At 34.6% G+C, this 130,682-nt stretch overlaps 8 protein-coding genes and 5 long non-coding RNA genes across 62 annotated transcripts; 9 read left to right on the forward strand and 4 right to left on the reverse strand.

The window, feature by feature from the left end:
* Nucleotides 1–2,682: 2,682 nt before the first annotated feature.
* Nucleotides 2,683–3,372, reverse strand: LOC126721349 (uncharacterized). Its single transcript, XM_050424392.1, has one exon. It carries the CDS (start codon nucleotides 3,370–3,372, stop codon nucleotides 2,683–2,685), a length of 690 nt encoding a protein of 229 aa, XP_050280349.1.
* A 1,390-nt stretch (nucleotides 3,373–4,762) lies between these two features.
* Nucleotides 4,763–7,577, reverse strand: LOC126720554 (uncharacterized). The gene has a single exon (XM_050423082.1). It carries the CDS (start codon nucleotides 5,646–5,648, stop codon nucleotides 4,770–4,772), a length of 879 nt encoding a protein of 292 aa, XP_050279039.1. The 5' UTR covers nucleotides 5,649–7,577; the 3' UTR covers nucleotides 4,763–4,769.
* Nucleotides 7,578–26,042: 18,465 nt separating this feature from the next.
* LOC126720556 (putative disease resistance RPP13-like protein 1) lies at nucleotides 26,043–35,954 on the forward strand. 34 transcript variants are annotated; one of them, XM_050423121.1, is made up of 14 exons: nucleotides 26,043–30,413; nucleotides 30,513–30,575; nucleotides 31,123–31,294; nucleotides 31,569–32,076; nucleotides 32,287–32,395; nucleotides 32,534–32,640; nucleotides 32,785–32,850; nucleotides 32,970–33,022; nucleotides 33,147–33,303; nucleotides 33,396–33,828; nucleotides 34,307–34,413; nucleotides 34,540–34,592; nucleotides 35,294–35,405; nucleotides 35,543–35,954. In XM_050423121.1, exon 1 carries the CDS (start codon nucleotides 26,164–26,166, stop codon nucleotides 30,355–30,357), a length of 4,194 nt encoding a protein of 1,397 aa, XP_050279078.1. In that variant the 5' UTR covers nucleotides 26,043–26,163; the 3' UTR covers nucleotides 30,358–30,413; nucleotides 30,513–30,575; nucleotides 31,123–31,294; nucleotides 31,569–32,076; nucleotides 32,287–32,395; nucleotides 32,534–32,640; nucleotides 32,785–32,850; nucleotides 32,970–33,022; nucleotides 33,147–33,303; nucleotides 33,396–33,828; nucleotides 34,307–34,413; nucleotides 34,540–34,592; nucleotides 35,294–35,405; nucleotides 35,543–35,954. The 34 variants fall into 34 exon arrangements, with proteins under 34 accessions (XP_050279078.1, XP_050279086.1, XP_050279095.1 ...); XM_050423148.1 differs by lacking the exon at nucleotides 32,287–32,395 and having other exon boundaries at nucleotides 26,310–26,472; nucleotides 26,558–30,413; XM_050423129.1 differs by lacking the exon at nucleotides 32,287–32,395 and having other exon boundaries at nucleotides 31,569–32,092.
* Nucleotides 35,955–43,660: 7,706 nt separating this feature from the next.
* Nucleotides 43,661–56,673, reverse strand: LOC126720557 (uncharacterized). 9 transcript variants are annotated; one of them, XR_007653493.1, is made up of 7 exons: nucleotides 56,115–56,673; nucleotides 55,884–56,042; nucleotides 55,224–55,329; nucleotides 55,033–55,116; nucleotides 54,447–54,941; nucleotides 49,546–53,343; nucleotides 43,661–44,191 (listed from the first exon to the last, which is right to left on the reverse strand). XR_007653493.1 is itself a non-coding variant. In XM_050423154.1 (7 exons), exons 1-5 carry the CDS (start codon nucleotides 56,193–56,195, stop codon nucleotides 54,488–54,490), a joined length of 909 nt encoding a protein of 302 aa, XP_050279111.1. In that variant the 5' UTR covers nucleotides 56,196–56,673; the 3' UTR covers nucleotides 43,661–44,191; nucleotides 49,546–53,343; nucleotides 54,447–54,487. The 9 variants fall into 9 exon arrangements, 6 of the variants coding, with proteins under 6 accessions (XP_050279111.1, XP_050279108.1, XP_050279110.1 ...); XR_007653495.1 differs by having other exon boundaries at nucleotides 54,447–54,959; XR_007653494.1 differs by having other exon boundaries at nucleotides 54,447–54,597; nucleotides 54,865–54,941; nucleotides 55,033–55,329.
* Nucleotides 56,674–64,959: 8,286 nt separating this feature from the next.
* LOC126720562 (uncharacterized) lies at nucleotides 64,960–65,824 on the reverse strand. The gene is made up of 3 exons (XR_007653508.1): nucleotides 65,749–65,824; nucleotides 65,553–65,621; nucleotides 64,960–65,446 (listed from the first exon to the last, which is right to left on the reverse strand). It is a non-coding gene; the product is annotated as an uncharacterized LOC126720562 (long non-coding RNA).
* Nucleotides 65,825–76,443: 10,619 nt separating this feature from the next.
* On the forward strand, nucleotides 76,444–76,922 carry LOC126720561 (uncharacterized). The gene is made up of 3 exons (XR_007653507.1): nucleotides 76,444–76,593; nucleotides 76,706–76,786; nucleotides 76,872–76,922. It is a non-coding gene; the product is annotated as an uncharacterized LOC126720561 (long non-coding RNA).
* A 1,455-nt stretch (nucleotides 76,923–78,377) lies between these two features.
* LOC126720559 (uncharacterized) lies at nucleotides 78,378–79,631 on the forward strand. Its single transcript, XR_007653505.1, has 2 exons — nucleotides 78,378–78,677; nucleotides 79,458–79,631. It is a non-coding gene; the product is annotated as an uncharacterized LOC126720559 (long non-coding RNA).
* Nucleotides 79,632–83,011: 3,380 nt separating this feature from the next.
* Nucleotides 83,012–83,963, forward strand: LOC126721350 (magnesium-chelatase subunit ChlH, chloroplastic-like). Its single transcript, XM_050424393.1, has 2 exons — nucleotides 83,012–83,516; nucleotides 83,860–83,963. Exons 1-2 carry the CDS (start codon nucleotides 83,027–83,029, stop codon nucleotides 83,961–83,963), a joined length of 594 nt encoding a protein of 197 aa, XP_050280350.1. The 5' UTR covers nucleotides 83,012–83,026.
* A 299-nt stretch (nucleotides 83,964–84,262) lies between these two features.
* On the forward strand, nucleotides 84,263–85,547 carry LOC126720560 (uncharacterized). Its single transcript, XR_007653506.1, has 5 exons — nucleotides 84,263–84,371; nucleotides 84,460–84,821; nucleotides 84,942–85,017; nucleotides 85,102–85,245; nucleotides 85,337–85,547. It is a non-coding gene; the product is annotated as an uncharacterized LOC126720560 (long non-coding RNA).
* Nucleotides 85,548–85,600: 53 nt separating this feature from the next.
* On the forward strand, nucleotides 85,601–90,283 carry LOC126721351 (calreticulin-3-like). Its single transcript, XM_050424394.1, has 13 exons — nucleotides 85,601–85,723; nucleotides 85,822–85,869; nucleotides 86,155–86,241; nucleotides 86,334–86,391; nucleotides 86,510–86,577; nucleotides 86,676–86,768; nucleotides 86,852–86,908; nucleotides 86,999–87,094; nucleotides 87,701–87,730; nucleotides 88,423–88,854; nucleotides 88,946–89,134; nucleotides 89,220–89,276; nucleotides 89,772–90,283. The coding sequence occupies exons 1-11, from the start codon at nucleotides 85,601–85,603 to the stop codon at nucleotides 88,979–88,981; spliced, it is 1,128 nt and encodes a 375-aa protein (XP_050280351.1). The 3' UTR covers nucleotides 88,982–89,134; nucleotides 89,220–89,276; nucleotides 89,772–90,283.
* Nucleotides 88,990–89,899, forward strand: LOC126721352 (histone H1-like). The gene is made up of 3 exons (XM_050424395.1): nucleotides 88,990–89,134; nucleotides 89,220–89,276; nucleotides 89,772–89,899. The coding sequence occupies exons 1-3, from the start codon at nucleotides 88,990–88,992 to the stop codon at nucleotides 89,897–89,899; spliced, it is 330 nt and encodes a 109-aa protein (XP_050280352.1).
* Nucleotides 90,284–99,128: 8,845 nt separating the features above from the next.
* Nucleotides 99,129–119,600, forward strand: LOC126720558 (uncharacterized). 9 transcript variants are annotated; one of them, XR_007653504.1, is made up of 10 exons: nucleotides 99,129–99,324; nucleotides 99,785–99,820; nucleotides 100,146–100,614; nucleotides 100,714–100,775; nucleotides 102,022–102,096; nucleotides 102,353–102,883; nucleotides 103,000–103,108; nucleotides 103,258–103,364; nucleotides 104,221–104,333; nucleotides 119,107–119,600. It is a non-coding gene; the product is annotated as an uncharacterized LOC126720558 (long non-coding RNA). The 9 variants fall into 9 exon arrangements; XR_007653501.1 differs by lacking the exon at nucleotides 119,107–119,600 and adding an exon at nucleotides 104,494–104,875 and having other exon boundaries at nucleotides 103,258–103,515; XR_007653503.1 differs by lacking the exon at nucleotides 119,107–119,600 and adding an exon at nucleotides 104,497–104,875 and having other exon boundaries at nucleotides 103,258–103,515.
* Nucleotides 119,601–125,552: 5,952 nt separating this feature from the next.
* LOC126721353 (uncharacterized) lies at nucleotides 125,553–126,167 on the forward strand. The gene has a single exon (XM_050424396.1). The coding sequence runs from the start codon at nucleotides 125,553–125,555 to the stop codon at nucleotides 126,165–126,167; it is 615 nt and encodes a 204-aa protein (XP_050280353.1).
* Nucleotides 126,168–130,682: the final 4,515 nt, after the last annotated feature.

Raw genomic sequence — 130,682 nt, forward strand, 5'->3', positions numbered from 1 at the left:
AATTGGGCATCACTATTGATTAGAATTTTATTTTATGCCGGAAAAAATTCTCAATTATAAGAAATCAATTATTGGATTAGTTAACACATAGTAGACTTGTTGATCTTAGCTCAACTCCAGGTTTTCAAAAGACAAGTGAATATTGTTTCTAAAAATTTAAAAAAAAAAAAAAAAAAAAAAGACAAGTGAATATTTTTTAAACTGATGAGTTTTTTTTTATTAGTAAACAAATTTTATTTTCAAGAATTTACAAACTTGAAAAAATACTATTGAACATGGAATTTCACTATTATGAGCATCATGTGATTCAACATCTCAACTTCAAAAAATTATTGAATATTTTTAACTGTGCCAATGGTTAGTAAGGACTAGAAAATTTATAACCTACCAATTTTTTTATTAGTGCTTAATTGTACTTATACGTTACTTTTCTAATTTTTATTCCAATTATGAAACAAATATTGTCAATCATGAATTTTATCAAAAAATGAATTTACAACAAAATAGAATATGATATTTTAACAGATTATTTGATTTTGCGCATTAAAATGAAAATTTTCTCAAAATTTAGTATAAAATTAATCATAGATGATGTTTAGAATTTAAAATAAAAGCATTGAGTTCCATTTTTATGTATATATCTTATAAATATTGAGTTGAAATGTATTTAGAAATAGTTATTTATGCATTTTATTTTATTTATATGTTGTTAAAATTGAATAGATGCTAGTTTTATTTTTTCATGTACTAATTTAGTTTTCAATTTTAGTATATTTCTTATTCTAAAAATGATATTTTTAATAAAAAATTTCATGTTTTTGCCCCCACAAAAAACAAATTCCTCCCTCTGTCTCTATCAACATAGAAATCAACACTTATTAGGTCTGCTCAAGTACCAAGCAAACTAAAGCCTCTATGAGTCAGAAATTAGGGTTGATTGGAGTTTGCACTATAACGTTGAGATATTCTAAATAAAGTTTTATTTATCAAAATAATCCCCCTCAATTGGAGTACAATACTTTGCTGATATAGACTACTAAACCCTATTTCTAACTAACTTAAAGATCCTAATTTTAATTGACTTCAAAAATCCTAATTATCAAATTATTAAAATTACCTTTGTAGGGTCTTTGTTTGTGGCCCAAACCCGAAAATATGGGGTATGCTGACCCAATGAGCCCAAAACAATAAATTTGTAGAGAGTAGAGTGAAGAACTGGGCCTTTATGAATTGGACAATGGATAGTATGATTCTAAAAGGTAAGTTTAATATAACAATAGACACAAATATGTATAGGTTCCCAGTCCAAGGAGGTTCTCCTTATACAAAAATCAATCGGAATTGAGTATCATTACAGATTGTAGTGCTACAGTGTCTTTTTTAGAGTTTTTCTCATGCCCTCTTCGTGGTAAGTCTCTCACATTATATAGCTCTTCCTGGACCATCTTGATCCTACATTTGTTGATCATCTGAGCTATTACTTGAGTACTTGTCCCATCAGATACCTTCTTTAGTTTTCTGTGAGTTGCGATAGCCAATATAGCATTATTCAGAAGTCTTCTTCACATAAATGCGGCCAGAAAAGCAGTTGTAATGCATTTAATGCAATAGTAGCAGTCTTTTCTTAAATATTTTGGGTTTCCTTTCCTCTGGAGTGCTTGTGCGGCACGTTCCCATCAATGAAGCTTCCTGGAGGGCTGTTTTAGTGGCTAGAATAGACACTTGAACTGCGTTGATTAGGTTTGAGGAGGGATTCACCCTCGTACCGCCCTCCATTTGTCCCTTTCTTGTGAGACTTCAAATTGGAATTTCTTATAACTATTCGTCTCTCCTTGGATCACCCAAACGTCTTCGGACAGGGCCCAAGGCCCAATGCATGATTCTGGGCCCTTATCCCTACAACCTTGATTCTAATAAAATAAAATTCTAATAACTTAATTAATTATCCTAATTTTAATTGACTGAATTAATTAATTATCCTAATTTTAATTGACTTCAAAAATCCTAATTATCAAATTATTAAAATTACCTTGATTCTAATAAAATAAAATTCTAATAACTTAATTAATTAACTACTAGGACCTAAAATAAAATACAATGACTCCATAATCATATAAGTTTAAAATAAAATAAATCTTTCTTCGTGCTTCCAGCATCAATTAATCAACTTCCCTATGACAGTAGGAAACATTGCAGCTTTTGAAAATAATTTTAAATGCGTATTGCTATCTTTTGGTCCAAGACTTTGGGTTGATATGGCAAAATTGACCATATTGAATTATTAATTTCTTTTTTTCATACATTCTAGTCTCAAAAGGGATAAATGCTCTAGGAAGAGAGTTAAGTAACAAGACACTAGTGATAAGTTGTGTAAGACAATGAGTTGATTTAGAATAAGAAGAGAAAATATATATTTGTCATTCATGTACATGTATAGAAGTATGATTTTCTAATAGTTTACAGACAAAAATGGCTTCCCATAACTATTATTGGGCTAGTGGTTGAGGATGTTGAGAAGGGAAACTCTGGTTTTGACTAGATGCCTAGACAGGCATTCAAGCTCTTCTTCAAATTCTTGAATGTTTGATTCCAACTTTCCAAGCCAGGTCTGCACATTTTCTATATGCACAAAATAATCAGATTTGCTTTTCTTGTGGCTGATGAGAGATTATAATGCTGCATCTACCATCTCAAACTCATTTGCATCTGATTCTGCACTCTCACATACCACTCTTTTGTGGTGCGCCAACTTGGAAACCAAAGACCAGCTGCTTGACTTTGATTGCAAGTTTGGTTTAGCAACAAAGTTAACAGGGATTCAAATCCAGTGAGAGTTACAGCTTCTAGCTCTTTTAACACGCTAATAATGAGAAAATCTTCAGTATTCTTATAATTAATCTTAACTTGCATGCCCTTTAAGGCCTTTTGCAACGCCTTGTTTTGGATCTTCCTTGAGGCCAAGTATTTCTCAACCTCCCTTGCGATCTCCATGTTACTATCTTTTCTTCTGCGCAGAGTCGATTGAAGTTCACGTGTGCATTCCTTTGTTTTCAACAAGGCATCTATTGCAGTACCACACACATCCAAGAGCATAAGAGATCCATCCAACATCTCATTAAACCATTTCTTGTGCTGTTCTTGTGCCAAGGCTTGTGTGAAAGGCAATAGGAGCAACTTATCAACACAATCATGCAAATCTTGAAGGCCATTTAGTTTCTGGCATATTGATGTTGATGATGGAGAGGTTTCTTCCAAATCTCTCAATTTGCTCAATTGATCATTGAATTCTGAAATGAGTGGGTGTGTTCTAGTAGGCAAACTGTTAGAGCGAGTGTGTTGATGGGATTTGGGGTTGACAGGAGAGGCTGCCATTGTTTTCCTTAAACAAGAGGTTTTGCAGTTGTATGTACAATTTGGTTTAGTAATTTGCCTTGGCATCTCTTCCATATATATTTTGAGGTGAGGGAGACATGAGGAATCTCATCCTCTTGAAAAATTAATAGTCATAACATGATTGAGATTGGAATCTGGATCTAAACAATTCAGCAATGTTTTTGCAATGTCTCCCTCTCAACAGCTCTCCAACTCATTATCCTTTAATTTAAAATTTTAAAATCACAGGACTGTTCTCACATAAGATAATCATATATGAAATGTGTTGAAAATAATCTATAAAAATGGCAAGACATGAGTGATGATAGCACCTTTTCTGACACATGAAAAATTAATAAAAATTTTCTTTCTTCCGGAGAGACAAGAAGCCTGCACCACTCTTGCACAAGTATATATAATTAATTATGAAATTTAAAATAATTCAAATTACAGTGATTAAAATTAGTTGGTCATGCTCAACATACGGTTGAATTTCCTGAGTATCAGAATTGCTTATCTTTTTTTTTTTGGCCTGACTTCTGATCCTGTCTTAAATCACACAAACGTGTATTCCTGTAAATGGTAGTGTGTTTCTTAATGATTTAATCAATGTGGTTGATACATGATTGTTGTGACATAGGCAGGCAAGATCTGCACATTTGACATCTCCATTTCTGTTCTTAATGTAGAAAACGTTATTAGGCTGATTCTTCAAAAACATGGGCTGTCCCTTGAAGAGAGACGGTTAGGATTTTTAATATCTTAAGTATTCATCATTCAAGTTAACCATGTGAGTGTCAAATATTTTAGATGTGTATTAATCAGTTCTTTGAGACAATCGGAATATTGACTGCTCTGGTGTCTGCTTTTTCTTTTCTGTTTCTACGTTCAACTCTGTAAGTGCAGGAGCTTGGTCTTTAACCAGATTCAAGCTTGCATCCCCTCAATTCTCAGATTTATGTGTCAACTGTCAAGTAGAATTTGGAACCCATAGGCTAATTTGCTAGCAAAGTCAAAGTTGCCAAATTTAAATTCAAATGGCCCAACCCATCTCCATCTATTTATTCATTTCACAAGGTCTAATGGATTGAAATGGTGAAATGATTAATTACTTTAACTTTTTACAAAATTTTGTACAGTGGACTTGAGCTTTTAAATATTACGTGATATTTTGTGAGGTCCAGTATTTTAGAATTAATTTTAAATGAACATTCTTGCACTAGGAGTGAATACACTTAGAATTCAATTGTAATACTAGGAAATATATGTTAGTGAATTGACTTGGAATTAGAAGACAAAATATATTTGTATTTCTTTCATGTACATGCACAAAAAGAGAAGCTCTATTATGTTGTACTACTTTACAAAAAAAATGGATGCCCATGATGATTTCTGGGTTAGTGGTTGAGGATGTTGAGAAAGGAAACTCTGGTCTTGACTAGACGCCTAGACAGACTTTCAAGCACCTCTTCAAAATCTTGAATGCTTGATTCCAACCGCTCCATCCAATTCTGCACATTCTGAACATGGATGGAGTAATCAGATTTGCTTGTCTTGCGACTAATGAGAGATTGTAACACCACATCTACCTTCTCAAATTCATTCACTTCTGTTTCTTCACCTTCACATGCTATTCTTTTGGGGTGCACCAGCTTGGAAACTACAAACCAGCTGCTTGATTTTGATTGCAACTTTGGTCCATATATAAATGTCAAGAGTAATTCAAAGACCATGAGAGTTACAGCTTCTAGCTCTTTTAACATGCTAATCATGGCTAGACCTTCATTTTTCTTAGAGTTCAAGTTAGTCTGCATACCCTTTAAGGCCTTCTGCATTGCCTTCTTCACCACCTTCCTGGAGGCCAAGTATTTTTCAACCTCCCTTGCTAGGTTCATTTTACTGCCATGTCTTCTGCACAGGGTTGATTGAAATTCACGTGTGCATTCCTTTGATTGCGACAATGCATCCCTTGCAATACTGCACACATCCAAGAGCCTGAGAGATCCATCTAACAGTTCATTATACCATTTCTCACGCTGCTCTTGGGCTAAAGCTTGTGTGCAAGGCAACAGGAGCAAGTTATCAACACAGTCATGCAAATCTTGAATGCCAATTAGTTTCTGGCTTAATGATGTAGACGATGAAGATGTTGCTTCAGAACATCTCAATCTGCTCAAGTGGTCACTGAATTCTGAAATGAGCGGGTGTGCTCTAGTGGGCAAGTTGTTAGAGCGAAAATGGTGAAGGGAGTTTTGGTTCACAGGAGAGGCGGCCATGTTTAAACAGGAAAGATGTCTTGCAGTTGAATGTACAATTTTGTGTAGCAATTTGCTTTGCTTTAGTTAGTAACTGCTCAATATATATGATGGGGTGTGATGGACGTAAAGAATCTCAATATTTTTAAATATCAATGAGTTGTGACACGATTTTGATTTGGATCTGGACATCCTCTCAACATTATTTTAGCAGTGTCTCCCTCTTGCCAGCTTCCCAACTCATTATCCAATTAATTTAAGCTTTCAGACTTGCAGGACATTTTTGCAGAAGATAGCACTACATATTGAATTGGACAATAATGTATATGATATGCAATGCATGAGCAGTGTTGACACCATACCTACCGGTACAGCAAAGGGAAAAGTTCCTCTACCAGAAGGCTACAGCACTACAGTTAATATATTACTTGTGATGGTCATGCTTATATATTGTAGAACTTCCTCATATGCTATAAATTCACTTTACAAAATCATGATAAAAAATAAAGAAGTTGCATATGCAGATCTTGCCTGCCACCAATTGTATCATTAATAGTCATCATCCTGTTTGCATGATTACACGTAAATAACAGCGTGGTTACTTGAAAGATACATGGCAGTATATAGAAAAGGAAGTCAGCATAAGAATTTTTATATTAAGAACCTGCTGGAAGCAAAGAGTACATTATCACCTATTGTATTTTCATTGAATGAAACTGGTAAATCAAGATGCTCTTGTGATTCTAAAATTTATAAGTAATTAATCATGAAATGGAGAGCTGGAGAGGGGTAGACATTGCAAAAACATTGCTGACATCACTTAGTATTTAGATCCATATTGTTGTTATGTTATTTCTAATTTATTTATGAGATTCCTTTTGTTTCCCATACTTCAATATATATATATATATATATATATCAAATGGATAGCAATGGATGGAAGGCTGATTGCTTGACTGAATTGTACATTCAACAGGAACAGGTAAGACCTCTCTTCCAAGGTAAAATGGCTTCCTCACTTCTAAATGCAAAATCCCAATACCATACTTGTCAAACATCTTGCCTTCCAGAACACACCCTCTCATTTCAGAGTTCAATGACCACTTGTGCAGATCAAGGGCTTCTGAATCATCTTACGACTTCATCAATAAGCAATGGACTGAATGGCCTTCCAGATTTACGTGAATATGTCAATAAGTTGCTTCAGCTGCTGTTTACTCAACAAGCCTTAGCCCAAGAGCATGCAGCACAAGACGTGGGATTGAAGAGCTGTTGGATGGATCTCTTAGGCTTTTGATGTGTTTGGAATCACAAAGGATGCCTTATTGCAAACAAAGGAATGCGCACTTGAACTCCAATCAATTATGAAAAGAAGAAGAGGAGGTGAAATGGAGCTTACAGGGGAGGTAGGGAAATACTTGATTTCCAGGGAGGTGATCAAAAAGGCCATCCACAAGGCTTGGAAATCAAGTGGACCACCAAAAGCCATAAGACTTTGACCATAATTAGCATATTGAGGAAGTAGAAGTGACCATAATTAGACAAAGTTGAGATCAAAGTTCAGCAGCTGGCCATTTGTTTCCAAGCTGATGCACCCCAAAAGAGTGGCATGTGAGGATTCAGAAACAAAAACAAATGAACTTGAGGTGGATGCAGCATTACAATCTCTCATGAGTCACAAGATAAGCAAAACTGATTACATCACACATGTTGAAAATGTGAAAAACTGGCTGGAAAAATCAGAGTCTAGCATTCATGATCTCGATGAAATGCTTGAATGCTTGTTAAGGTGTCTAATCAAACCAGAGTTAGCCTTCTTAACATCTTCAACTACTAGCCCAAATTTCATATTTGTTCAAACTCGTATAAGTGCAAGTGTAATTTCTTTTCTCAGCTTTTGACGTAAATTAATATCCTACACAGTCATTACAATTGTTTTTGCACTGAACTGTCTTCTAGAGGACTAATTTTTACCACTGGGATTAGGATTGTAAATGAACTAAGCTGTTTATAAACAGCTCAAGCTCGGCTCAAGAATGAACTTGTTTATGTTCGTTTGTTTAGAAAATAAGCCAAAAAGCTCAAGCAAAATAACGTGCTTGTGAACAAGCTCGTAAACATGAAGACTCGATTTAACTATATATAATATTATATTTTTACATGTATAATTGTCTAAAAATATATTTATATAGACTTCAAATTGTATTATATAAATTTTTCAATAGGTTCATATGATATTAAATTATTATTTGTAGCTTATTAATGATATAAATAGTCTATTCATAATCAAAATTCATAAAATTATGAAAATGTAAAATATTTTAGTTATGGTTTCACACTTTGTAGGAAAAGAATAAGTTATTCAAGTAACTCGTAAACAAGCTTGAACTTTGCTTGACAAGAAAATAAGTCAAGCTTGAACATAAAATCTTGTTAGATAATAAACTTGAGCTTAGCTCGTGTTTGAAAAAAAATTAAATGAACAAGCTTGAACATTTAATACTCAACTCAGCTCGGCTCGTTTAGAGCCCTAACTGGGATGGTTTAAAAGTGCTATATACCTTTTGGTCTTTTTAGTTCTTCAAATATCTTTCCAATGCAAATAAACGATTAAAACAAGTAGATCTAAACGATTCTCATTAAAAAAAAAAAAAATCAAAATCAAAATACATAATATGATATAATTATCTCTGACATGAAACGATTAAGAACCACCGACAATGGCCTTGTTGGAACCGGACTAACTGAAGGCTGAAGCTTCTTATAGGAAGGGAAAAATAGACATTAAACATTTATAACACCTCCAAAATTTATAATAAAAAAATTAAAAAATAAAAGAACCCCAAAAGTTAAATTGGACCCAAAAAAATTAAACATTACCCATCTAGCTAATGCCTCAGTTTTGTGACCCTCCAAAGACGAACAAAACCTCTCCTTTGACCAATTCCAAAGCACCAATATTTAAATTACATATCAATAACTAGAAAATTAAGCCGGTCTCTGTATGCTTGCACTAAAATGTCTATTATTATTATTATTATTATTATTATTGGAGAAAGAAAACCTATTAACTTAAATGACAATATCTCATAAAATAAAAACTTTAATGACAATAAAACTAAAATTTTAAAAAATAGCAAAAAAAAAAAAATTAAGATGAGGAATATTGGAGAGGAAACTAGATTTGGTAAGATGAAGCTGTCTTTATTGGTATGCTTCAATTGTTTTGAAGCTTTATAGCTTCTTTCTCATATATAATAAGGTAAGAGATTTTCCATCATATCAATTTGGAGAATTTTTTTTTTTTTTTTTTTTGAAATAGTTTAAACTTATGACGTTTACTCCAGATCTCTTACTCAACCATCAGAGACTTTACCAGTTAAGCTAATTGGAGCCCACGAGATAAATTTTTTTCAATTCACTATGTAAACTTTATGAGTGTACTATAATATACTTTTAATAACATGTTTATAAAAAATTATAATCAATACTTTATTTAATAATTAATTGAATTTTTTAGATAACGTAATAATTATGTGACTGTTTTAGATGACTACTATAATATACTTTTAATAACATACTTTAAAAAAAATTATAATCAATAATTTATTTAATAATTATTTGAAATTTTAACATAACATAATAATTGTGTGACTGTTTTAGATGACTAAGAATTAATAAGTCTTATGATTAAAATATAGGTAGATGATTATCCAAACAGTTTGAGGAGATCGCTTCTACTTAGTTACAAGATTGTCTTTAAGGAGTAGGTTGTTATTGGTTATTATGCATGGAGTAAAAAAGTAATTTAAGTTATAAGATTCAAATTAGAATCAATAACAACTTACGAATTACCTATGATTTGTTGGGAAAGATGTTGTGGACGTAGCATCTTTCTATATAATATGTCCTCTCTAAATATGTAGGGAGAGTACTATTTTCACTTCTTAGTTTGTTGCTTTAATACTCCTATATCACTTAGGTGGATCAATTTTAAATCTTTTAGGTGCTATGTTGAAATGACACCCCTAATTTTGAGTACTAAAAATGTGGAAGAGTTTGTTTTTAAAATGTTTTTTTTTAAAAAAAAAAATTAACTAATTAAAAAACCAAAAAAAAAAGAAATTTTTTTATCTATAGGTTATTGTATTAGTGAAATAAATATAAAATTAATTTTGAATTCAAATTGTAGCATTCCCAAATTCTGTAATTTGTGGTAAGTGGTAACATAAGCTGTTACTATCGACATTTTATTAATAGAACAAAGGATTAAGGGGGAAAAACCTTAAAATATAATTCGAAAATATTTTAAGTTTTATTTAAAAAAGGAAAAAAAAAACCTTTATCACGTAATTGTGTAGAGCATGAAGTACTATTTCTATACTTTTTATTTTCGTCTATCCTTTTTATTTTGGTTTGTTCATTTGGTGAGCCAGTGAGTAGAAACTTTTGATCAAGATCAATTCCTGATGATGCCAAAAAAATCGTTAGTGAGTTGCGCAGCCCTCACGTACTTTAGACAGAATCTACGAGACAAAAACAAAGAAAAACTCTACAAAGAGCATCGATGTGGTACCAGCCAAATACCCTTCGAAGGTTAAGTTAGAGAGAATTTCTATAACTCTAGATTGCTAGAGCTAGAAAAATTATCCGTACCTTGGTTTGTTAGGGATTTGAGATTTTTATAATGGTATAAGGCTAACTTCCATTTCTTGATGGAGAAGATATTTCCCTACAGAAAAGATCCACTTCAGTGCTCATATATCGTAGGATTTTTTCCTTGTAGGGATTCCTTTGATGGCGGTGGAGCGTGAGATGCAAGACATTTCCATATTAGGTTTCTTGGAGACTACTTAGGCCACGTAGGTGCCACATGGCTTTACTACCATCCCTTGTGTCTATCCATCTCATTGGAATCCATCCCCTATGAAGAATCCATCCATCTATCTGCCCTTCCGTCCGAGATCACGAGATGCACTCCCCTTCACCAGTACTTTGATTGTTAGGCCATCTATTCCGTCTCTTTTGGTAACACTGTCGCTTATGACTAACCATGTTGATTGGATCCGTCTGCCTTGGGTTTTATCCTTATCAGTTCCAGTCGTTAGGATACTTAGAGCTTGGTTAGTTGGTTTGTAATTTAATAATTAGAAAGATGAGAAACCTACACCATAAAGAATACACGCTTCTTAGGTCTTGATTTGAAAATGTGTGTTTTAGTTTAAGTTCATGATGGTTCTACAGTTCATGTGAGAAGGTGTCACTCTACTATATAAGTAACTAATAATATTCAATTAAAAAAAAAAGCTTCTAACTAGTTTGAGGTTGTCTTCTTCCAACCCACTATATAACAATTGAAAAGATCATTCATATGTAATTTTAGTCACATAAGTTTTTAGATAAATTTTATGGTTTGTTTAAATATATAATAAAAATTTAAATAGATCAAAACCAATTTTGAGCTAAACTTTGTCAATTTTCAGTTTTATAAATAGAGGATTGTTACGTCCATAACATTTTCATGACACTCAAAGTAAATCTTAATTGACAAATTGTTACTAGTTCTAATTTGGATACAGCATTAAAATTATTATTATTTTTTATCCATTAATAATGTCCAATAACAATCTAACATCTAGTATTTATTGTGAAAATGCTGTAGACATAATATTTCTCATATAGATATAGATATATATATATATATATTTTTATATATAGATACAAGAAAAATGCTGAAAATACTACAAAAATTTTATTAAAAAAATAATAAAATAAGGTGGCAAGAATGTGTTTAAAACTTCCTACCGACATTTTATTAAAGCATCCATAGCAGCTGGTACAAAAATTATGCCATTTTGCCACACCAAATGCCTACTTTATTATTTTACCACATCATTTTACAACATCTCATTTATCAGATGTTTTATAATTCAATTCTATACATTAAAATAATATTTACTATACATTAAAATAATATATTATCCTCTCCCCCATTATCAGCAACAACAGCAATAGCAACAACAACCCACACCACAGATCAACCGCCACAGCCCACAACCACCGACCACCACCACAGATCGACCATCGACCACCAATATCAGCCACTGCTACCAAAAAAAAAAACTCAAACAAACACTACAACCAAAATCAGCCCCTACACCAAAAAAAAAAAAAAAACAGCATCAACCAAAATCTCATACTCATCCTAAATCTCACACCTACAACCTAATCAACCTACCACCATCAACCAAAATCAGCCAACCACCAACAATCAAAACAACCAACCACCAAATAAGAGAGAGAGAGATCGACAAGATTGGAGCGACGATGACGATCGGCAATGATGATGGCGATGATGATGGCGGTGATGATGACAATGACGATGGCGATGATCAGAGTGGCCTGGCCCATACCGCTTACGCCTCCAACAATGATGACGATGGCGATGATCTGATCGGAGTGGCGATGATCGAAATGGCCTCACCTATGCCGCTTGCGCCTCCGACGGCGATGACGATGGCGATGATCCGATCGAAGTGGCCTCGCCCATGAAGATGTGGAGTGTGTCATTTTGTTCTTTCTCTATCAAGGGAAGAGTTGGGTCTGATGTGAGAAGAGAGAGAAAAAATCAAGACCAGAAGTGAGAGGAGAGTGAAAGCCAAATTAAAAACACTATTTTGGTTTACGACATCTATCCGTACCGTTACAAATTTGCAACGGTATGGACACAAATGGTATAATTTTAGCACATATGCAACATCTGATGGGAGCTATTTTTTGTGTTTGGTATGTGATATGTGCCAAATATTTAGCATTTGGCACATATCCCACATCTACTGTGGGTGCTCTTAGGTAACTTATTCATTTAAGTTGATTCCCAAAGGTGCTCTTAAAGTTTCTCTGTCGCTAAGAAAGGTGCTCTCCCACCTTCTCTTAGGCTGTAGAACTGCCGTCCCTTCTTAGTAAGGCTTTTTCCCCTCTGGTAACAAGATTACCGATAGGGCTAGTGGTTTTGTTTTCTTTCTGGGGGTGGGGAAACAGTTTTTCCTTTCTCTCTTCTCTTTTTTCTTTCTCTTTTCTTATCAGGTATTTTTAGTGTGCTTTGGGTTCATTCGTGATTGCAGACCATGGATGATCTTACAAGGCATTGGAATTGTCTGTCCCTCTCGGAGAGGGAAGGTGACGATATCTGTTTCAAAAAAGACCGGTGCAAGCAAGAATTTTTTGTAGCAGCTTTATTCTTAACACGACGCGCGTTAAACATGGACGCGGTGGCTAGGACTCTCAAACCTTTGTGGCGAGCGCCAAAAGGGTTCAAAATCAGCAATGAGGGCGGGCATAAAGTTATTTTCACTTTCGACGAAAAGGAGGACGTGGACAGAGTACTGGCATCTGAGCCATGGAGTTTTGATAAGTCTTTAGTTGTCTTACAGAGATATGATAAGCAGATACCTTTGGAAGATCTAAGTCTCGATAAAACAACTTTTTGGGTGCAGGTTCACAATATCCCAATCAGTTACAGAAACAGGACGGTAGCAGAGGACATTTGCGAAGCCATTGGATTGGTTGACCGTTCAACTACAGATTCTGAATGTGAAGGAGGAAGTTTTATCCGTGTTAGGGTAACTTTGGATGTTTTTCAACCCCTTTGTCGTGGGAGAATCATCAGGGTGGATGAAGGTGAAAAAACCTGGGTTAACTTCAGGTATGAACGCCTGCCAAACCTCTGTTATTGGTGTGGCTGTCTTGATCATGGAGATAAGGAGTGCGACATATGGATCCAGAGCAAAGGTACTATTCTGGTAACCTCCCAACAATATGGTTCATGGATCAGGGCAAGTTCGACTGGTTCTACAAAGAAGAATGTTGTTCATGTATCTGGGTATTATGAAGATCGGAAAGAGAACCTTTCTACCCAACGGCGACGGGCAACAAAGGCGGGTTCTTTCCCGGTACCACCACCCGATAAGGAAAATAGAGCAGATAAGGAAGCTTCTGATATGGAGGCAGATTTTGTGGTTATACAGAAGTCAAATTCCCAAGAGTCCACGGTTTCAAAAAATGTCCCTATTCCTAGCCACGAGGATCACGGAAATAAAGGAGAAACTTTCTCCCAAAAATTAAGGGACATTGATGAAGAGCTGGATTTTCACGAGGATCCCTTAAAATCAGCCCACACTGAAGTCAGCAACATGCACAAGGAAAATTCCCCACTTTACAATATTGGCTCATTAAGGGATGACCTGGACTCAAATCATGTGATATCACGTGCCCCCTCCTTAGTTCCCCCCCTTAGCAAAACCCAAGTACCACCTCTCCACGACATTACAAATGTCCAACAGGTTCCCGAGCACAGTGATGGTGTGGCCCAAGCCAAATGGAAACGACTCCCTCGCACAGTGGTGGGCTCTCCCTCTATTAGTACTGACATTGTTGGCTCAAAACGTCCCATGGATATGGCCTCTGATCTTAGTGCGTTACCAAGCAAAAAAATTCTGGTTTCTCACTTGGATAAGGAAAATCAATTTGTATTGGCGGCGGCTGGTTCCCAGCCCCGCCAAGAACAATGAGTTGCATTGTTTGGAACTGCAGGGGGCTTGGGAACCAACTTGCAGTTCAAGAGCTTGTGGAATTAGTGCAGGCAAAAGCTCCCTCTGTCGTGTTCTTAGCCGAAACACTGGCAGACGAAGCAAGGCTAGATTACGTAAAGGATCGGATTCGCTTTGATAAAAAAATTTTTGTTCAGAGAATAAATAAAGGAGGAGGTTTGGTTTTGTTTTGGAAGTCTGGAGTTGAAGTTGATGTAGTGTCATCATCACTGAACCATATTGATGCTACAATTAATAAAAACTCCGAAGGGGCATGGAGATTCACCGGGTTTTATGGTGAACCAGAAACAAACAGGAGACACGAGTCATGGGATCTTCTTAGACATCTACGTAGGCAAAGCTCCTTACCATGGCTTTGCGCCGGAGATTTTAATGAGTTGACAAAACAGTCGAAAAAGTCAGGAGGAAGACTGAGACCTTACACCCAAATGCAGCCTTTTAGGGAAGCATTGGATGAATGTGAACTGTTGGACTTGGGATACAGAGGCTCCCCTTTCACGTGGAGTAAACACTACCGAAGCGGGGTATCAATTTGGGAGCGACTGGACAGAGCAGTAGCCTCGCAAGACTGGTTTATCAAATTCCCTGGTTCTCGGGTTCACCATGTGGACAGCTCGACATCCGATCACAAATTCTTATGGATAGAGTTTTTGAACCTGGACTTTCAACAAAAGAAAAAGGTCTTCAGGTTTGAAGAAATGTGGCTAGCAGAAAGTGGTTGTGGCGAAACAGTTGAAGGGGTGTGGCGAGCTAGTTATGATGAGGCTGAGAATATGAGGGTCATCAGGAAAATTGAGAAGTGCGGAAAGGAGTTAACTAGCTGGAGCCGAGACAACTTTGGCAATGTTCGAAGAGAACTCGAGAAAAAAAGAAAAGAGCTAACTCGGGCTGAACGGCAAGCTGTGAGAACAGGGGACTCTTCTTTGATTTTACAATTAAAAAAGGAGATCAATGTGCTGATGGGCAGAGAAGAAAGAATGTGGAGGCAGAGAGCTAGAATCACCTACATTAAAGAGGGTGATCGTAATACCCGTTTCTTCCATTGTCGTGCCACTCAAAGGAAGCGGAGAAACAGTATCACAAGTATACGGAATCAAGCAGATGAGGTGTGCACTGATAAGGATCAGATTGCAGCAATTTTTGTGGAATACTACCAACATTTATTCACTTCTTCCAATCCAGAAATGACTCAGGCAGATTTGGACTCTATACCCAAGGTTGTGACGGAGGAGATGAATGAAATATTGACTGGTGAGTATCAAGAATGGGAGGTTGAGGTGGCTTTAAAACAAATGGCTCCTCTCAAAGCACCGGGACCCGATGGAATGCCACCGTTATTCTACCAAAACTTCTGGCATCTTGTTAGAGGTGATGTTATCCATACTGTACTGCATTTCCTGAATTCAGGTTCTTTGCCTAACCCATTAAATCATACTTTCATTACCTTGATTCCAAAAACAAAAAATCTTGAGTCGGTTTCTGAGTTCAGACCAATTAGCTTGTGTAATGTGTTGTACAAAATTTTCTCAAAAGTGGTAGCTAACAGATTGAAGAGAGTGTTACCCCATATCATTTCTGAACACCAAAGTGCCTTCATTAAAGGCCGTTTGATCACGGATAACATTTTAGTGGCTTATGAGACTTTACATTACATGAAGAATCATAATTCAGGGAGGTCGGGTTACATGGCTATCAAACTTGATTTGAGTAAAGCCTATGACAGGGTGGAATGGTCTTTTTTGAGAAAGGTTATGGTGCAAATGGGTTTTGACGAGAAATGGGTGGCCCTTATTATGGAGTGTATCACTACGGTGACTTACTCCATCCTTATCAATGGAGAACCCATGGGACAAATCAAACCTAGCAGAGGTATTCGCCAAGGTGATCCACTCTCACCTTACCTCTTTTTAGTGTGTTCCGAGGGTCTCCATAGAATGCTTCAAAAAGCAGCATACAGGGGTGATATTCATGGTGTATCTATTTGTCGAAATGGCCCAAAGTTGACACACTTGTTCTTTGCAGACGATAGCCTTTTGTTTTGCAGGGCGACCCTACAGGAGTGTCAAAAGATTCTGGAGATTCTTGCTACTTTTGAGAGGGTCTCGGGGCAAAGATTAAATAGAAACAAGACAGCTCTCTTCTTTAGTAAGTCTACGCCACAAGATCAACAATTACAGATTATGTCTGCACTTGGGGTGTCGGAGTTGAAGCAATGGTGGGAAGAAATAAACAGGCTAGCTTTGGGAAAATAAAACAAAGGGTTTGGAAAAGACTACAGGGTTGGGAAGGCAAACTCTTGTCTCAGGCGGGAAGGGAAGTTTTTATCAAATCAGTAATCCAAGCCATCCCCACATTCACGATGAGTTGCTTCAAGCTCCCGGTTACTCTATGTCATGAAATTGAGATAATGGTTAGAAAGTTTTGGTGGGGTCAAAGGGGTGAGAGGAGGAAAGTTCATTGGGTAAGATGGGATGATTTGTGTAGTCATAAAACTCAAGGGGGGATGGGGTTTAAGGATCTCACTCTCTTTAATGAGGCTATGCTCGCCAAATTAGCTTGGAGACTTCTTCATGATGATAACTCCCTATTTTATAGGGTATTCAAGGCTCGCTTTTTCCCCACAGGAACCATTCTTGAAGCAAAGGAGCCTGCCTCAGCCTCATATGCATGGAAGAGTATCCTTAAGGGCCGTGAAGTCATCCTGAAGGGGGCATTATGGAGGGTGGGTGATGGGCAGCACATACGGATATGGGGTGATAATTGGCTTCCTTTGAAGAATAAAGCCAAAGTTACATCTCCTCAGATTTTGGGGCAGGTAAATACATCGGTGGCAGTCCTGATAAATGAGTCCACTCGGAGTTGGCGAAGTGATGTTATTGACCATGTCTTTGAACCAGCAGAAGCAGCTATCATTAAGGGCATCCCGCTAAGTTCCTTTAGTCAAGAGGAAAGCTTATTTGGCCTTTCACTCCCTCGGGCCAGTACACTGTGAAGTCCGGATACCGTTTCTTGTATGAGAGCAGTTCACCGGAGCAAACCACAGAAGAAGATTCAGTTTTCTGGAAAAAGATTTGGGGTTTACAAGTCCCAAATAAAGTGAAGAACTTCATTTGGCGAGCGTGCAAGGAAGCTCTCCCAACAAAAGCTAACCTGTATCGCAGAAAGATTGCCCAAGGCGCTCTCTGTGAGAGCTGCAAGGTGCGGTCTGAGGATGGCTCACATTCTATTTTTTTCTGTTCTGGTGTGCAGGTAGTCTGGAGGTCTGATCCACAATGGAGTTGGCTCTCGGCTTTGGAAGGTCAGCCCATGAAGGACATTTTCAAGTATGCTTTATCGGAAGACAAGGACACAGAGTTGCTAGCATTCATGGGGTGGGCAATCTGGAATCGTAGAAACCAGATCCGTTTCAAAGAAGCAACGTGTCCCTTGAACCACATTTCCACTTTGTCTAAGGAGAGGAAAGCTGAATTTCAAGGTACCAGACCCTCTATCCCAAAGCTGATACACAGAAACCATGTCCGTTGGAGACCACCGAATACAGACGAGATGAAGATAAATTACGATGGTGCAATATTCTTAGAAGAGGGTAGAGCTGGACTGGGAGTGGTGATTCGCAATTCGGAAGGTGCAGTAATCGCCTCACTGTCTCAGCAAATTCCCCTGCCCGCAACGGTTACTCAAGTTGAAGCACTAGCAGCGAGGAGAGCAACTGAATTTGCAATAGAACTCGGCATCACTTCCGCGGTGTTAGAAGGAGATTCAGAGATCGTTCACAGGGAACTGATAAGCACAGACCCGTCCTTAGCTTTACATGGCCATATAATTCATGATGTAAAACAGTTGGCTTCTTATTTTACTTGTATACGTTTTGTTCATGTACGTAGACAGGGAAATAATGTTGCCCACGCTTTGGCAAGAAGGGCAATTACGGCGTCCAATTTAAATATCTGGATGGATAATGTACCACCAGATATCCTCCATGTAGTTCAGGCTGATCTAGCCTCCTTTGATTAATTGAAGAAAGTATTTCATTCTCAAAAAAAAAAAAAAAAGTTGATTCCCAAAGGTGGAATTAATAATGGTTGCCTTCCAAAAGTCACAAGCACTAATAAAGTTACCAATAAAGCAATCAAAAGTTTTTGTATTATTCTTACTTTAAGTATACAGTGAGCACCAATAATGCTGTCGAGGTTGGTGTGCTTCATTTTTTGTATCTTTATATGCAACTTTATGTGACTGTTTGGTATCAAGTAGGGTACACCAATCATGTACAGTCAAATCACCAACTGAGAAAAAGAAAAAGAAGGAATTTAAAAAAAAAAAAAAAAAAAAAAAAAAAAAAAACAGAAACAATAAAGAACCAGAGACAATGGCCTTGTTGGAACCGGACTAACTGAAGGCTGAAGCTCCTTATAGGAAGGGAAAAATAGACATTAAACATTTATAACACCTCCAAAATCCAAAAAAATAATTTTAATTTGGTATTAAATTTTTTTTTTTTTAAAAACCCAATAAGTTAAATTGGTACCCAAAAAAATTAAACATTACCCATCTAGCCAATGCCTCAGTTTTGTGACCCTCCAAATATGAACAAAACCTCTACTTTGACCAATTCCAAAACACCAATATTTAAATTACATATCAATAACTAGAAAATTAAGCAGGTGTCTGTATGCTCGCATTAAAATGCCTATTATTATTATTATTTTTTAGAGAGAAAGAAAACCTATTGTAGAGACCTAGTTTGGATCCTTAGCCCAAAGGTTGGTGGACTCAGGCCCAAAAAGGCCTAAAACAATAAACTTTGTAGAGAATGGCTTGGAAAAACTAGGTTTTGATGAATCAAACGAATACCAAAGTAGATTCAGATGACAATAGAGTTAAAATAAACAAGTCTATATTAGAGAAAATCATCCTCAGAAAAGTCAGAGGACACCAGTTCTTATATATCTCTCTCATGTTGGATTACAAGATCAATTCTTGGTGATACCCTTTTTTTCCCTTTTTGTTTCTTCAATCCCCCTTTCCTCTGGGGTGCCTTATGTTATATATCTCCCCTTGATTGATCTTGGCCCTCCATTTGTTAATTATCCAAGCTATTACTTAAGTGCTTGTCCCATCAGACACCATCCATGGCCTTCTGTGAGTTGGGTTAGCCTAGACAGCACTGTTCAGGAGTCTTCTCCATATAAATGCGGCTAAAAAGTTAGCTGCAGGGCATTCAATGCGATGACAACAGCTTTTCCTTAGATACCCCTGAGCCTCCATCCCTCTTGCGCGTTTGTAATACACATCCCTATCAGCGGGACCTCCTGGAAGGCCACTCTGATCGATAAAGTATACCTTTGATCTGTACTATGTTCATCCGAGAAGATACTCCTCTTCGGACCACCTTCCCAGTCTTTCTGCTTGCATCTTACTCGTGGGATTTTGAGCTTGACGCCCTCATTATTGTTTATCCATCCTCGGACCAACCAACGCCCTCGGCCAAGGCCCAAGGCCCAAGGCCCAATGCCCAATATATAAACTTGGGCCCTTATCCCCACACATATTAACTTAAATGACAATAAAACTAAAATTTAAAAAAATAGTAAAAAATAAAAAAAATAAAAATGAAGAATATTGGAGAGAAAACTAGATTTGGTAAGATGAAGCTGTCTTTATTGGTATGCTTCAATTGTTTTGGAGCTTTATATCTTCTTTCTCATATATAATAAGGTAAGAGATTTTCCATCATATCAATTTGGAGAAATTTTTTTCAATCTACTATGTAAACTTTATGAGCGTACTATAATATACTTTTAATAATATATTTTAAAAAAATTATAACCAATACTTTATTTAATAATTATTTGAATGGAGCAAAAAAGTAATTTAAGTTATGAAATTCAAATTAGAACCAATAACAACTTACCATTTATAATTTGTTGTGAAGTGTTGTAGAGAATGTTGTGAACTTAGTACCTTTCTATACAATATGTCAGCTTTAAACATGTAAGGAGAGTACTATTTTCACTTCTTAGTATGTTGCTTTAATACCCCTATCTCACTTAGATGGATCAATTTTAAATCTTTTAGGTGCTATGTTGTTGAAATGACAACCCTAATTTTGAATACTAAAAATGTGGAAGAGTTTGTTTTTAAAATGTTTTTAAAAAAATTAACTAATTAAGAAACCAAAAAAAAAAAAAAATAGAAGAAATTTTTACCTATAGGTTAGTGTATTAGTGAAATAAATATAAAATTTTGAATTCAAATTGTAGCATTCACAAATTTTGTATATTGTGGTAACGTAACCTGTTACTATCGACATTTTATTAATAGAACAAAGGATTAAGGGGGGAATAACCTTAAAATATAATTAAAATTTTTTTGAAGTTTTATTTAAAAAAGAAAAAAGAAAAAAGAAAAAAACCTTTATCACGTAATTGTGTAGTGCATGAAGTACAATTTCTATCCATTTTATTTTGGTTTGGTCATTTGGTGAACTAGTAGAAACTTTTGATCAAGATCAGTTCCAGTAATTAGGATACTTAGAGCTTGGTTTGTAATTTAATAATTAGATAGATGAGAAACCTATTCCATAAAGAATATAGGCTTCTTTTAGGTCTTGATTTGAAAATGTGTGTTTTAGATTAAGATTGACTTAGCTTGACTACTTACCCCAAAACCTGAATATTTTTAAGTTTGTGATGGATCTACCTTTCATGCGAGAGGGTGTCACTCTACTGTAGAAGTAACTATTAATTTTCAATAAAAAAAATTTAGCTTCTAACAAGTTTGAGATTGTCTTCTTCCAACTCACTATGTAACAATTAAAGAGATCATTCATATGTAATTTTAGTGACGTGACTTTTAAATGAGTCATATGATTTGTTTAAATATATAGTACAAATTTTAAATAGGTTCAAACCAGTTTTGAGCTAAACTTTGTCAATTTTCAATTATATAAATAGAGGATTGTTATGTCTATAATATTTTTTATTACACTTTCATAATAAATCTTAAGCGACAAATTATTACTCGTTCTAATTTGAATACAACATTAAAATTACATTTTTGCTAATCAATAATGTCTAGTAACAACCTTACATTTAGTATTTATTATAAAAATATTGTAGACATAACATTTATCATATAGTTATAAATACAAGAAAAATGTTGAAAATACTACAAACATTTTAGGCGAAAACACCATTTTAGCCCCTACATTTTGGGAGCGATCAATTTGGTCCCTGCTATTTTCAGGTCACAGTCAATTTCGTCCCTACCATTAGATCATTAATAGAATCTGCTAAGGTAGTAGACGGAATGCACGCATGGCATAAATTAAATTAATATAAATAGCCTTCCATGTCAGCACATCCACATCAACTTCCATGTGACTCTCACATGACTCACTTATCATCAACACTCTCACTCACTGTTAAACACAATTGAATTCAAAATACCTAAATTAAAATTCCAAATCCCTAACCCACGATGAACATGAACTCCTCCTTCACTCACTGTTATTTTTTTTTTTATTCTCCAAAAAAAAAAAAAAAAAAAAAAAAAAAACTAAACTGATTACCATGACCAAATACTTTTTTTTTTTTTTTGAAAAGAGTAACTTCATTCATGAATATAAAAGAGCCCAAAAAGGCATTACAACAGAGGAGACCAGCAAAGACAAAGAAACTAATAGTCTAAGTGGGATCTGGAAAAAGAATAGAATGAGACAATGGAGGTAAAGTTCCTTTCCAGACTTGAGCAAAGCCAGTCGATTTGGCTAATTTGGCGAGCTCGTGCGCTGCTCTGTTGTGATCCCGTTTCAGGTGGTGAAGATGCCAGCTGCAAAAATGGAGCAGAGAGCTACGGATTCCACTGATGATATGGCCAAGCGAACCTCCAGATTCCATAGAAACCACAGATTGCACCGTTGCAAGGGAGTCCGATTCAAAAATTACCCGGGTAGTATTCATTTCATGCGCCAAGGCAACACCATTTTCCAAAGCAAGAATTTCGGCAATTTCAGGGGAGTAAGGGGCTGATAGAGGTTTGCTCAAAGCTGCAATGACTTGCCCAGATGAGTCGCGAATGATGACTCCAATACATGAATTTGAGCCATTTGGACAGGTAGCACCATCTACACTTACTTTATGAAAACCCGGCGGAGGAAGAGACCAATAGGAGGCACGGTCACCTTGCTGGTAGTTATGAGGAGTTAATGCACCCTTAAAATCCTTAGCAAGTCTCAAAGCTGAGTTCCATATCTGACCAGGAGGAGTGGAGAGGGATTCGTGCACAACCTGATTTCTGTTGAACCAAATGTACCAGGCAGTGACGAAAAGGGTCTCTAAATCCTTTTGACTGCCAATTTGAATTACATGGAGAGCCATATCAATAACATCCAAAGGCCCACCATCCAAGGCAACAGGTCTTTCAACCCAAAAATTCCAAACTAGCTTTGAGCTATCACAATTAAAAAGGGCATGCATAGTATTTTCAGGGCCTTGACCACACAAAGGACAGTAACCATCTGTATTGACCCCCCTTACCTTTAGGTTCTGCATTGTAGGAAGGGCGTTCATACAAGCCCGCCAAGCGAAAATTCTAATCTTCTCAGGAAGGTTGAGATGCCACACCCTCTTCCATAGTAAAGACCGGGAGTCACCAACTGAAGATTCACCCTCATTGCATGTCTCAAACAACGAGAGGGCCACATAATAAGCGCTCCTAACCGTGAAAACTCCCCTCGTGTTTCCCAACCAAATGAGCTTGTCATCCGGGAGGGAGTAGCTAAGGGGAATGCTGAGAATGGTGTCCGCTTCAAAAGGGAGGAAAATTTTCTTAACAAGATCAGCTTTCCAACGCTTTGTATCCTGATCAATGAGGGCAGATACCATGGCGAAGTCGTCAAAGTAGCATGGTGGGCTGATTGTCTTATAGGTGGTGGGTGTAGGGAGCCATTTGTCCTCCCAAATGTGAATCGTTTTGCCATTTCCAACACGCCATGACCAAATACTTTGCTGACATGTATATTCCCTTTGCACATACGGAACAAAAAGACCAATAAAAACGTTTGTTTTCCACTTAGCTTAAATCGCGTTCGATTATGGCTTCCCTATCTTGTTTCCCACTTCACAAAATAAGGGGGCAAGGCCAAGTTTAATAACAAATGGTTCTTCCAATGCACCTGCCCCTTCGAACAATGAAAGAGGCTTCTTTGCACCGTCATATGAAAAAATATAGTGCATCTAAGCAACAAAAATCATAGCATCGTCATATAAAAATATCTTGACGTAAGCAACTTGACAATTTTGCTAACATGGTCAGAGTTTAACACGGGCAAGCAACTTCGACAGTCTAACTAAACAAGACATGGGATGACGTAAATGAGGTCGGTCGGCAATATGTGCCCCTGTGAAACCAAAGGGACCAGGAGTAATCCCACTTCAAAAATACCTAAATTAAATTTCAGAAAAGATTTTGGCGGTGAAGAATAAGGAGTTCATGTTCATCATGGGTTATAGATTTGGGATTTTAATTTGGGTATTTTGAATTCAATCGTGTTTAATAGTGAGTGAGAGTGTTGATGTAAGTGAGTTTACGTGAGAGTCACATGGAAGTTAACGTAGACGTGCTGACGTGGAAGGATTATTTATATCTTAATTTAATTTATGGCATGTGTGCATTTTATTTGCCATCTTAGCAAATTCTGTTAACCATCTAATGGTATGGACTAAATTGATTGTGACTTAAAAATAGTAGGAACCAAATTAACCACTCTCAAAACGTAGAAATCAAATTAATTGTGACACCAAAATTTAGAAACCAAAATGATGTTTCTGTAAAAAATTTATTTAAAAAAAACTAATAAAATAAGATGGCAAGAACGTGTTTGAAACTTGCTACTGACATATTATGTAACTTATTCATTTAAGTTGATTCCCAAAGGATTTTCCAAAAAAAAAAAAAAAAAAAATGATTCCCAAAGTAGAATTAATAATGGTTGCCTTCCCAAAGTCTTGAGCACTAGATAAAGTTACCAATAAAGCAGTCAATCATGGTGTGCTGATTTTGTATCTTTCTCGTTTTATATGGTACTAGTTTGGGTGGCACCTTCAAGGCACATGTTATTCTTTTGAGTGAGTAAATTAAGATAGAATTTATGTTTGAAGAAGAATGAAACTATGTATTTAAACTTATAATAACTATTTTAATATATGAGTATTTATTTGCCATGATAGTTTAGAAGAAATTTTTATCTAAAGGTTAGTGAAATAAATATAAAATTCTGAATTCAAATTGTAGCATTCACAAATTCTATACATTTTGATTTTGTGGTAATGTAACCTATTTCAAAGAATCATATATTTGTATAAAACCAATGGGGAGTATGGAAGTTGGAAAAAAAAATTCTATTAAGTTGCAGGTGCTTAAGTTTAAAAACTTTTTATTAAATTAAAAAAAAATATGTCCATGATATTTTTACAATAATTTTACAATAAATATTAAATGACAAGTTCTTAAAAAAAAAAAAAAAAAACAAAACTTTATCACGTAACTGTGTAGCAAATGAAGCACTGTTTCTGTCCTTATCTTGGTTTGGTTAGGCAATAGTGAGTTGAAACTTTTGAGCAAGATCAGTTCCGATCATTACAAGAATTAGAGCTTGGCTTGTAATAATTTAATAATTAGAATACAGGCCACTTGGATCTTGAAGAGAAAAAGTGTGTTTTAGGGTCTGTTTGGATTGAACTTATTGTTGCTGAAACTGAAAACACTGTAGCAAAATAATTTTTAAATGTGTGAAAAGTACCATGTGACCCATTTTTAATATTTTTAAGTGCGTGAACAGTGCTGCTACAGTACATAAACCGTGACGAAACAGTACATGAACAGTGAAAATTGCCTCTAAACAGTAAAATCTGTCTCCCCTTAAACGCGTGAAAGTAAAAAAAAAAAAAAAAAAAAAAGGGAGAAACGTGGACGCAGGATTTAGTAAATGCTGAATCCAAACCCACCCTTAGTTTAAGATTGCCTTAGGCTTTACTTTAATTATCTCAAAATCCGAATATTTTTAAACTCTTGATGGACCCAGACACAGCATACATATGAGAGGATGTAGATATACCGTTGAAGTAACTAATAATTTTTCATTAGGACAATTATTGATTTGTATATTAATATTACAAAGTAAATTTATTGTAAAATATTAAATGAATGTAAATATTTATCAAAAATGTATATTGGTGTACACATTTGTTTAGTTAACAATGTAAATCCTTTTCCCTAAATAAAAAAAATGTAAATCCTACATTAATATATAATGTAAAACGATATAAATACAATAATTTACAAAGATATTAAATACAGAGAAAATGTAAAAGTAGTACAAACATGACAAAATGAGTTTGAAACTTCCTACCGACAGTTACTATTATTTGAGTTGATTCCTGATGGTGGTAGTAAAAATGGTTGCCTTCCAAAAGCCACGAGCACCAATAAAGTTGCCAAAAAAGCAGTCAAAATTTTTTGTTTTTTTCTCACTTTATACAGTGAGCACTAATAATGCTGTCCAGGTTGGCGTGCTTCATTTTGTAACTTTATATGACTGTTTGGAATCAAGTAGGTAGACGAATCATGTACAGTAGGTAGACGAATCATGTACAGTCAAATCATCAACTGAGAAAAAGCAAAAGAAGAAATAGGCTGATCTAACCTTGGGTTAAGTTCATGTGGTTTGGGTTAAGTTTATGACGTGTCCAGTTTTTGAGCGTGGATCATTTTCAGAAAAATCCTGACCGTGTACTGGAGGATCCGGATCCAACAAGGAAAACCCTATTCAGTCTTCATTCCCAACTCACATCTCAGAAGTGTGTCTCTTTGGTTACTTCTTCATTTCCCATATTTGATATTTCCTTCTTTTCCACGAGCGAATCATGTCAGTTATCGCAGAGGTTGCTTTATCCGCTTTGTTTGAGGCGCTGGTTAACAAGTTAACCTCCTCTGATTTGTTGAAGATCTTTCAGCAAGAACAAGTTCATGTTGACCTCAACAAGTGGAAGAAAACGTTATCAAAAATCCATGCAGTTTTGGATGACGCAGAAGAGAAGCGGGAGACAAGCAGGTTGGGGAAGATCTTGCTGGACGAGCTGGAAGAGTTGGCATATGATGCGGATGATATCTTGGATGAGTTTGCTACCGAAGTTTTGCGACGTAAGTTAAATGCAGAACCCAGCACAAGTAAGGTAAGAAAGTTCATCCCTGCTTGTTGTGTGGGTTTGAGTCCAAGTTCTTTTATGTTCGATGCCAATATGCGGTCCAAGATTGCAGCTATTGACTCGAGACTACAAAGAATTGTGACAGAAAATAATGGTTTGGATTTGAGAGGAAGCACTGGGGGAAGGATTGGAACAAAAAGATCAAGGGTGCCCCCTACTTCTGTGGTGAACGAAGACCGTACTTATGGCAGGGATGAGGACAAAAAGGCTATCATAAAGTTGTTGCTGAGTATTGAATGTAGTCGTGCTAAACTCTCTGTGATTCCCATAGTTGGTATGGGAGGTCTGGGTAAGACAACTCTTGCCCAACTAGTGTACAATGATGATGATGTGAGCAGTTATTTTGATTTGAAAGCATGGGTTTGTGTTTCTGAAGACTTTGACATTTTAAGGGTGTCAAAAGAAATTCTAAAATCTATCACTCCTGAGCCCTGCAATGATGGTGATGGTTTAAACTCAATACAAGTCAAATTGAAGGAGAAATTAAATGGCAAGAAATTTCTGATCATTTTGGATGACGTTTGGAATGAAGACTACAATAGTTGGACTCAACTATGTTGTCCTTTTGAATTTGGAGCTCTAGGAAGTAAGATTATTGTCACCACTCGGAGTCATGAGGTTTCAAAAATAATGGAAACTACTTCACCTTACAAGCTGAGAGAGTTGTCAAATGATGCTTGCAGGCGTCTATTTCTCCAACATGCACTAGGGTCAACAGATTTTGTTGCGCATCCAGAACTTGAGGAAATTGGTAGAGAAATATTGGATCTATGCAAGGGATCACCTTTGGCAGCAAAAGTACTTGGAGGTGCTTTACGCACTGAACGCAATCCTAATGAATGGAAAAAGGTGCTAAATAGCAAGATTTGGGAAAAAAACGATATTATTTCTGTTCTTGAATTGAGCTACCAATACCTCCCTTCACATCTAAAGAGGTGCTTTGCATATTGTTCACTATTCCCAAAAGATTATGAATTTGAGGAGAATGAGCTTGTCTTGTTATGGATGGCAGAAGGTTTGGTTCAAGAAACAGAAAGAAACAAGTCGATGGAAGTTCTTGGTGTTGAGTGTTTTCATGATCTACTCATGAGATCATTCTTTCAACAATCAAGCAATAATGGATCACTCTTTGTCATGCATGATCTTATCAATGATCTAGCTCGATGGGCAGCAAGTGGCTTATTCTATAGAATGGAAGATGCATTGGAAAGTAATAAGCAATCCGAGATTTCTACAAAGGTACGACATTTCTCTTACATTCGACATAATCTTGATGGCGTCAAAAAGTTTGAAAATTTCCCCAAAAATATGTATTTACGAACATTCTTACCCGTACCAATCAAGCCGTCAGGCTACTTTACAAACTACTTAACAAACTATGTTCCTAATTGTTTGTTGCCACAACTAAGATGCTTAAGAGTATTATCTTTGCGTGGATATAAAATCATTGAGCTACCAAGCTCAATCGGTGATCTGAAACATTTAAGATACCTCAACCTTTCTGATACTCTAATTAGAAGTTTACCAGAATCAACAAGTTCTCTACACAATTTGCAGACATTGATGTTGAAAGATTGTCACAAACTTACAAAGTTACCGGAGAAAATTAGGGATCTAATTAATCTTCGTTATCTTGACATTACAAATGCCAATTTAATTAGAGAAATGCCGGTGGGAATTGAAAAACTAAAGAACCTACAAACATTATCTAATTTTGTTGTGGGAAAAGATAATGGATCCAAGATAGGAGACTTGATGAACTTGGAGTTTCTTCGGGGAAGATTATGCATTTCAAGTTTGGAGAATGTGCTCGATGTTGAGGATGCAAGAAGGGCAAATTTAAATGGCAAGAAGAATTTAGATGCACTAGAGATCAAATGGGGGTTTGCACTTAATGATATACAATATGCAAGCATTGCAAAAGATATTCTTGACATGCTACGACCTTCAACAACGGTGAAAGAACTTTCAATTGATGGCTATATTGGTGTGAAATTCCCAACATGGTTAGGAGACCACTCATTTTCTCATATTGAGGACCTAAGGATTGTCGGATGTAAACAATGCATGTCCTTACCTGCTATTGGACATCTATCCTCCCTCAAATTCCTTGTCATTAAGAGTATGCCTATGGTGCAGACCATTGGTCCTGAGTTTTATGGGGAAGGTCGGTTGAAATCTTTTCAATTATTAGAAAAACTTCACTTTGAAGATATGCAAGAATGGCAAGATTGGATTCCTTATGGAGTTGAGTACGGAGATTTCCCTTGCTTGCGTGAGCTTTTTATCTCTCAATGCCCCAAATTGCAAGGGGAATTGCCAGGCCATCTCCCATCATTGGAAATATTTTCTATTAGTAATTGTGAGCAATTGGTTGTTTCAATTCCAAGCCTTCCAATGCTCTGTGAATTACAAATTGTGGGGTGCAAGGAGGTGGTGAGCAAAAATATAGAAGAGTTATGCTTGCTGGAGTCGATTACTTTTTCTATTCCAGGTCTTAAAAGCTTATCAAAGGACTTCATGGAAGGATTAGCAAAGGTAGAAGATCTAAAGATATATAATTGTAATGAGCTAACATCTTTGTGGCAAGATAGTCTCATTTCCCTTGTTAGGCTGGAAATCAAGTCGTGCCCAAGTCTCATCAACATCAGCTTGACGTCAACATTAAAGACATTGAATATTAATGGTTGTGGTGCTTTAAAATCCCTACTAATGTCCAATTGTACATGCCTGGAATATGCAACTATTAAGAAATGTAGTTCTTTGATGTTCATTTCAAAACGCCAGCTACCTCCAACTTTGAAAAGTCTAGAGATATATAATTGCAAGAATTTGCAATTTTTGATAGACGAGGGAGAGGCTTCTTCTTTATTATTGAAAGAGGAGAGTATTAGCAGTAATGCATCTCTTCTTGAGCACTTGGTTATTAAACGTTGTCGATCTCTAAAATGTGTACTATTAAGAGGTGACCTATTTGTGAAGCTTAAAGTCCTTGAGATTTGGAATTGCTCAGAGCTGACATCATTATCATCAAGTAACCAGTTACCTATTGCCCTTAAAAAACTTCGAGTACTTGATTGCCCAAAGTTAGAGTCAGTGGCGGACAACTTACACAATAACGCGTCTCTTGAACGTCTTGAAATCAGTAATTGTAAAGAGATTAAATTCTTACCGGAGGGCCTACACATACTCTGCCACTTGAATGACATAAGCATAGGAGACTGTTGTAGTCTTGTTTCATTTCCGGATGGAGGGTTTCTCCCCACTCACCTGACAGAACTTAGGATCTGTCGCTGTGAGAAACTAGAGGCCTTGCCCCGCATGCATATGGTCACTACTCTTGTTATAAAAAAATGTCCAAGCATAGTATCCTTACCAGAAGAGGGCTTGCCGACAAACCTAAAGGTACTTTCGTTGGGAGGGATGAATAACTGTAAGCAAGTATTTGAATGGGGATTACACAGACTCTCGTCTCTTACACATCTCTCCATTGATGGATTTGAGGATTGGCAATCATTTCCTGAGGAGGAAGATGGGAAGATGTTGCTACTGCTACCTACCTCTCTAACCTACCTGTGGATTGAAGATTTTCCAGATATAGTGTTCCTATCCTCCAAGGTATTTCAAAACCTCTCTTCACTTGAACAACTGGGGATCGTGAGGTGCCCTAAACTCGCATCCCTCCCAGAGAACGGCCTGCCTCCCTCTCTTCTGCGACTACAAATTATTGTATGTCCAGTGCTGAAACAACACTGCAAGAAAGGAAAAGGGCTGAAGAATATCATCAACATCCCTTGCGTTGAGATTGATTTCCGGTCCATCTACGAGCTGCAGGAGGAGGAGCAGCAATAATTGTGTAAAACAGAGAGAGCAAAACGTACAGAAATATACATATTTACTCCCTCAAGGTACAACATTTAGAAATTGGTACCTCTCTTCTCTCTGTGTGTATATTTATGCAATATGAATTTTAAAAATCCAACCCTAATTTAAGCTAATTCTTCTAGTGTTGCAGCAGAGGCTATCTTCTCAACTCCAATAAATTCTTCTCAAATTCCTAAAATTTGGAGGTACGTTGAACTTTTGGGTTATACATTTTAATTTATTTATTTTTTTTTTTTTACTTCTTTTGAATGTGTGGAGTCATAGTTTTTTGTGAGTGCGCTTCAGATTTTGCATTTATATTGTTCAGTGAGGTGGGTATTGTAGGACATGTATATGGTGTGGAATTCATATACATGGTAATGGGTCTCAGAAATTTGGTCTAAGTTTAAGAGGAATTGCTTTTATTATTTTCATTGCGGACTATTTAGAATTTACCTTAGTGGTATAAATTTTGGTCTTTTGTGTGGTTTCACATCTGTGGTGAGGAATTTCATTTGTATTATTCCTTGGGAAAGTTTTTTTTCAGGGAAAATAGTTGTAAAGAGGTGCTCAGATGTCTGTGTTTAATTTTTTTTTTTTTTTTTCCCTTCTAAAGAATGTACTTCTAGCACTTTGAAGGTTTAGCTCATCAATATCTCTTACAGTTTTAAATGAATCTTTATGCCTAAGGCACATAACTGTTCGATTAAATTCCTGAAAGAGAAATAGTAACATGGAATTTGATGATTGCAGGTTGTATATCGTGTTGTGGAACATGTTTATCTGTGGGCATGTACGGAATGGAGGGATGGCTTTTTAATACTATGCCTGAGTGGCTGAGTCAAATGTTATTTTAACTAGAGATCATGCCTTGGCCTTGAATAGATGATAGAAGCATTGTCACCTATGTTCTACAGATGGGCAGGTATTTTACTTGTTCCAATGCAGTTATGGTATGAAATGAATTATAATGATTTCATTAAATTGTGTACCTTACTTATTAATGACCGTGAACATTCCATAACTTGTGATTATCTGTACCATTTCATTAGAATGCAAAAGAACCCTGTAGTTTGGACAGGACCTTACTGTTAGATCTGAATTTATTGGATCAAATTCCATTATTAATTGGCTCTCTGTTTGGGTGGAGAGATGTCTACAGATGATGATTTGTTTCTTTTATCATTGTTGTTTTGCAGCCACTCTCAGGTTTTTTTTTTTTTTGGTTAATTAACTCTTTGGGCTATTTGGAAATGCAAGAGTGAGGGCATGCTTGAAGGGAAGGCTGTCAATGCTTTTCAAGCTCTTAACTACTGCAAGCACATGGTCATGATCTGTCAAGAAGAAGCAGTGCCAGTGAATCATTTTTTTAAGAAGTTTTATACCTCCTGTTTGCAATTGGACACAATTTGTTGATTGTTGAGAACGGCAAGAGCTGATTTCAGTGGAAGTTTTCTGGTGAGGTGCAAGCTTTCTGTGCAAAGATTGAATGGGGAACCAAATTGCAAGAGGCTGTTTTTGTTGGATGACTAGTCCTTAGTCAATTTGTGAGGCTTTATCCTTTGTACTTATGAAAGGTGTGGTGGCTGCACTTTTACTCACTAGAAGGTCTGAGGTTTGTAGCCTTTGTTATGGAAAGCAAATGCCAAGCTGGGAGATATAAGCTGTTAAGAAAGACATTGCTTGATCTGCTGCGTTCGCGATTTTGTAAGCTCCCAGTTTGGTAATTCTAGTCAGTGTCCTATTTAAAGCATATAGCCCAGTCCTGTTTTTATGCAACTTTTATGTTAAACATAGTATGTACTGTTTACAAGTTTCAGGCTTACCAGTTAAAAAAAAAAAATCTTTACAGATCCACTAACTAACCACCACTTTGACAAATGAGTTGAAAATTGTTGCTTGAAACTTTACTTTCAGCCATCAACTAATCGTGGCTTAAAGAATATCCTGGACAGCATTGCACATTGTACTAGAAATCATAGTTTTAAGATATACCTCTATGGTGAATACTAAATTATATTAGCTGGTAAGGCCATCATTTTTTTTTTCTTCTTTCGGAATTTTTCTTGATAGAGAAGCACAAAAATTTTAGCTTTAATTTGAAGTTTATTTTTCATATATATATTTGTATTTTATCTAACTCAATTTCATTTCAAATTTTCAGCGGCTTTATTATTGATGGTTGGATGCAAAGTGGGCCAGTCATCCAGCATTAGATTGTCTTATTGGATTCTTGCAAAGATGGTCACATTAGATAAATTCTGTCATCAGGTAGTAAAAAGTTGTTTGTGCTGGTTTCTTATCATTTTTAACTGTGAAGGGCAACTGAATAAAAAGTTGATCAGTAAGGAAGATACATTGACTGAATTACTCTATTTGGGATCGAGGTTAATTGACTGTGTTTTTTCTCCCAAGGCTCATATCCACTTTCAAGGATTTCACAATGGACCAATAAAATAAGGGTCAATACTTCTTTGTTTGGTGAGTATTTGGGTGCAGATTACACCTCTCACTATACCACCTGACCTGAGCTGTCTATTTTAACTTATTTAATAGTTCCATTCAGTAAACGTATAATAATTGGAGGAACTTTGATGCAGCTATTGAATGAAATGAAACAGCCTATATATAAGAATACATCCCCCAACACAAGGTATAATATTGAAAACAACACTCAAGAACCTGAAATGAGAAACTATGGCTTCATATTTTTATTTGTTTGAACTGGAATCAAGTTTTTTGATTTTAGTAAGACAAGATGATTCACCTGATTGCAGGTTCTATATCGTGCTGTGGAACATGTTTATCAGTGGGTATGCATAGAATGGAGGGATGGCTTTTCAATAGTACGCCTGACTGGAATGTTCTTACCGTTAGATCTGAATTTTTTGAATCAAATTCCATTAATAATTGGCTCTCTATTTGTATGGGATGGTGACTATTTTCTTCCATTTTAGTTGTTATTGAAGAAACTCTTAGTGCTTGTTTTTTTGGCTAATAACTCTTTGGGCAATTTGAAAATGCAGGAGTGAGAGCATGCTTGAAGGGAAGGGCTGTTAATGCTTCTCAAGCTTTTAACTACTGCAAGCACTTGGTCACTTGGTCAGGATCTGTACTTGCAATCTGTTGTAAACCTCCTGTTTGCAATTGGAAACGGTCTGTTGATTGTTGAGAATGACAAGTGCTGATTTCAATGGATGTAAATACCAAAAGAGAATGTTGTTGTTATGGTTCAAGCTTTCTATGCAATGATTGAATGGGGAACCAAATTGCAATAGGCTGTTATGGTTGGATGGCTTAGTTGAAGTCCATAATCCTTTATCAGACAATTTGTGAAGCCTTGTCCTTTGTATTTTGAAAGGTGAGGTGACTGCACATGTACTTAACGGTGGCTTTTTGGTTATGTAAAGCAAATTCCAAGCTGGGAGATACAAGCTGTTGAGAAAGACATTGCTTAATGTACTGCGTCCATGATTTTCTAAGCTCTCAGTTTGCTAATTGTTCAGTTTTCAGTTTGGTACACATAGCCTGGTCCTCTTCTTATGCAACTTTTATGTTAAATATCGTATGTACTGATGACAAGTTCAAGCTTAACAGTTTTAAAAATGTAGTCAAGGATGCTGTTGACTTACCACCATTTTGACTAACAGGTTGAAAATTGTTTTTGAAATTTTATTTTCAACCATCAAATTATCCTGGCTTAAAAAATAATCTGGATAGTATTGCACATTGTGCTCGAAATCATAGCTTTAAGATATACACTATGGTGAATACTAAAGTATACTAGCTAGTAAGACCATCATTTTCTGTCTCTTTCGGAATTTTCTTGATAGTGAAAGCACGGAAATTTTTAGCTATTGTTTGTAGTTTTATCTTTTCATTAAAAAAGAAGAAAGATTTGTAGTTTATCTAACTCAATTTCATTTCAAATTTGCAGCTGCTTTATGATTGATGGTAGGATGCAAAGTGGGCCAGTAATCCCGCGTTGGATTGATTTATTGAATTCTTGCAAAGATTGTCACATTAGCTAAATTCTGGTATCAGGTAGTTAAGACTTTTGTCTTGGTTTGTTATCTTTGTTATGTGTGAAGGTCAACTGAAATACAAAAGCTAATCAGTAAGGAAGACACATTGACTGACTTATGCTATTTGGGAGGGTCTTTTTTGCAGATATTGAATGAAACAAAGCAGCCTTTTTGTAAGAATACATCTTCTAACAGAAGGTATAATATTGAAAACAACACTCAAGAACCTGAATTTTTATGTTGCTGACATTCAATGTTTTCAAAACAAACTCTAATTATAGGATAGACATGAAATTTATATAGAAATGGAAAACTATAAATTCATATTTCAGTTTTATTGATTTGGATTTTAAGTTAATTTTAGTATGACAAGATGGTTCACCTGATTGTATTTTAGTGGGAACAACCTTTCCTTTTTTTATATGATCTGTAAGAAGTAAAAAATCATTGCTGATGATATATCTGGTATATTGCTTTGAAGTATACCTTATTCACTGATTGTTCAATCTTTCTTTTTCCTTTTCTTCTACATTTTATTTTTCTATGTTTCTCTGTACTGTCTGTTTTATGGTTTGCCCAATTTGAATCTCTAGTGAGCTTAAAGATTGAGGAAAGAAATTATTCAGGTCTGAGAGGGCAAACACCTAATCGACTTTTCTTTTGTGTATGTGTAAACAAAAATATAAGTTCCCCTTTCTTTTATCTCTTTTATCTTTTGAAACAGCAGCAAGCTTGAAATTTGTGATGAATTCTAATATATATATATATATATATATATTTCTTTTCAAAGTTGTCTTTAGAGTATGCTATAGTACCTTCATTTCCATAAATGTCACAGCAGTATAGAACAAAAAACCGTGGTCTTAGTTTTCACTGAATTTTTATTTGCAAATTTTCAGGGAAGTTTTACATTGGTTATGTGATCTAAGGAGACTAACCAGCTATTGTAGATATTCTAAACCATTGAAAACATGGAAATGGCGTGGCATTTCCACTCGTTTTGCAAGTCTGGTAATTAAAAATATTCTTATCTTCATTTCATGATGTGCCACTGCTTTATTTGTTCTGTATATTCTACTTTGGCCTTGGTAAATAGTATAGTGCCTCTACTCCCTTGATAACTGATTGGATCTTGAATTTTTCAACAGGCATCTGCAATTCCTATGAGAAGCTCTCGGTAGCAAACACGATGAAGCCAAAATCCTTTCTGTCTTCTATGAATTTTCTGTGCTTCAGTTCTGAGGATCATAAACTACCTATCCAGCTTGACCTGCTTGTAAATTGTAATATCTATCCCTTTAAGCATGTATATTAATGATAAGGCATATTAGTTTTACTATACAGCTTCAGACTCTGGTAATGATGGAGCTTATAGTCTTTGAAATCCTGACTCAAACTATTCAGTGGTGAAAACTCTTACTACTTGAGAGATGTATTATTTTCAATACAAATGACCTTGGTCTGTTAAAGGTCATTTGTTGATCATCAAAGAATGCAACCACTACTAATCGTGCAATAAATTAATTTCGACCCTACTGAGGTCTGGATCCAAGTCCATAATTATAGATTGTACCAATTGGCTTATAAAATATTAATTGTCTTTTGAAAGTTCTAAAATTCTCTGGACATAATTATAAAGCTGATTTGGCTGGTTGCAAATGTTTCGCTAATTCCAAGGGCACATGTTGTGCATTGTCACAGAGTAGAGCAGGTGCCCATGACTATAGTTCAGCAAAATCATTTGGGTTTTTAAAATGGACTCATGAGCATTGTGCAATGTTTCCCTTGATTTTCGTACTGGAGTATATTTAGCCCTCATATGATCTCTGACAGGTAAAATAAGAGAACCTGAAACCTTAGCATCCTTCTCTCTACCTCTGTATTTTCTCGGCAACCAAATATGACTAATGCTAATTTTGTGTGCAGGGCATAACATGGGCTGGATTTTTTTTTTTTTTTTCCCTTCCTTTAAGATCCAAATCTTGGTCCATCTCCAAATATTGGAAATTGGGCTTTTTCTTGATTGGCAAAAGGGTTTGGGTCATGTCCATCATATTTTGTCTTTCAATCAGTCATGCCAGCATCCTTAATGACAATAAAACTCATACCTCAACAAACCCATCAACCCATCTGGTGGACTGGACCGGAATGAGAACCCAAATGATGTTCCAAATATCTGACGGAGAGAGGGTATATCTTGAAGATTTCGCAAGGTTCTACAAGAACAAAAGCGTAATGAAAAAGAAGAAGAGCCATTTTAGACTTGGCAAATTCCTTTATATTCGCTCGAGCGAGTTTAGATTAGATAGACTACATTCTATTATTGGAAAGCCTTGATAAACTACTTTTAACGCCTTGCATGTTTTGTAGATTATTTTTGCACCATATTGTATAAGTCTATAAAATATATGATTAATATTACATGGAAATCATGCAATGACTTATAATTTAAAATCAAAGTAAGATGTGATCTTGGAAAACCACTTTATCATGGACATCAATATGCCAAAAAACTAAGTATTTTTGTTTGTGAGTTTGTTTCTTTTAAAATAAATTATATACTTGAGATTATAAAGAATATTGGACATATTAGCTAAGATGGAGGTTTTTTTAAAAATTAAAAAATAATATTGGACATATATTATGAGATAATAAATATGATATTTATGTGATTTATAGATTATGGGGAAAGCTAATATTTGACTTTTCAATTATGAATATTGTCAAAAGTAAATTTTAAAGGCCAAAAAAAAAAAAAAAAAATTCTAAGGGACTTTTTAATTTTGTAGATTGAAAGGAAATTGTTGTGAAATTTAACGCAAAATAATTTTTAAGATTTAAAAAAAAAAAAATTGAATTCCATTTTGATAAATGATTGAGTGAAAATGTATTAAAAAACAGTTATTTTTTGTATTCATATTGATATTGAGATAAACAACTGTTCATTGGTTCATTTATATGCTATAGCCCTCGCTACTATTTGGAATCACACATGTAAACTGAATTTTTTTTTTTTTTTTTTTTTGAGGAAAAGGTAAGTGAGTTTTATTGGATAAAATCAGAATGGAATACATCTTCCAAATCACTGGGTAGCTCTTCTATCATAAATCAAAGTTAAATATGTAGTACTCTAAAAACCCGGTAAGTACGTGCATGTCAACACTTCCATAGCAAGAAAAAGTGAAAAGGCACTATAATAAGAGGGTTTGTCAAAAGATAAATCCCAAAATTAAAGTGGCCACTTAGCTCTATATGTAACCAAGGCCGGCTCAAGGAATTTGAGGCCTTAGGCAAAAATTTTAAATGGAGCTTTTTTTACTGTTTAAATATCTACTTTATATTATTAACTTTATATATAATCAGGGACAGGCACAGTATTTTAAGCTAATGGGACAGGAGTATAAAGAAAAAAAAATCCAAATAGTCATCCATATAGCATTAAAAAATTATAAATAGACAAAATCGTTGTTTCTAAATACATTAAGATACAATAATATATTAACAAAGACAAAAAAAAAAACAAAAACAAAAACAAAATTATGTTTTTTTTTTTTTTTTTTTAATACTAAGATCGGAATTCCAATAAAGTCAGGAGTTGCAAGGAGGTTTAAGGAATCGTTCAATCTGATGGACTTCAACTTGTCACAACGCTATTAAAAGCCACACACGCACAAAATTAAATAAGCAATTATTAGGTTCCACAAACCATAGAATTTATTGCTTTTTATTTAATGAATTGGATTACTTGAAAAACAATCTTACCTTTATTCCTTTCCAAAGTTTTTCAATTTTGCTGTGGCACATGCAAAGTTCAATAAGCTCATATGATTGGAAACTTGATGGCAAAGATTTAGAAGGATTTCCACTCCAATAAATAAATTTTAAACCATTAGGAAGATGTTCAAGGCCATGTAGAATGCGAACACCATGTATTATAAGCAATTTAAGGTTAGACATCTTTGAAAAAGTTTCAAGATTCCAATGTGTTTTTTTGAATTGGTTTTTTTGAATTAACAAGAAGAATCCTTTTATGACATAACCTTCTCTTGATCATGTGAACTCCATCATCAACATCCTGTATATTCATACTTCTCTCCTCCAAAATTCCACGCAAATAAGTTTTTGTTGTGATGGAAGTAAACCATGTTTTTCAGATTCTTCTCTAATATTAGTGATAAAACAACTACCTTCAACATTATTAAACATCTTCCAATAGACTACTCTTGCAAGAGTTGTCTTACCAATTTCCCCCATCCCCCAAATCCCTATGATGTGAACATCCTTCGATACTATTGCTAAAAGTGACATTAATTCTCCCACTCGAGAATCTATTCCTACTAAACCTTTGGTATTTTTTGGGAATGCATAACTTAATTTATGTGATATCACTTCCACAACATATTGGATAAATTTTGACTCATGCCTATAAAGAAGAGAGACAAACAAGCAAAGCAATTGAATCACCCATAATTCCTTCCACCTCCCAAAAGAAAGCAGATATTAAATGTTAAGTTTCATTGTAAATTACAGTCAAATTCAAGCAAGTCCCACGTTGAGAAGTAGGGAACTAAGTAAAGGCAAAAGCTTATAGACTAGGGTCGTAATCCCATATCACCAAAAACATAGTAATGTGTTCCCTCAAATAGATAAATAAATAACACTACAATAAAATGTATTTTTAGCGACGAAAATTAGTGAGGAAATATTTTTCGTCGCTAAAAATACAGCTTTAGTGACGAAATATGCATTTCATCACTAATAATGAAAAAAATTTATAACATTTAGTAACGAAAAATAAATTTCATCGCTATTGTAATCTGAAAAATGGGCGCTAGCGGGGGAAATTAGTATTGAGTTACTGTTAGAACCATATAGATATAAACAATGCTATTTTTAGTAGGGGTAGAACCAGAATTTAAGTTCGGGGGCAAGAATAAAAGACATAGTTTGACATAATATTGATTCAAAAAATGTTAATTAATATAAGTATAAATATTAGAGCATATAAAAATATTACTATCTTGATTCCCCAAAAAATAAAAATATAAAATTTTTCACATAAAATAAACTATGTATAAATTGTAATTTATTTTTAATGGCATAGTATTACTTAAAAGGTGTAAACAAAAATAATCAGTAAATATTGATAAAAATAATAACTTAAAAGAGAAATCCACATATATGAAATGCAAATAAATAATTTAAGTACTTAAGAGTACCTAAACATTTTCAAGATATTCGATACATGCATTGATTTATTTGAAGAATTTGAACAATACTTAATTCATTTCCAATTATTACAGGTACATGTGTATGAAACTCTTGAATAAGGTGTTGTGGTATAATAATAATAATAAGAAGAAGAAGAAGAAGAAGAAGAAGATACGATATTATTTTTTATTTATTTTTTATTTTATAATCGATTGTTTTCATCCATGTCCTGTAAAGAATGAAAATTTGGTTACTGAAATTTGAGTCAATGTGAAAATACGTTGTAAATCTTTTTAAATTTGAATGAATTCCAAGTTGAAAAGTAGAAAAGTAAAGAGATGCAATTTCTTGTGTAAAAATGGTAATCCCACACCAAAAATAAGATAGTAATGAGCTAATTAAATGTGGTATGTTAATGAAGATGGCTAGTTAATACATATAATAGAAATTATTCTTCTAAAAAACAAACAAACAAACAAAAAACAAAAAAAACAAAAAAAAAAAAAGGAAAAAAACGAAAAGAAATTATTTCATCAACATAAATAACCCATCATGTAAAGACCATCCTAAGAGATTGGCAACTTTTGTCAAAGCAGCTCTCCATGTCTGAACTTTCTCTATATTATCCTTCAAATGTTCTTCATGTTCAACAAATGCCTGTGCATAAGTTTCTATTTGTTTTCGAACATCACATGGATACACTTCATAAAAAATGGGTAGAATTATTAGCCCTATCTTTTTTCTGCATTTCATGATCTTTACAAGTTCATCTAAACACCATGTTGATGATGCATATTTTTTTGAAAGAATGACAACAACAAATAATGATTCTTCTATGGCTTTCAAAAGATCAAGAGATATAGTTTTTCCTCTCTCGAGATTTTCATCATCCCTGAAATTGAAGATTCTATTTTGCTTCAAAGCAATGTAGAGATATCTATAAAACTCTTACGAGTATCATCACCTCTAAAACTGAGAAAGACATCGTACTTTCACTTAAGGTTGGCAAAAGCGGAAGAAGATGGGTTTTTTGTATCCATGAAGGGAAATCTAGGTTCAGTAGTAAATCTTGAATCACAATACAACAAAATTTCATTCAATTAGATTTCAAGAAGAATAAAGAAATAAGAGAGAAAAAGAAAACAATTTAGAAATTAATAAAATAGTGAAAGGAGAGGAAATAAAAGAGAAAATGTGCGTGGCAAGAGAGAACTTACAGATTATGCAGTAGAGTCCGTGAGGCATATGTGAAACTCCCATTGTGCAATTTCTATTTAAACTAAACTAAGTCAAGTCTAATAACTCCTTTTATTTTTTATTTTTTTAGGAGTGGTATTTATTACAGCTGTTTCAAGTTGCGATTTCAATTGCTTTTTCGCATGTGTGTAAAGGTGTGTGCATTATATTGTTTACAACAAGTTTTTGCCATTTTTTTAAAGATTAGGTGTGCAAGTGGCAATGGACCTTTTTTTATTTTATTTTATTTTCTTAGAGTTGAGAGTTGAACTTGAGAGTTAAGAGTTAGACTTGTGTGTGTGTGTATATATATACACCTCATCATCCTATTATGCAATTCCTACCTCACAAATACAATCTAAAGTCATTTTTCTATACATATAAATTTAGGTCTAAGTTTCTATTATGTGACACATTCCTCAACTTTTCACCTTAGCAAAATTTTAAATGTATGTCCAAGTATTAATTCATTGTCATGTTTTAAATGGATAAGTGCATTTATTTTGATATATTACTTAATCATAGGTGATGCAATAATTATTGATTTATGTAAAAGGAGTTTATATGATTATTTTTATAAAATTTATATCAAATACAATTGATTTGGAATATATGTAAATATATGAGTCTTAATGCTAAGAGAATAGAAAAGTAAAATGATAAAAAAAAAAAAAAATGTTTTGGTATTCCTTGGATGCTTGATGGAAAGGATGGAAAAATGAAAGAATAGGAAATGTGATTTTAGAGAATTTTCTTATTAAACCCACTGCCACCACCGACCAGGAAAAGCCATGTTCATCTCTAATTGGAGCCAAATTAGTGTCTATTCAATCCTATCATAAGGTTTGGGTTGATTTTAGTTTTCTTTTTTAACCCAAAATTTAAAAGTTGAAGAGAGCTTGCTGTAAAGATATCAATTTCTAAGCTATTGCAAATTAAGTGTCTATTATATTCGGACCTTTTATTTATTCATTTATTTATTTATTTTATTTCGATAGTTACATTGGAGGCTGGGAGGATTTAAAACTAGGAGATGCTAGATGAGCTATAAAATCCTTGGTTAAACTCTAAACATTAATAATTTAGAACGATGTAATATTGTTGTGTAGTTTTTTTTTTATCGAGGTTTTTTTTTTTTTTTTTGAAAAAAAATCAAGAGTTGTGAATTGTGTTATAATAGTATAATTTATAATATATATAAAATCAAAGAAGTTTAACATTTTGTTGCTTCATAATATGAGGCCTCACCATTTTAAACATCATTCTTCTAATATATGTTTTCTAATTGAATTTAGATTCTATTATATATTTCTTCTAAAAAAAAGAATTCTAATATATATTTAAACCCTCCATTAGAATACTCCCACATCATATTTTATTTAAATTGTACAATAAATAGTTCCATATATGAATACAAACATAATAAATGCCTATTAATAACTACTATAATTATCAATTTATATTTAAGACAAAGATTAAAAAAAAGTTATATTTTGTTTAAATTTCTTGTGTGATGCACAAGTTGTTCACTAGTTATTTTAGTATTTAAAGAAATTAAATTTATATCCCATTCATTTAAAGGCACCGCATGGCAGCAAAATCCTGACATTTAAAAAAAAAAATTCTTTTTTTGCAAATTAAAAAATATAATATAAAAAAATGCCATGAGACTGCACCACTATTTGTTGGCTAGTGGTTGAAAATGTTGAGAAAGGACGCTCTTTTTCGGGGATTATGTATATGCAACCTGAGTAAAAAAAGAGAAAAAGGCAAAGAACAAATAACACTGAGATTTATGTGATTTAGTAACGTGCCTACATTCATAGGAGAAGTCATAAGTGATTGCACTATTAAAATTAGAGCTGCAACAAATTTATATTATTTGAATTTAAGTATCCTAACCAACTGATTTCACTAGGAAAATTAGTGCTGCAACAAATTTATATTATTCGAATTTAAGTATCCTAGCCTACTTGTTGACGCTCCTTTCACTTTGCTACCTCGCACCCCACGAGGCCCCTAAACTAGAGACCATTATTACTGTCTTATTCAAAATATGAGCCACCGTCTCTAGGCATTCTTGTCCTCCTTCAAGATCTTGAATGCATGAATCCAATTTCTCATACTGGTTTTGTACAGTCTTGAGGATTCCATCATAATTGCTTATCTTGTGACCAAGATTGCAATGCAACATTTATCTTTGAAATTGCAAGGTAACAGATAGAGCAGGATCTTTTTCTAGGTAACAGATAGGTAACAGATAGTGCAGGATCTTTGAAATTGACCAAGATTGCAATACAGCAGGATCCTTTTCTAGGCAATACAACAATTATTTTTGCATTTATCTAACCCCATTAGTCAAAGATTCCAAATTAACCAAAGTACTAAAACAATTAGACAATATAATTGAAATGCAACAAAGTCAGAAGAGAACTCTGAAGAACATACCATTTCATAAGAAGAAGAAGAAAGTGAACTCTGACAAAGAAAGCTAAAGTAAATAAGCCAAAATTAGTTAAAAAAGTTACAGTCAAACATCTTCATGAGCAACTTTTAGGCAATGTCGAGAACATAATTGTATGATTTAAGCCTGTCAATTCCAACTACCATTTACATATATTGGTAGAATATGTCCATAAAGAAGTTTTTGGAATAGAAAGAGAGTGGAAGTATTAAGGATTTTCATGGTTCTGATGGCCTATGCTTATGATGGAAATCCCTTAACGAGCTACATCTTTTTTGTTCTAAATTGTATGATATAAAAAATCCAATGAAGGTTATAAATAGGTTTACATTAGATCCATTTGACAACCTTAACATCATGGTAGCTAATGGTATTACAAAACAACAATATTCTTTAAAACCATGGTGTAGTCTATTTTTGATATAGGTCTTCATCGTATTACATCAAACACAGAAGTATCATTCAATCAAAATAAATCCAAAGAAAAACAAAACGACAGATGCATTAGGAATGAGACCACAAAAAAAAAGCATGCTCATCTTTCAGAGACACTGCTCGCAGTTGCTTGAGTCACAACTCACAAACAGAGAGAGAGCAAAGAGTGTCAAACCACTGGAGTGTGCAGATGTTGAGTGACTGAGGCCAACATACTCAACAAAGAAAAGATTAGTTCATAATAGACAAAGAAAATTGAACATAAGAGAACAGAAAGGGAGGGAGAGAGAGAGGTTTGCTTTGTTATCGTTGATGGAGCAAGTTGAAATGTGTAGAGAATGACAAGATAAGGATGCTTTGCTTTGTGAGTTTTCTGCAAGGGGCAAACATTTTGCCAAAATGTATTCTGTTGACCAATAAGTTTGTTTCTGGATCATCTGTGTCTTCTATCCTACCAAACACAAGAAAATGTGAAAAAAAAAAAAATTTCCATCAAAACAAACAGAACATAAATAAGAATTCGGCACTAAATAACCCAAAAAATAAAGAAGGTTCAATCAAACAACCAAATCATGTTTATATGGTTGATTTGCATTAACTTTCCTTATACTTTTTTCCTGATACAAGTTTATCAAAACTGGTAATAAAAGAGGGTTGTTCATAACTAGAAAAATAAATAAATAAATAAAGCAAAAAAAAAAAAAAACAGGATAGCTATAATTTATTCCTAAAACAATATTAGAGACAACAAATTTCACAACTTTTTTCATAAAGGTAAAACTTAAGTGCATCACATTATGTTTCCTAGTTAAATTCAAGCACTTGGTTGCGTTGAGAAATAAAATACAAACAGTGCAATTTTTTCCAAGGACAATTGATTCAATGCATGAATCATTGAAAAAAACTAAAGTTATATATTATGGTGACCCCAAGTATAATGTGGAAACTTAATTTACGGAATGTTGTAAAATTGTTGTGAATTTTTGTTGTATCCCAAGCTTTATAGTTGCACATACCAAACGGTTGGTATTTCAATCAGATAAGAGCACTAAAAGTTGAACTTAAAATTATAGCATCTTAATTTACTATAATGTCTAACTTGCATGTGTTTGCATGTCTCTATGCAAATATAATTTTCACTAGGTTTTTGTGCCAATTTAGATTGAAGGCTTCATGTCATAAATTTATTAAGCTAGAGATCTGTGTTCGCTTACAAGAGGTGTGAAGCAGCCGACAGAGTTCTATGCTGCTTTTGAATCTGCCAATAGTTCATTGGCAGTTTTAATATAAGATGTCAATCCCCCAAGATAGCTTGAATAAAGCCAAACAACTTGGAGCATAATTGCAGTTAGAAGGAATGAAAAGACAAGTAGCTAATTTAAAATTAATCAAGCACATGAAGAACCATGGTTAAGATCCTCTTCAAAAACCCAAAAACAGAACAAACTAAAAAAAACAGATGAAAAGACAAAACTCTTTTTAAGGAGGAAAAAGAAGATTCTCAATTAAGTCATGCATGAGGCATTGGACCATTGGTGTTACACGCAGGAAACAAAATAAATAAAATTTTGCCATTTCCAGTTTGCCCCTTTTAACTAAAAGGATTTGTTTTTTTTTTTGAATATTCTGTGGGACCTTCTTATTAGCAATAAAAACCTGTTGGCATGTTTAATCTCAATCTGTAAATCAATATCAAAAACTTCTTTATCCTTAATATTTGCTAGTTCTATGAATTACCTTACACCCCAAATCCCAAACAATTTCTTACAAAACCAAACAGTCCCAAAAATTTCTCTCCAACGAAATGAGCCAACTAAACTCCAAAACCCAAATCCAGCCACAACACAATAATCAACTTAAGCTGATATACTCTGAAGAATTAGAGTTCCCTTAAGAAATTAAAATAGGAAAATATGAACTGTTACACCCCGAATACTTATCATACTTCACCTATATACAAAAAATGAAAACAAAGTCATCTCAAATTGCAAGAGTAACCCTCAGATTGCATATCAGCAGTTCCTTGCAAAGTACTTATCATACATAAGTCCACAAGTACTACTAAGAGAACAAAATTTCTATTGTTAATCCACTGTCACTCAAGAAGGCTTAATGCATACATAATGAAGCCCTTTAATTTCTCGGAGAACATATCACAACTATATATGATTCCTGTAGTCAATGATAGAATTTGGATCATCTGTGTTGATATATTAAATATGTTGTATGTCATGTTTATAAAAATCAACTCTAATGTTTATTTGCACAAATAAGTTATTAGATTTTCTTTCATACATTTTATCAAACACAAATGCACAGTTCTTATAAGTCCATAAGAGAGGTTAATAATTAACAGTTCAACTATGGAAAATTTTATTAATTTGTTATCAACACATGGAAAGTGACACCAAATTAATTGAAATAGGAACACATATATAGTCAAGTTCAAATGATTAGAACATAAATATATATACAGGAGGCCCTTTTTCAATTTGGCTCAGGCATTTTGTCAAACACTTTTGAGGGTGATGGGATTGCCTCTCTTAACATGCAATGAGGAAGTATCAAAAGGTACTAATTTTTGTAGGTAAGATTCCGGGGGTTATTTGTAAGCTAGACATTGAGAAAGCCTATGATCATGTGAATTGGAAGGCTCTTCTAGATTTGTTGAAGAGAATGGGATTTGGGGTGAGATGGTGTAGGTGGATCCGTGCATGTATATCTACAGTAATTCTCTGTCTTGTTTAATGGGTCTCCAACTGACTTTTTTGGGAGTTCGAGGGGGTTGAGACAAGGGGACCCGCTATCTCCTATGTTGTTCCTAGTTATGATGGAGATCTTCAGTAAGATGATGAAAAGAGTTGATCTACAGTAATTCTCTATCTTGTTTAATGGGTCTCCAACTAACTTTTTTAGGAGTTCGAGGGGTTGAGACAAGGGGACGTGCTATCTCCTATGTTGTTCCTGGTTATGATGGAGGTCTTTAGTAAGATGATGAAAACAGTTGAAGGGGCTGGTTTACTTCGAGGTTTTAAGGCTGATGGTAGACGGGGTGAAGGGGTATGTGTCTTACATCTTTTGCTTGCGGATGATACGATTCTATTTTGCAATGCAAATGAGGAGCAGATTCTACATGTTTGGAGGGTTCTTCTTTGTTTCCAGTTCGTGACAAGTTTAAAGGTTAATGCTTTGAAGAGCGAGATGGTTCCCATTTGGGAGGTTCCAAATGTCCATATCTTGGCAGAGATTTTGGGTTGCTGGATTGGATCTTTGCCTATGACTTATCTTGGTATGCCATTGAGGGCGTCCCACAAGTCCCCTACTATTAGGAATCCTATTTTGGAGAAAATTGAGCGTAAGTTGGCTGGGTGGAAGAAGATGTATTTGTCAAAAGGTGGAAGACTGGCGTTGCTGAAGAGTACATTATTTATTCTTCCTACTTACTTTTTATCTCTTTTTACTATCCTATGCGTGTGACCAATAAAATTGAGAGGTTGCAACGGGATTTCTTGTAGGGGGATTCCAAGACACATTTGGTGGGATGGGACAAGGTGTGTGCACCTCTGGAAAATGGTGGGTTAGGAGTAAGGAAATTAACTACTCTTAATAAAACCCTACTAGAGAAATGGTTACGGCGGTTTGGGGTTGAGGAGACAAGGCTTTGGAGAAGGGTTGTAGCTCTAAAATTTGGGGAAGAATGGGAGAGGGGAGAGGGGAGAGGGGAGGGGGGGGGGGGGGAGAGGATGCACCTCCAGGCTAGATAGAGGGGTACATGGGTGTGGTTTGTGGAGAAGTATCCGAATGGGTTGGGAGGTTTTCAGCAAAAATATTCGGTTTGAGGTAGGGGTGGGGGATAAAGTGAAGCTTTGGACAGATCAATGGTGTGGGGAGTCTCCACTTCAATTGACCTTTTTGGGTGTGTATGGGATTGCTTTCAATAAAGAGGCATCAATGGCTTCTTCTCTTGAATGGTTGGGGACAGAGGAACAAAAAAGCTGGGATGTTCATTTCATTCGGAGACCAAATGATTGGGAAATGGGTGGTGTGGATGAATTTCTCCGTACTTTGGGTTCTAATTTACCTCATACTGAGAATGGAGATCGTATGCGATGGAACTTGATGAAGAATGGGGGATTTTGACATCTGATCGTTTTACAATAAGTTAAGAAGTCCCTTGCCTATATCTTTCCTTGGAAAGGTGTTTGGAAGGTTAAGGCTCCTCGGCGAGTTTCTTTCTTTGTATAGACTGCTGTATGGGATAAGATCTTTACAGGTGACAATTTGAGGGGTAGAGGGATGGATTTTGTTGATTGGTGCATTATGTGTTGTTGTAATGGGGAGACGGTGGATCATTTGTTACTTCATTGTGATAAGACTTACCGGTTGTGGAGTTTGGTTTTTAGATCTTTTGGGATTTCATGGATCTTGCCAAGATCGGTTGTGGATACTCTCTTTGGTTGGTGGAATTGGCCTGGAAAGCATTCGTCTAGCATTTGGAATTTAGCTCCATTGTGCTTAATGTGGCGTCTTTGGAGGGAACGAAATTGGAGGACGTTTGAGGACATGGAAAGTTCTGACAATCAGCATAGGCTTCTTTCAGTGGCTCACTTTTTGACTGGTCTAGGGATTGGGGACTCACCACTAGTGATTCCTCCCTATGTTCCTTAGTTCTCTCCTTTGTAATTAGTATCTTTTCTTTCTTTCTTTATTTCTTTTTTATCTTCTATCTCTGTAATTTTTTCTTTGCTTATGTTTTTCTGCATAAGGTAGTGTTCTTGAATATTCATCTTTATTACTTATAAAAAAAAAAAAAAAAGGTTTTCCCACTAATCATGCTGAGTTCTCACCCAACAACAAACGGGTGCTTTTGTCTTAGCCTTCTATTAAACTTTGCTGTAAGCTCTCTATTTACTTTTTGAAAAGAGTAGATGAAAGGAATGGGCATAGATTTGAGAAAAAATGTCCACATTTGCAGGCAGAAGAATAAAATCAAAGTCAAAACTCAAATGATATGATTTATATACATGGACAGATTTAAATCTCAAAAATAGCATGCTAAGAATTAGAATCCTTCCAAAAGCAACCCAAAGTTTTTGAACTTCGAAGTTCAAAATTGAGTTTTACATTGATAAGTTGAATTGTGTAGTAATATTTTATTTTTCATTTTTTAAGGGACAAATCATAGTGATCGTCATTAGAAGAAGGGAAGAATAGAAAGAGTGAGAGGAGGAGGGTGTCAACCATAGGGAGTTTGAAGAAGAAGAAAGAACAGAGAGAGTATCATTAATCGAGTATGGACTACTGAAATATATTACAGCTTGGATAAGTCCAGGACACCATTTTTGTCACAACTTGATGAAATGGTCTGCAATTTTTAGAAAGCGTTCTTTTTATTTTTTCTCAATGAACTTGAAGGGCTTTTAGTAAACCCAAAGATTCAAAGTTCCATCCACAACACATGGGATTTTAGGACCATCTTGTAGCCAGGGAGTGGATTAATCTAGGATACTACTTTAATAAATAATAAATAAGTTGTGAAAAAAAAATCATCAACAATAATAAAAGAAGGGAACCGATAATGAACTATGCAAGATCAATTTTGAAGTTGAGCTACAGCCTATTTAAAGTTTAGAAGGGTCTATGTAGCAAGGGCTGCACTAAAAAGGTAATTTTTAAAGTTTAAATAAAAAAATAAAGTACAAGTATTTGCCAAAGAAATGGGGGAAAAAACACACACACAAACAAAGCAAAACAAACATATAGCAACCAGTAAGACCTGTAATAGAAAGAAAGATGATGACTTACCAATCCTGGACCACCTTCAATGGAATCAACCATGCAATCAGAGTTACGATGACCAATTCATCCTTTATATATGTTTGATTCCTCTTCAAATGTGGTATGTCATTAGAGCTACTTTCACCACTAGGTCCAGCCTCATCGCATTCGTCATGGCTTCGCATAATTTTAGTACCTTCTGTTACCAACATTGAATTGTCCAAATCATGTTGAGCATCTGCGACCTCATAAGAAGTGATGCAACTGCTGTTGCTGGAATGAGCCAGTCCTCTGATATCTTCCATGTCTTGCTTGTATACCATTTGAAACCCACATTTCTCAAACTCCAAGTTTTGAGTCCCAAGAAAATTCAAATCTAACTTCCAACTGAATGGATTCATTCAATTTGACTCAATACTGCTCTCACATTCTCATCAAAAAATTCAGGACGAAAATAAAGTAGCCAAAGGTGATGTGATGAAATCTAAACACAATTAATGCTAAATTTTGCCAGCTCTCCTACACCATCTTCAATGTAACAAATAATATGAGAGTTTTCAAAGAAACTGTAATTTTTTGGATAAAGATCGAGGGGTGAAAAAATAGCAAAAGCAACCATTCCTATCCACTTATTACATGAATGATTAGGCATTTGTATAATCACATTTTGTTTCCAAGGAGTAACTTGTGCTTTTACTATATTCCCCATACTTTAATGGCTAAACCATTCCATAATTTCACTTCCAGGAATAAAAGTACTAATGGTTGCCTTTTTAGGTTCCTTGTAGATTCCTTGCAACATACAAACCATGACATTTAGAATTTAATTATACATACATACATAATAAATACCTACACACACACACACACACACACACACACACACATATATATATAGAGAGAGAGAGAGAGAGACCTAAGAAGCTTTATATAGCATTCGAAAGAACATCCTTCCTTGATTGTCAGCCAATTCAAAACAATCGAAGAGATAAAGAAATAATGAGTTTGATTCGTCTAGTATTAATGTTTTTGGTAATATTTCCAATAAGGTACAACCTTCTGCAAAAACACTCCTGGTGCTCGATGGAAGCTGTGGCAATGAATATAGTCTTGTGTAATTCTTCAAAAGAATAATCCTCAATTTAGATAGTTGAATGATGCTTTTAGAAAGGCAATCAAAACTATTTTCACTTAGATTTAAATCTTCTAAAGAGGATAAGCAACCAATATCATTAGGGATTGTCTGAAGATCACAATTACTTAGATTCCATCTCATTAAAGAGCACAAATTTGGCAGGTAAGGCAAAACAAGCTCACAGGATTTGGGTTTCTTCTAGGCAGTGGCAATTTACAACCCATAAGAGACAGTACTTTGAGATTTCTTAAACGAAAAATCGAGATAGGTGGCTTTCTTAAAGCAATCCCACTCAAATCAAGCTCTTCTAGACTTACAACATTCCACAAGTTCTCCGGCAAATTGTCAAGTTTTGAGCATCCAGCCACATTGAGTTCTTTATTTAAGCAACTTGAAGTTACAAATGTTGCTAGGAAGACACACAAGATATTTGCAATCCCTTAAATGCAATGCAGCAAGGTTAGTCAAATGCTCGACTAAAGAGGGAAGTTTTGTAATAGCGGTGCCATCTAAGTGAAGTTTTAACAAGCATTCCATGTTTCCCATAAATTTTGGAGTTCTCTTAATTTTGGAACAATTGGAAAGATTAAGAATCTCTAGAGATTCCATTTCAAACTTTCTTGGAAGACTTCTAAGGTTTTTGCAACCTTCTAGATCAAGAAGAGTAAGCCTTTTATGAACCACAACAAATGGGTGAACCTCAATTAATCTTATACAACCTTTAACAACTAATTTCTCAAGATTGGGAACTCCGGTCAAGTCAGGGGTTGTAATGAGGCTTATTAAGGAATTGTTCAACTCGATGAACTTTAATTTGTCCAAGTACAGTTAAAATCCCAAAAACAAAAGGTAGAATAATTAGGCTCCACAAACCTTACAATTTATTAAAAGTAAAAAACAAAGTACACGGGTATTAAATAACAATCTTAACTTTTTTCCTTTCCAAAGTCGTTCAACTTTGCTATGACACATGTGAAGTTCAACAAGCTTATCCAGTTGAAAACTTAATGGCAAAGATTTTGAAGGATACTCAATCCAATCAAGAAATCTTAAGCCATTAGGAAGTTCATTAGGGCCATGCAGAAGGTGAACACCATAAATTATAAGCAATTCAAGGTTGGGCATCTTTGAAAAGGCATCAGGGTTCCAATATGCTTTTTAAGATTTACGCAGTTCACCCAATTCAGTCACCATACGAAGATCTAGGACTAGGCCTTTAATAGATTTTTCTCCCTAATAATCAAGGAAAAAGGATGGGTGAGTGCTAGATATATGAATACTAGAGTTATTCAAATTTTAACTTTGTTGAATAACAAGATAAGGTGTATGCTCGAGTTCTATAAATGATCTCTTACCATATTTTTCATGAAAACATTGTGAACGTCTTCATATAACCACAATTTGCTCCACTATCTAGGTTCTTGAGGAAAATCTCGACGAACTATGGCTTGACCCATTATTTGTAGTAATTCATGCATCCAAAGTTTATTTTCATATTCTTTTAGGAGAGACTTTTCAATGAGAATCCTTAATCCAATGTCAGGGTGAAGGCCAAGACACTCAAGTATTTTCACTACATAGTCTTTATTCTTCATGTTAAAGAAACATGCAATATGTATAAATACTTCCTTCTCCGTATCCTCAAGTCCATCAAAACCAATTTGAAGTGTTTTGTTAATTTCTTTTTCAGGAAATTGCTTGAGCATAACTAATGCACTAACCAATTCCTTTGTACTTCTATTAATCAAAAAAGAGCCCAAAACCTCAATAGCTAGAGGAAGGCCTTTAGCATAATTTACAAATTGTATAGACAACTCTAGATAATCTTTGGCCGGATGATTATTGTTAAAAGCATTCAAACTAAAAAGCTGAAGAGCATCATCGTTACTCAATCCTTTAGCCCCATATATTCCATATACCTTTAGCCTTGTCAACAAATGCTTATCTCTCGTTGTGATGATAACTCTACTACCTGGACCAAACCAATTAGGCTCCCTAGCCAACTTTTCTAATTGATCGAATTGATGTACATCATCAAGAACAAGAAGAATCCTTTTGTTATATAACCTATTCTTGATCCTAAGAACTTTATCATTAACATCTTGTGGGTGAGGTATACTAGATTTTTTAGATTCTTCACTAATGTTAATGTTAGTGATAAAACTACAATCTTCAAATTCCTTAGCAAACATTTGATAATCAACTCTAGCAAGAGTTGTCTTTCCAATTTCCCCATCCCCCAAACCCCGATAATGCAAACATCATTTGATCCTCTAGCTAAAAGAGGCAATAGGTCCTCCACTCGAGAATATATTCCTACTAAATCTTTGGTACCTTTCAGGAATGCGTAACTTAATTTGTTTAATATCATTTTCACAATATCTTGGATAAATTCTAACTCATGCCTGCAAAGAAGAGAAATCAAGTAATATGAGTGAACCACCCATAAGACACTCTTATGAATAACCCTCAAATCCTAGAAAATTCTTACTGAGAAGTAGAGAACTAAGTAAAATAATTCCTACATGAGTAGTTATCCCATATCACAACAAATAGAGTAATGAGTTACAGTTAGAGCCATACATACAAACAATAATATTAAGGTTTGATAGCTAATACCTTTGGTTCAACAGGAACCTAAGATGGAGGTGGTCTGCCCATATGGAGGAATAACAAGGTTGAAAGACATTCTATTTGAAATATACAAACATGTATAGTGTGAGTTTCTTTGAACGCTGAAATATTCATGATATATTTGGGATTAAAAAAAAAATCATTGTGTGAATTGGAAATTTGTTTCTTGTTTAAGTATATGTGATTGTGGTCTGTATTTGATAGATTTTAGTCAGTGTTATACAAAGGTGTAGACATGGAGTTTTCTAAGTTACATGAAGTATCATTGCCTTGTGTGGATATTCTAGTCTATTTTTTGTATGAATGCACATTTGCTATTCTAGAATTACAACAAACTAGCATCAAAGCTTTAGTTTTTAACCTAATCCAATGCAAGAGAAGATATCATTTAGTAAGTAAACAGATTGTTTAACGCAAGTCCACACTAGCTTACTTTATAAAAGTTAGTTATCTTATTTGTATCAAGCTTCATTAAGGTGGTGCTGTTGTTGTTGTAGAGAATGAAAATTTGTTTGATGGAATTTGAGTCAATGTGAAAATTTGTTGTAAACTATTTTATTTTATTTTTTATTTTTTATTTTTTATTTTATACAAGATAAAATTTTTACTCTAACCTAATCTAAGTGTATATGTGTGTGAAGTTCCCTCCTGGAGACTTGAACCCTAACCCTTGCCCCCCCACACTCCACAAACATTTATACTTGTAGAGTGACCACCGCACTAAGGGTGCACGGTGGTGTAAACTATTTTAAATTTGAATGAATCTCACATTGAAAACTTAAGGAGATACAATAACTCCTATGTAAAAATGGTAATCCCACAAATAAAAGAAGATAGTAATGAGCTACAATCAAAGACTTACGGTTGTATTATTATAGTTTTAATAAAAATACATGTCAAGGTAATCCCACATCTGAAACAGCTGCCCCTCTTTACCCAAAAAGAAAAAAGAAAAAAAGAAGAGGAAGAAACAGCTGCCCCTTTGTGTTGCATTATTATATCCAATATTCATGTCAAAGAAATCATCACACAACCAGAAATGGATGTTGTTGCTATCATGTCAAATGCATTAGAATCACATCCTAACTACAAGTTACAAAACAAATCCGGTATATGTCAATTAAACCATACTTTAATATATTTAGTGGAAATAATTTACCTATCCTGTAAAGAAAATCAAGCGAGATTGGCCACTTCTGTCTAAGTAGCTTTCCAGGTGTGAACTTTATCTATATTCTTTTTGAAATTTTTTTCATGTTCAATGAAGGCTTCTGCATAACTTCCCATCAGTTTGCGTACCTCAGATGGATCTACATCATAAAAAATGGGCAAAACTATTAGCCCTATCTTTTTTCTGCATTCCATGATCTTTACAAGTTCATCAAAAGACCATGTTGAGGATGCATAGTTTCTTGAGAGAATGACAATAGCAAACAATGATTCTTCTATTGCTTTTAAAAGCTCAAGTGAAATAGGTTTTCCTCTCTTAACATTTTCCTTATCCCTAAAGGTGATGACGCCCTCCTGTTTCAAAGCAGTGTGTAGATGGTCTGTAAAACTCTTGCGAGTGTCCTCACCTCTGAAACTTAGAAAGACGTGGTATTTCCATTGATGGCTTGAAGAAGATGGGTTACTTGTATCCATGGAAGTCAATCTAAGTATACAAGTAAATCTTGAATCAAAAAATAAATAAGCATCAATGAGAAAAAAAAAAAAAAATGATTTAGAAGTAAGTGAGAACTTACAGATTTTGGAAAATTGCAGTCCTTGAAGCTCTTATCATGCAATTGCTACTTAAAATAAATGAGCACCGTTCTATGTCTCGGACTCTGTCAACTTCCATTTTCAGTCGAAGTCAATAACTTTTTTTAAAAAGTAGGTACGCAAGTGGGCCTTTTTTTAAAAAAAAAAATACGTAGGTTGATATAGACTTAACTTCCAAAATATATGAAACCCTCCCCTGGAATGCAACGGCGTCTAATGTTTTTTTTTATTCCGAGTTCTCTACTCCCATGGACCAAAGGTGAGACCCACTTTGCTTCCTACAAAGTTGAATTACATGCAAATGTGATCAAAATGAAGGTGAAATGAGAGGTACTATTAGCATTAAAAAAAAAATTAGTAAAATTTTAAGCCTCACTATCACTAAGCTATTAGCAGCACTTTCCTAACTCTCATTCTCTCTCTCTCTCTCTCTCTCTCTCTCTCTCTCAACCAAAACCTTCACAATCAAAAGTAATGCCCTAACTTTCTCCCACAGCAAATTCGGATCAAACTCGTAACAATATCAAGACAACCAAACAGAACCTTAGAATAAAAATTAGCATTATAAAAAAAAATTAAAAAATTTTTTTTAAAAAAATTAAAAAAAAAAAATTAAAAAGAAGCAAAATTTTAAGCCTCACTATCACTAACTATTAGCAGCACTTTCACACAACTTTCCTAACTCTCATTCTCTCTCTCAAGAAACCAAACCTTCACAATCAAAAGCAATGCCCCAACTTTCTCCCACAGCAAATTCGGATCAAACTCTTAACAATTTAAAACAACCAAACAGCATCTAAGAATCAAAATTAGCTGGCCCACACTTCCGTACCTGATTTCGATCGAAGACGAAAAGCTGCCTGAATCGCCGATCGAGATCTTCGAACAAAAATGTTTGAGAGAGTCCGTACACGGCTTCGAAATCGGAACGGTGAAGTCGTGCGTTTAGGGACGAGTTGAAGAAGAGAAAATAGATCGATTTGGTGAAATCCTTAAAATAATTTAGAAATGTGAGAAACGATGTTGAAGAAATGATCTGAAAAAGACTGTGTTTAAATTTTACCTGTGGGGAATGGATTGAGGAGAATAGGGTTTCGAAGGAGTGTGGATTTGGAGGAAGGGTTTTGATTTTTTGAGCTCCCATTGCTTGTGTGCTGGAAAAAGGAAGAAGCTTGGTAGTGGAAATGGAAAATGGAATTACCGGGAAATGTTGCTAGGAAGACACGCAAGATTTTTGCAATCTCTCAAATGCAATGAAGCAAGGTTAGATAAATGTTCAACTGAAGATGGAAGTTTTGTAATAGCAATTCCATCTAAGTGAAGTTTTGATAAGCGTTTCATATTTCCAATAAACTCTGGAATTCTCTTAATTTTTGAACAGCCAAAAAGAATAAGAATCTCAAGAGACTCCATTTCAAACTTACTTGGAAGACTATTAAGATTTCTGCAACCTTTTAGATTAAGATGAGTAAGCTTTTTATGAACTACAATAGATGGGTGAACTTCACTTAAATTTTTACAACCTTTAACATCTAATTTCTCAAGATTTAGGACTCCATTGAAGTTAGGGGTTGCAATGAGGTCGAAGGAGTCTTCCAATTTGATGGACTTCAAATTGCCAAAATGCTGTTAAAAGTCAAAAATAGTAAATAAAAACAAATAGATTAGGTTCCAAAAAGATTAGAATTTATAACCTTTTATTAAACGAATAAGAGTACTTAAATAAAAATGTTACCTTTATTCCTTTCCAAAGTAGAACAATTTTGCTATGGCACATGCAAAGTTCAACATGTGTCATCTGATTGGTAACTTGATGGCAAAGATTTTGAAGAATATCCACTCCAATCAAGATATCTTAAGCCATTAGAAAGATGTTTTGGACCATATGGAAGGTGAACACCATGAATTATAAGTAACTTAAGGTTAGGAAACTTTGAAAAGGCATCAAGGTTCCAATGTGCCTTTATAGATTTGTGTAGTTCACCCAATTCAAGCAATGGAGGAAGCTTAAGGACTATGCCTTGAATTATTTATGTTCCTTAAAAGTCAAGAAAAATATATGGGTGAATAACAAGATATATGGTTTTTTTATAGGTGAATTGCAAGATATTTGGTTACTAGAATGGTTCAAACTTTAATTTTGTTAAGTTATGTTATAAGGTATATGCTAAGTTCTCTAAATGATCTCTTACCGTGATTTTCATCAAGCCATTCAGTGGGTAAATTGCAAGATATATGATTACTAGAATGGTTCAAATTTTAAATTTGTTAAATAATGTGATAAGGTATATGCTCAAGTTCTCTAAATGACCACTTACCGCATTTTTTGTCAACACATTGTGAATGTCCTTATATAGCCACAATCTGCTCCACTTCCCAGGTTCTTGAGGATCATCTTGGCAAACTATGTCTTGTCCCATTTTTTGTAGTAATTCATATATCCAAAATTTATTTTCAAAATCTTTCAAGAGAGACTTTTCAATAAGAACACTTAATCCAATTTTAGGGTGAAGACCAAGACAATCTAGTATTTCTACTACATAATTTGTCTTTCATATTGAAGAAACATGCTATATGTAGAAATATTTCTTTTTCCACTCTTTGTAGTCCATCAAAACTTATTTCAAGTATTTTGTTTATTTCTTCTGCAGGAAAATCTTTGAGCCTATCTAACACACTTTGCCATTCCTCATTACTTTTATTGAACAAAAAAGAACCCAAAACCTTAATAGCTAGAGGAAGGCCTTAGGCATAATTTACAAACTGTTTAGACAAATTTAAATAATCTTTGGTTGGATGATCTTTGTTAAAAGAATTCAAACTAAAAAGATGAAGAGCATCATCATCATTCAATCCTTTAACTTCATATATTTCAAATACTTTATTTCTTATCAGCAAATGCATATCTCTTTTTGTGACAATAACTCTACTACCTAGACCAAACCAATTAAGCTCCCAAGCTAAGTTTTCTAACTGGTTGAATTGATTTACACCATCAAGAACAAGAAAAATCCTTTTATGACATAACCTATTCTTGATCGTGAGAACTCTGTCATCGACATCTTGTATATTCACACTTCTTTCACTCAAAATTTCACAAATAAGTTTTTGTTGTGATGAAAGTAAACCGTTTTTTCGAGATTCTTCTTCAATATTAGTAATAAAACCACCACCTTCAAAATTATTAAAAATCATCCTATAGACAACTCTAGTAAGAGTTGTCTTACCGATTCCCCCCACCCCCCAAACCCTTATGATGCGAATATCATTCAATCCTATAGCCAAAAGCGACATCAGTTCATCCACTCGAGAATCTATTCCTACTAAACCTCTGGTATCTCTTGGGATTGCATAACTTAATTTGTGCAATATCACTTCTACAACATCTTGGATAAATTCTGACTCATGCCTGTAAAGAAGAGAGACAATCAAACAATGCAACTAAATCACCCATATTACCCTCCGCCTCCCAAAAGAAATATGATATTTAGTGCTAAGTTTCAATGTAAATTATCCTCAAATTCTAGCAAATCTCACACTGAGAAGTAGAGAATTAAGTAAATGAAATAACTCATACACAGGGGTATACTAATCCCATATCACTAAGAATAGAGTAATGAGTTATAGGTGAAGTCATATAAACAATGCTATTAAGTTTGACAAAATATTGATTCAAAAAATGTTAATTAATATAATTATTAAAATAAATTAACATATTCCTATTTTGATTCTCAAAATTAAATTAAAAAATATATAAACAGAAGTTTAATTTTCACATAAATATAACTTAAGTATAAATTTTAATTAATTTTCAAAGCATAGTATTAATTGCAAGATATTATCAAAAATCAATATATATATATATATATATATTTTTTTTTTATTTATTCATCAACAGAATAGTTTAAGAAGAGAAATCCAAATATAAGGAAAGTAAACAAAAAATTAAACTACTTAAGAGCATTAGTATTGGAAAATTGCAATGCTATTCTATTTTACAATTCTAAAAACCACTTTATCATTTATACCATCTTATTTTACAATACCTCCACATCCCAAACTTCTATTTTTATCAAAATATTATTTTTTTTTCTAACTGAAACTTTTGCTTTCGTAGGCTTTCCAACAGTCTTTTTTTTTCCTCTCTTTCTCCCTCAACACCGGTTCAACACACAAAGCCACACACACAGACCCATCGGAACAAAAACCCAGAAAAACCCAAGCCATCACTGCCCACTGCTCACCAAAATCCCACCGAAACAAAAACCCATATTATTAAAAAAAAAAAAAAAACCCATCGGAAACCCAGAATAACCAGCCACTTCAGCCACAACCCAACCACAACAAAGCTACACACACACAAACACAAACCATCAACAGAGCCACACACACACAAACCATCAAACCAGTTGGAGCCAACAACGGCCACCACACCCACCACCCAAGCCACCGATCAACAAATCCACGCCGCCGATTTGAAACCCAGGCCATCAAAAATACCCAAAAATCATCACCGGAGCCACCATCGGAGCTACCGATGATCAACCTAAACGATCCACCCACCGATCAACGGATCCACCATTTCAAACCCACCGATCAACCGATCCAAACCCACCATCAACCGATCCCAGCCCAACGATCCAAACCCAGCTCGCCAATCCACGCTGATCCAACCTCCAACCTCAAAAATCCAAAACCCAGAACCGGTGCAATGAGAGAGAAGCCGTGCGATGAGAGATGAGAGAGAGGCCGTGCGATGAGAGATGAGAGAGAGGCCATGTGAGATGGGTGAGAAATTTTGGCGATGAAGCTTCAGAGAGGAGAGAGCAGATGAAGAAAGAGAAGGAAGAGTGAGAAGGGAACAAAAAAAATGAGAGGGATGAGAGAGAAATTTCGGGGGAAATAGAAGAGTAAAATATATATATATATATATATTTTTTTTGCAATTCTGTGAATAGTACAATTCTATGTTTAGAATTGTACTGTAGCAGTATTACAAAAAAATTTGCAATAATGTTGTTTACCATTCTCTGATGCAGGAGGTTTTTAGGTTTAAAATGTCAAATTTCTCTTAGATATGGCATTAACATTCCCCAATGCTAATGCTCTAAGAGTACCTAACTAATATAAGTGCTAAAACGTTTTTTTTGGAGGAGCCTCTTATATGGATATGGGGAATATAGGGTTGAAAGATGTTTTCGTTGAAACACACACACACACACACACACACACATATATATAGTGTGATTGTGTTTGGAAGCTGAAAGATGCATGGTAGCTTGCGGTACTTAAAAAAAACACCATTGTGTGAGAATTGAAAATTTGTTTCTTGTTCAATTATAGTGAATTTTAGTTAGTGTTACTCAAGAAGGTATATATGGAGTTTCCAAGTTATGTTAAATATTATTGTCTTGTGTGAATTTTCTAATATATTATTTGTATGAATGCACATTTGCTATTTTCAAATGACAACAAACTAGTATTGAATTTGTTTAAGACAAGCGTATACAAGCTTGGCCTTGGTCGTATAAAAGTTAGTTGTCTTATTCATATGAATCATATTGAACTTCATTAATGTCAAGTTATTGTAGTAAAGAATGAAAATTAATTTTATTTTAAAGTTAGTGTGGAAATCTATTGTAAATCATTTTAAATCCGATGAAAATAGCCAAATACCACGTTTTGGCAAAGTTTGTGGCAATCTAGCACTATTTGGAAAATATTTAAGAATCTACCACTTTTTTAGTACTCAAGTGTGATAAAATTGAGTTCTATAGGAAACTCATGTTTAGTGAACTCGAGTTCCTAGTGTGTCTGCCACCATGGCACTAGCTGAGCTAGATTTTGGGCATTAAACAATTCCACTGGCACTCGATGATCTCAAGCTTGAGTACTGTATATCCTGAACTCGAGTACTGTGTTAATGTAAATTTATAGTACTCAAGCTCCCTAAACACAAGTATGGCTCGAGTTTCGTAGCTCTTGGATGCCCATTGTACTCAAGTTCATGGAACTCGGGTTTGGCAATCCCCACCTTCGTCTAGATATGCTTAGAGTAATATGGACCACTAGAGCAATTATGATCTCCACCACCATGTCACCAACCCCATCCAATACCACAACGAGAAAGACATATCACACAATTGCACATTCATAGTTGGGGCAACTTATTGAAAGAAGACAAATATATGGATAAAAATGGAACATAGATACTTTGAGAATTTTATGGAATGAGACATGGAATTTACATATATACCATGAATATATATTTCACACTAATGAAAAAAGAAAGTTCAAGTTTATGTTAGTCATAGATAGATAGTGAAATTAAATTCTTTGAGATCTAAGTTTATCTTGTGAAAGCACATGCCTAGGTGCACTACAAATAATTCAAAAAAAGCAAACTCTATTTTGATTAAGTTCTAGGGGCTGTTTGGTACACCCACTCAAACACACATTTTCAGTTTTTAAATAACATTACATGTATTTTCATATACTTTTTCATCCAAACGTATTTTCACATATGTTTTCAAACAACAAAATACATATTTTCAAACACATGTACCAAACACTCTAGTAGCACAACTTTTTTTTTTTTTAATTGTTAATGAACGATCTATAAAATGATTTTTTTGGGAATAATAAGTGTGGTACATACTAACTTTTGATGGGACATGGTACACCAATAACCAAGCATGTAAACCCCGCAACACATGTTCCATGTCTCCAAGCTAATCAATATACACAAAATCCATTGGCAATTAGTGAATCCAATAATTAATTACTCTCTCTCTCTCTCTCTCTCTCTCTCTCATATCGTGGGCACATTCTGTCCCATACAACAAAACAAGCCCCCAATACCAATAGTCCATTCATAAAAGTGAACCCAACCGTTTATAATTGATTCAAACTTAATTTATAAATATTTTTGTTTATGTTTGTTTATTTAACAAATGAGTTCACAATTATATATTCACGAAAAAACTCGTAAGTATGAAACTTAATTTAATTGTATATATAACATTTTTGGTCCATTTTAATTGTAATAATTATATAGAAAATTTTTAATTATAAAAAGGTTAATATAAAAGTAATTTTTATGAGTTCCTTATTGAAGATTATTCTATATATCTAATTAACTCAAATAATTTGATATTTATTGGTAAACCAAATAATTTGATTTCAACTATAATTTAGTCAGTAATTATTAGCACAGATTTCTAAAAGGCTAAATAAATAAATAAATAATTATTAAAAGGAAACGATTTAGAAAGATAAGAGTGAAACTAAAAGGTGAGAAGAAATAACTTGGCAGCGGCATGAATTACAACTCCTATCGATCCAACTAAAAGAGCAAGCAGCAAACGAACGAAATTGGAAAATAGGCCTAATTTCCCAACTATGTAGTTAATAGGTCCGGTTTTGAAAGAAATTGGGTTAGTAACATCTCGACTGTCAGACAGTCGATTTTAGGCCTTGTAAATCGACTCTCACAGAGTCGGTTTTGGTTGTCCGTGACATCTGATGTGGCAAAATTGCCAGGTGGCAGCCATCTAAAAATCGACCATCAGAGAGTCGATTTCCATGTTGGTGTCACGTGCCATTGACGTGGACTGACGTGGAGCACGACCTGGAAACCGAGTGTGTGAAGGTCGATTTCTAATAGGATATTTTTGAATTTAAGGCTCTCTTTCAGTCGCCCAGCCACTCACTCTCCCTCATCAGTCAAACGCCTCTACAGACTCTCGCTCACCCTCACTCACCCTCTCCTTCTCTCACTCTCTCAGCGTCACCGTCACCGTCGCCGACGCCGGCCCCAACCCACTCACCCACCCACCACTCATTCTCCCTCATCAGTCAAACGCCTCACTCACCCTCTCAGCAAACCGACACTGTCAGTCACCCTCTCCTCCTCTCACTCTCTCAGCGTCACCGTCGCCGACGCCGGCCCCAACCCACTCACCCTCTCAGCCTCACCGACCCAGCCTCAGTCACTCTCTCGCTCACCTACGCGGTATCTGAAAGAAATAGAAGAAAAAAAGGTGAGTCAGTTCGTTTTGTTTGTTTGTTTGTATTTTTTTTTTTTTTTTTTTTTGTATAAGAAGCATTCTTCTTCATTCCCAGATTGTTGCTTCAATTCGTTCCCATTTTTCAAGTATGCCATTTCTCACTTAGTTTTTTAGATTCGAATTTTATGTTCTTAAGACAAATTTCGAAGACCCATTTAGATAACATCAGTATTTTTTTATTTCTTTTTGTTTGAGTATATTATTGTGATGAAGGAGGACAAAAAAATGGCATGACATGTGGTGTAGCTTTGAAGGGGATGAATTTGGGTATTTGATTGCAGATAACACACATGCATCAGATTCATCTGAGATATGTGTTAAATCTTGTCTCCTGTAAAATGTATCCAATGGTTATGTATATTTAGTAGATTTTCTGCAATGTCTTATGATAAGTTCACGGATACATTATATGCTGGTTTATATTTTGTATTTTGTGGTTTCATTATGTATTATTATTGACAATATGTTTTATGTTGTTTTTGTTTTTGTTTTCAATAATGTCTAGTACTAATTGCTTATCATTTTTGTGCAGTATGGCTGCTGCAAATGCTGGAGAGATTAACCATGCGCAGCCTGGCCCCATTGACACGTCAGTGTTGACGTTGCAGCCCAACCATCGATCAGAAGCCATTTGGAATGGGCAGGTAAAACACACCACTAAAGATTTCACTTTTTTTTGTGTGTGGTGAATTTTGTTTTTTGAACCTGGACTTTAGTTTGTTTCTAAGTCTTTTCTTTCTATGAATATTACATGTTTATTTAGAAAAAACGAATCATAGGCTGTTGCTCTTGTTATATTGTTTTATTGATGGCTAGTGAATTGTAAGTAATAGTTTCTCAGTTTATAAATTTCTAGAAGGGAGTTACTACATGTAAGACCCGACGCTCTAGACCAATCAAACATGAGTTCAAATTAGCAATGATTCCAACTAGACCTTTAATTATTATGAATCTTAAAAAATACGACTATCTTAGTCCTTCCACCATAGCCACATCAAACATAACGGGAAAAGTTACAAATATTTGATAAGTGCTCCCTGAACTAATTCCTCCAAGTGAACAAGAGATCAACTACCCTTCTTGGTAACACCCATTAAATCCCAAATGCTCTAAATACTAGATCCATAAAGCATATGCAATATCACTAGGGATCAACAAATGATCTACCGTCTCCCCACTACACTGGCACATGTAACACCAACCAGCTAAGTAGAAACCTCGCTCGATGAGATTATCACAAGTAAAAAATCTTCCCCCAAAGAGATTAATTAAATTCAGCATTTCTTATTTGTTCAAGCTTTTGGTGCTAGTGATAGTTTATCATGATATAGATACTCTACCAGGCACTTCTTGCCTAGGTTTATATAGCATCAAACCATACAGAGTCTAGCAACAAAATTTTGGGTATTCTACTCTTCTTTGCAATGAGTTTTGAATATTTAGACAAAAAATGCGGCATGTAATAGATACATAAGTTGAGCTTTTTCTGATGAGGTGACTAGTAGCTAGGACTGATATTGGGTCGGTTCGGGTCGGGTTTACTATGACCCGAAACCCGACCCGACAGAAATCGGGGTTGTCTGGCTGAAACCCGATCCGACCCGGAAAATCGGGTCTGAAATCGGGTCAGGTTTTCCGGGTCACGGGTTGGTTTTTTTTTTTTTTTTGCTGCTGCTGCTTGTTGTTTTCCATGAGCATTTAGTTACTATATTCTTTTTTGTAATAATAATCTCATTTAAAAAAAAAAATCCAATATCAAATCATTTTTAAAAAAAAATTATACTATTTAAAAAATATCCAATATCAAGCCACAATTATGAAAATAAAAGCTAAAATCTCCTTAGCAAGCCACATTTATGACTATTAAATGGATACACACAATAAAAACACAAAACCAACAATATCTTCACTGAACCATCTGAGGTGCAAGTATGATATCTCTTCTTTCCATTCCTTCTCTTATGCAACTCCAAAACACACCAAACAAAAGAAAATAATATAGTCCTCCACATTCCATTCATTTATAACCTATCCACTCTAATTCATTTCATTCTGTTGTGAACTCTCCAAACAGTGTCAGAGCTTTGAGAAAGCAAAACAAATGCATAAAAACCAACACAAGCACTAAAACCAAAAAATGAAAAACTATGGCAAGATATCTAAAGCTTTACATTACAACAAAATGCTTAGTCGTGAAACAGATTACAGCAATCCATTGCTGGGCATAATGCTTAGTTGTCAAAAAAAAGGTTTCTTTTCAGTAATCCTGCATGTAAGCACTTCTTCAAGCTCCAACATTAAACTTGGCTTCATACACATGGGGTTGCTGCAAAAAAGAAATATTCTTTTAAATTCTGAATGGATGCTATAATTGGTACTAACACCTTTAATCAAAGAAACGACAAAGAAATTGATTAGAGAGGCAAACTAACCTTAATTCTCTTCAAACTGTCATTTGTAGCTCTCTGTTTCTCAAGAGTGAGACACAAAGCTGGCAGTTCCTGCTCAATGAATTAGTAAATTATTAATATTTCAGTATTTAGGTATCTCCAATAAGACATTTAGATTAAGGAAAGAACATAGGAGAAACAAGAAGATATCCCAGGAAAAGAAGTCAAAGAAACATACATTTTTCAAATTTATCCTTTCCGTCAATAGCAAACTTTCCTCCTCTCTAAGTTCAGCTAGCGACTGCCCAAAAAGAAGAAAAAAACAAGGGATACGAATACAACTTTTTATTTTAATCATCACCAAAAGCTAGATAAACAAAGGACCAATGCAAAGTTAAGGCAATTTGTTCAAATAGAATCAACAACATTGGATGATGAATGAGAGAGCTCCTTTAAGTTTGGACAGAGCTTAAAAATAACTTCCACCTGATATTCCAAAAACATATTGCACAAAAAAATGTACAACTAAACAATTAAAAAGACATTTGCACTTGCACTTGCACTTGCACTTCTACTATATTGCCTGTGTATATTTGTACTATAATTAGCATATCAGAAAGATGCGGACCTATTAGCTTAAAGCTTTACCCAATAAACCAAGTGGTACATGAGAGCATATGGAAATCAACTATTTCTATTTATAACACAGTTGTGTACACGTTAGAGCATTATATAGCTGGGTCAACCTATTTACTCCAACTACTTGTCAAGTCGATATTTCTGATACATAAGCATTTAAGGATGCAAAATGGGTAGTTTAATGTGTATATATGCCCATGACGGATATTTGCTAGCAGTCATTAACATGTGCTAGTTTTACTGCTCAATGCAGACATTTTCACACATGGATTAGAAATAATCGAAATGGGTGGAACAAGAGCATCAAAAGTTGCATCAACATAGCAAACTAACAACACCAAACATCGAAATACAACATGCAACAAACTTGGTAACAACTCTGCCAACACAGAAAACTACACAAAACAGTGACTGCACCACAGCAGATACAACGTCTTAATCTTTAAAAACAGTTGAAATAACTCCTCAATTAGCTCAAAGAACCCTGTTCTGACAGTTTCCAAGTTTGTTTATACTTTGGATGAATAAATAAAAGGTATACATATAGTTTCCCCTTTCATAATTTATATGCAAATGTCAATAAATAGAATTTTTAGCTAAAATCAAAACCATTACATGTGAATCTATCAGCAAAAAACATGACATACTTAAAGGACATGGACACGGGTGCAGAAGTGTCCCAAACGTACACGGCATCCCAAATGAAGTGTCCCTAATCCTTAGAAGACAACAACACTTTCATAATTTGAAACTGGAACCATAGTCATAGTTGCACCTTTTGTTTTGCCTTTACTTAAGATAAAGCTATTGGTCTCAACATGCGTTTACAAATAACTGAAATTCTAGAGGGTCTTCAACTAATGACTTCACCAATCACCATATCCCTTCAGTTTTCCTTTTTTCCCTTTTTTCTTTCCATCCTTTTTATTATCTATGTACCTGTTTTTATACAGTCACATACTTCAATAGTTCTTGACATATGTATTGAATACGACATGGTCAATTATAAGCCAAGTTTGATAACCCAAAAGACAAAATAGAGAACAAGTGCAGAAAAATATTATTGTTTCACAACAATAGTACATAAAGGCTATTCAATCACGAAAAAAACACATGTACACGATAGAAGAACCAAAAGCTGAAGCTAGAGAGATAGATAAACATCAAATGCAGCAAAAAATGGGGGTTTAAGAGTGATGGGGTTGGTGGGTTAGGAGTTAAGGCTTACCTTAGTGCACTTGCCTTGCGTGTAGTACAAACACATGGGCTTCCAACGATTCTTACTTAGAAACATGTATATATATTAAAACTGTGCAGAAGTACAAGTGCAGCACTTCAAATCCTTTCTTTACTCTCTAAGGTACTTCTGCATGCATCTATAATATGGTCAATTTCCAAAATTGCACATACATAATCGGGTTTGTGTCTACATTTTAACACTATCTCTTCCTCACTAAATTTTCGTTTTAAATCACAAGATAGAGAAGGGATTAATTCCCTCCCCCTGTGATTTGTTTCTAAGTCTTTTCTTTCTATGAATATTACATGTTTATTTAGAAAAAACGAATGTTTAACATTGATGCCAATAAGAGATTTTATGACCTAAATATTTTTAAAGTGTAATTTTTCTTAGTTAGCATCAAGTCATTAACTAGCTTTTACAAATTAATAATAAGTTGTATGTTTATAAGTTGTATGTTATTCCATGGTTATGTTAATCCATGGTGGGTGTTATAAATTAATTGGGTGTTATTAAATTTCCTCAAAACCAGAAACCGACATGTCATCATCAGTCATAGAAGGATAAGGCCAGCGAACTAATTCCAAACAATCTCTATATAGACTTCAAACTTAAAATACATATATTTAACCATTGATCACAACAAAAACAATATAAGTACCGTCAACATTCATTTCAACCACATATGTTCATCAAACTCAAAACCCACAACCCGTTAAACAAGGCAAAATACCACTTATAACCTTTATAACCAAAAACAAAAACCAGAATCTTCCAAACCTCAATATGCATTGTACCATGGATCAAACTTCATCAAAACAACAACCCCCCCCACTTAATACAAAACACAACCATCTCAAACTTAAAACCATAAATACAAAAAAGAAAAGTTGACAATAGTTACAACAAAACCACCATGATCAAAACCAAACACCAAAAACCATAAAACATATTCCTTAAAACAAAACTATAATCAGATCTCCGTACACCTCAAAGGGTGCACGAAAACTCAGTCCTACCTTCAATGTTGTTTGCGGATTGATTAGGCATAGCATTCTTCTGAACCTGCCGCTTATCTGGCATCGGTAGCTCAGAAGTTGTATGAACCCCACTTTCCAGACTTCTTTTCCAATCAAACCCAGAAAAAATCTTCAATCTTTCACATAAATCAGACCCTGAAATCACTCAGATAAAAGAAAACCCAAAAAACAAACATACCCAATTCAGGTATAAGTAGTTGAAAATTATATGAGTAGTGTAAAATATAAAAAACAAGAAAAACCAGCACAGAGAATCACAGTGAAGAATCAATGTGAGAAATGTGAGAACTATATTCCAATTCTCTTGTATTTTCTATTTTTCCTTTTCCTTTTACAGTTTGGAAATTTCTTGGATCTTTGAATGTGAAACCCGTAAAACCAAAATTGAAAACTATAAATATTTTTTTTTAATATATTAAAGTAAGTTTGCGCTCGTGTACGAATAATAAATTTCATTTGTGTTATCAAAAAATACATAAATAAATTTCATTTGTCGTGGCGAAATTACTATTTTGCCCACATCATAGTCGTGCTGGTTTGTAAACGTGGTCATTATGTCTTTAATCGACCTCTTAATTTATTGTAGTAATTTTTCATTTTGTCCATTAAGGTATTAAACTTATCATAAACTGTCCTTTCCACTATTCATTTTCATAATTACATTCTTTTGGCCAATAATGACACAGGAAAAAAAAATTTTTAAACTGTTAATAAATTATATATTTTACCATCTCTTCTAATTTCAATTTTTAAAATTTTTTTGTTTTTCAATTTTCTAATACTCACTCTCTTAATCTAAGTGAAACTTTCTTTATTTTGAGTTTTCTCTCTATATTATTTCTATTTAGTTGCTGCCAAATAAATTTATAAACAAATCATAAGAGAAATGCAGCTTTAATTAATAAACTTTTGCCTTTTCTTGCTCTATTATTATCCAGATTATAAATTTCATAATGGAGATAGACATATACTTCAAATTGAAATGATTTTATATTTTTGAAACTTTAATTGATAAAATAAAATTATGGGACTTAATATAACATATTGTATTAATTTTAGACCTTTTTATGTAATTCTATTTTGCTTTTCTTTTCTTTTTTTTTTGTTCGTAGAATATCAATTAAAAGCAAAAAAGAATATGGTGAAAATTCTTTAACTTTATCTTTGTTTTGAGGTTGGGTGGAATGTTTCATGCTTGGATGATTGCTTTTATTGGGTTACTTTATTTTTGTTACATAATTCAAACCAATATGCATAAGTTTAGAGTTGTAACTCAACTAGTTGGTATTTTTTGGTCTTTTAATTCTAGATATCCAGAATTCAAATCCCTCATCTCAACTATTAAATTCTAAAATAAAATAAAATTTCAGGTATAAAAATGGTAGTTTATAAATATGATAAAATGAATATATATATATATATATATATTAATTTATTGACCATACTTGGGAGATAACTTCTTTCAATCTCTACTACCAATAAAATAAAAACTTTTTTCACTCTTTAAATTATTCTCTCCTAATGTAAGTGATCTTAAAGTTTTTAATTTTTGGTAGTAATAAGTTGGGACCAAACAAACACTTAGAGTTTGTTTGAGAACAACTTATTTAACTAAAACTGAAATTTTTTTTACTGAAAGTACTATAGATAAAACTAACAATTAGCTGAAATAATACAATGAGACCCATAAATAATACCAAAATATGCAATGGGACTCCGAAATAGTAGTAAAAAATAAGTTGAATAGAATAAAAAAATTGCTTTTTTCAATCAATGTCAAACACAACCTTAATATTAAAATCCATGATAATTGATAAAAGATTAAACCTATTAAATCAACTAATAAAATATTTTTCATTAGAAACAGTAATCAAATATTTTAAAATGAAGAGCATGCACACAAAGTCTGGTTTCTTTTTTTTTTTTTGGACAAAAAGTTTTCATGTGTTGACTTTAATGAATTGCAAAAAAGCACGTCAATATTTGGCCGTTGATTTTGTTTTAATATATAGTTGGATGCTTCTACCGTTCATTTTGTTTTAATATATATTTGGATGCTTCTACAGTTACTTTTGTTGGCTTGGATATATTTGTAAGTCACTTCATAGCAATATTATTATAAAATTATTTAAATAGCAAATTAGCAATCATTAGACACAAAAATAAATAAATAAAAATTATATAGTTTTATATATTCGGATTTTTTTTTTTTTAGGTTTGAGGTATGATTCTTTATTTTTTATATATATATAGAAAAAAGGTATTACTGTAAAGGTCACCCTTTTCTTTTGTATTGGTCTTGGAAAAGGTCACGCCATAGAAGTAATTATAGTATTTTTATGCATATTGGATTCTTTGACAAACGTTAAGTCTCTTTGGATACTAGGACAATTTTTGGGTATCTCTTTAATTTCTTCAAAAAGAGATTTATAGAGACAAAGGGAATAAAACCCCCCCACGAAACCTCATTTCCTTTTAAGTATCCAATGTCTCCTTTATACCTCACCTTAGTCACCTTTCATCCCTTTTGAGGTGACCCCCTTTTGTAAATGAATCATGGTGGAATATAATCCAGTTTTGATTAGTGTTTTTTTACTCATTATTATTATTTAATAGTCTGCTTTGAATTGGATATATTATGATTTAATAGGTGGATTCCCTAATTAAAACAAATTAATCATGTTCATCTTTATATATTTGTACTAGATACATATATTTGTCATCATACCAAATTTCTATTGAATCAAAAGTTGATAAAGTAATGATTCTCATAAACATTGACGTTATTAGTTTAAACGGCCATTAAGCTTTATTAGCAAGAAAAGAAATATATTGGATGTGTGATAATATACATTGGTCAAAAAGTGTCTTGAGTTGGATTAGGCATTTGTGAGACAGCTAATACTATATGAAACTTTTGCAACATGGTTTTTATCACTGCCAATAACTACTAGTGACGCAAATTTCAAGTAAGGTCCATATATTGATTGAAGGAAAAATGGGGTGGTAAAGATTGATCCTGGTAATTCTCAAAAAAAAAAAAAAAAAAAAAGCTAAAGATCCTGGTAAAGGTTGGAAATATTAGGTCTAGCAGCTGAAAATTTTGAATTGGGCAAGTTATCAAAATTCTGCCATTTTGTGAATTATAGTGTCTTTTATGAACAAGGAGACGTGTTTGTTTGATTGATTTATTTATTTTCAACTTATTTGGTTTATATATATAACTTTTTAAAACCTTACATCAAATCTTTTTTTTTAATAAAATAATCTAAATAAAAAAATCATATCAAACAAATAAATAAGTGATTAAATTGCATTGTCTATTATGTTAGTTGTGATTCTTTATAGTCACAAGGATATAAGTATATTGTCAAGAGTCTTGTAATTAAAAAATTAATTGACATCTCCTAGCGTTTTCAATAGAAACATTTAAGGTTTAAACGAAGATACAAGTACTTTGAATGCCCTTAAGGAAGAAAAAAACCATAATATTTTTATTGTATAAACAAAAGGACAATTGTTTAAATATATAGTTGTATTGATCAATAAACTACACAATTGAATTTAATTCTTATTGATACTAGATTTTTTTTTTTTTTTTTTTTTTGTAATTCATTGATACATGATTGAATTTAATTAAAAATCCGAAATTACAACCTCTAACACCCAAGTTTTGCAATTGTGCTTAAAGTACTTCAAGGCCTCAATCAGTTCTTCATCGAATGCCATACTATTTATGTGTAGAAAAGTGGGTATGTTCGGGAAACTAGACCCTATACTTTGTGCTTGAAGTACTTCAAGCAGTTCTACATCAAATGCAGTCCTATATTATGTGTAGTATAGGGGTATGTTGTGGGAATTAGACCCTATAGTATACTATGTATGGCAGTATGGGACAAAGGTGGCCGGGCGGTCACCTACTCCTACTTGCTTCCCAACAAGATTAGAGAATGTTGAGACTGGGTTGTTGTTATATTATGTTTACTATCTATAAATATAAATATATATTTTCACTCCAACAGTTAACACCCATGAATCCCCTTCCTACCATTTGTCTACTTTATGCCTTTGGTTGAGTGAAAATGAACGAAATTGGAAAATAGGCCTAATTTCCCAACTATCTACTTCATAGGTCCGGTTTTGAAAGAAATTGGGTTAGTAACATCTCGAGTTTCTGACAGTCGATTTTGGGTTACTCTAAAGTATCATTTCAATTTTCAAAGTTAAAAATAATAAACAACTTCTATTGCACTCAACTTGCTGTCATATGTTAATCCATGGTTTTCTTATGTGCAGGATCCAGGGTCCCTTAAATGTCGTGCCCGTACTGAAGAGTTCTCGAATCGAGAGCCAATGGTGGACGATCGAGTGATTGACATCATTAAGGCACTTGGTTTGGAGGGACTTCTCAGGACTCCGGGTAGAGAGATTGATCATGGCCTGATAACGGCCTTAGTGGAGCGATGGCGGCCCGAGACTCACACATTCCACATGCCGCATGGTGAGGTCACCATCACATTGCAGGATGTGGAGGTTCTTCTTGGACTTCCTGTTGATGGTGACGCTATAACAGGGAGCACACAACAAATATGGGAGACTGTGTGCGATGAGTACCTTGGCTTTCGACCTGCCAATGAAGACCATCTGGAATGTACTGGCCAGAGGATTCTCATCAAACGGATTTTGGAGCAAGTTGCCCATCCACTGCCGCCTAATGCTGAAGACGATGAAGTGCATAGGTACGCACGATGCTACATCCTAGCACTATTGGGGGACACAATCTTCATGGACAAATCCGGTGATAGGGTGCATCTAATGTGGGTGCAGCAGTTGGAAGACCTTCGCAACCCACGAAAGTATAGTTGGGGAAGTGCTTGCCTTGCATGGCTGTACCGACAGTTATGCAGGGCAAGTGATAAGAAAGCCAGTCAGATTGGTGGGTGTTTATTGTTGGTCCAGTATTGGGCGTGGGCCAGATTCCCCTTTTTGTGCCCGGCAGTTGAGCGTGGCCCACCAGTGGGTGCTTATGGTCCTCCAGTGCGTGGTCCACTGTCCCTTAAGTAAGTCTGTACCTTAGTAACTTCATTTACAATATGTGATCATTACCTAAGCTTACAATCATGTAACTTAAAATAAAAATTTTTATTTTTATTTAAAAGGGTTGTACGAATCATTTATGTCAACATTTAAAAATGTTAAACAGAGTTTCAATATATATGATTACGTTAATATACTCTAATGCTAAGGCGTTGTCATGTGGCTTGTATGTGCTTTGTTTGGCTTAAGGACTTTTTTTATTCTAGTGATATTATGAATTGAGTAAATTTCTATAAGATTCTATTAGTAGTTATATCTGATTACATTATAGTTTTAATCATAATATTATCTTACTTGGGAAGTTGTACATATTGATCCCTTGTTCTTTACTTTTGTAGGTGGGTGTGGGTCCCAAACAAGAAAAATAGGCCCGCCCAGGTCTTTAGGGACAGGTATCGGGAGCAAATAGCTTTAATGTTGCCAAACCAGGTATGAAAATGCTTTGTTCAACATGTTCACATTTGAAGATATATATTTGCTGAACTTTGAACTAAAAAGATAGTTGCCTAATGTATTGCATATTTCTTTTTGGGCTGCTGTAGGTGGTGTGGCAGCCGTATGAAGATGAATACGAGAACCTTCCGCCGTCGTGCGTTGCAGGGAGGGCAGTGTGGACGGCAATGGTGCCGCTTGTATGTTTCCATTTAGTAGAGAAACATACACCGGATCGTGTCGTTCGGCAATTTGGGATGATCCAAGAAATTCCCCGCCATGTTAACACGGACCCGGTGCTTCATGCCATTGATTTGAGGGGGAAAATGGGTGTTGATTGGATGCGGAGACATGCTATGCATCTCACGGAGTGGGGTCATCGCCTTCAACATCGTTGTGAAGCAGTGCTTGGTGATATGCCTCTACAGCACGAGTACTTCGATTGGTTCACAAGGATAACTCGAAGGTTTATCGATATCCCCGGTGCTAGATTCATTCTACTGGTAACTTCTCCACGTGTTCTACATTTTACCGTACTTGTTACTTAGTTTACCACTTGCATGTAGAACTATTCTTATGTGGTCCAATGTTTGCTTAGCTCCCAATATACTTAGTTTACAAGGTTTAAAGCTTAGATTAATCTTAGATTAGATTACAAGGTTTAAAGCTCCCAACATACTCAACATAACTTCTGTACTAAATCATTGAACTATTAGTTTACTTGAACCTATCTTTTCCTATATTTTTAGAAGAATTTCGAAATTCTCAAAAAAATTCTGTTTAGATGAGGAATTTTGAGGTGAAATTTTACTCAAAGTTGTAACTTGATAGTTCCCAATATTGGTTTCCTTTGCTTGTGTTAACAAGAAAGGTAATCCCGAAATCCTGCAGAATTTTGAACTTGGAATCAAGTATCCAAATCCCAAGTTCAAATTCCGTAGGGAATGTGTCCTTTGATGATCATATGGTAACATAATGTTAGCAGTGGTGATGATTGTGGTGGTCGTAGTGGTAATGCCGATGAGTGCTAGTTGTGGCAGTGGTGATGGCTGTGACACTGCCAAGTGATGGTAGTGGTACTAGCAACGGCAGTGGCAACAACTGTTAGGGACTGTATTGCTATTGTATTATAATGAGAAGAAGGGAAATCAGTTAGTGACAGTTAGTGGCAGTTATTGGTATATTATATGTGCTATTATTGATGATTGCAGGTCTTTGTCATATATTTCACTGAGTGACACAGGTTCATGTTGTTCAAGAGACGAGAAAGAATTGTTGGCAAAGTTAGTGTAGTACATCTTGTTTTCTGGTTTTATCATGAATGTACATTGAATAAAATGTTATGGATTATGAATCCTGCCTATGATGTGTTAGAACTATTTATCTACATACTGTTAGTCATTTAAAGAAGACCATGAAATAATATTTCATCTCTTTACATAACTTTGATATGATCAAGCAAGGATAAAATGCATTGATATTCTTTGAACTTTATTGTAGTTGCACAAACACCCCTAAACTAACTTTTTGAATCCCTTTTTTCTGTATAAGAAATATCATAATTTATTCATAGAAACTATTCTTATTACATCCGTATCCACCACCTGCCACACAAAGGCAGGGGTCTCATCCAACTACACCCTCACTCTTTCATTTTAGTAGAAAATGTAACTAACCTTAAAGCAACTACATTACAACCTTTCTGTATATAGCTCAATCTCCATGTCCTAAAGAAATGAAGAAGTTAACTAACCTTCACCTTGCGGCCTATATTAATCTATTGATTGGCTTTCTTCATTTTGATATTGCATTATTAATATACTTGGTTTTTCTATGTGCAGATTGAAGGATATGTCCGTATGATGCGTCGTCACCCAGTGGGCACGGAGGCCCACAATGACATTATTAATGTGCTGGAGGCAGTGCATGAGATTGGCCGTGTACAACCTCGGGAACCTGAGGCCCCGAACGAACCGGCAGCTACTCCTACGGCAGCGCCTACTCAGAGGCCAAGCACTACTGAGAGCCCAAGCACGAGCACAGCTCCTGCCGGACGTTGCTCTCATCCGCCTGTTGCTACCCCTCAGGTTGTCCCTACCCTCGATCCCTCTCCATCCACCGCACATCCATCCCTTAGCCCCACCATCCCTTCACCCACCCCACATCCATCCGTTAGCCCCACCATCCCTTCACCCACCTCACATCCATCCCCTACCCCCACCATCCCTTTAGGCACTCCACATGAGTCCCCTAGTCCCACCATCCCTCCACCCACCCCACATGAGTCCCCTAGTCCCACCATCCCTCCACCCACCCCACGGTCATTTCCTGAGCTATCACCTATTTCATCATTTGACCTGGGTCTTGATCAAACCCCTCCTGACTTGCAACCCCTCCCACCTTCCCACAGTACGTCCACTGGCCCTTCTTCAGCCGTTGACCCACCCCATGTTCAGCCTGAGTAGCCTGTTGGGTTAGCTGCAGCGGCAGAAGGTCGGCCAAAACGCATATCTAAGGCACCTCTATGTGGGACAGGGGGGCACAAACATGGACACAATGCTGGGCCGGAGGCATCTGACGAAGGACATGCAAGACCTCCTCCTTATTATACGAGAAAGCGTAAGGTTCAAAAAAGGTAACTGAAATCATACCTTATTCCTTTAACTGGACATTTCAAGCTGGTGTTGAAAAGTTCATGAAATTATTTTTGTGGCCGAAATGGTTTTAATGTACATTATTTGAACTAGGTGAAAGGTACAGCTGGGACATTAGCTGGAGGTAGATATTCATGTACAGTGCTACACTGCTGCTTCCTTCTGCTGTAGTTGGTACTTAAAAGCACCTTATTGTTCACAGTTCGTGTATTCTCTATTCTCTTTCATGCTCTAACTTTATGCTTTTTTTAATTGGCAGGTTACCAACAATTCAACAGTGTTGTAGTGCAGCAGCGAAAGTGAGTTGTAGTTTCTCAATCAAGTGAGTTGTAGTTTCTCAATCACAGATTACACTTCTAAGATTCCAAAATTACAAAAGTAAAAGGAAAAGGGAGGATTTTAAGCATCATAAAGCAGCAACTTGAAGGAAATTTGATTATGATTTGGGTGTAGCCTTTTAAAATATGTTGCATCATAATTGATTTGCCTTTCAGGGAGTGTTCTAGAGAACTTACAATACTAAGGTTTTAGCCCTTTAGATTCACTAAAGTATTACATTTGTTCAACCAATGAAAATGACTTTGGTTTTATGTGGATAATGTTTTTAGAAAGCATGCCTTCACAAAAATGCTGTCATCATCTCTTTTAATACTTATGGAGTAATAATAAGATACCATATATATGACAATGATAAGTCATATATGTGAAACAGCATTTATGCATTCAATTTTTTACATTAGTTTTCTTTGTTAAATGCAGCCAAGAATCATGTTATATAAAATCGTGTTTTTAGTTTATAATACTTACTAATTAGCAAGTGAAAGGCTACTGAATAACAAAGGAGTAAGACCAAGTCATCAACCCTATTATTAAAACAAAAAATTGATTATTACTCTTTTATTTTTAAAAACTCATCTATAGTAAGATCCGAATTCTTTTCCATTGTGTGCCTCCTCAGAAGTGAGGTCCTTTGGGGCTGTGACAAGGGCTCAAAACCTCTGTTTATTTTAGCTAAAGAAGCAGCCTCAGGAATGATATCATTGAAAATGTATAATAATAATGGTATTCAAATTTGATTCTCAAAAAAAGAAATACTAATGATATTAAAATTTTAAAATAGTATGGGGAAAGACAACATTTCATCTCCTCTCTTATTCTCTCTATAAAGAAAGCCTTAATAGCTGTCCACTTAAAAAAAAAAGAGGGAATGCATCTCAATCTTTTTTATTTGACATTTTGTATTATTTCTGTACAGACAAGTTAGCTACTTTCTCTAATTTTCTGCTTTCTCTTTGTTTGTCACTCCAATCTAATTTGAAAGCTTGCAAAAGGAATTCTTTTTAACCTATTCTAGAAAATAAATCTAGAGCTCCTTTATATGTGATGTTCAAACATGCCTTTCCTTTTTTATATTTGTTGTATCCTCAATTTTTAAATCCTTTTTTCCGTGGATATATAAGAGTACATGTGAAAAAAATCTCAAGAATACATGCACCAAATTAAGATGATAGCTCAATCTTTCAGGTTCCTTAATGTTTTTTTTATTTAAAATTTTGACAATTTTTTTTTTAATGTTTTTCATCATCAGACATCCTTTAATTGCTTTCTCTTAAATGAAATCTGATTTTCAGTGGCTTTTTTCTTGGTTGTCTTTGCCATTCTTTTCTTTGCAATGAGAATTATTTCAGGTTGAATTACTTCTTGGTAAAGCATATTCAGATTTGTGTCACTACTGTTTGAATAATGCATGATATGTGAGAATAGAATCTTTCAAGAATATGGAGGAAATTGCCAATGGAAAAATAAGAACTGGTTACTGATTGAATGGAGTGCACAGTCCAAAAAATGCATGCAAAATGGTTACTGACATTGTTCTTCACAATCCGTCATTGTTCTTTATTGGTTTTGATTCCCTCTTTCCCGCTGGTTGATGGTTATGCTTCTAGTTTAGATATTTTGAGATGAACTGAACTTGCATATAAATTTTGTCGGTATTATTCTTCTGCAGGGAATCATTTTGAAAGAAAACGGTAAAGTTGGAGATGCAGAGAGGATGTTTATTCAGGTGAGTATGTGAATATTTATTGGCATATGCATGTATATGGAAATTCATGTACACATGTATGTATGCATCGATAATAGTGTCTTTTGAAATGCATATATGTATATTTATGTGTCAATATACATGTAATCATGTATGTGTCTATGTTCATATGCGCATTCTTCTACCTCAATCGCACAAGTAATACCAGCAAGCTACAATAGGCACTACAGCTTTCTATGTTTTGTGGATGCATTATTTTCTTTTCTTTTCTTTATTATTGTTATGGTTGTTTTGTTGTGTAATTGTGGATCCATGCTGACTATTTTCCAAGTATATAATGGTAAAAGAGTTGGGGAGATTACAGCTTATGTTGACAGGTAATGAGCATGCCTGTGCATATATTTTCTATTCTACTCAAAATTATTTATTTATTTATTTTTGAACTCTCCTCTTTTGAACTAACATGGGAGGGCTTGAAGTTTAGAGCAACTGTTGAAGTGTTGAATTTTCCTAATTTGCAACTAAAATATTTTAAGGGACTTTGATGGAATAATTGTATCTCAAATGCAAAGCCTCACGACTTTTGACTCCTCTTTGTATAAGCTTCGTTGATTGGGTACAAGTTGAAGTTTAAAACCATGGATCTCTTTGGGAAGGGGTCACCTCGTTTTGTATCTTTTTATGTAATTGCAATGATTATCATGCTTTTGTGGAACCTTGGCACTTATATTATGTTTATATAGAACGTACACACATTGCACACATCAAGGATGTAAGCTAGTATCTATGGCCTATGTGCAGGCACGGTTCTTTGCACCAGAGAAAGCTAAGGCACTTGTAGATCGTTACTCAAGACGGTAACTGCTGTTGTTACTGCCTGTTTTTGTGCATGGTTCGTTTATAACTTAGTCTTGATGTAGTTCCATTTTGACTATTGGACTATTTATATCGGTCTCCAAAATTTTCATAAGTTCATTTACTGTGTCTCTACATTGTATGTACATGTATAAGGATTGGCTGATAAGGATAAAACTGTTACCCTGATTTTCCATATGTAATTTAAAAAATTAAATAAATCAATAGAATACGAAGAAGCATTTGTTATTATGATGAGGATCGAACTATTTATATCTGTTTCTGTCTTTTCTTGTTTTTGTTTTCATTTAAGGTTTGAGTGATAACTTTCTTCAGAATTTTCTTGCTCTTCTTGTCTTTGGCGGATTGATCATCAGCCTCCCTCCCTTGATTCCTATCTATTATTTGCATTTTTAGATTTTCCTTCATTTATATTCTCGTCAAGGTCTTCCACTCTTCTATTTTTCAGGTAAAAATGATATTGTTGTTTAGGTTCGTTGAGCAAAGTAATCATTGATAGTAAAGTATCTTTCCAGCCTGTTGATGAAAGAAGCCATTCATATAGTATAGTAACTCGGTTATCAAGGAATACATCAAGAAGGTCATGACGATCACCAATCTTCATCCGCCTATGGTGGTGACGATGAGTCTTTTCTAAAGAAGGTGGTAACTCCCATACCTTTCTTGACGATAGCAAAGGTGTTGCTTCTGCACATTCTTTTGGGTATATAAAAATGCATGTTATTATATTGATATATGACTGCTTTGTCTTACCATTTGTTTTGTGATTTACAGGAAGCTAAAAGAAGCAAAGAAGGAAAAGCAAAGCATTCTCAGTGGAGAAATTATGATGATTTAAATGAATATTTCTGGTACTATGTGTTTCTTTGTTTATATGAGTTTCGTATGTACAGAATGTAGTATATTAAAAGTTATGTTGGCGTGAATTGTAGGTCAGTTGATTGTTTCCGGCTGGGTTGGCCTATGCGTGCTGATGCTGATTTCTTTTGCCAACCTCCGGAACAGCATTGAGTTGACAAAAAGGATGTACGTTGTAATTTTGGGTTATATGTTGCTTGTTTGTTAGTTTTCTGGACGTATTAATCTTTCTTTGCAACATATGAATCTAAATTATTTCTTTTATTAATGATTTTTTTTATTTTTTTGAATCTTGACTTATTCCATTGTACATTAATGAAATATTGTCCCTTGATGATACAAAGAATTTTCTTGCTCTATTTTCAGCTATATTTATACAAGAAATGTAAAAGTTGTGTCTTGAGGAGTCCAAGAAAAAGCTTCGAGGGTCACCCTTTGGGTTTATAGTTTCTCCATTTCGTAAGGCAAGTGACTATGTTGTCAGGTTTTTTGGTTATTGGCAGTGTATAGAGATTTTCAACTTCTGATGCTAATGGTTAGTGAACTTTGTGCAGGTATTGAAGAAGTTGCTCAAGGATGATGCCATATCCAAAGCAAGGATTAATACTGAGGTTGGTTACTTCATACAATTAAATTTGTAAATGGTTCGTGGGTGTGTTGTTTTCCATGGCATGACTTATTTCTAATAGGTTTCTAATCTTTTTTTACTGAAAAGTATTTTCGTCAAAATGGGCTTCAAGCTTCAGGTCGTGGGTTCACGTCATAACCCACGACCTGAGGCATAAATCAATAATTGGGTTCTCAAAGTTACTCACAAGTTCATCTTTTGGAGGTTCATATGGAGGCATGTTTTCAAGTCCTGCTTCAGCAGCAGCAAGATAAAGTTAGTTTTAATGATTCTATGTTTCCGATATTCTTCTTGCTTCCTCAGGTCTTCCATTTCTTTATATTTTTTCCTAAGGGGTATTAGAAAGAAATATAAAGAAGTGGAACACGTGAGGTTGCAAGAAGAATCTCGGTAACAAAGAATCATTACAGCTAACTTTTTCTTGCTGCTTGTAAAGCAGAACTTGAAAACGTGCCTCCATATGAACCTCCGAAAGATGAACTGGTGAGTAACTTTGAGAATCCAATTATTGCACCTGATCGGAGTAAGCTGTCAAAACGGCATGGTGCAACTTCTGCGGCTCAGGTAATTAATCTTTATTGCTTGAATTTGTACTTCATGCAGAAGTTGGGCTTATGCTCTGCTTTTTGGTCATTAGCCTTTTCTTGTTAGCCTATCATTAAATTGTAGAAATTCTGGAAGTATGCATAGGATTGCATGATTTATTTATGATTGACAAAGAATATTTAAACTATATCATTCCACCTTTTTGTTATCTTTCCTTGTATGCTTCATGATTAAATATTCTTTGTCAAGCAAAAGAAATCATCAAATTTGCAGTTAGGGTGTATAGTTGTCTATTCAACCCATTTTCTTGCTAATCATCTTTTTTGGAGTGTTAGGTCATACCATGGTAAAATAATTGTTGCAGATAATTTTATAATCTATATCATTCACCTGCAGACTTAATTTACTATAGTGGGCTTGTTATGATTGGTTATTTAATTGTCATATCCTTGCACATCATTATCATTATTTATTCTTCAGTCCAATTTTAATTCTGTATCCCTATATATGCATTCTGATATCTTTGTATGCTTCTGGACAGAAAAACCATTTCTCTGGCTTGCACAAACCTTATTTGAAGCTATCTTTTGACACGGTTCAACAATTAATGAATGTGAAGAGTGACCTATTGCATGTCGTTCAAAGAAACCAGGCAAAATTTGATGCTGCAGAAGCATATGAGTCCATTATAGCAGGGAAAAGGTAAGGCTGTATTCTTCATTCAGGTTCCATTTGCGTTGAACCAGCCATTATTGCCCTTTCAGTGAAAAGGTTATTGTTTTCTTTCTGCAGTTCTACTCCCTAGCACAATACCAATCATCACTCACAGCCGCAGTTCAGGCTCTCAACCAAAACCAGAGGAACGCTTCCTTTCAAGTTGTTGATTACTTGGTTGAAGAGCTTCGTGATGAATCAACATATAAAGCCTTCTGTAAAGACCTTGAGGATGCCAATATCTTTATTGGGTCTTTCATTTTTGTAGAGGAGCTTGCTTTGAAGGTTAAGGATGCTGTGGAGAAAGAAAGGGAAAGACTTGATGCAGTGTTGGTGTTTCGTTCAATGCCTGAGGTAATGAGACTCAACAAGCTGGGGTCTTTCAGTATGTCACAGCTGGGACAGTCAAAGAGCCCCTTTTTCCAGCTCTTTAAGAGAAAGAAGCAGTCTGCTGGGTTTGCAGAGAGTATGTTAACTTAGTTTGAAAGGACTTTGCCTAAGGTTTTGAAATATTTGCCTACTGATAAGGCGCAGGATGCTAGGGTTTATATACTTACTTTGCAGTTTTGGCTAGGAGCCTCACCTGATAACCTGCAAACTTTCTTGAAAATGATTTCTGGGTCTTATGTGCCTGCCCTGAAGGGGATCAAGATTGAGTATTCGGACCCGGTTTTATATTTGGATAGTGGGGTTTGTCATCCTTTGGCTCCTTGTATGTATGAGGATGTGAAGGAGTATTTGAATTGGTATGATACTAGAAAAGGATGCTAATGAGAAGCTTAAGGGTCCAAATGCACCAATTGTTGGTCTGATTTTGCAGAGGAGTCACATTGTTACTGGGGATGAGAGTCAGTATGTGGCTGTGATTATGGAATTGGAGGCAAAAGGGGCTAAAGTGATTCCAATTTTCGCCGGTGGGCTTGACTTTTCAGGGCCTGTGGAGAGGTATTTGATTGATCCAATCACGAAGAAGCCGTTTGTGCATTCAGTGATATCACTTACTGGTTTTGCACTTGTCGGGGGGCCAGCCAGGCAGGATCATCCCAGGGCTGTTGAGGCACTGAGGAAGCTTGATGTGCCTTATATTGTTGCATTGCCTCTGGTATTTCAGACAACTGAGGAATGGTTGAATAGTACCTTGGGGCTTCACCCAATTCAGGTAGCTTTGCAAGTTGCTCTGCCAGAGCTAGATGGAGGCATGGAGCCCATTGTTTTTGCCGGTCGGGATCCTAGAACAGGCAAGTATATCTTCCTTATCAATTATTTCTATTGTTGTTGGAATTTCATTTTATTGTTATTGCTTATATAGTCTGATTATAGTTAAGTCATCACCTTGGAAATGCTCTCAGGAAAAAACCAAAAGCTTCCTCAGCTTTTTAAATCAAGTGCAGTATTTACTTCTGAAAACAAGTACAGATTCACATATACTTAACCATAAATTACATTTTATTTTAAATGGTTTTATTACACGAGCTGAAGTAGTTTTATTGTTGCCTTGTCTTGTTTCCCATCAAATTCAGTACACTCTATCTCAGATGCCCTCTTTCTTAAGGGTTAATTAACGATGTAATGTGATTGCAGGAAAATCACATGCTCTGCACAAGAGGGTGGAGCAACTTTGTACTAGAGCAATCAGATGGGGTGAATTGAAGAGAAAATCAAACGTATATTTGCATTTGTGCTAAATACTTTTGGCCAATAAATAGTGTTTTCCTAGATGGATTATGGTAACTTTATTATTATTTTCCCTTTTACAATATGATTTGCAAATAATATAAAACCTAAGTCAGCTTGAAAGAGTTCCAGCCCAGAAAAGCTTCTATGTGTAGTAGTGACTACCAAAGAATCGTTTGGGTTTCAAAATTTTGGTATGCTATAAATTATGAATTTGTAATATTGAAAAGGAAAGTCCTTTTGTGTGCGTCTGTGTATTCCTGAATTACATTTTCTTTTCACTAAGTCGCATTTCTTTTGATCTTGTTCAAGCTTTCGGGACAGAAGGTATGAATACAAAGGACTTCACAAGGTTTGGAAAGGGAAGTTGTCAGAAGCCAAGGCTAGTGGAAATTCTATAAAAATCCAGGAAGCACAAGGTGGTTGTTGTATTCATCAGCTTTTGGAACAATTGGAATATAGTCAATTTGTGATGATGAGTTACATAGTCTCGTATTGTTTTTGCAGGATATGGTAGTGCTTTATGATTCATTACAACTTGCCCATAAGTGTATACTGAATTCCTTCTATGGTTACGTCATGCGCAACTGAGTTTGGTGATTTCCATTTGGTTTAATGTATTAATTGCATGGAGCCTGTTGTTACAGTGGCTTCTGTGTTTGTGTTATCTCTCAAACATTTATTTCTTCCAGGGGTGCAAGATGGTACTCAATGGAAATGGCTGGAGTAGTTACGTATAGAGGAGCAAAAATAATTCAGAATGCTCGCGTATTGGTTGAAAAAATTGGAAAACCACTTGAATTAGATAGAGATGGTATCTGGTGTGTGCTCCCTGGATCTTTTCCGGGGAACTTTACTTTCAAAACCAAGTACGATTCTGCTCTTCATGCTTTATAAAGTGACATATTGGTGTTTGTTTTTTTTATGTCAACTGTCAAAATCCTCATCAATTATCTGACATTTATTTTAATTATACCACTTGCATGTAGCCAAATTTAAATGCATCATCCAAGGTTTTCTTAAGTGAGCGTGCTGTTCCTGTTGCAATATTTGAAACTGATGCTGGTAAAGTTCTGCCATGGTTTTCTTAAATTTCATTTGCTTCTTGTTTATGTACTAAAGAAAGCATGTACACATTTGAATTCACAGAAATAATGGTTTCTTTTTGTGCGGAGATGGTGCAAGTAATACTCAGATGTGGGCATTCGATCCATTATTGACTGGTCTTATTACAAGCAAAGGCTTAGTTCAGCAATTCAGAAAGTTATTACCATTCCTGCAGCAATGCTTCAGGTTTTGTTGCTTGTTCATTGTTATTTTTTTCCTTTGTATATCTCCCTTTTTCTTTTGTGTGATCTGAAGTAAGATGAGTTGATTATAACAGGTTGCGAATCCCGTCCCTAGAGGGTAGTACATCCTGATTGGCTGCATAAGAAGGTTCGTGAGAAGGAGGACAAGTTTCGAGAACGCAAATTACTTGATATCTTCAGCTCGTTGAACAGGGATGAATTTTTGAAAAAGAATAGTGATGCTGCTGGCGCCAATGGTGTGATGAATGAAGAAATTGTTAAAGACTTGGAGGACTTTGGAAACAACAGCAGAGAATCTGTAAGTGGACCTACGATAGTTTGTGATTCACCTTGTTCTTATGACAACTATTCAAGTTCTAGAAATTGTCATTAGAAATTTGACTGTCATTTGTCATATCTCACAGCCTGCAGACTGGGAGGATAGGGAATATATTGATGATCCTAGTGAGGTTAAACCTGAGGTATTAAAACGAAAAATATTTCTTTCTAACTACTGAAGCCAGGCATTAGTATCTGTATAAATTATGTGCTTCCATTAATGTTTATCTTGGTATTGCAGGGATATGATTCAATTCCAAAAGAAATTCCAGACCCAAAAGCTAAAGAGGTTAGTTGATTGCTTAAGAAGCCATGCATACGCAAAGCCATGTATAATCATTAATGCCTGGCTTTAATGATGTTGGACCCAACACTACTACTAATTGTCATTATTTTTCAGTACACTCTATATTTCAAAAGGCTGCTTTACGTTCCACTTCTCTCCTCATTTCCCATTTTCCAGTTTGCTGTTTAATGCTGCTATTTTGTGATATGGTGCCTATAGAAAAGATAAAAGAAAACGAAAAATATGATAGAAGATGAAAAAATCTCATAATTTAGTTTCCCTGATCAGCCTCATAACTGGGATGATGAAGAGAATGGTGCGTGGAAACCCCCAAAGGTACCTAATCCAGCGTATAAAGGACCATGGAAGCCCAAGGTATGCCAATTGAGCTCAAGAGATACACAAAAATGCTTGAAGCTTGATTCTCCTTTGCAGTTTCTCATGAGCTTGCTTTTTTGAGTTGACAGAAAATTAAGAACCCCAATTATAAAGGAAAATGGAAGACTCCTTGGATTGATAATCCAGGTATTGTGAAGCATACCTATATAATTTTTTTCATTGATTATAAAATATAAAATAATTTGGACCGCAGGTACAAAAATTTGAAGTTGACATTAAGTGGTTTCCTTTTTCCTATGTCCAGAGTTTGAAGATGACCCTGATGTTTATGGGCTTAAGCCAATTAAGTATGTAGGAATTGAGGTTTGGCAGGTAGGACATAAGTCTCAATCTACTATGCTAGATAGACTGATTATTATGTTGCTCTTGTTATGAATAAACTATATGATTAATGGGGTCAAATAATGCAGGTAAAGGGTGGGTCAGTTTACGACAATGTTTTGATCTGTGATGACCCAGATTATGCAACACAAGTTGTGGAAGAAGTATTTGCAAACAGGGAGGTGTGGCCCTTCTCCTTAAACTTTATTCTTAGATTCTAGATCAATAGCAGTTCCTTATTTGCATATCTTTTCTGTAACTTCAGATTGAAAAAGAGGCCTTTGAGGAAGCAGAGAAAGTGAGAAAAGCACGAGAGGAAGAGGTTCTTAACGATACTTACTGCTGATTGCAATTTCTTTAGTCTTACTTGAATTTCATTCCAAGTGATTGTAAATCTTCAAACATCATGCAGGAAGCTCAAAGAGCAAGACAAGAAGGTGAAAGGAGGAGAAGAGAGCGGGGTTATGATCGACGGTACAGGGATAGATATAAGGACAGATACAGAAGGGTTTGTACAATTGGCATCACAATTGTTTAAAATTTTCATGATTTCATCTGGTTATGATTGGTTGTTTGATGATCACCCTTATGATAAAAGTGATAAAGCCTATCATAGGCTTGGGCCAGCCAATCCTTTAATTTTTTAGGAAAGTTTTGGTCTTCTGTGATTAATTAATTGATTGTGTTGCATTTTCTGTGTATTTAATGGCTGTTCCCCATCAAAGGCTTCTTTACAGACGTGACAAAACACATTTTTCATATCAAGATTTTGTTTTTGTGAAGATGTCATAATAATACAATGAATTTCCTCTGTGGTTGTGTCCAACGAAGATTTTCATTGGAAGCTTTTGGCCTTTTTTCTAAATACTGTTGAATGTACTGCCAATCAGTTGATGGAAACAGTTCTTTATTTTAATGGAATTTTATAATAGGAAACTGATGCAGATTGATGATTGTTTTATTTACAAGTTGACCACATTCCATATAGGGAGAGTTTTAGACAGCTTCCCCCCCCTACCTGGCTCTCTAAAACTCTCCCTATTTTTTGGACTCAAAAGACTTGTATGATTGTTTCAAAGTTTGTCCTAAGTTCAAGGTTTAATTTGTTATGCAGGACCGTCGTGATTACATGGATGATTACCATGTCAGCTTCATTCTTTTCTCTACTTATTTTTATTTCCAAATAGAGGTGGTATTCGTCATGACAAGCATATGTTTTTCTTCTACCGCTGACAGTTCCCAGTAATTTGTTCAACATCCCCAAGTATTCTGAATTATTTTTATTTACAAGTTGACCACATTCCACATAGGTCTATTTTTATTTATTTTTTTCCTCCATGAATATTAATCTCTAGGAAATCCTGAATGTAGTAAGTAAATTCTCTTTTTGGAAGCATCTTATAGCAGACTTACAGTCAAACATATTGGAATCTATTTTGTTTATTATTATTATTTTTGGTTTTTTTTTTCCAGAAGAATCTAATTGCTGAAAAACTTTGTTGCTTTAAGAAATTGCAAGCTTGTTAAGCTGCTTCATAGAATTTATATCTTGAGAGGAAATTTGAAAGAATGTTGGTGTGGAGCAGTTGGCATTGGCAATGTATTAGTGATGAGTGATTTGGAACACACCTTTCTTGTTAAAAAAAAAAAAAAAAAATGTTTTGTGTATAGTTGGGATGAAGAATGAGTATGTGAAAACAAATTTATTACAATGGGTCTATTTTGCCTTTGATGTCATGGCCTGTTGTGTGAACACAAATAGAACACTGATACTCAATAATTTCAGCCATAAATTAGGGAAACAATTATTAATTGCAGTTTTTGTATTTTGTGCAGAAATTTCTACTGAACAAACGTGAAATGGAGTTGTTGAAGTTAGAAAACAAGGTTAGGTTTATCCTTGCAGTTGTGAAGGGAGAGATCATTGTAAGTAATAGGAAGAGAGCTGCTCTGTTTGTTGAGCTGCAAACAAAAGGTTTCACTCCTTTTCCAAAGAAAACTAAAGTTGTCGAGGCAGAAGTTGCTGGTGCAACTGATGATACAGAAGAAACAGAAGTGAAATCTCCTGCTGACAGCAGTAGTAATGGGGTACAGATAAGTGATTATGAGTATCTACTGGCCATGGCAATTGGAAGCTTGACCATTGAGAAGGTTCAGGAGTTATGCGCTGAAAGGGATAAGGTCAATAAGGAGGTTGATGATTTGAGAAAGGAAACTCCAAAGTCCTTTTGGAGGACAGATCTTGATGCTTTGGAGGGGCAACTCGATGTATGACTGAAAAATTAACAATTCCTTGTGATGATTTGTTTATTTTTCTGTCTTTCTATTTGTTGACTGTTTTTAGTTTTATGTCATTTAGGAGCTAGAGAGAAGTGATGTGAGTCAGAGGAGTTAAGAAAGAAAATGAGAGGCAAAGCAAGGGGTGAAGCTGCTATGAAGTCTGCTAGACAAGCACCCAAGAACCCACGGAAGAACAATAATAAGAAGGCAAATAATGCAGAATCTGTTGCAGAAGCTGTCTCGTCATCTGTGGCTGCAAGGGAAATTGGTAAGTGTAAAAAAATATTATGTTTATTATATGGGAATATGATTCTTTTGTTTGATTTTTGGTTTACTTCTGCTTCATTTACCAGAGAAAGCTCCTGAGGCAGCAAAACCCAAAGACAGAGCAGGCTCTAGGAAAGCTCCTGGTAAGGTCTGTTTCTGTTCCTATGTTCTATTTTTCCTTGGAAAGGATGAGCTTAAAGAACGACTTGCTGCCTATAACCTCGATGCATCTCCTGATCAATCAGCCGTTAAATATATATTATTATATTTCATTAGGTTGTGTTATTATGATCTTTACACAACTCAGCTGTAATGTAAGAAAAATTACAGTGGATGATATGGGGATATTGTTTGCAAACCAGTTAATATATGATCTTCTGTGAGAAATTGTGTTTCTGACAATATTCTTCATAAAATCAATTATAAGAGAAGAAAATACTGTAATGTACATAGATAAAAATTTTCCATGTTACAAGCACCAACTAAAATTTCCACTTGAGATTCAGCATCACTAAAAATAATGGGTTACTCTTGTGAATTTTTCCATGATCTTTTACCGTGATCATTGGGAATGTGTTGGACTGTTTTTTCTGTAAGTATTCCCACAGTAAATTTCTCTTTGTTTTTATGCCTGACAGCCATGGAGACTGAAGTGCCCAAAGTACCAGCCAAGAAGAAAGAACCTAGCAAAAGGGCTGCTGCTGCACAGAAGAAGAAGCCCTTGGCAACTGTTTCGGAGATATCTGATGATGATGATGATGATTAAACTGGCTTTAATGACATTGATGATGATGATGATGATGAAGATAGTGAGATAGAAGTTGTAGCTACTCCAGAAGCGAGGAAAAAGGGCGGGGAAAACTGGCTGTAAATGCTAAGGCAGTTAAGGCCCCTGCAGCGGCAAAGAAGAGAGGTGCAGCGAATAAGCAGCAGCCTCAGACATTGGCCCAGAAGCTTTTAACTGACATGTTAAAGCCTGCTGAAAATTCCAGGATTTCACTGGAGAAGAAAGTGAGAAACATGAGGGCATCTCCATTCAACAAGAAAAGTGGTTCTGTGTTGGGAAGGGTTGGTAAGGTAAATGAAGTGACTGAAAATGAAGAAAATTCGGGTTCTGCTTCTACTTCTGCCAGTACTGAAGAAACTATTGAAGTTGCACCAGCAAGAGCAAGACCTCAAAGGGTGAACCAAGTTAGAAAACAAGGTATGTGTTGAGTGACTCTGAAAGTGAACATGCCACTGAGGATTCTGAATTTGATGAAGTGAGTGATGAAAGTGAAAACAAGAAAACAAAAACAAAAAACAAAAATAGCATCACCTCTTTTGCTTGCTAAGCTTAACTTCTTTTTGTGCTTTCAGAAAGAGTATGACAGAATATGATCCGCGTCTTGTGGCTCCAACCTGGTTGTACCTGGCATCAAAAGCAGCAGAAAGCACAGTGCAGGTTGGGCTTCTTGTATTTTACCTTAAAAAATTATGTAATTACTTGATACTAGATTGATTGTATGAATTTCCGCTAAATTCAATTGTTGTCATTCTACATTAGTGTGTGAAGTGCTTACAACATACCTTTCTTGTTTTACAGATGCTGATGAAAAGTATGACTCAATTAACTTGGTAAGCGTCCAATCCCAGCATAGTCAATTTGGTGTGGCTGCTGCCAGCACACATCACCATGCTTCTCAAATTATTAGCTTGCTAATTCCTGTGCTTAATGACCATAAGCCTTTATTATGAACATCGCATTTTTTACCATATAATTAATAAATTGCAATAAAATTTTCGGCAATTTTACCATTATGATTTGGTAGCTTGTAACAAGTGCAGATGCTTATTGATAACCTTTTTTTGATGCTGAGTAGAGATGAAAATGAAAATGAATTGATAACATGTTGGATTACTGTTTTGGTGGAGTTGGTTGTACTTTCTTTTCTTTGACTTTTCTTCTGAAATGGATGCTGCTGTCTTTATGAAAGTTTATTCTTAATAGCACACTAAATAAGTATGGAATGCTTCAATTAAAAATGCAGGTGCTATGGGCCAGGTAGTTGCCCATCAAAGAGGGTCGCATGGGCTAGAGAATTGATAGATGAAGAAGCAGAACAGTTCCTCATGCCTCGTTTCATTGACCCAGATTCAGAAAGACCTTGGCTTGCCCAAAGAATGGCCTTGAGGATACCATATTCTGCGTAAACTTAATGGAAGGAGACCTGCTTATGCTTCCCAGCAACTAATATAAGAGCTGCATAATACGTTTTATTTTTAAGTCTTTGATTGGTCAAGTTATGAGAGAATGGCATGGTGCCTTTTGATGTATGAACTTCCTCTATACATTGTTTGGCTTATATTTTGTGAACTTGTCCGATCAACTTGTGTTAAGATTCTTTCAAATAGTGTTTGAAAATTTCCAGACTTCATTTTCAGCAATTCGTGACTGATGGTTTTGTACAAGCAAGATGGTTTATCTAAGTGTTTGAAAAACCAGTTTTAATTTTTAGTCACAAGCAGTGAGCATTTTATAGTTGGGCAATAATAGGTCTCATGTTGACCGCCATGAAGATGAAAACTATAAACACATGGGTAATGACTTTATTTACAAGTGCCAACTTTGGCATCAACTTTAGCGCTCGTTTGATCTGGCATATGTATTTCATGCAAGACCTACAAGGGTTATGACTTTATGTTAAGTCCCATTTGGTCCATTTCGGTCTAATTTGGTTCACTTATGTCCACTTTGGTTAATTCAGTCCAATTCAGTCTATTTGGTCCTTTTGGTCAATTTCGGTCCAATTCGGTCCACTTACGTCCATTCCGTCCATTTAGGTTCATTCGGTTCACTGCAGTCCAATTCGGTCTATTAGGTTCATTCAGTCTATTTTAGTCCACTTCAATCCTATTCACTTGCCTGTTGATTGTGTATGCTTGGGATTTAAAAAAAAAAAAATCCCCCAGTGGAAGTCGACCATCTTATAGTCGATTTCAACTTGGGTCCATTTCGGTCTAATTTGGTTCACTTAGGTCCACTTTGGTTAATTCGGTCCAATTCAGTCTATTTGGTCCTTTTGGTCTATTTTGGTCCAATTCGGTCCACCTAGGTCCATTCCGTCCATTTAGGTTCATTCGGTTCACTGCAGTCCAATTCGGTCTATTAGGTTCATTCAGTCTATTTTAGTCCACTTCAATCCTATTCACTTGCCTGTTGAAATTAGTTCCGAACTGGATTAAAAAAAAAAAAAAAAAAAATCCCCCAGTGGAAGTCGACTATCTTATAGTCGATTTCCATAGGAAATCGACTCTCAGAGAGTCGATTTTCATGGGAAATCGACTATCACAGAGTTGATTTCTACTGGGGTTTTTTTTTGTTTTTTTTGTTTTTGGCACCCACTCGTGCAGCAGTAAACCATAATTGGTTTCCCTTCCCCTGCAGCAGTAAACTAGATCTAGAACACATAACATGAGCAGCGATAAACAAGTAGATACAAAGCATATGATACTGGTAAATGGCTCGTACATCATATGCAAACAACTGGATTCAAACAGTTACTATTCATACCCATTATAGGTTCCCTATTAACGGACAAAATACATTCAATACTAGCAACAAAATGCTTCAAAGGAGGGCCCTGTGGTTGAATGTGCTTTAAAGTAGTAGCTACTAATGCCAGCCGTAATATAATTGCTGGCATTAGAGGCAAAAGCTGCACAACGCAACTATAGTAACAAGTACAATAGACAGCAAATAGTTCAATTACAACAACATTCAACAATTACCAAAATAACAACTAATAAATACAACATAGTCCCCATATTTGCCTACCACTTGTCCATACTAAACCATACTGATACAACATACTTTACATAGTCACCAAGCACTTCTTCATACTGATACAACAGACTCTACATAGTCACCTAGCACTTGTCCATACAGAAGATAACCACAAGTCCCACGTACAATGTCACTTAGCAAAATCGAGTTTCCGCTTGCCTGCCAAAAATTAAAATACGGTCATTAGTTTCCAAATGCAAAGAACTATAACAAAATGAAATTCTGAATATATTATATAAAAACAGTGAGGGCACTTGCCTAGTTTATAGCAGTACCACTTGTCGATGCCCCACGGGAATTGGGACAACTTCTACGGTTATGCCCCTCTTGATGACACACTCCGCATCGTTGCCTCGGTTGAGTCTCCCTCAAGTCCGGATCTTCCCTCCGGCTTCCCTGTTCTCGCCGTACCCCATCCATTTCATTCCTTATTCTTGACTTCACAGGACGACCTGTGCCCCGCAACAGCAGTGGGTCAGGCACCCATCGTGGTCCGGAAACGTCCCTCCACTCAGACTCTGACTTTGGTACCACAAAATTATGTGAATATGTGAGAATGGCGTTGTTCAAACTGTAACATGGGTCAATATAGTTGGTCGCATTGAGATGCAGATCTTGAAGAACTTTAATTGCATGTGAACAAGGGATCTTCAAGTTTTGCCACTTTCTGCAACCACATGTTCTAGCAAATATGCGCACTTCATGACTGTGGTTTCCCCCTCCACCTCTATGGTCATTGTATGGGGTAACCACCTGATATACACCCTCTGCATGATTAAAATTCCTCACAGTGTGTCCTGCAATTTTCTACTCATTTCTGCTATAGATCTCCATTGCATAATCACTCCACAGCTTACCTCGAGAGAGATCAGAAGTAATTTGTTTATGTCGATCGTGGAAATATGCAACAAGTTTGCACCAAGTGAAATGAACCATTGCAGCAATGGGCAAACCGCGGGCACCTTTAAGTACCCCATTAAAGCACTCGGAGATATTGGTTGTCATTGCCCCGTAACGTCTTCCACCATCATGTGACTGGGTCCATTTCTCCACATCCTCACTCACTAGATATGTGTACGGCATATAACGTTCAATCCGCGTATCAGTAGGGTCTACACCCCTCAGTAAATTAATCTCAGCCTCCTTAATGGTTTCCATTATGGACTTAAATTTAGCTTCATTACTCGCATATCCAGCTTTCAAGGCCAATGCCTTTAGAATCGGGTTATCAAAGTGTCTGTTGAAGTTGCTAGCAACATGTCGAAGGCAATATCGATGATATACCTGTTCTCTTCCGTCCTCACGTCTAGGCCACTCTCGAATGGCACATTTAATACCTTTATGTCGGTCAGAAATAATACAAATGCCATCGTTAGGTATGACATGCTCTATGGAAATCCTGAGACACTCTAAAAACCACCCCCAACTAGCCCCTGACTCCTTGTCCACAACAGCGAAGGCGAGAGGCAAAACCTTTTGGTTAGCATCGGTTGCCATTGCAATCATCAATACCCCTTTGTATTTACCATACAGATGAGTCCCGTCAATACTAATCACTGGCCTGCAATATTGGAATGCAGCAATGCATGGAGCGAATGCCCAATATACATAGCGTAGTAACGCAGTACCTTCCTGTGGCCTAGGTATGGTGTGATAGCTGTACTGGGTACCTGAGTCCTCATCCAAGTATGCCAACAACAACTTTCGCAACTTTTGGTAAGACTCCTCCCAATCCCCAAATATCTTAGCAATTGCCTTTTGTTTTGCGTCCCATACTTTATAGTAAGAAAGCTCATGATTATACTTAGTACGTATGATCTCCCATAGGTCATCAATACGTGTAGTGTGATTTTTTTGCAATTTTCCCACAATTTCTGATGCAACAAAATGCGAATCCATCATTCTACCATCTCTTTTTAGGCCAAAGGGTATACAAGTGTGTGGACCCACATAAGACGTAACCATCCACATACCATTGAATTTAGTCTTCATGTATGCCCCAACATACCACATGCAGTTGTCATCAACACATGCGGCGCACAATTTCGATTTGGTCGACCTCCGGATTATAAAATTTCTATTATCCTTTGCTGCGTATATTATCAATGCATGCTTCACCGCATCTTTATTTGCAAAAGTCAACCCTTTAGAAAAATGCATCCCATCTTCCCAAGTAGAGACAAATGGTATCTGAAGACGTGAAGGATCAACCATATCTTCCCAAGTATTTGAGTAGAATGACTCAGCAGGAGGTCTGTAGCCAGTGGTCGTATTTCTATTATACTGGACACCAATATCATCATTTGCATCACCTTCATCATGGTCCTCCATATTTTCCTCTTCAAAATTGGGAACGACTTCATGTTCATCCACATCGTTCTCAAAGTCGCCTTGCTCAATCCTCTCTTCGTACTCATCCACAACCTCAACATTTTCACCATCATTCGCAACATGATCTTCGTCTTCGTCTTCCTCCTCTAAATGTGTCTCTTCACGATAGAGGGTTTCACTAGTATTAGCAACATGATCTTGAGATGGGAGCGTATAACCTCCCATCGTTGTTTCTTATGTAGTATACCCTCCCATCGTATACCCTCCCATTGTAGTGCATCCATCATCTAGGGCTGTAAATTGTAAAGCCGTAGTTGTTTCTTGCACCACCTCAGTAGTGTTATCTGCAGGCGCCTCCAAACTTACATACAACTCAGCAGCATTTACTTGGGGCATTTTCTGGATCCTATTAAACATCATCTTTACATGTTTATCTTCTTTGATCGCCATATACCCATAATTTATCCGTTCATGAAGGACTTCTTGTGGGCAACGATAAATAATCTTGATGTCATACCAAGCAGGATTCAATTTCAATTCGTCCATTATTTTCCTCTTCAAATCATTCAACGTCTTCAACTTACGACGTAACATCATGTAGTAGCATTCGATACCCTCCCCTCTAAATGGGAATCCGTCAATCCCTTCAGGATTGTGAAGGGGTCCACCGAAGTATACATTTATATCAATATTCTTCAAAGATTGTGAACCTATTAGAGAGCCAAGCCAAGGAAATTTATGTTAGTGACATATTTTATCTCTTTCATTTATGTTCGAATTACAAAACCTTTTCTATCTACTCAAAGTACAAAAATTACAAGGGATCTAAAAGTGTAACAATTGCATATACTCACCCCACATCACATACAAACACACTCAATCATTATAATTTCGTACTCAAACAAATAAAAAAACTAAAAACAAAACTCACCCCCATTACAAATTTTAAACTCAGCTCTAACAAAAATATAAATAAAAATATCATCATTCCAGTGCTACGGAAATTAATGGCATACCCTATTACACTACTATTAATGAAATAACATAGAGCAGGGTTCATCAGACAAAAGAAAAAAAAAAAAAAACACTAATGTGAATATGATCATGATCAATCAAATTAGACATTTCATCTAATTTGAAAATCAAGGCATTAATATACAGTGAAATATACTAGATGTGATATACAAACTCAAATTTTGACTCTGAATCATAAAAATCATACAATAAAAAATCCGTCATGACAGTAAATTTGTTTCGAATCTGCTAATATGTCATCAGCTTTATGTCATCCAGAAAATGGAAAAATGCTAGCTGCTTAATTAGGTGCAACTGGATCGGTGATCCAATTATTTTCATAGCTTTTACTGTATTCAATAATGTCTTTCTCATGGTTGGAATTTCATAAAAGTTGGAGGTTGCACAATTCTTTGAACCTGTTTCTTTTTTCTTTCCTTATGTGTCTATTATTTATATATTTATATAAATATATAAATATATAGTTGTATAAATATATAAATATAAATATATAGTTGTATAGATATATAAATATTAATATAAATATATAGTTGTATAAATATATACATTTATTTATATTTATATAAATATGTACATATATTTATATTTATATAAATATAAATATATAAATATATAAATATATAAATATATAAATATATAAATATATAAATATAAATCTATATATTTATATAACTATATTTATATATTTATATAAATATTTATATTTGCATTTAGTTGTATAAATATATAAATATATAGTTGTATAAATATAAAAATATATTTCTATAAATATATAAATATATAGTTGTATAAATATAAAAATATATTTCTATAAATATATAAATATATAAATATATAAATATATAAATATAAATCTATATATTTATATAAATATATATATATATATATATTTATATTTGCATTTAGTTGTATAAATATATAAATATATAGTTGTATAAATATATAAATATATTTCTATAAATATATAAATATATAGTTGTATAAATATAAAAATATATTTCTATAAATATATAAATATATAAATATATAAATATATAAAGATAAATCTATATATTTATATAAATATATATATATATATTTATATTTATATAAATATATATATTTATATTTATATTTGCATTTAGTTGTATAAATATATAAATATATTTCTATAAATATATAAATATATAAATATATTTCTATAAATATATAAATATAAATATAAATAAATATGAAATATATATATATATATATATATAAATATTTAAACATATAGTTGTATAAATATAAATATATATACATATTTAAACAACCAACTAATATACATAAGGAGCCCTGCTTGGGCTTCCAGGCCGGTTACTCAAAAAAAAAAAACTAATATTATGAAACAAATATACATATTTAATACAAACAAATATCTTATCAGGAAACAAATATAAATATTTAATACAAACAAATATCTTCTTACGAAACAAATATAAATATTTAATACAAACAAATATTTTATCAAGAAATGGCATGACAAATTCAATGCAAGCAACACTTTTTAAAGCAGCTATATACACTAAACAACCAACTAGATAGTGAGGAGGAGACCCTTACTTGACATGAGGATGAGCAAATATACTGCTGATATTGTATGAGAGTGAGAGGAGCAATGTTTTGCTGCTGATGTATGAGAGTTTATGAGAGTTTATGAGAGTTGTATGATGTTTTGTGAGAGTTGTTGAGAGAGGTTTTGTGAGAAGTTGCTGAAGGTGTGAGTTGTGTGAGGCAGTGAAATTATTTTCTGAGAGTTGTGTGAGAGGTTGTGTGCTTTGCACATTCAAAATGACATGACCCACTCAAAAACAAAGACTTGATGGCACGCCCAAAGGAGACCAAAAATACAACACAGTAGCTGGTCAGCTTTGCACAAAAACACAGACTTGATGGACTTGATGGCACACCCAAAAGAGACCAAAAATACAACACAGTAGCTGGTCAGCGTAAGGTTCAAAAACAGACTTCATGTCAGATATTCTCATGGAATTGATGGCACGCAAGAGACCAAAAATACAACACACTAGCTGACTTGATGGCACGCAAGAGACCAAAAATAATACAACACAGTAGCTGGTCAGTTCAAAAATAGACTCCATGTCAGATATTCTCTGCATGGAATTGATGGCACGCAAGAGACCAAAAATACAACACACTAGCTGACTTGATGGCACGCAAGAGACCAAAAATCAACACAGTAGCTGGTCAGTTCAAAAACAGAAATACAACACACTAGCTGACTTGATGGCACGCAAGAGACCAAAAATCAACACAGTAGCTGGTCAGTTTTTCAAAAACAGAAATACAACACACTAGCTGACTTGATGGCACGCAAGAGACCAAAAATCAACACAGTAGCTGGTCAGTTCAAAAACAGACTCCATGTCAGGTATTCTTTGCACGCCTGCACGCCCAAGACAAAACATAGACACGACCAAGACGCGGTCTGACTGAGTGAAAATCGAGTCTCTGAGACTCGATTTCACTTTAAGTAAATCGAGTCTCAGAGACTCGATTTCTACGTGTTCTCCACGTAGAAATCGAGTGTCTGACAATCGATTTCTACGTGGAGTACACGTGGAAATCGATTGTCAGACACTCGATTTCTGCGTGGAGTACACGTGGGCTTTTTCGCATAGAAACCCAGGTAAACCGAGCCTTAGAGGCTCGATTTAGAGGCCCTAAATCGACCCTCTAAGACTCGAGTTGTTACAATTACAAATTGTTTGCAAACGGGGCCAACTAACTGAATAGTTAGTTTTTAAATGCTAGTTTCCTACAATCTCCAGCAGCAAACAATGCGACTAAGCTATGAATATTGTCAATAATAGCTGAGATAGACCAATCTACGGACTGGTATTTGCCAGCAATTGAGTCGAAGCAAATTTTAGAGTCACCTTCTAAAATCACGTCTCCAGTTTTCAGAAATAGCTATAATATACATATTTACTCCTTGAAGGCGCATCATTTAGATATTGGTACCTCACTTCTCTGTGTGTATAATTTTTCATATTCTTGGTAATGGGTGTCTGAAATTTGGTCTAGATTTAAGAAGCAATCAAAATTTGACGCAATTTGTTTTTCCATTCATTTTTTTGGTATCAAGATTCTTTAACCTTAAAGAGGAATTGCTTTTGTAATTTTCATTGGGGACCATTTAGAATGTACCTTAGTGATATCAATTTTGGTCCTTTTGTGTGGTTTCACATCTGTGGTGAGGAATTTCATTGTATTATTCATTGGGAAAAATTATTTCAGGGAAAATAGTTGTAAAGACGTGCTTATGTGTGTGTATTCTAAAAAATGTACTTTTGCAGTTAGAAGTTTTAGCTCATCAGTATCTCTTACAGTTTTATATGAATTTTTATGCCTAAGGCACGTAACTGTCCGATGAAATTCCTGAAAGAGAAATAGTAACATGGAATTTGATGATTGCAGGTTATATATTGTGCTGTGGAACATGTTTATCTGTGGGTATGTATGGAATGGAGGGATGGCTTTTTAATACTATGCCTGATTGGAATGTTATTTCAACTAGACATCATTCCTTGCACCGATGATCAAAGCATTATCACCTATGCGCTGCAGAGAAAGATATTGACCATTCCATAACTTTGCATATCTTTACCCTTTTATTAGAATGCAAGAACCTTTTATTTTGGATAAGTTCACACAATTAGATCTTAATTTATTTAATCAAATTCCATTATTAATCCCTTTCTCAAAAAAATAATACCATTATTAATCCACTCTTAGGATTTTTTTTTTTTCTTTTTTGGGTTAATTACACTTTGAGCAGTTTAAAAATGCAGAAGTGAGGCCATGCTTGAAGGGAAGGCTGTCAATGCTTCTCAAGTTCTTAACTACTACAAGCACATGGTCATGATTTGTCAATAAGCATTCTTTAAAAAGTTGTAAACCCCCTGCTTGCAAGTGGACATGATTTCTTGATGGTTGAGAATGTCAAGTGCTGATTTCAGTGGAAGTTAGTACCAGAAGAGAGAGTTGCTGGTGAGGTGCAAGCTTTCTATGTAAAGATTGAATGGGGAACCGATCGAATTGCAATTGGATTTTATGGTTTGATGGCTTAGGAGAAATCCATAGTCCCTCTACAATTCGGGAAGACTTATCCTTCGTACTTATGAAAGGCAAGGTGGCTGCACCTGTACTCACCAGTAGCTCTGAGGATTGCAGCTTTTGTTGTGGAAAGCAAACACTAAGCTGGGAGATATAAGCTATTAAGAAATAAACATATTTACTCCTTCCAGGTACAACATTTAGAAATTGGTACCTCTCATCCTCTGTGTGTGTATTTATTCAATATGACTTTTAAATATCTGAACCCTAACCCTAGCTAATGCTTGTAGTGTTGCAGCAGAAGCAATCTTCTCAACTCCTAAAAATTCTTCTCAAATTACAAAATTTGGAGGTATGTTATACTTTTAGGTTGTACGTGTTCAATTTTTATTTTTATCTTTTTTTCTCCTTTTTATTATTCTAATTCTGCCACTTTGGTTTTTCATCTCAACAATTATACATATTGATTTACTTTAGCTTCCTACGAATGTGTGGAGTCATAAAGAAATTTGAGTTGTGATTTTTGGTGAGTGCTGCTTCAGATTTTGTATTTATATTGTTCATTAAAGTGGGTTTTGTGGGGGCATATATATGGTGTGGGATTTATATTCATGACAGTAGGTTTCAGAAATTAGGTCTAAGTTTGAAGAGGCAATCAAACATTCAAGCAATTTCCTTTTCTCTCTCTCTCTCTCTCTCTCTCTATATATATATATATATATATGAATATATACATAGACACACACACACACACATATATATATATATATTTATTTTTTTTTCTTTTTTTGGTTTAATTTTCTTTAACCATAAGAGGAATTGCTTTTGTATTTTTCTTTGTGAACTATTTTGAATGTGCTTTAGTAAGATAAATTTTGGTCTCACCACCAGATTATAATGATCTCATACATAATACTTTATACTATATAACCCCACCTCGTGTTGTTAGTCTTGCTTGTTTTTTGGTTATTTATGCTTCCATTTCATTTTTCTTTTTCTTTCATCCTTAGTTTGTTCATTGAAATCATAGTAACTAGTTATTAAGAAGATGGAGTTATTGTAAAACTGGTAATAGAGATCATATTTTCTTTACATGTTCCTTTGGTAATAGAAGAAATGAAAAGTTGGAATGATGATATCAATTAGACCGTAAACTCTTTGAAGGGTAAGAGTTTCAAGTAAATTGGCTTGGACTGCAACTATGTGCTTCATCTGGTTAGTCAGGAATGCAAAAAGTAGAGGCATTAGTCCATTCATTCATGGCAACTTGGCCAGCGTTAGATTCATATTAGCCTAATAGTTAAACTGATCCCAAATCTATTAAGAATCTTAGTCTATATTTTAGTGCTGGTGTATTTATACTGCTAAGTTGGTTGTAATTTCTCTCTATTGAATGAAAATTTTCTTCTGTCTCTTCACTTTTGTGGCTCCTTACTCCTTAGCAACGGTTATGTGGTTAGGAATTTCTTTTGTATTATTCCTTGTGAAAAATAGTTGTAAAGAAGTGCTTATATTTGTACATGTTCACCTATTGAATATATATATATATATATATTTATTTATTTATTTACGTGTTCAATTTTTTTGTGCCCAAGTAGAATGTCATTTCAACCAGAGATCTGGCCTTGTAGAGATGATCAAAGCATTGTCACCAATACACTGCAGATTAACAGGTATTTTATTAAGCAGTTATGGTATAAAATGTGATATAGTAGTTTTAGTAAAATCTGTACAACCAACCTTATTAATAATCTTGACCATTCCATCAAATTTGCATATTTTTACTCTTTCATTAGAATCCAAGAACCATTTAGTTTGGATAAGATCTCACAGTTAGATCTGAATTTATTGAACCAAATTCCATTATTAATTGGCTCTCTATTTGTGTGGGATGCTGATTTTTTTCTTCTATTATTGTTGTTATTGAAGCCACTCTTAGGGCTTTTTTTTTGCTAGTAACTCTATGGGAAATTCGGAAATGCAGCAGTGAGGGCGTGGTTGAAGGGAAGGCTGTCAATCGAGTTTGCAATAGGACACAATTTGTTGATTGTCAAGAATGGCAAGTGCTGATTTCAATGTAAGTAAATACTAAAAGAGAATGTTGCTGGTGAGGTTCAAGCTTTCTATGCAATGATTGAATGAGGAACCAAATTGCAATAGGCTGTTATGATTGGATGGCTTAGTTGAAATCCATAGTCCATTATCAGACAATTTGTGAAGCCTTGTCCTTTGTATTATGAAAGGTAAAGTAGCTGCACTTGTACTTAACAGTAGCTCTTAGGTTTGCAGCCTTTGTTATGGAAAGCAAATACCAAGCTGGGAGATACAAGCTATTAAGAAAGACATTGCTTAATGTACTGTGTTCGCAATTTTCTAAGCTCTCAGCTTGCTAATTCTTCAGTTTCCTGTTTGATGCACAGAGCCTGGTCTTCTTCTTAGGCAGCTTTTATGTTAAACATTGTATGTACTGAGGACAAGTTTCAAGCTCAACTGTTTTAAAAATATAGTTTAGGATGCTGTTGACTTACCACCATTTTGACTAACGGTGAAAATTTTTGTTGGAACTATACTTTCAGCCACCAAATAATCCTGGATTAAAGAATAATCTGGACAACATTGCACATTGTACTCAAAATCATAGCTTTAAGATATACCACTACGGCGAATGCTAAAGTATACTAGCTAGTAAGACCATCATTTTCTCTCTGTTTTGGAATTTTTCTTGATAGTGAGAGCACGGAAAATTTAGCTTTGATTTGTAGTTTATGTTCTCATTAAAAAACAAGAAGAAAGATTTTTAGTTCATCTAACTCAATTTCATTTCAAATTTTCAGCTGCTTTATGATTTATGGTTGGATGCAAAGTGGGCCAGTAATCCAGCATTAGATTGATTTATTGGATTCTTGCAAAGATGGCCACATTAGCCAAATTCTAGCATCAGGTAGTAAAACCTTGTCTTCATTTCTTATCGTTGTTAACTGTGAAGGTCAACAGAAATACAAAATTTAATCAGCAAGGAAGACACATTGACTAAATTACGCTATTTGGGAGGGACTTTGTTGCAGATATTGAATGAAATGAGGCAACCTTTTGTAAGAATACATCTTCCAACAGAAGTTATAATATTGAAAACAACACTAAAGAACCTGAATTTATATCTTACTGACATTCAATGTTTTTCTAAATAAACTCTAATTATAGGATAGACATGAAATTTAGATAGAAATGGGAAAGTATAAATTCATATTTCTGTTTGTTTGATTTGGATTTTAAGTTAATTTTAGTATGACAAGATGGTTCACCTGATTGTGTTTTTGTGGGAACAACCTTTCCTCTTATTATATGATCTTTAAGAAGTAAAAAATCATTGGCAATGATATATCTGGTATATTGCTTTGATGTATACCTTATTTGCTGATTGTTCAATCTTTCTTTTTCCTTTTCTTCTACATTTTATTTTTCTTTGTTTCTCTCTAATGTTCATTTTATGGTTTGCCCAATTTGAATCTCTAGTGAGCTTAAAGATTGAGGAAAGAAATTATTTAGGTCTGAGAGGGCAAACACCTAATCTTTCTTTTTCCTTTCTTTTCTCTTTTATCTTTCGAAACAGCAGCAAGTTAGAGATAAGTACTAGAAATTTGTGATAATTCTAATTTTTTTTTTTTTTTTTCATTTTCAAAGTTGTCTTTGGATTAGTGTATGCTATGGTACTTTCATTTCCATAAATGTCGCATAGCAGTATGGAACAAAAAACCGAGGTCTTAGTTGTCACTGAATTTTTATTTGCAAATTTTCAGGCAAGTTTTACATTGGATATGCGATCTAAAGGAGGCTAACCAGTTATTGTAGATATTCTAAACCATTGAAAACATGGAAATGGCGAAGCACTCCCACTCATTTTGCAAGTCTGGTAATTAAAAATATTTTTCTTATCGTCATTTCATAATGTGCCACTGCGTTATTTGTTCTGTATATTCTACTTTGGTCTTTGTAAATAGTATAGTGCCTCTACTCCCTTGATAACTGATTGGATCTTGAATTTTTCAACTGTCATCCGCAATTCCTATTAGAAGATTTCGGTAGCAAACACCATGATGCCAAAATCCTTTTGTGTCTTCTATGAATTTCCTGCCCGTCAGTTCTGAGGATCATAAACTACCTATCAAGCTTGACCTGGTTGCAAATTGTAATATCTATCCCTTTAAGCATGTATTAATGAGAAGGCGTATTAGGCTTACTATACAGCTTTGGATCGTGGTAATGATGGAACTTGCAGTTTTTGAAATCCTGACTCAGACTGTTCAATGGTGAAAATTCTTACTACTTGAGAGATGTATTATAATGTTGCTGCTTGAGAGATGTATTATGACTTTGATATTACAGTAGTGGATTTCAATGAATTTGTTCTCTCTTTTCAATACGAAGTAGATAAAATGAAGGTTTTTGAGGCTAGGCCTTGGTCTGTTAGAGTTGAAATTGAGGTATTCTTACTACTTTTAATGCTAATTTTTGTGTGCAGGGCATAACATGGGCTAGAAGTCAATCTTTTTATTTGTTTTAATTTTTTGCTTCCTCTAGGATCAAAATCATGGTCCAACTCCAAATATTGGCTCTTTCAATCAGTCATGCCAGCACCCCTAACCACAATAAAACTCATACCTCAACAAACCCACCAACAAAAAGAACACCGGGTGAACCTTTAATTCCAACCAAGTGTAAACAGTGTTTTTTTCCACCAACACGGGTCTGAAGAGCTGCACAAGCTTTGTAGAAGTAAACCCATCTGGTGAACCGGGCCAGAGGGAGTTGGGCCCAAATGGTGTTCGAAATATCTGGCTAACATAATATTAAGCTTGCCTCCTCTTGTTTCTCCTTTTTTTTTTTTTTTTTTTTTTTTTTTTGGGTGAGAATTGACATAGTATTAAGCTGATTCCATAAGGTGGAATTAATAATGGTTTGCCTTCCAAAATGTGTTGAGCAATAATAATAAAGCATTTATTCGGATTCTTGGCGTGGTGGTCTGTTTTGCATATTTTTCTTATAAATAATTTCTTTCCAATCAATAAAGCAGTAGAATTTTAACATGATACATCTCATATAAGTACAATTTGATCTATTAGACGGCTAATATTGTTCCCCTGTTTTAACCTGGCAACATCAAACTTTTCAATGCTGCGCTTGATACAAAGATGTTAAAATTATAGTTAAATGATTAATTTAATTATTTTTTAACAACTTAAACTCTTAGAAAAATCAGAAGAAAATTATTTTAAAACTAAATTGGACAAAAAATAAAAAATAGCTCTATAATTTAAAAATGTCACACATAAAATTTATAAATTAACTTTTAGGAAGACAATGGATTAATGAAAATACTACAAAATTGCAATAACAGTAAATGATTAGCACTTAAATTTATAAATTAAAGAATAATAATAATACTTTTTTTTTTTGAGAAGTAGAATAATAATAATACTTAGTACAATTTTTTATGCTAAATAGTTTTAAAAGACAAATTATTGTTATTATGCCATCTTTTGTTATTCCTAACATCTAAAAACTATATATCAATTTAGTTACTAAACAAGTTACAAGTGTAAGTGTGTAACAACATTCAAACACTTTATAACTGCGATTTGCAATATGTTTCGAAAAGTCTAAAAGTTTTTCAATGAGAACTCTTTATCACGGTAATTCAACAGCCAAAAACTCTAATTAGAACTCTGCTATGAATAATTTTTACTGCTGTGCTTGGACTAGGAAGCAACACAAATCTATCTATTTGGAATACCATATTAATTTCCGAAGTCCTTAACCCGTACGTAGCCCAAAAACTGAAGAGAAGCTCTCTTCTTCATGTCAATTTTTTTTTTCTTTTTTCTAATTTCCAAAACTTCTAATCTACCATTTCAACAGCTAAACGCCTAAACCAACATATTCACCCTATTTTGGGGAATAGTAAGTTGCCACTTTATATTTTGTAATAAAGGGTAATGTCTCCCTAATATTTTGTCTTCATATAAATTTTTTTGTTTGTTACTATTTTGAGACACAAATTTAGATATTTTATTTGTTAATATTTATAATTTTTTCTGAAACGCTAAAAGGCTATATGTATTGTTTGTTTTTTTCTAGACTAGTTTTAATAGACTAAAACAAAATATTTTTCTAAGTATTTCTCAAATCCAGGTATACTTTTCCTTGATAAGGCTTCACTATGCTACAACAATATATAGCTTATTGTTTTGCGTTAGGTGGTATTAGAGTAGTACAATTCATCCTCAAACTGATGGATAGACAGAGGTTATGAACAAAAATCTGAGGAATTTAATTCGTAATATTTGCTAGGATAAGCCAAAGCAATGGGAAAAAGCACTTGCACATGCTGAATTTGCCTACAACAATGTTGCCAACAGTTCTACTAGACGATGACCATTTTCAATTGTCTACTGAAAGGTTCCAAAGCATGCATTGGACTTGGTCAAATTGCCTAAAGTTCCAAGTTTGAGCACTTAACAAGCAATATGGCAGAACATGGTCTGTCAAAATATTGTCGAAAAACACAGTTGATATTGTGTTTATAAATCTTAGAAGGATATTTTTGAAAGAATAAGAAAATTCACATAAAATTCATAGGAATAAACTAAATATAAGAATCTCATATTTGTGGGCACCAAGATTCCTAAGAACCTGGATGCCAAAGGGTAATATGGATTCCCTATATGAAATGCTACCATATTTATTTTGATTACAATAAATAAAATTTTCATTTCTATATATAAAAAGTATCAATGCACGAATAGTGATTCTTTGGTTTGTTCAATTAGAACAGTAGCTATAGTAGCTATGGTGCTCTTTTTTTTCTTTTTTCTTTTTCGGTCATTGGTTTGTGTTTTTTTCTTCATTTAAATATTTATATGAGCTGTTATATATATTTTTATACTGACATAATAAATTTTACAATATTTTCACAATTATTGAGATGTCAATTTCTTATAAGTCGAAATAAAATAATAAAATATTAGATTGAGACCCACCACAACTGAAAATAAATGTTGTGTGAAAATGTTGTAACACTTGTTAGGTGAATGTGTAAAAATTATGGTACTTTTTTGTTCAATATGTATTGTTCATCACTTTTTTTTTTTTTTTTTTTCCAGTCATCAATTTGTGCTCTTTTTGTAAAAAAATAATTTTATGAGCTTACATATATATTGTTATACTAACACAACAAATTTCACAATATTTTTACAATTATTGAAGTGTTAATTTCTTATAAGTTAAAATAAAATAATAAAATCTGAGACTATGACCAATCACAATTGAAAATAAATGTTGTAAGGACACGATTATTTAACGGCCCAAGAATGACGTTGGGCTCGTACATAAAAGATCCCTCACAATATGATTTGTAGAGAGTGGGCTTAAAAAGCTTGCCTTTGGTCACGGAGCGATGGTCCGGGCCTGATTTTAGAGGGGCTCATGTAGAAAAAGGGTTCGGTTTGAACACCTAGGCCCTACAGCGTCGTAACCTGAAAGGGTGGACTCCTCGGACTTGGTCCGAGGAGCATCAGGTTCTTCCCCCTCTTCTCTCTTGGCTTTCGTTTCCTTTTATACTCGTATTTCTTCATCTCCTTTGGGTCCACGTGTAAGCTTTACCTTCGGGGAAGAGGACTTGTCCTATCCGCCCATACCTCAAGTGGTTGGGAGTAGACGTAAAGGTTGAATAGCATAGTCAAGAATAGGGGCCTGTCAGGCACAGAGCTCTCTACTACAGTATTGGCAGTCTTTTCACTTATCTTATCCGCGCATTAAATTCATCCTTGACAATAGGTCTCCTCAGATCAGGCCTTGGGCCTTGTTATAGAGTGGGCCTGGGCCATGAATTTTCTGGCCCATAATAGCCCCTCAAAATCCTGCTGCCCGACTTTTAGTTGGGGAAGAGGGTTTTGGTGACTTTGGGCCCACATCACGGCTCGTTCAAGTTCTGCACTCCACTCATACTTGTGTTTTTACATTCACATGGGAGACGTGCCAAGTCAAGAGTCATCCCTTCGTTCGCGAGTACTCTGAAGTTTCAACAATCGAAGCGCGCCTTCCCGAGGATCTTGAGATCCTACGGTTGTGGATGATGTGGGAAATTGAGCCAGAGCTGCCTTGTCTACAGCGCGTCTTGGGAATCTGCTCAAATTAAATTAAATGACACCCCTTTACACTTTATATAAGTAAGACAAGTGGTTGCTCTCCTGGCATATAAACCCTTCTGCTCTCTTCAGAATTATAACCCTTTGTCCATACCCAGTACCCTCCTCCGGTGTCATCCTCCCTTTGCGCCATATGTTTGAGGCTTGGGTGGAGATGGAGGAACTTCACCCGCCACAGAGGCACCGGACCCTTCCAAGACGTAAAGTGATGTGGTCTGGGCAGGGGAGGCACAGATTTAAGGTGTCCTCCCGCTTAGACATGGGGGGGACGGTACCCTCCCCTCTTTTAGTCAAAATCCGAAGCAGGTTCTGGTCACGCTAGATTTTTGGTGTGTTAGAAGAAAGATTTTCCGCCATCAGCGCTGTCTGCCTTGTCGCAGGCAAATTTTGGTGTAGGCTCCTCAACTTCCGGTTCCCGGCACCTTCTCTTCAACGGTGTGGGCCTCAAGTTGGGTTCCCTGCACCTTTTTTTCAGCTGCGCTAGCCTGAAGCTGGGCGCTCTCTGCACCTTTTCTTCAATGGTGCAGGCCCCGCGTTGGGTTCTTTTGCTGCCTGAGTTATGGGCATGTAAAAGTGTTAAGGAAGAACAAAGTCTTGAAGCACAAAGTCTTGAAGCAGCAGCCAACCTCTCCTCGGCTTTATCTTATTCTCTTGTATCTTTCTTTTCGATTATGTAGTTAGCTTTAGTATAAGCTGATTCCAGCTTTTCATTGTACACTGTACTATTTCTTTGTTTTAATAAAAGGGAAATTTATTTACTTGCTTGGAATATTTTTCTTTTTTGCAACACTACTTTGTGAATGGGTGTGCTCCATGTGTGTTTTTCTTCAATGATACTTAGAGCAGGAGACCTTGAAACATAATCCAACTAATTTGAATTTACCGACATTACCAGGCATAATAACGACAATTAACAATAAATTAAACTTAGGAAACTAACCGAGATAACAGCCGAATATTCTGTAATAAGTGCGAGGAGACCATCCGAGAACGATAAACTCTAAGTAATTCATCCGAGGGGGTGACCAAGCAGTAAGGGACTCCGATTGTGTTTTTGGTAACATATTGCTCTATATTACACCAATCGCTTTGGTACTGAGGATCCGAGAGCAGACTTGAGAGTCCATGCAGTTTAGGAATTAACCCAATTGTTAATGGAGAGTTCTTCTCGGATAGATTCTAAGGTCCATGTAATGTAGTTTTTCTTTTAAGTAGTTGGTTTCCCCATAGGCTTGAGTCCGAGGACCATGCAAGGCCTTGATTCTGTCTAAAACTTGTGTTTTTTCTTTTGAGTACTTGGTTTTCCCGTAGGCTTGAGTCCGAGGACCATGCAAGGCCTTGGTTCTGTCCAAAACTTGTGGTTTTTCTTTTGAGTTCTTGGTTTCCCCATAGGCTTGAGTCCGAGGACCATGCAAGGCCTTGGTTCTGTCCAAAACTTGTGCTTTTTCTTTTGAGTTCTTGGTTTCCCCATAGGCTTGAATCCGAGGACCATGCAAGGCCTTGGTTCTGTCCAAAACTTGTGCTTTTTCTTTTGAGTTCTTGGTTTCCCCATAGGCTTGAGTCCGAGGACCATGCAAGGCCTTGGTTCTGTCCAAAACTTGTGCTTTTTCTTTTGAGTTCTTGGTTTTCCCATAGGCTTGAGTCCGAGGACGATGCAAGGCCTTGGTTCTGTCCAAAACTTGTGCTTTTTCTTTTGAGTACTTGGTTTCCCCGTAGGCTTGAGTCCGAGGACCATGCAAGGCCTTGGTTCTGTCCAAAACTTGTGCTTTTTCTTTTGAGTTCTTGGTTTCCCCATAGGCTTGAGTTCGAGGACCATGCAAGGCCTTGGTTCTGTCCAAAACTTGTGGTTTTTCTTTTGAGTTCTTGGTTTCCCCATAGGCTTGAGTCCGAGGACCATGCAAGGCCTTGGTTCTCTCCAAAACTTGTGGTTTTTCTTTTGAGTTCTTGGTTTCCCCATAGGCTTGAGTCCGAGGACCATGCAATGCCTTGGTTCTGTCTAAAACTTGTGCTTTTTCTTTTGAGTTCTTGGTTTCCCCATAGGCTTAAGTCCGAGGACCATGCAAGGCCTTGGTTCTGTCTAAAACTTGTGCTTTTTCTTTTGAGTTCTTGGTTTCCCCATAGGCTTGAGTCCGAGGACGATGCAAGGCCTTGGTTCTGTCCAAAACTTGTGCTTTTTCTTTTGAGTACTTTTTTGTACTTATTTGCTTTTTCGAAGGTCAGCCCCTTGACCATGGCGGGGAGAGTTGGCTTGAGGCCGGAAGCCCCTAGAGCTGCCCGCAGCGTTGGCACTGCAGGACGTAGCCCCTGGCAGAAGTTTATGTCGGAGCAACAACTGCATGTCGCCGGAGATGGAGGAAAATCCGCGAATCTCTGCTTGCTAGAAAGTTGACTCAAACGCCACCTGCGTCAACGCGCAAGCCTTTTCCCACAGACGGCGCCAATTGTAAGGACACGATTATTTAACGGCCCAAGAATGACGTTGGGCTCGTACATAAAAGATCCTTCACAATATGATTTGTAGAGAGTGGGCTTAAAAAGCTTGCCTTTGGTCACGGAGCGATGGTCCGGGCCTGATTTTAGGGGGGCTTATGTAGAAAAAGGGTTCAGTTTGAACACCTAGGCCCTACAGCGTCATAACCTGAGGGGGTGAACTCCTCGGACTTGGTCCGAGGAGCATCAGGTTCTTCCCCCTCTTCTCTCTTGGCTTTCGTTTCCTTTTATACTCGTATTTCTTCCTCTCCTTTGGGTCCACGTGTAAGCTTTACCTTCGGGGAAAAGGACTTGTCCTATCCACCCATACCTCAAGTGGTTAGGAGTAGACGTAAATGTTGAATAGCATGGTCAAGAATAGGGGCCTGTCAGGCACAGAGCTCTCTACTACAGTATTGGCAGTCTTTTCACTTATCTTATCCGCGCATTAAATTCATCCTTGACAATAGGTCTCCTCAGATCAGGCCCTGGGCCTTGTTATAGAGCGGGCCTGGGCCATGAATTTTCTGGCCCACAAATGTTTTTCGAAAATGTTGTAACACTTGTTGTTATCACAACATTTTCATAATTTTTGAAATCTCGGTTTCATATAGATCAAATAAAAAAAATACTAAGTCCACAACATTTTTACATTAATTTCACAACAAATCATAAGTAAGTTACTATTAATGGATAAAAAAGTGATATTAGTTGTGGGTACATTTTAAAATCAATAACTATTTGCCAATTAGAATTTGTTATGAAAATATTATGGAGATAGGATATCTATAAAATAAATAATAATATATCAGATCGAAACTTACCACGACTGAAAATAAAGGTATTGTGAAAATATTGTAACATTTTATTGTGTTCTTAAACTTATTTATTGGTTTAGTCAAATTTGGTAAGCAAAAATTCACTGTTTCATGTGAATTTTTTTTTTTTTTTTTTTGGTTTTTTGTTTGTTGTTTTTTATTTAATGCATAGTTTAAAGTGGTTGTTCCAATTAAAAATCAATAACAATTTACCGCTTAGGATTTATTATGAAAATGTTGTAGATGTAGCATTATTCTAAAATAAAATTATAAAATATCATATCAAGGCCCACCATAGCTAAAATAAAGGTATTGAAAAAATATCATGACATTTATTGTGTTCTTGACTTTTTCCTTTTTAGCCAATTTGTTGAGAAAATCAATGACAATTTATTGTAATCAAAATAAATTTAAATTTATTTTGATTACAATAAATAAAATTTCCATTTCAATTTATAAAAAGCGCCAATGCACAAATAGTGATTCTTTGGTTTGTTCAATTGGCACGGTAGCTACAGTAGCTATGGTGAATTTTTTTTTGGTCATCGCTTTGTACTTTTTTCTTCTTTTAAATATTTATATGAGCTGTTATATATATTGTTATAATGATTCAATAAATTTCACAATATTTTCACAATTATTGAGATATCAATTTCTTATAGGTCGAAATAAAATAATAAAATATTAGACCGTGAAAATAAATAGTGTGAAAATGTTGTAACACCTGTTAGGTGAATGTGTAAAAGTTATGGCAAATCAATATGTACTGTTCATCACTTCATTGGTGTGCTTTTTTTTCTTTTTTTTTTTAGTCATCAGTTTGTGCTCTTTTTAAAAAAAAAAAAAAATTATATGAGCTTGCATATATATTGTTATACTGACACAACAAATTTCACAATATTTTCATAATTATTAAGATGTCAATTTCTTATAAGTTGAAATAATTAAAAAAATAAAATATGAGACTGTGACCAACCACAACTGAAAATAAATGTTTTATGAAAATGTTGTAACACTTGTTGTTATCACAATATTTTCTCAATTGTTGAGATCTTAGTTTCTTATAGATCAAATAAAAAAAAAATGCTAAGTCCACATCATTTTTGCATTAATTTCATAACAAATCATAGGTAAGTTACTATTGATGGATAAAAAAGTGATATTAGTTGTGGGTTCATTTTAAAATCAATAATTTCTTGTCAACTAGAATTTGTTATGAAAATATTATAGAGATTACATTTCTATAAAATAAATAATAATATATCAGGCCGAAACTTGCCATGGTTGAAAATAAAGGTATTATGAAAATACTGTGACATTTTGTGGTGTTGTTAAACTTCTTTTTTTGTTTAGTCATATTTGGTAAGTAAAAATTCGCTGTCTCATTCACAATTTTCTTTTGTTGGTTTTTTGTTTGTTGTTTTTTATTAAATGCATATTTTAAAGTGGTTGTCCCTATTAAAAATCAATAACAATTTACCACCTAAGATTTGTTGTGACAATGTTGTGGATGTAGCATTATTCTAAAATAAAATTATAAAATATCATATCAGGGCCCTCCATAGCTAAAATAAAGGTATTGAGAAAATATTGTGACATTTATTGTGTTCTTGACTTTTCTTTTTCAGCCAATTGGTTGAGCTGAAATTCATAGTTTTGTGGACAATTTTCTTGGGCTAACTTTTTTTTTTTTTGAACACATTGTTTAAATTTAAAAACACATAGTTTTACTAACAAAAAAATATCATGGAAAAAAATACTTTTCTCCTTTATGTTTGGGATAGTTTCATCTCTCAACTTTAAAATTGAATAATTTCCTTCTTTATATTTTGTACACAATTTTATAGTTCCTATTGTTACTCTCTTAGTTAAACACTAACAAAATCCTATGATTCATAGAATATTTCATTTTGCAATATCTAAAATTCTTTATTAAATTTTAATATCTCAAAAATTTTCATTGTGTATTTTGAGTTTTACGTGTTAGTCATACTTAGAAAGTAAAGATGGTAATGTATGGTATTCTATTTGTTACCTAGCGAACACTAATTTAGTAGTGGTTTAAATCTTCTAAATTTATAATTTTATTTAATTGAAACTTCAATGACGTATGTCTTTTATTATTTTGGTTTTTATTTTTTATTTTCTTTATTAAAAATTAAGTAAACTAAGCATCGTAGTTAGGCTCATAAATTAAAATGATAAAAAGGAAGTATGAATAACAAAATATTCATTGTAAATGGTTGTAGGTATTTAATTTGCTGAAGAGTTTCAATTGTAACATATATCATCATTTATTGCGAAAATTTGAATGTTGTGACAATGTTTTATCAAAACTTAGTTGTTAATTGTTGGAAGATGATAACATTTATATCATTTTTAGTAGATTTTTTTTTTTTTTTTGGTGAGTATATATTGTCTTTAATAAATAGGTTCTATGAAATGAAAAAGTATTTTGTATCAAATGATACTACGTCATCCGTATCAAAATCCAATAAACAAGAGACATGTGTGCAAAAATAACTATTTATTAACACATGTATTTCAATTGTTAGTGGGTTATTTTTTTTTGCTGACATGTCTTACATTTATTGGATTTTGATAATGCTAACATGGTATTATTTGATACCAAATATCTTTTCCTAAGAAATTATCATACTAAATAGATAATTATATGTTAAATAGCTATTTTAAATTTAAATACATGGTTTAATACTCCAAAAAAAAAAAAATTCTATCTAAATTTCCTCAACAGAAAATTTAAACAAATATTTCCATTGCCAAAGTTTCTGTACATTGATCCATGCATATCTCACAATTTTTTTGGACTTAGAAATCATAGAAATTGGATACATCACACAAGGTTGATTACCCAACTACCAATTTTGTAAGTGGCGATTTTGTATTGATTCTTCTCTCTATATCTCTCTTGAGTTGTAAATGAGTCAAGCCTAATTAATTTAAATTAGAATTGTTCATCTAATTTTATTTTGAATGCAAATTAATTTTTGAATTCATCAACAAATTAATTTTATGTTCAACCTCTTTTTTTTTTTGTTGAACAAATTTGAGCTTGTTCACATCTTTAAAGATTCTTATCTCATCACAAATCAATGATAATTAATAATTAAAGGTTAAAAGGTTATTTCTATCATTATAATTTGCATGAATCTCGATTTTCACCTCTAAACTTTAAATATATATATATATTTGTCCTTAGATCTATTGAAAATGTAATACTTTTTATCCTTATACTTTAAAAATATAATTTTTTCATCCCTAAAAATCTTGAAAATTTTTTAAACCTTTTTTTAAAAAAAAAAGCAGTATAATGCTCTCAATGGTATATGAATGAAAAACAATTTTTTTAAATGTTTAGGATCTTCATACAAACTTTAGTGATGAAAATAATATTTTATCCATAATTAAAAAATAGTTAAATTACATAATTTGAGTTAATTAGATAGAATTATTTATATTTATGAACTTATAAATATTAAATTCACCAAACTTATATTTTTAAAAATCATATATAATCACTAAAAATAAACAATTTATGTCATCAATAAATTATAAATAATAATTTGATATTTTATAAACTCATTTTTCAAACTTATACCATGACTTTTGAGCGGAGTTTGTGGTTTGCTTTTGTGTTAAAACCTCTTTTCTCTATCCCTTTTGTGTGTGTGTGTGTTTGTTTCTAGTGTGTGTGTGTGTGTGTATATATATATATCAAGTCTTATGCTAACAAACTTATTCATAAATACATTATTATGTTTGAGTTTTAACCTTGAGATTATCTCATATTAGTAAATAAATGAACATAAGCCTGTTGAGAAATAGTTTGGTTTATTTATATATAGTCCCATAAATAAGAAAAGATCATTCTAATATCAGAACAAGATTCTCTCAATTTCACTTTTTTATACTTAAAATCAAAACTTCCATTTAAAGATAACAAATAATAATGAAAAAAGTGAAATGAAATATCTAACAAATTCAATTTATATGTGAATTATTTACCTTGAAGCACAACTTTTCTCTTTCTTAAAAGACAGCAGTAGCACATTATACATGAAAAAGTTACAAGAGCAATGACAATTACAGTACCAATCCATATCCACTTGCTTTTTCCTACGGGTCATAAACAGCTTTGGTTAGTAATCATTTTAAAAATTCTCTCTAAAAAAAATTGTATATTATTGCATATCGGCAGTGTTCAAATAGAATAGTTAAGTTTGAGTAGGAACCGCTTACAATTAACTTGTTTGATACAGTTTGGAGAATTTGTATCGTTCATGTAGGACAAAAAACTAGTAAACATACCACTCTGAGAAGCCTTTGGCGTTATATTATTGGGATTCGTTGAATTTGAAAGCACTGGCGTTGTATTATTGGGATTCGCTAAATTTGAAGTTTCTGGCGTTATGATATAGAGACGTTCTGATCCTGTTGAATCTTCAGGAATGAAATTTGTCATATTTGTCCAAAATTTGCACCCTGTTGCATTTTCATATGGATAATAAAAAGCCACACAGCTACAGTTATTCCAGCAACTAACTTTACAGTCATTGATGGCAAGATTTGTGTCTGGAATACTATAATAGCGGGGATGAAAAAGATTGTCTACATCATTGAAACGACCACTTTTAAAATCAACTTTGTCACCAATATGCCTACAGTCTGACTGAAGATTTGCGACGTGAGTTGAACCCAGAACCCCACAAAAGTAAGTTACGGAAGATCTTCGATAATTGGGTTGGTTCGAATCAAAGTTTTGCTAGGTTGATGCAGTCCAAGATTGCAGATGTTGACTCAAGACTAAAAAGAATTGTGACAGAAAAGAATGATTTGGGTTTGAGAGGAAGCACTGGGGGAAGGATTGGAACCGAAAGATCAAGGGTGCCCACTACTCTGGTGAACAAAGACCATACTTCTGGCAGGGATGAGGACAAAATGACTATCATCAAGTTATTGATGAGTAGTGAATTAGTGATGCTAAACTCTCTGTGATTCCCATAGTTGGTATGGGAGGTTTGGGTAAGACAACTCTTGCCCAACTAATGTACAATGATGATGATGTCAACAGTTATTTAGATTTGAAAGCATGGGTTTGTGTTTCTGAAGAGTTTCACATTGTAAGGTTGACAAAAGTAATTCTACAATCTATCACTTTTGAGCACTGTGATGATATTGATTTAAACTTAATACAAGTCAAATTGCTGTCGAGCATGGCAAGTGCTAATTTCAATGGAAGTAAATACTAAAAGAGAATGTTGCTGGTGAGGTTCTGGCTTTCTATGCAATGATTGAATGAGGAACCAAATTGCAATAGGCTGTTATGGTGGGATGGCTTAGTTGAAGTCCATAGTCCTTTATCAGAAAATTTGCGAAGGCATGTCCTTTGTATTAAGAAAGGCGAAGTGGCTACACTTGTACTTAACAGTAGCAGGTTTGCAGTCTTTGTTACGAAAAGCAAATACCAAGCTGGGAGATACAAGCTGTTAAGAAAGACTTTGCTTAATGTAGTATGTTCGCGATTTTCCAAGCTCTCAGCTTGCTAACTCTTTAGTTTCCTGTTTGATGCACATAGCCTGGTCTTCTTCTTATGCAACCTTTATGTTAAACTTCGTATGTACTGATGACAATTTTCAAGCTTGACAGTTTAAGAGATATAGTTCAGGATGCTGTTGACTTATCACCATTTTGACTAACGGGTTGAAAATTGTTGTTGACACTTTACTTTCAGCCATCAATGAATCCTGGCATAAAGAACAATCTGGACAGTATTGCACATTGTGCTCGAAATCATAGCTTTAAGATATACCACTATGGTGAATACTAAAGTATACTAGCTAGTAAGACCATCATTTTGTCTCTTTTGGAATTTTTCTTGATAGTGAGAGCACAGAAATTTTGGCTTTGATTTGTAGTTTATCTTTTCATTTAAAAAAGAAATAAAAAGAAATATCTGTACTTTAACTCAATTTCATTTCAAATTTTCAGATGCTTTATGATTGAAGGTTGGATGCAAATTGGGCCAGTGATCCAGCATTGGATTGACTTATTGGATTCTTTCAAAGATGGTCACATTAGCTAAATTCTGGCATCAGGTAGTAAAAACTTTTGTCTTGGTTTCTTATCTTTGTTACGTGTGAAGGTCAACTGAAATACAAAAGCTAATAAGGAAGACACGTTGACTGACTTATGCTATTTAGGAGGGACTTTGTTGCAAATATTGAATGAAACGAAACAGCCTTTTGTAAGAATACATCTTCCAACAGAAGGTATAATATTGAAAACGGCACTCTAGAACCTGAATTTATATCTTGCTAGCATTCAATGTGTTTCAAAACAAACACTAATTATAGGATAGACATGAAATTTAGATAGAAATGGGAAACTATAAACTCATATTTCTGTTTGTTTGATCTGGATTTAAGTTAATTTTAGTATGACAAGATGGTTCACCTGATTGTGTTTCAGTGGGAACAACCTTTAATTTTAGTAAAAATTCATTGCTGATGATAGATCCGGTATATTGCTTTGAAGTATACCTTATTAGCTGATTGTTCATTCTTTCTTTTTCCTTTTCTTCTCCATTTTGTTTTTCCATGTTTCTCTCTACTGTCCGTTTTATGGTTTGCTGAGCTTAAAAATTGAGGAAAGAAAATATTCAGGTCTGAGAGAGCAAACACCTAATCGAATTTTCATTTGTGTTCATGTAAATAAATATATCAGTGCTCCTTTCTCTGATCTTTTTTATCTTTCAAAACAGACGCAAGTTAGAGAAAGTACTAGAAATTTGTGATGAATTCTTTCATTTTCGAAGTTGTCTTAAGATTAGTGTATGCTAAGGTACCTTCATTTCCATTAATATAGAACAAAAAAACCAAGGTGTTGGTTGTCACTGAATTTTTATTTGTAAATTTTCAGGCAAATTTTACATTGGTTTTGTTATCTATGGGAGGCTAACCAGTTATTGTAGATATTCTAAACCATTGAAAACATGGAAATGGCGAGCACTTCCACTCATTTTGCAAGTCTGGTAATTACAAATATATTTTCTTACCTTCATTTCATTATGTGCCACTGCTTTATTTGTTCTGTATATTCTACTTTGGTCTTCGAAGATAGTATAGTGCCTCCGCTCCCTTGATGACTGATCGGATCTTGAATTTCTCAACAGGCATCTGCAATTCCTATAAGAAGCTTTTGGAAGCAAACACCATAATGCCAAAATCCTTTGTGTCTTTGAGGAAGGTTTCTGTCTTTGAGAACCTTGGTCTGTTCAAGGTCATTTGTTGATCATCAAAGAATGCAACTAACAGTGCATGAAATTGATTTCGACTCTACTGAGGTCTGGATCCAAATCCATGGCTTGCCTTTGGACGAGGTGTAGAAGTGGGTATGGACTCTGAAGTTTCCATGATTTGTACAGAAGCTTATGAGTCCTTTTGTGGCTTCAAATAGGCAATGGGGATTTTCCGAAAGGAGTCTATCGGAATGGCGATCCCCATCACGAATAACTACCGAAGATGGGGCGGCACAGTCACAAAGTGTGAAATTGGCGGGAAAGAAACCTGAAGATAAATGGGCCGAGAACTGAATATAAGTGATGGATTGAGCCTGCTTCAAAAAAACCTTTAAATTTGGCCCAACCAAAGCTTATGGTAGCCCTCAACAGCTTCGGGGAATCGGGGCCTTATTTTAACATATGGTAGACAATTATGTATTTCTATATACTACCATTATACCTTGTGTAATATATTAGAAGAGATTGTACTATTTGACTTATAAAAAATAAAAAAACAAGTCTTTATACCTTGTATAAAATATTAATTGGCTTTTGAAAGTTCTAAAATTCTCTGGACATAATTATAAAGCTGATTTGGCTAGTTGCAATTATTTCTCTAATAGCAAGTGTTGATTTAATCATACTGTTTAGAAGATCTGTTATATAATTTTGTTGTATAGAGATATTAACCAGTGGTCGCTGTTATTTTGTTGTGGTAGCCCTCAACTTGGTAATATTTATTTAGTTTTCCAGTAACTGTGTATGACATTTCAGTCTGATTTTTAGGGACTGGCCTCTTGTTGTTGCTTCTTTTGAGAAAGATATAGCACTCAATGTATTTACTTTCACATTAATGATTATAGGGCTTGCTCTTCAGTCTTTTTTTTTTTTTTTTTGGAAGGGACTTGCTCTTCTGTCTTTGTATAAGGTTTCAAACTCTTTTGCTACTTCAATTTGAATAGGTGTAGGAAAATGGAGCCTATCAGCAACTTTTTTCTCTCACCTAGGACCATGCCTCTACCATCTATGGTTAATTATCAATGAACTACATAATATTAATATGTTGCACCTTGGGGTGCTAGTCTTTGGTATTGAGCTCTCCACACAACGATCTTTAATTATTTTTTTTATTATAAAAACTATTTTAAAAGATTCCCCAAAAAACCCAAAAAAGTCAAGTTTGGGAATATATTCATTGATAAAAATTCGGGTAGAAATCAAGTATAGGCGCTTAACGGGTATCAAGATTCAGGTATACATGGCTAAAAGTTTTAGGTCGGGTTCAAGTATTCCCATGGCAAATGGTCAAGTTGGGTTGAGTTCTATGGAGCACAAAAAGTATATATTTTGAGTTTACACACTTCAGATGTAAAGTTTACTAATCATATGAACTTTTGGACATTTCTTTTACTTTTCTTTGTTTTGTGCTAGTTAGACTTAGCGTTAGTAACTTAGTCATAGTATTTAATTTTACTACTTTGTATTTAACTTAGTATTAGACTTTTAGTAGTGTAGACGTATAGTTGTAAATGCTTTTCCTTTTTGTATTTTTTTTTTCTTTTAATTAACTTATTTTTAAATAAATGGAGGAGTGGCCCCTGCCATTGGCAGTTATTAAATGGCTAGGTAGTGTCAGTACAGTGCTTTGTTTTTTTATGTCTATGCACCTAGCACTTTGTCATGTAGGGGGAAAACGGTTTAAAAAACAGGTTGAGTCGGGTTAGGTTGACCTGCAAAAAAAAAACAAGCAAGCCACGGGTTGGCCCTTTTTTATACGAGGCAAAAAACTTGAGCTCGGGTCGGGTCAGCAAATTTCTGCCTGTTTTGCCATGTCTAATCAAAACTTTGTCCATGGCCAACCTTGACTGTACAAAGCTCTTGAATCCTTTTGGGTTTAGATTTTAACTATTTGGAAAGTGGCTTCCAACAATGGGAATTTCAATAGTGTCATTTGCTATCACAAGGAACCATGGAAGATAAGGCAAAAATGGTCTTGCAGTACTAGGAAAGATGGGGCTGTAGAGCAAGAAACAATGGTCGTTGTTACAACTTACAAGTGAGAAGATTCAACAAGAAAGAAACCTGGAGAGAAATGGGCCAAGAACAAGGGAAAGGACCAACTATAAGTAGTGGATCAAGCTTTCTTGAAAGAACTTTTAAGTTTGGCCCAACAAAACTTTTGGAAGCTTTCATTAGTTTTGTATCAGAAAATAACTTTTTTTTTTTCAGAAGAGAGTCAGATGATAACTTGATTAAAGTTATTTTAGATGTTAATGAATAATATCAATCATGTGCGATGTGTCCCAATCCAACAAAAAACATTTGGGTTTTTAATGGACTTATGAGCATTGTGCAATGTTTTTCTGGATTTTCGTACTAGAGTATATTTAGTCCTCATAAGGTCTCTGAGAGGTTCAATAAGAGAACCTAAATCCTTCTCTCTCTCCCTATATATTTTCTCAGCAACCAAACATGACTAATGCTAATTTTTGTGTGCAGGGCATAACATGGGCTAGAAGTCATTTTTTTACTTGGTCCAACTCCAAATATTGGATATTGGGCTTTTGCTTAATTGCCAAGGGGTTTGGTCATGTCCCTCATATTTTGTCTTTCAATCAGTCATGCCAATATCCCTAACCCCAATAAAACTCATACACATACATACCTCAACAAACTCACCAACAAAAAGAACACCTTCCAAGAGCCCTAACACTGTGTTTGGTTGGGGTGAAAATAGGGAGAATGGAAAATAAAGGGAGGAAAATAGGGTGGAAGACAGTGTTTTCCACTGTTTGGCAAAAGAAGGAAAATGGAGAGGAAGGAAAACCCAGGAGAAAGTTTTCTCTCCCGGGCCCACAATTTTCATCCTCCCAAATCGGGAGGAAAAGGCTGGAGAGAAAAGTGCTCTCATGACACTTTTACACAAATACCCCGTTCTGGAATCAAGTAAAAAAAAAAGGGAGAGAGCGCTGGAGAAAAAAAAAAAAAAAAGAGAGAAATTAGAGTTGCGCCTGCTAGTGCTAGAATGTTCTTGAATGAGGAAGAAAAAGAAAATAAAAGAAGGGGGATAGAGATAAGGACAACATGTGTGGAGGAGAAAAAGAAGAAAAAAAAAACGTATGGATGAAATGAAGGCTGAGAAAGGAGAAATAATATAATGAATTAAAAATTCTAATTGAGAAATATTACCATAATATTTTCACAATAAATTTTAAGTAATAGATTGTTATTAGTTAATATTGGTGAGTAAAAAAATAATTTCAGTGGTGGATTCAAATTAGAACTAGTAACATCTTTTGACATAAATTTTGTTGTGAAAGTATTGCGAAAAATGTTGTGGACGTAATACTTCTCATTGAAAAATATAATTGTTGGTAAATTTTATATTATTTAATGAGTACAAATAAATCTATTTTTTACCTATTATGTAACAATGGTATAATAGTCAATTTATATAAACTACATTTTCTATCCTCCCACTTTTCTTTTCAACCAAACAAAAGAGTTTTCCACTCTCCTACTTTTCCATCCCTCCAACCAAACACACACGAGGGAAAACTAAATATTTTTTATCCTCCCACTTTTCCATCCTTCCACTAATTTTCCATCCTCCCATTTTCACTCCTCCAACCAAACAGACCCTAAAGTATAGTATCTAGCTAAGATACCAAGGTCACACAAACTATAGTATCTAGCTAAGTAATCACTGGGTAATCACATGTCACAGTCCAAGGGTAAAAACATAAAGAACTCACAGTTTACATGAAATCAAAACACAATTCAATTTCTAGTAGTTTCACAAAAATCTTTGAAATATCCAAAATATTCACAAAGTTCTCAAAGCCTTCAAACTCAATTCTTGTCAAGAAGATTTTGTATCAATTTTCCCAAATATCAAAGCATCTTTAATTTTGCAAATAATGCAATAAGAAATAAAATTCATTCTCAAGAATTTAATCAAAGATGCTAATCTTTTCCATGCTAACAAATCATGCATTTCCCCATATGCATTGCCAAATATGATGCCATTTTCACAAATAATCACATATATTAAAGTTACTACATAAAGCTTTCTAAGGAAACATAGTTTCCATAAACAATTTCCCAAAAGTGTGTTTAACCCAAAAAAAAAAAAAAAAAAAAAAAAAAAAAAACAATGTTTTATGCAACATGGTTATTTTCCAAAAATCCCATTAAAAAGCTACTTACCTCAGAAGGCCAACCAATTTTACCTCAACTGGGCATCACAAAATCAACTGACCCAGTCACTAGGTCCATCACCATGAATATCGGAACCTAGAAACATAATGATCAAACCTATCAATAACAAGGCCTTTCACAAAGTACCATCACACTTATCTCCATAAATCGTAATGATACCCTAAAATCAAACCAAAGACCCTAAAGTCTAGCTTGCCGATCCTAAGATAAGCACCCTTCCCAAGCAAGAACCAAACAAGCATTCAAGAAACTCATAGTGTTGACACAACCAAAATATTTTAAATTCATTACCGCAATAATGTGCATCATAAGATAATACAGCATACTCATGAATCTCTTTGGATGCTAAATAATATATTTAAGCTAAGATAAGATTAACAAAGGTTTGCGATTAATTCCACAATTTCTCAGCATTTTAGTCTTATTTTCAGATTCAGTACATAACAGGGTAGCCATTTTGTAAAAAATTTTTGGTCTATGAAAAGTTATCCGATTAACTTGAAATTAAATAGGGATAAACCTTTATGTGTCTAGTATGTACCACCACCAAAAATTCAGCTCAAAATGATTTTTCTATAATTTATTAAAACTCATGTATTGTAGCTAACTCAAATCTGCCAGGGACATATTTACAATTCCAAAATAAAATTACTATAATCTTAATACTATGCCAAAAACTTTCATACTTGATTAACCTCAAAGATACATGTTTTAGCACATGAAGATAACTATGAATGCAACCAACAATCTCATATAATAGTCATCACAACACGAGTCAAGAAATTCAATCCCATAACTCATATAGGCAATTTATCAAACACAAGGCACGCGACAAGCAAATGCCCACATTCACATATGTCAAAGTCACTCAAATGCAAAGGAAACACACTTTAAAATCAACTCACATCAACATATGCAACAAGAAGACCCATATAGTTGATCTAGCAAACCAACCCTCAAGTATCCGTTAGAAAACTAATCAACCAAAACCTTTTATCAAAGAAAAAAACTCTCAAATGATATGAAATTTTCAGATTTTAACCAAACCATTGCTACCCAAATCATCTTAACCCTCAAATCTTCCATTATTCACCAAAACCCATCAAGTATTCACCATAATAATCATTAAATAGCAAAACCCAGAGGATCTCATAGAAGAAATTGAGATAAAAGCTTAGATTTTTACCTTGGGTTTAATCCACTTCAAAATCTCATGGAGTTTTAGCCACTAGAAGACCAATGGATACATAATCCTCCCTAACAAGGAGGTCTCGACTAGAGAGAGAGAAGGAAATGAGGAAAGAGATATGGTAGCTTGGATGTTCGGTCATCATTGGTTAAGAACTTGTCTGCCTAATCACATTGATTAACCACTTAAATCATTAAGAAGCATAATGGCTAACCAATTAATGATATTTACGTGTGCACGAGGGGTATAAACTACTGTCTGCCTGGAAGGCAGGCATGTGGACTAAGTATAATGGCTATTGCCTTTTCTTGTCCTTCGTTATATTATATAATTTAATTAAATTTAGGAAGATTCCATTGTGATTTTTGAATTTAAAAGTAATTGAATGTGAGTTGGAGAACTGGTTACAGGAGACATTGCTGAGATAGTGAGTTGGAGAGCTGGTTCAATGTATGTCAACACCACCCATGTCTTGCATATTTTATAGATTATTTTGCAACATATGGTATATATGATTATCTTATGGGAAAATATTCCTGTGATTTTAGATTTTATTTAATGAATTGGAGAACTGGTGAGAGGGAGACATTGCAAAAACATTGCTGAGTGTGTGTTTATATCCAGATCCAGATCCCAATCTCAATCATGTTATGACTGATTGATAATCCAGGAGGATGAGATTCCTCATGTCCCCCTAACCTCAAAAAATATATATAGAAGGAATGCCACTAGAACACACCCTTTCATTTCCGAATTCAATGATCAAAATAGCAGATTGAGAGATCTTGAAGCAACCTCTTCATCATTAACGTCAATATGCCAGAAGCTAAATGGCCTTCAAGATCTGCATGATTGTGTTGATAAATTGCTTCTATTGCCGTTCACACAAGCCTTTGCCCAAAAGCAATGTGAGAAATTGGTTAATGAGATGTTGGATGGATCTCTCAGGCTCTTGGATATTTGTGATATGGCAAGAGATGCCTTGTTGCAAACAAAGGAATGCACACGTGAACTCCAATCAACTCTGCGCAGAAGACCAGGCAATAAAATGGAGATCTCTGGGGAGGTTGAGAAATACTTGGCCTCAAGGAAGGGAGTAAAAAAGGAAATGAAGGTCTTAAAGGGCATGAAAAATAAATTTAATTACAAGAATACTGAAGATATTCTCATTATTAGCCTGTTAAAAGACCTAGAAGCTGCAACTCTAACTGGCTTTGACTCCCTGTTGACTTATATTGCTAAATCGAAGTTGCAATCAAAGTCAAGCAGCTGGTCTTTGGTTTCCAAGCTAGTTCACCACAAAAGAGTGGCATGTGAGTGTGAAGAAACAGATGCAAATGAGTTTGAGATGGTAGATGAAGCATTGCAATCTCTCATCAGTCACAAGCCAAGCAAATCTGATTACTCTTTGGTTATTGATAATGTACAGACCTGGCTCGGGAAGTTGGAATTGAACATTCAAGATCTTGAAGAAGTTTTTGAATGCCTTTCTCGGAGTATTGTCAAGACTAGAGTTTCCCTTCTGAACATCCTCAACCACTAGCCCAAATATTGTCAAGGGCATTCATTTTTGTCTGTAAACAATTACAAAATCATATAGCTAATATACATGTACATGAATTAGACAAATATAATTTCACTTCTAATTCTAACCATTCATTGGCTTAAAAAAATTTCTCGCTTATTTCTTGCTGCTTATCTCTCTTCATTGATCATCAATTTTTTGTATAAGATTTCTTGCTCTGCTTGCACGATTACACATAAATAATAGCATGGTCACCTGAAAGTTACATGAAAGTATATAAAAGCGGCAGTTTAGCAAAAGAATATTAAATTCTTCCGAATTTTAAGACCAAATCAAGAAAAAAGAAAAGTCTGAAAGAAATTGATACGTATATTTACAATTCAGAACCTACAAGAAGCAAAGAGTATAAGGTACTGTCTGTTTTAAGTACAAAAGAAGACTGTTATAACTTATAACTAAACATCAAAATTCACAGGGTACAAAAACCAGCAAGTTCACAAAGAACATAAATACATCATTAAATTATTAACTCTTAACTCCCCTGAAACCAAAAAGCCGAACCTAGTCCCCCTTTTATTATGACATGAGAAAGGGATGTCTCAATGAGCTCTAGCCTGACCCTCCTTAATCTCTTTAATATCTTTTTTAATACAATTTAGGCGAGGTAGAATCTGATGAAAGCAAGGTAGAATCTGCTGCAGGAGATCCATTATATCAGATAATGTAGGTTGAGCATCACCGGATTTATGCTGTCTGGACTCAGCAGCATAGCTTCTGCAATCTCATCAATATCTCAATCTAAGTCATCATCGGAATCACAGACAATGTGGTTTGAACGTTTTACATGAGATGAACTGAGCTGAAGTGTACTACTCCCAGTAGCAGATAAGGGCTTTGCCAGAGCAGCCTGAGAACTAGATATAGATGGTTTGGACTTAGCAGCAACAACATCAGCAACCACATCAATCTCTTGATTTAAGTCATCATCGGAATCAGAAACAGATTGCCTTGCACGTTTAGATAAGGGTTTGCTTGAGCAGCCTGAGCACCAGATGTAGATGGTCAGGACTTAGCAGCAATAGCATTAGCAACCTCATCAATTTCTCGGTCCAAGTCATCATCGGATTCAAAATCACTTATACTCTGTTATGGAAGTTTGAGTAAAACTCATGTACAAGGTTCGTGGGAGGTGCTGGAAAACCAGAGGTCAATGAAATCCATTCACGAGACTTGAAAACATGAGGAATACAAGTGAATTGGAGTTCAGACAAGGTGACATCCCGTTCCAGATAAAGGCGACGTTTGGAAAAGATACCATGGTATGAGGTTTGGGCATCGAGATTATGGAAACGATATTCATCAAAGTCATTGGATGCAGATTCATTATGCCTACGACGAGGGGCCATAATGCACCTGTGATCAGTCAATGTCATATAACATAAGCTTAGATGTGATGATTAGACTCTAAGCTCAAAGCACGTTAGTTTAACATTTTTGCAAATACTTGTATATTACCTGATTTTGTAGATTACCTGATTTAGGATTCTGGCAAGTGAGGTCATGCATTCGTGGTTTATTCTTCCAAGATTAGTCCAAAAGGACACTGCCTTGGTGAGTTTCATGTCATCAAAACATATATATTACCAAAAGTGGGAACAAATGAATGCAACATTAATGCTTGAAAAACATCCCACATTCAAGAATAAAATACTTTCTAAGTACAAATTGCAAGACCCATTATAACCTTTCTATCAAAAAATATATAAAAATTGCAAAACCCATAACAGAAAGCCTACGGTTTGAGTTTAGAATGAAAGAAATTGGAAGTACTGAAACATTCTAAACCCCCTATAGTCTTAGAAAAGAAAACAAAGGAGAGAATGTAGGATTACCTAATGATAACGAGTGAAAAGTCGAAGCAGCAGAGAGGGTATTGGAGATTTCGCAAGGTTCTCTATACGAACGAAAGCGTAATGAAAAGGAAGAAGAGCCATTTTAAGCTTGGCAAAAATCCTTTATATTCACTCGAGCGAGTTGAGATTAGATAGACTACTTTCTATTTTTAGAAAGCCTTGATAAACTACTTATGACTTGCATGTCTTTTTTTATTACCTTATGACTTGCATGTTTTATAGATTATTTTTGCACCATATTGTATAAGATATAGTATGATTAATATCACATGGAAATCATGCTGTGACTTATAATTTAAAAGCAATCTCTACCAAAAAAAAAAATTAAAGGCAATCGTAATCATGTCATCTTGAAAAACCACTTTATCATGGACATCATCAATATGCCAAAAACTAATTGTCTTTCAAGATTTGCATTATTGTGTTGATAAATTGCTCCTATTCTATTGCCCTTCACACAAGCCTTAGGTCAAGAGCAGCACAAGAAATGGTTATAAGATGTTATAAGATTATAAAGTTTAGGCAAAATAAGTTATAATTAAGCCTGAATTCTAAAATGGTCATGTGTTGACACTATTGTTTTTTGGTATTTATAAGTTAAAAGTTTGAGACTTTGAAATTTTGGTGCTACTATGCTTTTGTCACGCTCCACTTAAACTTTTGAGGTTTTATTTATTACTTTTTTTTTTTTGCTGAATAAATACTTTATTGCTCAACCCAAAACAGGGAAAATACAAAAAGGTTAGGGCTTAGATCCATATCTATCTAAAGCTTTCACCACAGATAAAGGTAGAATGGAGATGGGAACTGGCCCAAACCAAGATACAAAAACAGTCCATTGGGCAGGAAGATAAGTAAGAACATTGCCCTCTACATTTACAAAAGGGAAAGAAACATTTACTAAAGATTTAGCTAAATACAAAATATAATCATATATAAGTTTGATACTCCACTTAGGGATAAAATCTACATTCTTCAAAGGATAATAACATTTAGAGGATCACCTTCCAATTTATTTATTTATTACTAATTGAAAAAAGTTAGAAGAATATTAAAAATAGCATAGAACATAATGTTGAGTGGCTAAGATGGAGTAGCTATATAGTTTTTTTTTTTTTTTTTTTTAATTTATAAAAAAAATAGTATTTTTGTTTGTGAGTTTGTTTCTTTTAAAATAAATTATATATTTGATAATGCTAATAGGTTTTTTTTTAATTAAAAAAGAATATTGGACATATGCTATGAGATAACAAATATGATATTTATTTGATTTATAGATTATGGGGAAAGCTAATATTTGACTTTTTCAGTTAAAAATATTGTCAAAACTAAATTTTAAAGGAGGAAAAAAAAGATGATTTTTTAATGGATTAAAGGAAATTGTTGTGAAATTTAATGCAAAATCAATTATAAATGATTTTAAAGATTTAAAAATAATAATTTGAGTTCCATTTTGATAAATGATTGAGTGAAAATGTATTTAAAAACAATTATTTTTTTGTATTCATATTGATATTGAGTTTTCCCTAAATAATATTGATATTGAGATAAACAACTTGGTTCATTGGTTCATTTATAGGCTATAGTCCTTGCCACTATTTGGAAATACACATGTAAATGAATTTCATATTGAGATAATACACAAAGTTATCTTAAGTCAAAGTTAATATTTAATACACTAAACTCCTAGAAAGCATATGCGTGTCAACATTTCCATAAATAGCAAGAAAAAGTGAACGGCGCTATAATAAGAAGTTTTTGTCAAAAGAAAAGAAAAGAAAAGAAAAAAAAAAAACCCAAAAATTAAAGTGCCCACATAGCTCTATATGTTACCAATGGAAAAAGGTATTTTGTATCAAATGATACCATGTCATTTGTATCAAAATTCAATAAATGGTGTAAAAATAACTATCCACTAACACATGTCTTTCAATTATTAGTAAGTTAGTTATTTTTTATTAACATGTCTCACCAAGGTTTTGAAACCCGGACCGGACCAGAAAAACCTCAAACCGATCATTTTTGCTGTTCTTTTAGCCTCAAGAACCGTTCTATGAGCAAAAAACAGGGACATGTGCGAACTACGGTCGGACCTCACGGCTCTGAGAACCGTGATCAGACCGGTTCTCACGATTCCCTACTTCCCATTGAATTTGAACCAAAAAAAAAAAAAAAACACAGAAAAGGAGAAAAGGAAGAAGACGACAATGAAGAAGGGGTGGCGCCATGAAGCAACCCATTGAATCTGAACCTAAAATTAAAAAATTAAAAAAAATTAAAAAAAAAAACACAGAAAAGGAGAAAAGGAAAGACGACGACGAAGCAAGAATGGCACCATAAAGCAACTGCTCCTTCTTCTTCTGCTTCTCCTTTCTTTCTTTTTCTTCATCTTCTGCTTCTTCTTTTTTTTTCTTCTTCTTCTTCTCTGTCCGTCTCCCTCTCTCTCTTCTTTGCTGAAACTTTGTTAAGTATGTGGTCTGATTTCTCACTTTCCCTTTCTTTGTATGTGTTATGACTTGACTACACTGACACGGACACTTGAAAGCTACCTAGTATTGGAAGTATTGAAAACTTCCTAAGCTCTCCACGTGTCTACAGTACACTACTTGCTGCCCAGCCT

The sequence above is a fragment of the Quercus robur genome, chromosome 4, assembly GCF_932294415.1.
Source record: "Quercus robur chromosome 4, dhQueRobu3.1, whole genome shotgun sequence".
Taxonomy (NCBI): Eukaryota; Viridiplantae; Streptophyta; class Magnoliopsida; order Fagales; family Fagaceae; genus Quercus; species Quercus robur.

Bases quoted from the DNA above. Each gene is read 5' to 3' on its own strand.
- LOC126721349 (XM_050424392.1), bottom strand. From the start codon at position 3,372: ATGGCAGCCTCTCCTGTCAACCCCAAATCCCATCAACACACTCGCTCT.
- LOC126720554 (XM_050423082.1), bottom strand. From the start codon at position 5,648: ATGGCCGCCTCTCCTGTGAACCAAAACTCCCTTCACCATTTTCGCTCT.
- LOC126720556 (XM_050423129.1), top strand. From the start codon at position 26,164: ATGTCAGTTATCGCAGAGGTTGCTTTATCCGCTTTGTTTGAGGCGCTG.
- LOC126720557 (XM_050423151.1), bottom strand. From the start codon at position 56,195: ATGGGAGCTCAAAAAATCAAAACCCTTCCTCCAAATCCACACTCCTTC. The intron at 55,330-55,883 runs GTACGGAAGTGT...TCAACTTTGTAG, and splicing joins TCGTCTTCGATCGAAATCAG to GAAGCAAAGTGGGTCTCACC. The intron at 54,960-55,032 runs GTAAGTTCTCAC...TTTTGATTCAAG, and splicing joins ACTGCAATTTTCCAAAATCT to ATTTACTTGTATACTTAGAT.
- LOC126721350 (XM_050424393.1), top strand. From the start codon at position 83,027: ATGATACTAGAAAAGGATGCTAATGAGAAGCTTAAGGGTCCAAATGCA. The intron at 83,517-83,859 runs GCAAGTATATCT...ATGTGATTGCAG, and splicing joins CGGTCGGGATCCTAGAACAG to GAAAATCACATGCTCTGCAC.
- LOC126721351 (XM_050424394.1), top strand. From the start codon at position 85,601: ATGACAACTATTCAAGTTCTAGAAATTGTCATTAGAAATTTGACTGTC. The intron at 86,242-86,333 runs GTATGCCAATTG...TTGAGTTGACAG, and splicing joins AAGGACCATGGAAGCCCAAG to AAAATTAAGAACCCCAATTA. The intron at 88,855-88,945 runs GTATGACTGAAA...TATGTCATTTAG, and splicing joins CTTTGGAGGGGCAACTCGAT to GAGCTAGAGAGAAGTGATGT.
- LOC126721352 (XM_050424395.1), top strand. From the start codon at position 88,990: ATGAGAGGCAAAGCAAGGGGTGAAGCTGCTATGAAGTCTGCTAGACAA. The intron at 89,135-89,219 runs GTAAGTGTAAAA...TTCATTTACCAG, and splicing joins TGTGGCTGCAAGGGAAATTG to AGAAAGCTCCTGAGGCAGCA. The intron at 89,277-89,771 runs GTAAGGTCTGTT...TATGCCTGACAG, and splicing joins AGGCTCTAGGAAAGCTCCTG to CCATGGAGACTGAAGTGCCC.
- LOC126721353 (XM_050424396.1), top strand. From the start codon at position 125,553: ATGTTGGATGGATCTCTCAGGCTCTTGGATATTTGTGATATGGCAAGA.